Source organism: Podarcis muralis, chromosome 10, assembly GCF_964188315.1.
Source record: "Podarcis muralis chromosome 10, rPodMur119.hap1.1, whole genome shotgun sequence".
Taxonomy (NCBI): Eukaryota; Metazoa; Chordata; class Lepidosauria; order Squamata; family Lacertidae; genus Podarcis; species Podarcis muralis.
The window spans coordinates 42,064,148-42,208,326 of NC_135664.1; the positions used below are offsets into that span (position 1 = coordinate 42,064,148).

General features: G+C 40.6%; 1 protein-coding gene across 6 annotated transcripts; it reads left to right on the top strand.

Moving 5' to 3' along the window:
• The first annotated feature begins 12,890 nt into the window (after positions 1 to 12,890).
• LOC144328977 (uncharacterized) lies at positions 12,891 to 119,579 on the top strand. Of its 6 annotated transcripts, none has more exons than XM_077934831.1 (10): positions 12,923 to 14,280; positions 15,079 to 15,134; positions 48,639 to 48,766; positions 52,138 to 52,259; positions 80,046 to 80,254; positions 82,254 to 82,384; positions 103,529 to 103,627; positions 112,691 to 112,845; positions 112,936 to 113,168; positions 117,531 to 119,579. In XM_077934831.1, exons 5-8 carry the CDS (start codon positions 80,245 to 80,247, stop codon positions 112,763 to 112,765), a joined length of 315 nt encoding a protein of 104 aa, XP_077790957.1. In that variant the 5' UTR covers positions 12,923 to 14,280; positions 15,079 to 15,134; positions 48,639 to 48,766; positions 52,138 to 52,259; positions 80,046 to 80,244; the 3' UTR covers positions 112,766 to 112,845; positions 112,936 to 113,168; positions 117,531 to 119,579. The 6 variants fall into 6 exon arrangements, with proteins under 6 accessions (XP_077790960.1, XP_077790957.1, XP_077790956.1 ...); XM_077934835.1 differs by lacking the exons at positions 12,923 to 14,280; positions 15,079 to 15,134 and adding exons at positions 22,066 to 22,258; positions 81,463 to 81,573; XM_077934830.1 differs by lacking the exons at positions 12,923 to 14,280; positions 15,079 to 15,134 and adding an exon at positions 22,064 to 22,258.
• Positions 119,580 to 144,179: the final 24,600 nt, after the last annotated feature.

Sequence of the window (144,179 nt, forward strand, 5' to 3'; positions counted from 1 at the left end):
TGGTTCTGCCCCAGACATGATTCTGACACCCATGCATTAAGTGCAGATGTCTGAGCACGGAAGCCTACATTCTTAGCCTTCTTCTGCTCAGATGTCTGTGCACAATATGTGGACATCAGGGGTGTGGTGGTTATGTTGGAATAGGGACATGAATGCAATTCCCTTGCCTCTTAATGGAGCCTTATTCACACAGAGTTCTGGCCTCTATTCTCAACATACATTTTATGTACAAATATTTGAATGATGAGACCATTTTTGTTTTGGTTTCTGATTAGATAATAAACATGGGGACCCGTGCAACATTTCAGTACAAATCTTTGGGGGTATGATACCAAAGAATGGATCTCTTCTTTTGTCTGAAACATACGTTGTGTTTTTGAGAAAGGACATCTTTCTCAATAAGGGCAATTAATAAGGTATTAGATTGCATGATAGACAACACATATCAGTGTGAAAATTATTACCTGATATGTGAATGTTCAGCACACAGTAGTGGAGTTAAATTAGTGTGAGATTTTGAAATATAAATGTAAATGAGTTCAATGAGCTAGGTTGCCTGTTCCTCCAACGCACACCATGGAAAGCAAGAAAATAAGCAGTTAAGTCACAACACCATATCTCTGCTCCACTAATCAGTTTTGCTTTCACATCTCATTCTCAGCCACTGCCTGTCACCACCCACAGCCCATGTACCTTCAGCATCTCCCTGAGCAGTGTTAACACAATCCTTAATTACAGTACATAAACACAGAGACAGATTATCGTTCTGTATTTTTCTGCTTTAAGAAAAAATGCTGCCTTATTTAGAAACGGTGAAAATGTTTCTAAAACTAAGCCTATAGATCACTCTTTGAACATGTGGCTGTGCAGTGAGGAAGGAAGAAAAATCCTAACATTGTACAAAGGTCAGAACCTTGAATTTAAGTGACTGAAGGGCTTAACCAGCTAAGGCCAGGACATTGCCACACAGCCATAGTTTGTCCAAGACACCACTGGAGTAATTCTTAACTAGAGCATAGGCAATTGGAGAAAACCTGTAATTGAACTGAAGTTAATCCATGTGCCACAGGACATTGTATGGTCAGAGCTAGGGTTAGTTTCTAAAAAGTATTTGCACATCAGAACACCCCCTAATTAACAGAACCAGCAGCAGAACCTGGTGTTATCAGGTATTGTTCCAGCCAAGTTCAGTAGATACCAGATGAATGACAGTGGGGATTAAGAAGTCTTTCCACCAGTGTGTTCCCTCTCATCTGCTCAGAAGGCTTAGAACAGACTCCAAATTCTTGACTGTAAGATTTTTAAATGGTCCATTGGCTTGACACAGCTCTTAAACACATGGATTTTCAGTGACATGTGAAAATAGCAGAGTCTCCTTAAGACAAAAAGGTCAATATCTATCTATTTATTTCATTAAATTTGTATACTGCCCTTTATCTGAAAATCACAGAGCAGTTCACACCATTAAAAACAAAAACTGAAAACACAAAATACATAATAAAGCAAAAGCAAAACAAACCAATAACCCTCCCCCTCCACAGACACATTTGAAAGGCCATAGAATGTTAAGCAGCCGAATGCCTGGTTGAAGAGAAACGTTTTCACAGGCACCTAAATATATGTACTGAAGGGGCCAAGCAAGCCTCCTTGTGGAGAGCATTCCATAAATGGGGAGCCACCACAGAAAAGGCCAGCTCCAGTGTTTTCCCCCTCTGGATCTCTTGTGGGGGAGGTACCCAAAGAAGAGCCTCAGATGATGATCACAGTATCTGGGATGGTTCAACTGCCAAAAGCTGCAGATATCATGCCATAGGCTGATAAAAAGCGGTGTGTGTGTGTTGTGTGTAGAAATGGATTTATCACCACACTTTACCATTTGTTAACATGTTGACCTTGTGCATCAACCCTCAGTTACCCTGTTTGGTAGCGAAAAGGATATGGCAACTGCTCTTTCAAAAACAAGGCACCCTCCCAGCCTCAAAGTTTTCAACGCTCAGAGTACATATATGAAGTTGCTTATGCTGATTCATGTCACTGATCCATCTATCCCAGCATTGTCTTCTTTGGCTGACAAGAGCTCTCAAAAGTCTCAGGCATGGATCTTTGCAATACTCTGCGATTCTTCAACCTGAGACACCAGGGAATAAGATTAGGTGCTGGACCAATTAAAAAAAGTAGTTTTTTCAGTTGTACATAGTTAAACTATGGAACTGGCTCCCACAGGAGGCGGTATTGGCCACCAACTTGGATGGCTTTATAAGAGGATTATTTAAATTCATTGAGGATAAGGCTATTCGTGGCATCTGGTTGGCCACTATGAGACCAGGCTGATGGACTAGATGGGCTATTGGCCTGATCCAGCAGACGCCTCTTAGGAATCCCATACATGCAGAGCACATGCTATGCCACTAAGCTGTAGGCTGCTCTTCATAGACTGGGCAGCCTTCTCCTTTCTCTGTCTTTGTGCTGGCCAGCTGATTGGTCAGATTTCATCATCACTCTGGCTGATACCATTCTCCTTCTCCCATAGTTTTATCATCTTTCTCTACATTGTGGGCAGGGGAACAAAGTGAATCCAAGATGGTGCTGCCTTGGGAAGTTGTCTTTGCCTAGCCCCATCTTGGAGGTCTTCCTGACCGCATGAGGCTACAGCCTGTGCATTTAGGGCTTAAAATAGGCTGCCAATAAATTATGTTCTAAGTTTGTAGCTTGAAGTAGAATTTTCACCCAACCTTATGACTGGGATGACACAAAGGATCATACGACATTCATGGTTTTCATCTCAGGATAACCTTGCCATTTTATTAAACATCTCTGAATGGCAAACTGACTTTGATGACAGTTAAAACCAGTTCCTTTGTTTCTTTTGTGTGTGTGTTATGGTTGATTTTTCTGTAATTTTGTTTTTAGATTGTACAGTGGTACCTCGGGTTACAGACGCTTCAGGTTACAGACTCCGCTAACCCAGAAATGTTACCTTGGGTTAAGAACTTTACCTCAGGATGAGAACATAAATTGCATGGTGGCTGCACAGAGGCAGCAGGAGGCCCCATTAGCTAAAGTGGTACCTCAGGTTAAGAACACTTTCAGGTTAAGAACGGACCTCCAAAACGAATTAAGTTCTTAACCCGAGGTACCACTGTACATAGCTTTATGGTTTTAAGGAAAAGCAAAATGAAATGTTTTAAAAATGTAAATGTAAATCAAGCTTTTTCAAGTGTTTACAGTTAAACTGTTATATCTCAACCTCCTTCAGAAAGTTAAAAGTGGTCCTTTCTGGTAGAGATATATGTTGACAGCATGGAATGTACTAATGCCAATGATTGTAAGCGTAATTTGATAATTAAGTTATGTTATGGATATTGACTATAAATTATGCTGCCTGAACAAAAGGGCCAACTGCTGAGACATCTTCTCTGCCTGCTTTATTTTTACATAATACTGGAAGCTTGTCCATGTGCAATGATTTCCTTATCTAAGGATACCAGCTGCTTACTGTCTGCTGAAAGCAGTTGCTCCTTTCTCAATCACTGTCATTTGAAGACAGAAATATGCGCATGACTTTCATTATGCCTTTTCATAATGATGGATGCACTTTACTTAGAAAATTGATTATAAATATAGAAAATCAGCTTTGAAAAGCAATTTAAAGCTAGGGCATTTGTTTGTTTGTGATCATATTAAGGCTAATGAGTATATTTTCCTTGTGTAGTTAATATTTTCAAAGTCTTACAACAGTGTTAATGTGGGGAAGGCAGTGTTTGCAATATGATAAACATTTTACTGATTTGCACCCAAATTATATGCTAACTGTTTAGTCTATTATTTGAAAGGAAGAAGCATGCAGAATGCAAATATAATTTACTGCTAAAGTGGTAATCTGATTTATAATAAAAACAGAACTGCAATAAACACATTTATACATTGTTAACTTAGAACGACAGAAGTAGATTTGAAGTAATGAATTGAGCTGAATGCATGTTCTATTGTTACGGTTTTTCTCCAAGTTCTGGATAACTTCAAGGCAGTGTACTCATCTTGAACTTCTCATTTTTTAAGTTTGTGGACAGTAGTAGAGATTAGAGAACTGAAAGCTATTAAGTTAGCACTGAAAGCTTTCCTTCAATTGCATATAACAGAAACCAGGACAGCTATTGATAGACAACAGAATTGCAGTGTGTTATATCAATCATTAAGGTGGCACTGTCTGACTTCCTGTGCCAAGAGCAAGTCTCACATTTATCAATGGATCATGTCTTTGGCACTTCATAATATAACTAGAGAAATGGGCACTGAATGACTTTGCCAGGGTACTTCGCTGTAGACGACAGGTAGAATAGAAGGAAATTCTGGCTGATAGATAATGTCTAGGAAATTGAAATAAGTATATTTGATCATTCCTGCTATTGTTTGTGAGCCATATGAAGGCAAGAGATATCACATTACACCTCAGAATACACATAATTTTATAAACATTGGCAGAATTTGGTTCCCCCCCTGCACAAAATGGCTTAAATTCAGTGTGCAATGTGAGACATACCCTCAATGGCATTCTGTGGTTGTGGTCAACTGTGGTGTAAGAGCTTCAAATGGTTTGGGGTCATATTTTTTGAAGTCTGATATAATGTGACATAGGCTTTTCTGAATGAAAGTCTACTTCACCAGGACCTCTACAAGGAAGCAGAAATCAAAGAGGTCTCCTGAAGTGCTTTGTGGTTTAAAGGTATCAAGCACAGATTTATTTGCCTGTAATTTGGCAGGCCTTATCTAGATTGGAGGGTCTAATACACCTGCAAATTTCATTCAGTTCAGATGAATCAGACTATCCATAAAATGTCTTAGACTGAGGTGGGCTGTTTTCTAAAGTGCTGAATCAGGGTCTGAACAAAATCCTTTTGTCAATGTACATCTCTGCTGGAAAGAATCTACTATACAGAAGACACAGGACCAACGGTGACAGAACAGCACTTTCACCCACAGTTATTACCTCTCCAATACAGACAGCCCCCTCACACAAAACAGCTACTTACCACCTACAATTACAGGGAAACAAACACAGATGCCAGGCTCTGCCAGAAGTGGTTTGCTGTTCAAATGTGTGTGCTTTCCAGCAGGTGGTCAGTCTAGCTTACCAGAAGGCACAAGGGTAAAGCAGCAGCAAGATTATTGCAGTGCGAACCTACTGGAAGCAGTGCCAGATTAGTTCTGCCTGTGTGTTTGCACCATGCTGACCTTGCCACTTTCTTCTGTCCTTCCCCAATAAGCAACAGCAATGCACCTGCTGCTGAGCTGCTTCTGGGCTCTGCAACAAATCCAGGTGGCAATTTAGTATCCATATCCAACCTGGCAACATTATCACAGGACCTAAGAACATCAGGTGAATGAACAAAGGTGAATGAACAACATCAAGGGTTCATTCACCTTTTCACCCAATACATCCCAAAAAAGTGCGGTGTCAAAAGGGCAACCAATCCCCTCTGGCCAAACCTGGCCTCTCATGACAGGTAAATGCAGAGGCAGAAAAAGGGGAGGCAGCCCATACAATTCTACCTTGAGGTTTCATACACAACCTCTGCCTAGAGGTTTCATACACACGTACATAATTTTGTTTGTATGCCACCTTTCCATAGTTTGAATCATGCTCAAGGTGGCTTGCAACATGAAAAAATACATAATTACAACATAATAAAAGCAGTCATAAATCATACATAAAACATCAAAAACTACAGAACCAAATTGAACAATTTCCACATAAATCATAATAAGATCTACAATAAAGAAGCACTACTCAGAAATACATCCCATTGAGTTCAAAAGGTGGGTTTGGGATCCCAAAGCAAGTGAGAATACAGTTTAAGTCTCTTTGTTCGGTTTTGAATAAATATTGTTATCTCACTGAAAGTGAGACCCTTCTCATTTTTTCTTGCTGTCTCTTTTCCCCCCTGCAATTGGCTCCCCAACTGCCTCTGTTGTGACCACCCGCTTTATTACCTTTTAAATCCCTCTTCCAAACTCATCTTTTCATCCCACTGTACCAGAGGTAGCATCCAAATGCTGCACACTACAACTCCCATCAGCCCCTGCCAGCATGGCTAATTGTGAGGGATGATGAAAATTGTAGTCAACAACATCTGGAGTGCACAACATCTGCCTTGTACCTTATTGCAGCTAAGGCTCAGCACATATTCTCTGCACTGTTACTCAACCTCTATGGACTGCATTCCTCTGTTGTATTTTAGACAGGAAAGCTTTAGAGTAGGGCCTGCTATACCAGATTTTTGTGAAGTTCAACGTGCACAGTTGGTTATAGAAATAAATAGGAAAAATAATAATACTAAATACTAAGATGGTTGTGTGATCAGTTATTGCAGCCACAGAGATATTCTTGCACATATACTTTAATTCACCATGCAGCCAAAGAAGTAGGCTCTAACCCTTGAAAGCCTATGTCACAATAAGTACTGTTGTGTATTTTACTGTTGTATATTTTTTAATTGTGTTTTACATTTTAATATATTCTTATTGTGTAGGGATTTAAAACTGTTGCAAGCCACCCTAAGTGGTGCATAGAAACTAGAAGGACAGGACAGAAATGCTTAAATAAATAAAATCATTCTTAAAACATTTATTAGTCTTCAAGGGATTTTTGTCATTTATGCTGCAATAGAGTTATACTCCTCTGGAAGCTTTTTTTATTGGGGTTACACAACTGAAGAATTTAGTGCCTTTGCTCTTAGCTTCATTGTCATTTGTTTCGATTGCTTGGTCATATAGAAGAGATTCACTGTTTATTCAAGCAAGGAATTAAGATTTGAAATCTAAAAAGACAGTGGTGAGTTCCAGGAAGAAGCTTACACTCTAAGACTACTCAAACCCCAGTTCTTAACTGGACCAAGTTTTGATACGATGGCTCATCATGGTAAGGCATTTCCGTATGATTTTTTTAATATATAAAAATTATTTGTAGACTAAATATAATTTCTAGAGGATTATTTGGCTGGCATATATTCATTTTCTATGAGAAAATATGGTTCCGTGTCTCATAAACCAGCTGACCAAATGGAGAAGTGAAAGAAAAACTTTAAAAAACCTTATAGTTTTTGTAGTTTCAGGACGACATTCTATATATGAACCTTGTAATATTTAAAATGAAATAATAACGTTTTCAGCCTGAAGATATGAACAGAATTCAGGTCCCATCACAAGAAAATCATGATAAAAAGATTTTAAATATTATATTGTTGTGCTGAAAGGGGAAAGTTTCTTTCTGTATCAAATATGCTGTTATTACTTTTCAGCCTTTATTCTTTTGTAAAAATAATACAGCCTTTGTTGTCCAAGGATGACTTGATTTTTGTGAGAAATAGAGTGGTTAATTCTGTCTTCTACTGACAGAAACTTTAATGGAAAAGATCTGAAATCTTCAGGCAATGTCAGCTATAAACTGCTTCCATAGCTTTTCATCAAATAGGCAACAAATGGCATCCATAGCAGAAATGAGCAAGTTCCCAAATTCTCCTGGCACTATTCTCTTATTCCCCGAAAGACTGACAGTTGTTATTGATGTTTATCTTTCACATTGTGGTAGTGCCCAGAATCCTGTTTTGGTTTGAACAATAAAATATAGTAAAAACATTGTCATCACCCAGTTATAGTCATCCTTGAGAAAAAGCTGAAGAGCACTTGTCCAAAATGAGGTATTTGATGTTAGTAGCATTTTCAGTTCTTCCAGAATAGGACCTGTCTCACATGGCATCACTCAGTGAGATGTTAGCCCATTCACATATACAACACTTAAAATAGTTACAGACTTAAGTTTGGAGGTGGTAAACATGACCGGAAATGCAGTGGTTCCACTCTGTGGGTAATTCTAAAGCATTCAATGGCATCACCTATTTGGTAAAGGTTCTGGTGGCACTAATGCTGTACTAATGTTGTCTATCTTCTGAATTTGTTTTATTAATGTCACATGATCACGAATATTATAGCCATGTGAGGTTTAGAGAAGCAAGTAAATCTGAAGTTCACTACATTAACTTTTAATGAAAATATACTCAATTCTCTCCAGCAGCAACAATAAACAACCACCTAGTTCTGTCTGAGAAGTCACTGAAGCTTAACCCAGAGTGAAATGTAATATTCCATAAATATTTCTATGGACTATGGTTCTTAAACTGGAAGATGCAGGGCAAAAGGCAGTTCTGATGCTGGTCTAAAGCAGAATTAACATTTTACACATGACCTGCATGCGATGGCCAGCTCAGAATCAAGAACAGGACGTGTGCATATTTGGCTATATCTCAACATGGCTCCAATATCAGAAGTGACTTGACGGAGGAAAAAAGCTGTGAAGCAGTGGAGTCCAGAATGGGTGAAGGGTAGATTTCCCCCTGATCCCCACTTGGTCTAGTAAATGAATTCCCACCTCCACTTTATAGCCAAATAAATGGATGTGCATGTTGTTTGTCCCTCAGAAACCATAATTTTGAATTATGTCATGAAGTAAAAAGCAGTGCAGAGGTCTCCAAGTCACATAAATAATGGCTACAGTCACATCATACATTCCCCCCTCCCCCGAATTCTGGCAATTGTTGTTTGTTAAGGGTGCTAGGAACTGTACCTCTATGAGGGGTAAACTACAGTTCCCATGATCCTTTGGGTGGGATAACATGCTTTAAATGTATGGGGGGGGGTAGCATTGGAATCTAGCATTCATAAACAGGTAAATAAAACCATGGTCCACAGTTCATGGCCCCCACATAGCTAACTCAGCATGCCCAGCAGAGCTTTTGAGCCTAACTTCTTTTGTCAAACAGCAGTCATCCATGCGGCACGGCAAGCTACATTTGAAACTCAGGGGGATTTCAAAAGCCATTTGGAATGTGGATGAAGAGCTGCTGTTGAAAAGAAAAAGAGTTGTTTTTATTTTTTATTTTTTTAAAAAAGCAACCTTCTGGTCATTCAGAATGAGTCTTGCGGTTCTGTGGATTGTGCCTGGACTGTGACCTTTGTTTGGAGGAACAAGTTTCCACCACCGAAAATTAATTGCAAACAGCCTAGGTTAATTAAATACAGGTATCTTTTTTCATAAGGTTACATCCTCTGCTATTCTTACTCACAGTAAACCCATTGAAAGTGAAAAAGGTTCAATTAATGGACCCATTAATAAGTCTGCTCTGACTAGATTTAGTTGGCAACAATCCATAGTTTCATGTTTGTCATGCTTGTTAGGTATACAACTTTAAATTAGTAGATTCCTCAGTTCATTTTATGAGTTTGTGCTTACAAAGTTACTTGGATACTTTCCTATTGAAGGAAGGAGTTCATGTTTTGCCCTTTTCATTGACCTTTGACACTTAATTTGAGCATCAGCAGTGCTTGTCATTTCATTTGTGTGATTTCTGAAGCGTCAGGAATTGGAATGTATTCCACAAATACAGACTTGGCATACTTCTGCAACAATATTCTGGCTTTAGCTTCTACAGTTCCCTAATTTTCCCAAATAATTATGTATACTATTTAGAAGCCAAACATACAGATGGCACTGGAAACACTGAACTCTAGTTCAGCACTTGGTATCAGTTATTAATGAACATGTCTGACAAATAAAGCATTGTATTTTGTTACAGTTTGGTATTTTGGGAGCATGGAATGACAATCTGTTTGGAAGGAGAATGATCTGTTTTAGTGATAATCTGATAGTGTGTGCATACATATTTTTTCTAGGCTTACGTGAGTTAAATTTGGAAGCAAACCCTTATGTAAATTTGATATAAATTATATGTGTTTGCGTGTGTGTGTTGATATAAATGCTATAAATGTATTATCACTAGTTCCAAAGTATCCATGCTCAACTTCTGGGAAATTTGAGACCTGCAGTCAACTTCATTTAACCTTCATTGCTGAAAAGGTGAATGTACCTTCTAGAAAGAAATTTGTTAGGTAATGGGGATGCCTGCTGGCCTCCCTACTTATATTGGGTAAGCCTGCCGAATGTGGGTTGCCTAAAGGCATTTAACTTGAGAGAGCTAAACAGAAGACTGCCTATGACTGGCTAAAACGTTTTCAGCCTTTTTCATTCTTAGTTCATGGACAAACCTGCAACCTGAAGTTGGGAAGAAAGAGTCAGACTCACAGTGTTGGTTGATCTATGGGCCACTCTATTTAAACACAAACTACCTGCAGAGCTATAAGTGGGGAAATGAGCAGCTTGCAGGCAATAGCATGACAACCCCTGAAAATGGAAAATGTGGTACTGCCTATCCCCTTTCCCTAAGACACCTAAAAGGGTGAGCAAGGGGCCTTCCTGGTAGCACCACTCCCCAGGGCCCCATAACTAGCCTTTTTGCTGGATCCATCTCCTTTATTGAATGGAAAGAAAGAAAGAAACAAAGAAAGAAAGAAAGAAAGAAAGAAAGAGAAAGGTTGAATGAAATGGAAGTCCTCCTGAGTTTCAGGGAGCTAGTTAACTATTGAGGAGCCTAACTATTTTCAGAACATTTTATTATGAAGACTGATTCCAGAAGCAGCAGTAAAATAATGTGGGCATAGCTTGCAGGTTGTGTATCTAGGGGAAACAAGGACATTTGGTTAAAATCAGGGTGGATGAGAGGTGTGTGAACTTTACCTATTCCATAGCTTCGTATTCCGGCAGAAAAGAAATCACACAAATGCTAGGTTTTAATTAATGTCAGGGATAGACAACACGTCTCGCATGGAGAAGCTTCAAATTTAAATCCCTGGAAGCTCCAAATAGCTGCTGAGCTGAGGAAAAACACTACTTGAGACCAGGAGTTGTACTGCTAGTCACACCAGACCATAGATGGACTAACCTGATTTGGGATAAGGCGTCATTGTACATGTATTAAGTGTTCTGTGTGTCAGTTGATATGAAAGAGTTTTTTTAATGTTCCAGGTAGGCATTAAATGCAGTTAGTAAATTATGTAGATAATATAGTGGAATACACTGGAACTGAGTATTTACCTCTTTTTGTCTCCTAATTCATCAAATTTTTAGGGAGCGATCCTAGACCCACTTACCTGGAAATAAACCCCACTGAAATAAATGAGTCTTACTTCTGAGATGTTCATGCATAGGACTGTACTGCATTTTTCTGTAGTCATAATGCCCATTGAACTCAAGTTGGATACTTTTCAAAAACCTTTTTAAATGAACCAAAATATGTTTTAGGCAAATCGGGGGTTAGAAATTATTATGAGGTATTAGAAAATGTTGTATTTCAGGACTTCAATTTGTTTCCAGCTAGAATCAGGAATGTAAGGTAAGTGTGTGAAAATGGATTAAATTGTAATTAAATCATAGAAAACTAATTGGAATTTTGAAAGCCTTAAAATAAGAGTTAATGCCGACTTTGATATTATTGAAGCCCATAGTTTCAGGATATTCATTATAAATGCTCTATTTTTTAGGGCTCTTTTAAACAGGAGTTGTTTGTTTACACATGATACGTTTGCGGAGATGAGCCAGACATTTTGAAGAGACCTGCATCAACTTTTTATAAGCCAAGCTTATTGTTGTCATGGGAGATATAGCCCAACTGATTATATAGGGATAGTCCTATAATTCATAGTGACCATTTGTGATTGGTGTCAGCTAGAGGAATAATTCCAGGTTACAAATTTCTTTCATTTAATAGGAGAGTTAAGGTTCTTACAAATTTATTTGCACACTCCTAAAAGCATGGAAGGGGTAAGTTAAGGCTCCTGCCTGTTCTTTTGCACCACAGTCTTATATATTTCAGGGCTAACCTGAAAATGAAGAGGAGTGGGGCTGAAAGAGTAAGTCAGCTTGTGAATGCATGGAAAACTTGCATAGTGTACCCACAGTCCAAAAGTTCACACAACTGATCAGCTGTGTGTGTGTGTGTGTGTGTGTGTGTGTGTGTATCTAGCTGTCTGTCTGTCTGTCTTATATATGTACCTCAAAATGAATTCACCAAGGAATGTTTAGCTTCTGAAGGTAGTGCTTCATCCACCATTTTAAATAAAAGCCTTGGAGATGATGCTGGTTCTGGCTGATAGTGGGCTTTCTTCTTCCATAGTTTAGTATCCTTTTCTAATTGGATTTGTTTTTATTATGGTTTTAGTAGTTTTTCTAAGGTAAGGGGGAGATAAATAAGTTTCAGATGAGAGGCGTCTACTAGTATCAAAAGTGGATTGGATACAGAGCACCTTCTTCAGATGAAGGGAGTTCCTCTGGATCCAACTGCCTGTTTTTCAGCAATCTTATCTGACAGAAGCTAGTGGAATACTTTGGCAAGTAGAATAAATACGGGGTAGCTTTGAACATAAAGGTCCTGATGCAGCAAAAGTTAATTTCACCACTTCAACAAATAGAAATGGGCCTTGGTTAGTAACAACTTGTCCCATTGGTTTCAGTTGTATGACTAATTTTTGTGTGGCTGAGGCCTTTATGTCCAAACTGGCATTTCATTTAATTGTCTTGAATTGCCTACCTGTTCATTTCAAATACACATTGCCTTCCTGTCTTTTACTGAAAATTATACAGAATGCAATTGTTTGCAAAACAATTGTAGATTTCCCCCCATAGATTCTGCCCCCCCTAAATTGTCTATGTGCTTTGTGCATTCTCACAATAAATTGGGGATTTTATTGTTTTTATAGCATGTCAGAAGATCAGTACTAGGAGTATTATCACTTTCTAATAAGCTAACTTAGTCTACAACAGGAAGTCTCCCAGGACAGCTGTAAACTGCTCTTGGAATTCACACTATGGAAGAAAATTTGTGAAAGAAGGTTAAATACATTCCAATACACTGGGTAGAGCCAAATAAGATTATTGTATCTTATTTGGGGATGGAAACTTAGGGAGAATGCGTGTATAATATATGCTACATATTAGGAGTTTTATAATAACTCCTTGTTCAAGGAGATTTTTTTAGAAAGTGTTGCATTCCAGGACAAAGCAGACATGTCCCCGAATAATGCCACAACTCTCTTTTTTAAACAGATCATCATTTTTAAAAAACAAACAGCAAAGAAAATAAATAAATGATAATAACACCAATATAAACATTGGCTGTGGATGAGGTTAAAATAATAAAAGTGACATTTTGGGCAATGCATGCAATGTTAAAGCTTTTGAAAAAAGAGATGGTTTTATATTTTTTGACCACTTAAATAACTGTATCATAGATAATGTTTGAATGTAACGGTTGTAACTTAACTGTGTACATTTTGACAAAATCACATTCTGCCTTACCATTCTGTGCAGGGGATGCAAATATTATGGAAAGCTTTTTGTGTGTGGCTTAAATAAAGTATATTGTTCCATCTTTGGAAGTAGCTACAGTCCTATCCCATCGACAGTTGTGAGCACAACCCTTTTAATGTACAAAGGGTAGCAGTACTTCAGCCAATCTGTGATAAAGGGGGGGAAATGAGATCACTATGGAAACGGCAGGGAGAATCTAAAAGGTTTCTTTATAAAGTAAACGTCTGATGTTTGTGACTGCGGGGGCAAAAAAAATCATAAATCTGTATGATGCTATCATTTCTGATTTGTTATCGCAGCAAATGCCAAGTGTAAGCAGTCTGACCATGGCTTTATTAAGCGCTTTCGTTTGCTAAGATAGCTACTATTCGACAGCAGAGGAGAGAGAGAGAGAGAGAGAGAGAGAGAGAGAGAGAGAGAGAGAGAGAGAGATGGTAGTGCTGTAGGGGAAATCTCATTTGCTTAAATTTTTCATCATACCTTCTTTTTTTTTTTGTAATCACAGAGAAAGCTTAGAGCTTATGCAGTGAGGAACACCATGAGGTTTCCAGAAAGGCAGTCACTCCGGGAGCTGAATACAACTGCGAATGCAATGTTTCACCCCCTTACGTGTCTGCCTTTGATCTCAGATTGAAAATCTGTGACCCTCTCCCTCCAATCCGAAAGCAAATAAATGCAAAAGGAAAGAAACCTTCAGAACACAGGCTGGCAAGGACAAAAAAAATAATAAGGAAGGAAGGAAGGAAGGAAGGAAGGAAGGAAGGAAGGAAGGAAGGAAGGAGACTGTAGTTGTAATAGCTCCCATGGACCTGCTTGGACAACAGGCAACTGCCACTGAATTCACTGGACGAGCTAAACAAGGGTTGCAGGCAGCATCTCTGGTCCTGCAAAGGACAAGGAAAGCTTTTAGGCTTTCTCTGTACTTGCTGCCGAAGCTCTCACAGAAGCAACAAGACAGCCGCAGCTCTCCTGAAGTCCCAGTTCGTCAGAATTCATCTCAAAGCTTGCAGAGAAAGAAAACGATGGTAAGCCAACAATTATGAATACTGTTTACTGCATTTAAACATGATTTTTATTTTGTGTCTTGCATCTAATAGGAATTATTGCTTCTCCCTAGATATCCTGGTCTTTTAAAAGACAGGTGTGAATTTTGATTGGTTTTCTGAGGTATAATTTGTTGATTTGGTCCAGTTTATTCATTTGTGGCACTAGACATACAGGGGCCATTCAGAGATTGTTGTGGTGCAACTGTAAATGGGTTGTGTCAACCCCAAGTTAAACTACTTCCATTTTCAAAGCACCATGTTCCTGTAGCTTAACTTTTAGCATGTGACTCAGATAAATAAAATTTAATGCTAAGGTTGGATATCTGGAACGATAAAGGTTTTAAATTATAATTGCAGTGACATGCAAAGTTCAGAAGGTAGTATTTCTTGTGAAAGCATTTAGATATTGTAGTAGACTTATGAGTTTTAACTGGAACAAAAACTCCAGCCAAAATCCTGGCAGTGCAAACTTTTAAAAATGCAGAAATAAATATTTCAGTGATAAATAAATGAAATGATTTGACACCAATTTAAGTGTTGCTTTTTAGGCATATCATAAAAATCAATGATCTGTGGATAAATTTGTGGAGTGAAATGAAACTGCTTTTTAAAAAAATTCTATATAGCACTACCTTGGAAAAACAGTTTGAATTACCTTGCTACATTGGCAGATAATGTATTCAGACATTTATCAGATGTTGATGATAACACTAACTATATAGGGCTGGATGACACTAAAGGGGCAGTTTTTGAATGTTTGTATTTGTTTTCTTCAAGGTATTCTACACATGGCCTTTCCAGACCAGTAACTTCATCAGAAGAAAGCTTATAAGGTAGGTCAGAATAAATACTCATACAACTTGATAGCTTGGGGGGGGAGAATCTAAATTGCATGCAACACAATGTTAATGAATAATCTCTTCTGCCCAACTATATTGTATGCAGTATGAAATGAGAGGTTGATTGATTTACGTGAATGCTCATTTATTATACTGTTTTTATTCTGAATATGCTTTCGGTCCTGGCTAGTGTTGGTAGGAACTGAAAACCAGGAAGCTGTTGCACATATCCCATGCCAACACCCCCCCCCCCTTGGGTCACAATATTCAGTATAGATACCTAACAGCTTCTGAATTGTACATTTGTGTTTAGAACAAAGCGAATACCTGAAAAGAGCTGAGAAACAAGTGTAAAATACATCACAACTGAGAATACTGGAAGAAGTTGTGATTTTTAAGGGCAAGGGAAATGTTACCATCAACATAGTGATGATTCCTACTGCAATGAGACTTTCTGAAGATACTGTCTACCAAAAAGAGAATGCTCTAGGAGGGTCAATATGACAAGCACTTTTGACAGTGGTTCTCTGAATTAGAATATAGCAGCTGCCTATCATCTTGCTGTTCTATTCTTTCCAACCTTTTTAGTAGTACCTAGGAAATAATGCAGGATCCTAAACCATATTTTTATAGCAATGATATTTAAAAGGCCAGTTGTTGCCCTTGTTTGGGGGAACACATCTATTTTGTAATAGATCAACAGAAGGGAGTTTGGGGGAATTAACTTATGCTGGGTTTGAATCATTGCCATCAGTAGACTTCAACAGAGAAAGTGGTTGGGTTTCAACTTTTATTTTATTTTTTTCAATCCAGTGCTTACATGCTATTGTTGTTATTAAAGTTTAACCCTGATTAATTATTTTTTTATTTATTTCTTCATGTGGAATCTGCTACTAAGTTTGCTAATACCTAGACAATAAAGATTGCAATTGAATGTAAAGCCATGTTTTTGAACCCCGCTGGAGTCAATAGGCAGTATCCAGCTAAGTCATACTCGGAGTAGACCTACAGAAATCAATGGACTTTGGTTGGTCATGACTAATTAAAGTACATTGATTTTAATGGGTCTACAATCCAATGGGATTAAAGTTGCATTAAATGTTTTCAGGATTGCAATCAAAGACTAAAATATTTATTTTAGCCTTTAAAAGTTTTAATCTTTAAGAGTTTATGCCTATCCAAACACCATACACTTGTTCTCTCCTTGCACTTTTAATTTTGTTATTAATCTTATTATTTTGTTAATACATACCATTCATTCTATAAGTTATATGCACTAGGAGATGCCACATTAGTGATCTTAAACCTATAGAGGGGAGTTCACCATTTTAAATAATACAGATTTACACAGTTAAATAAAAGGTTAATTAAGGTTAATATTGGAAAACATGTTCTGAGACTTCCTTTAGCAAAAACTTGAATGAATCTGATGTAATTCTATGCATTTTCTCTCTGTGTTTGATATGTAATATTTTTCTAGATCTAGGCTGCTGCTAATTCATTAAAACTTTCCTTGAGGGCAAATGGACCCTAGATATAAGTAAGCGCCTTTGTAGGAAAGCACATAGCATTATGAGTTAGCTAAGGGAATACTGTAACTGTATCCTCAGGTAAAGATTTTTGTGTACGAGTATATTATGCAATAAAAGTAGGTATTTTCCTCCTGTTTTTATATTTCTTCTGGGAAATATCCAAACCTTTTCAAGCAGGTTATGCTCCTGGCTGAAATTTGCAGAGAACAATCAAAATAAACCCTGAAGAATATCTAAGAGAAATACTACTTGTGCTTGTTCCTTGGTTCATGAGAAGCATTGGACCTCTATTTTGGTTGAGTTGTCATCACATCATGTGAACTTCCTTGTTAATTATGATAAGTATTTGTTGGAATGAAGATCCATGCAGCTGGTCGTATGCATGTTTGTTGAATTTAATAGGGCAAACTCTTTGATAACTTTTATAAGACTGCAGCCTTACTCTGCAACATATCATTCCAAATTCACAATGAAAGTCCAGCAATTCAGTAGGTTGGATCCAGAATTCACTCTCATCTGCGGCAGCATCCCCTAAGCAGAGTTCTACTCGGGGGATTTACTTGCTGGTGTAGGGAGGGTGACGTCTGCTCATTCCCTCTTTAGTTCCCAGTACTACCTCCCGCTGGATTTTGGGGGGACACTTTGGAATAGTGTGGGAGATGTCACTGCAGTGTGCAGGTGAAAGGAGAATGCCAAAAGGCACCTCTCCTCCTACCAATGGGATCTGCCTTCTGGATCAAAAGTCTTCCTTTGGCAGAAGAGGTCGTTCTGTCTGTGGAAAGTGAAGTCTGGATCAGACTCAATTTCTCTTCCCTGGCCCGCACCACCACTTTAAAAATGTGTAACTTTAAATAATGGCTTTCCCCCCCAGCAACAACTCATGAGAACTCAGTTCTGGCACCTCCCATTGCCATTATGTACCAGTTCTTCACATTTTTGTCACTGTACCTCTTCACCGCACTGGACAAATGTCCCTGCTGTTCCTGAGTAATGTTGTGTGATGTGGTAATGGTGCAGTGGTGCGCATTGATCAGCATACACACATATTTGTCTAGTGTACCATCTCTTAAGACTGGGCTGCCACCAGGTGCCAGAAGGAGCAGTTGATTCATTTTTATTGAAAGATAAGAAAACCTGGACCATCTTTGCAACGGGGTATTCTGACTTGCACATGGAGTTGTACTAAATTTCCTATTGACCCTTTTTAAGCTTTTGATTTTGTTATTCTGTTTTTATTTGATTATTTTAAAGATTTCTAGGCTACCTTTTAGTGTTGTTTTCCTACAAGGTGGTCTTTAATAAATAAAACACGACATGCCATAAATATCACAAAAGACCATAAAACGGTGAAATTATCAATAACAATCAACATAGCAACCTCAAAAATAGTTAAAACTATTTCTTGCCAAACTTTTATGCAAAATTGTATTTTGTGTTTTTCTTTTGTAAACCATCCTGTGGCCTTTGGATGAGGGCTGATATATAAAGTTAATATATAATAATAGTAATATTTCCTGAATATACTAATAATACACTAAGCACTGTTGTCAACTTTCCTACTCTACTTTTCCTGGGGAAAGGATATTGGTTATAAGTGTTCATTGGGGACTTGCATTGTGGGAAAGTGACTAGATTGTTTGGAAAGCAAATCCAGTTTGTTTGCATGCCTTGTTAGGGCCACCACAATGCATTTTGCTGCCTGAGGCAGACAAGATACCCTGCTCTAGAAGTTGACTGGAGTGGCATCTGAATCAGACTTCAAGACTGGTGATGGGATAATACCTTACTGAGGCAGTAGGACAGCTCAGGTCTGTTCTCCAACACAAGGGAATAGCCAGGCAGCTTAAGAAGGGCACTCAGGGTGCTGTTGCCTATGCATCTACGTAACTGCCATCTAAGGCAGCTGCCTTCTTTTGCCAAATGGTAGGGGTAGCCCTGTGCTACACTTTACACCCTGTCACCTGCAAAGACCTCAAAGTACAGTGGTACCTCGGATTACACATGCTTCAAGTTACATACACTTCAGGTTACAGACTCCGCTAACCCAGAAATAGTGCTTCAGGTTAGGAACTTTGCTTCAGGATGAGAACCGAAATCGTGCTCCGGCGGTGCAGCGGCAGCAGGAGGCCTCATTAGCTAAAGTGGTGCTTCAGGTTAAGAACAGTTTCAGGTTAAGTACGGACCTCCAGAACGAATTAAGTACTTAACCCGAAGTACCACTGTAGTACACTTCCTAGGTAGTCTTCAACAGTATCATGGTATTATGTGCCTTCAGGCCATTCTCTTTGCAGATCTGTTAAAAACGAAGGTAATCTTCACATACACACTTCCCCGGGGTCTTTTTCTGTTTTGTTCAGAACAAGCATGCTGATTAGTCGAGGAAGACCCACACAATTAGCCCTGTCCATGTATTTCTAAGAGAACATACTCTAGAATAGCTTGGGAACGAAAATTCCTCTGTTTGTGTGCATGCACAAATAATGTTAGGATATACATAGTCTGATCTATTCATAGGAAATCTAAATCATTCTGGTAGAATATCTGCAGAAATCTCATGTTAAGGGGATATTTGGGGCATGATGGTTTCATAGCATAAATATTAGTAGATAGGTACAGGATGATTGATAACAGGGTTAGCAGACTTGTCTGATGTTAGCATTTGCTTTTCTTGTGAATCTCCTGTTCTTTTGATAGAATATATATAGAATATATATGGTTACATAGATATAGCACAGAATGTGTTTTGAATGTGCTCCTTAGGGGTTTACTTTTAGATGTAAAGAACTACTGGACATTAAACAGTAGAAGATTAATGGGTTCTAGCTGTGGAACAAGAAGTGTCTGGATAGCAAGTAAAAGTCAAAGCCCATCTAGCCAAGAAAGCTGAGAATTATCATTCTCTGCATATTATAATAGTAGCTGGGATGGGCAACTCTCAGGGCATCCTAAGAAATTTTGTCATTGCATAGTGGTTGGACTAGATAAAACTTGAGCCATCAGGCAGCTCTAAAGTTGTGTTTCCATTTGAGATTCTATCTCAGTCCTTGATAATTGTTTAATTGAGCAGTGCCACCTCTACATAAGGAGATAGTCTGAAGCTCCTAGAAATTATTTTCAAAGCAGACATCACTACTGAAATCCAGTGATGTTAGAGCTCGGCTTGGATCTGAGAAATCATTGTCTCAGCCCCACAAGCTTGTTGAGATGCCAAACCTTGCTGCTCACATCTCCTTGGAGGAAGAGCAGGACACAAATGTAATTAACATTTGCCATGATATATGGTTTTGAATGTTTACAGCAGATCAATCATTCCACCATAAATGGTTTAGCCTTTACTACATTGAAAAGTGAGACGGCAGAATTGCATCATGTTTATGAGAAAGTTATAATCTGGGGTGGTATTCAACTGCTTTTTACTCAGAGTCGACCTACTGAAATTAAATAGCATGACAAAGTTTGGCTCTGTAATTTCAATGGGTCTACTCTGAGTAAAATTTAGTAGTATTTCCCTTACAAATTTAATTTGGCTCATTTTCTTTATTAGGTCTCTGTAATAAAGGTAGTTATTTAAAATGCCATACTTCTTAAGAGGACAAATCTTTTTTCAAAAGTATTCTTGTTTCATCATATTATATTACAAAATAAAATCACACTTTTGCTGAAACATTTCGTCTGAAATTTTAACCGTGAAGACATTTCACAGCATATCTCAATGGATAAGGTCGCTGACCCAGGAAACAATTATATTTACTCACCACTCTCTTTTGTATAATGAAAAATATTTCCACAGCGATACATTTCATTTAATAATAAAACTATTTTCTTCTTACCATTGTTTCAGTGAAAAAAATAAATAATCGGAACTCTGGTTTCTCCTGTCAAGCACAGAGAATGTAGATTTCAGTATGTTCACATGTATGTATGGGTGTTCACATTTACACACACACACACACACACAGAGAGAGAGAGAGAGAGAGAGAGAGAGAGAGAGAGAGAGAGGTGTCAAGAATTCACATAGTATCCAATGTTGCTTTTTTGGTATACTTCTGAAAATCAATTCATGATCCAAAGGAAAGTAATCCTCCAGGAAAAAGAAGAACCCTTGCATCATTCTGGGTTAGGCCAAGATAAATACAAAATCTGAAGATGGCCTCATTCATTAGAATCCATTTTCAAATAGCATTCTAACTTGCTTTAAAAGGAAACTCAGTGTAAACACTAAAAAGCTGATCAGATCTGACCTGAAATTATCTCTGTAGAATAAAAATGTGCAATGTTGTCTCTTTGGGTGGTTTTAAATCCAATGCTTAATTTTGAGCTTTTCTTATTTTGTCCATGTAAATGAATTCTTAAAATTTATTTGGAGGGAGGCTTATTTTGGAAGGGAACTTGCAAGAGCACATATCTGCCTTTGGAATCAAGTACAGAAAAAAAACTCCACTGTCCAGATCTCACAAAATATAAATATTTTCTAGACAAAGATGTAAATTTATTGTGCAGACAGATACAGCTCACTTCAAGTGGAAATCTAGGTATTTGTTACTGAATCACGTATCCCATTCAATGATAATATCAGTTGGGGTAGAACCAGGTAGTAAATTGGAATTAGAAAACATTTTGTATGCTAAGCTATATATCAGGCCATATATAGAACAAATAATTTAATTTTTTTTCTAAACGAACAGTATATGTGTTAAACTCTTGTAACAACAAAAAGATTATTCATGGAAGAGTAAAGCAGATCTAGTTCATGTTGAATTCTAAATATGCCCAAAGAGTAATATCAGTTATTCATATTGCCTACATTTAATCTCTCTCTCCCTCCCTCCCCTATTTTATTGAATGTGTGTGTTTTATAAATCAAGTAGATGTGTTTTTCATTCTCTGGTTTTGTCATGGAAGCCTAGCAATTGACCATTGATTTTATTCCCCCTACTCTTCTGTGGGTTATAAAGAGATCTGTGGGTGGTTAATTTATGAAAGGGATGCGTGAGTAAATAAAGAGTTAAAATAAAGGCAGGCTCACTGGTTTGTTGAGATCTGTCAGAGTCTGAGTGGCTGGCTGCATATCTGTCTCAGGAACAATAGGTACCTGTATTCTGCTGGGCAGTCAGCAGCAATATGGAAAAGGTCTGCTTTGGTTAAGAGGTTTCTTCATGAGAAGCCCTAAAGACAGTCCCACTTTTTTATGGCAGGGAAGCAGAGGGATGCAATCTCAACTGCCTTGAGATGAGGGGCAGAGCTTTGATCATTTCTATTCAGCACTGACTTGGCCTGAGATTGAGGTTCCCAGTCTAGAAGTCAGCAGGCTGTCTTTTCACTTTCTTCACAGAGGCACACACACGCGCACGCAAACATATGCGCTCTCTCTCTCTCTCTCTCTCTCTCTCTCTCTCTCTCTCCCTTACGCACATATACACACACACACACACACACCCTCCTTTGCTGGTCTAAGCAGGCAGCTTAGTGTCACAGCTATAACCAAGGCACAGTGCACTGAACACAGCAGCACCAGTCTCCGTGGTGGGAAGAGGGGGCACGGAAGGTGACAACAATGGAGAAGCCTCAGTCCACTTGCAAGTTTAGGTAAGAAAGAATGATTTGTTTTCTCAAGGTTTCAGACACATTAGAATCCGTTAGCTTGAAATGAAACTGCTTAAATGAAACTGTTTAAGGATGAAGATGCCAGACTATAGGTTTTCCCCCATTCAGTTTCTGCATTGCTAGAATAAAAACACAACTCCATCCCACCCCCACTCTCGAGATGGTGACTAATCTAATTAGAAATGTTTCTAGCACTCACTTTTTAAAAATGCATTGTGATGCTTTCTTTTACAGGGGGATTCTGTCACGTAGAGCAGTATTTATTCATTACGGTTCAATGGGGTAAAATGCCACTTTGCACCTGCCATACATATACAATATTAAAACTGTGCTCCATCAAACCCAATTTTTAATTATTTTCACACTCTTAACTGTACCGAGTTCAGAGAGTTTTAAAAATTAACGAGCTTCCCTGCGGAGTTCAAATAGTATAATCTACATGAACCACTGCAGCAGGAAGAAGACATTATTCTGGGAATATATTTTTAATGCAGGTGTAACCTTTAAACTTTAATGCATTGCTTTCTCAACAATTTCAAGGAAAACAGAGGCATGCGCAGTCTGTACTTTAAAAGAGCCAGTGGCTTAAAGAAAATAATAATCAAGTTGAGCATTAACAAAATGAAGCAAAGCTTATGTATATATATATATCTGTGTAAATAAATGCATTTATGGTATTTTCTCTTGATGCGCTGTGGGAATGCTACAAACAACTTACTGAATGTGTATTCCCGGATAACCCATAATTGTTAAAGGGAAAGTATAGTAAACAGAGTTTCTGTTTGGAACACAAAATTGGAAATCTAGAGTGAAAATGCTGGAGAAACAATTTGAGGCATAAAGTTAGACAGCTAAAAGAACATGAGGGGAGGTGAATCTGCATTGGTGCTTTTTTTTTTTAAATTGACTGTAAACCAGATGCCATCATTTCCTTATCTCAAAAGCCTAGGATTTGCTACAGCATGCCATCCCTTTACAAATATAAATTTACCGTGTGACTCCCATACAGGAACAAAGACTAACTTTGACGCTGTGAGCTTTATAGTACTTTCTATTTATTGTAAACTACTGGAGATTTTTAATGAAAGAAAAAGGAAGGCAATTTGAAGCTTGAGTGTACAGTAATCAATGTGAGGGATGCATTTTATTCAGTTGCCCATTTGCAAGATTCATTCTGAGCTTCCTGTGATATATTGTTATGTAAATATGGTTCAGCAGGGGAAAGCGGTGCTAAGGAGATTCAATTTACTTTGAAAGTTGTTCATTTTAGCTTGGGATGAATGTTATTTGTTTGATGTGACTCAAAGGGAAGAAGTGACTTTTTCATTGTGAAACCTATTGTGATGCGAACAGGGTGATATAATCTTTTTAATTTTGGCTTTCACACCACAGAAGATAAAGAGAGATCTCAGCTCATTTAGTGATTGCTAAGTCTTCATGGGTGCCCAAGGACTGATCTTGGTTGCTATGGCTAATCTGACCTCAATCTATGCCGCTTTAAGAACCAAGGCACTTTCTCTCTTTTTTACATTTAAGAGCATGTACCTTGATTTATGTCCAAAATTGTGACTAAATGTCTTTGTATCCATATGATAAATGGTGGCATGCAATTAATCATTTTGTAGAAGTAAACACTGCTGTCCCACTCGAAATATGTTTTGTTCTGAGTTAATGGTATGGAACAAGCCAGTCTCGGCAAACAGCTATCTATTATTTTAGAGAACCATTGAAACTTGGATCAAAAAGAAGGAAATTGGCATTCACTTTGCCTTGCATTAGTATTTCATTTCTGCTATCTGGTGATGAGACGGCATGTAGATTGACAATGAATGACTACCATTCCATCTCTCTACCTGAATATATAATAGATTAGTTCTGAGTGTATTTGTTCCACGAGGCCAAAAATAGGGTCCCTGCTGCTTTATCTGATACTGTTTGTGTGCTACTCCATTATCAGTGGCTGTACAAAGATTTGCAGTTAGAAGTACTCTTCTGAAAGAAGCTCACTGTTTTAGTCTTATGCAAGTTCCCTGAACTCAAATACTATCAGATTTTGTTACTATTAGAAATGGTCTGCCTGTATGATACTTAATGGCCCTTGCATTTTCATGTATTAGAGAATCTCTTTCACAAGGAACTACTGTGATTAAAAGGATTTTTTTTGTAACAAAGTGTTGGTTTTTTTAGGGAAAGGAACAGTAATATTTCTTTTCTGCTGGAATGGAAATTACTGGTTTGACTTCTTGTTTGGGTTCTGTATGCCAGGATAATGTAACAGTGATCTCAAGCTAACAGAGAAAATGATCTGGTGTTTTTAGCATAGCTAAAAAGCACAGCAATACTTCAGAGTCTTTTGCTTAATAATGAGTTGGCTAGGTAAGATTGCCACTACTGTAAGGACAGCCAGTTGCTGTGTTGTGCCTGATGGGATGGTTGGCATTATAAACAAAGAAAAGCTTGAATTTGTTGGTAATTGTACAAAAGCAGCCCTTTAGAGGAAATCTTTTATTCTCTTTAAAAGAACCCATAACACATAAAGGCGGCAGAAGTGAAAGTTAACAGCTACCGGTAATTGGCTGCTGTTAGAATTGATCACTGGTTCATACCTAGGCACCACTTTGGAGACCAAAATAAGTTCAGCTATGAATGTCATAATTACCGGTATAGTAGGTCTAATGTTATATAAGGATTTATTTAAAACACTTGCTAACCTTGATATGCCACTTAAATCTGTTCCACATTTTTATCGTTTAAGAAGGTTAGTGGTTCGAGCCCACCCAGGGATGGCTGTGGGACGGATCCCTGCATTGCAGAGGGTTGGACTAGATTACTTGGGGTACCTTCCAACTGTACACTTCTACGATTCTATAAATTTGAAGTATTTTCATGTAGACATATTGAGATACTGTTTAATTTTCAAGAAGTTCAGTGAAAGTTGCTGGTGTAGAGAAGGTGGGAAACTTAATTAGCTGGTTTGTTAAATGGACTGTAGAAGGTGGCTCTTTTGAAAACTTTTTTTTTGGGGGGGTGCTGGATCGATAGCAGTATTTGACAGGATAGTACCAATGGCTTCTCTATTGGATTTTAATAATGGTCAAAATGATAATAAGTACAGCATAACTTCTTGAAAATCAGGAAAAGTTTTGCTACTGACTTTAATGGGATCTGAATTACAATACCTTTCAATATTTAATATGTACACATATTTACCTTAAAATAATGACAGCTTGGGAATGTACAGTGGTACGGAAGGGTCCTTCAGTATCTCGGGTTACAAACACTTTGGGTTACAGTCCGCTAACCCAGAAGTAGTACCTCGGGTTAAGAACATTACCTCAGGATGAGAACAGAAATCGTGCAGCTGTGGCAGCGGGAGGCCCCATTAGCTAAAGTGGTACCTCAGGTTAAGAACGGTTTCAGGCTAAGAATGGACCTCCGGAACGAATTAAGTTCGCAACCAGAGGTACCACTGTATTGGCACTTTGATCACATACAGTGTAATTCTATACATGTTTACTCTGAAGTGAGTCCCATTGAGTTCAGTGGGGATTACACCTATAAATGAATAATAGGATTGCACCCTTAGTTTCTGGTTTAATAACAGTCAACATGTGGAGATCCAGAGATCCAGAGATCCAGATTACTGGAGTGCGCTCTTTCTCTCTCTCTCTCTCTCTCACTCTCCCACACACACACTTGTGTCTCTGTGTGTAACAGCAACCCACTAAAAATTACTTATCACAAATGTACAATGTACCAGTTAATGTCTAGAAGTGAGAGTACCCAAATGGGAATCCTCCATAATTATATGGGATGAGCGATGGCAAAATTCAAACCAACAGTGGCTTCATGTTTTCATTGTCACTTCTCTTTATGGTGTATGCAAATTTCAGTGACTTGAGCATAATGGCCAATGTTCCATGTGTCTACTTAAAAAGATAAAGTGATAGAATTACATTGTCTTAGTTAACTGCTGCCAAATACAGAGGTATTGATTAACCAGCAGGAGATGCTGTTTAAGTGTTTCAGCTGTCACCCTTCTATTGGAGACTGAGTGCATCATTTTCACCACTCACTCATTCTCCACTAATCTATGAAAAAAGGGAAATACTTTATTCCTACACTTTGGCTTCCTTATGTTCCCTTATGCTTATGAACCAAGTCTTATTTGCTTGTTGTTTGCTTTTAAAATCTGTGGTGCCATACTATTTTCTGCTTCTGAGATATAATCTTGTTGTGGCATGTGTTTATAAAATATACAGAGAGCCAAAGGGACAGAAATGTGTTGTTCACATAAAAGTAATGCTATGTTAATCATTGTTTCTTATTTTTCTTAGCTTGCTTAATGCAACATTGCTTGAACCTACATTTTTTAGAAATGTTTTTTTTAAAAAATGCATACATCTAATACCGCCATTCAGATTTATATGAAAACATTTTTGTGGCTGAATGATGTTCAAAATTATACATGCACACAAATATTCACATGTGAGATACCATAGAATCAAGAACTGTAGAGTTGGAAGGGACCCTGAGGGTCATCAAGTCCAACCCCCTGCCGCCACACAGGAATCTCAAGTAAGGCACTCAACCTCTGCTTAAAAATCTCCAATGAAGGAGAGTCCATAACTTCCCAAGGGAGTCCATTCCACTGTCAAACGGCTTTTACCACCCAAAAGTTCTTCCTGATGTTTAGTCATAATCTCATTTCTTGTAACTTGAATCCATTGGTTTGGATCCTACCCTCTGGAGCAGGAGAAAACAAGCTTGTTCCATCTTCCATGTGGCAGCCCTTTAGATATTTGAAGATGGCTATCATTTCTCCTCTCAGTCTCCTCTTTTCCAGGCTAAACGTAGTTCCTCATAAGGCTTGGTTTCCACACCCTTGATCATCTTGGCCACCCTTCTCTGTACACGTTCTAGCTTGTCAATATCCTTCTTACATTGTGGTTCCCAGAACTGAATACAGTATTCCTGGTGTGGTCTGATCAAGGCAGAAGAAAGCGATACTTGAAACCTACAGAAGAGATGCAATAATATGTTTCATTGTAATCTCCACCCTTATAAGAGTGTTTCTGTTCAGAATTCCAGCCATTCGTTTCAAATAAGGCATTCGAGTCCCCCCAACCCGCCCCCTCACCACACTTATTGTACGCCTCTGAATACCGATTGTTAAGGATCACAAGCAGGAGAGCGTTATTGCACTCATGTGCTTTTGGACTTCCCATGGGCATGTGGTTGACCCCTGTGAGAATGGAATGCTGAACTGATTCAAGCAGCCTTCTTGTGATCTGCTTTTCTGTTCCAAGTGCCACGGCATTCTGGAGCCACTGAGCATGCTCACTGGTCTTTTTGAGGGGAAGGTAGTGATTGCCCCCATTAGATTTGCTTTCATTTCCTATATCTCCATTTGCCATGCTAAGAAAAGAGATACTCTCTATGAGAGATACCCAACATGTTTCATCAAGAGAGGATCTGGAAGGGATAGCCTTGGGAAAATCGCCACCAAACTACTAGAAGCTACTAGAAGGATGAAAGTGCTAAAGATTTGCACAAAGCCTTTGAAACACATTAGGCTGGAACACAGAATATTCTTGTAGGGCTTTAGATGGTGCTTCCTGCCTTATAAGAGTGAATTGAACCTAAGTTTGTAGATAGCTTTAGTCCCTGTGAATTTGTATTTTCCTTGCATTCTAGGTAGATAAGCATTTATCTTCCAGTATCATAACTTACAGGGGTAGTGGAAACTTTTGGTTCAGTTAACATTTAAAGGTGACCTACTCAATTTATAGTTTTCCAAACAATATGTTAACTAAAAAAGAGCCATCCTTTGAAATATACATTTCTCCGAATTTTGCAATGCAGTTCTCCCGGCAAGGAAAGTGTACAAAAATACATATATTTGGGTAAGGTGTGCACAGAAATGCATATATTAGTGAAAATACAACTACAGATGCATTATAGTAGTGGCAATTGCTTTGCAAAAATGTGTTATATTTGGGGAAATTGTATACAAACATGTATATTCTGAATTTAGTCTGTAGTCCTGTGTACCCACTTCCCTGGGAATAAGCCCCATTGAACTTAGTGGGGTTTTTCCTTTTGAGTAGACACTTATAAGCTTGTGCTGTTACACAGCCAGTTTAAGAGTAATTTGTGATTATTAAATTATGTAAATTTTTTTCTGGACATGGGGAGGCACCAATTCACCTCCTTGCCAAGGGCGCAAGGCATGGGAGGGAGAGCCAGATACAGGATGCGAGGGAGCCTAGGTACACCTCTGCCCCTCTTTGAAACCACTGGCAAGCCATGTTGACAACGCTAAATGAGATAGTCTGACACAGCATACGGCAGCTTCCTATGATTTTTTAAAATATGAGGTGTGAATGTCACAGACAGGTATTTCAAAACACCTAAATGACACAGAAGAGAGCCACAGCTGGGAGCAGCACTATTGTAGCTGTGTGATGTGTGAATCAGCCCTGCACTTTGAAAATCTCTCCTCATTTTAATGTATGGCTAGTTCAGTCTTGTTCACTTTCCTTTCACCATCTGTGGGCTCTGTTGTAGTGGGAGAAGCCTAGCAGCACAAGTTCCAATACAGTGCAAAATAAAATAAAAATGTTAAGTTAACAAGAGGCCTTGGCAGAGAGACTAAAGTACGGGAAGGAATATTTGCTGCAATTATTTCTTGCCTCTCATCTTAGTCAGAAACATGAAGGGCTGTTACATCTACACAGCTTGGCAAGAGCATCATTTTGTTGTGACTGGGCTTCTGTTGAGCTTTGCCAATGTTCATTTATTTTAGAACATAAAGAATGCTACCCTATCTCCAGTCACCTGGGAGGAAGCCCAGAATTGTGCTGAAAATGGATCAAATTCCAGTCCGTTTCTGATTTCTGTAGGGTAGGTCCATTTAACTCCACTTCTTACTGGGATACTCCCCCCTTCCCTCCCCCCACCAATGGGATTCCCATATATTGGCACCTTGAATATGTGTGTTATGTGTCACTCTGTTCCTGTCTTGCTCATGTCTAGGGCATAAGTGTATAGAGTATGGGGTAAAGCTGCAATCCAACATCACGTTCCCTCCCTTTAGTGACCATATATTGTATACAGCTGTGCAAGCAAAAAGCCCAACAACCAAACTCCTGTGCAGTTAATACATCTGATTATTTGGGAACCTTAATAATTACATGATTTGGGAACCTTAATCATGTAGAGCTCCTCCTCAGGCGTTCCTCCTTAATCTATACACATATGCCATACAGGTGAGTAATGTGTGATAGGGCTGAAGTGAACTGCTATTGAGCTATAAAAATGTCCATTATTTGGGGCTATGGATGTTACAATCTACTCAATAATATCGCCATGGCAGTTGTTTATTTCCTTGACATCTGACAGGAGGGCATTCCACAGGGCGGGCGTGACTTCTGAGGGCCTTCTTGGTAGTTGTGGCTGCCCTGTGGAATGTGCTCCTGTCAGATGTCAAGGAAATAAACAACGATCTGACTTTCAGAAGACATCTGAAGGGATGTATAGAGAAGTTTTTAATGTTTTATTGTTGTTTTATAATCTGTTGGAAGTTGGGCAACCCAGTCCAATGGGTGGAATATACACAAATTAATATTACTACTACTACCACTGCTGGGAGTAAGTGATAGCATATGGTAAATTCCGCTGCCTTTTCTATTTTCCCAGTCCCATTCAGTACATGTCTGTAGAAAAACTACCTGGTGATTGGAAACTACTCTATATTATTCATCCACTGCCTTCTCAATTATTCAGTTCAATATGTCTATGCAGTTTCACTTGTGGTTACTCTGGGCCATATATTTTCTAGTTTTAAAGTTGATCATGTGTTTATTAATCCTTGAGGTTATTTTTTACAGTAGATTACTCTTGGTTATGGAGAGACCCTGTGTCTGTTCCTTTGGTAAATTATTCTTGACAAGATGGCCACAGGAAGGGCTGAGATACTTCTGCGAAACTGGCCCAGGACTCCCCTCCCCCTTAGTCACTTCTCTTCATGGATCAAATTTGGGGGTAGAGAGAGTGAGCGCTCACCACCCTGCTTGCTAGCCCTGCCACTGTTGTATCCCCTTCCTGCTACCCACACTTTGGGGGTTAAGATCTAAAGCAGGAAGTCTTCACACATGTAGGCTCTTCTTGCGATTTAGAACAATTATAACCATGGGCTGGGGAAGAAACACTGAAGAAGGCTTAGAGCTTACTCCTCCTTCAGAGCATATGGTCATACACATAATTTCTTAGACAGCTATGCCATCATCTGTTCCAGCAACATTTCTTAAGTTATACCCCTCTCAGTCATCTCCTTATTCAAAAATCTTATGGGCAAGAGACAGCTAATTATTTCTAGTTTACTTTTGCTTACTAATGAGATATTGCCAGTACTACAAAATGTATCACCAAATGGCATGGAGAAGGGAAACATTTGCCTCAGTTCATATAGATCTTACTCTTCTGCCATAGCCACCAGCTTCTGCCATTATAGATACCTTTCCTAGCTGGCTGCATCTGCAATTACGAGGAGGCCACACAGGAGGGCTTTCTGTGAACCCTCCATTACTTCTTGACACATGGACTGCTGGAATGATAGTGTCTGAGGCAGAAGGAGCCTCAGGGTATAATTTTTGGGGGTATCTGAATTCCATACTAAGTACTTTGATGGCCCATGTGGAAAAAACCATGAATCCCCAGGGCCCGGTTCTCATTTGGGAAGTAGTCCTGAGTTTGGGCTGTACCTTCAGGTTCTGTGTGTCGGCTCTCGTAAGGCAAGAAATCTAGTAACCTGGAGCCCTTCTCCCCCAATGTGCTAGCTTTCTATGATCAGTTCAGTGATCTAGATGGCAGGATGTAATTGACACTGGTCACTGACATCAAGAGGTGAGTGTTAGAGGAAAAGAGAAGGGCAGTGGGGCAAGGTTAGAAAGTACAGGGGAGTTAGGGTGGTGGTTGAGTCCTGCTACATTCCCAATGATGTCATTTGGACATGGGAGCTGAACATTGGAATGGGCTCAGAAACAGCAGCAGCCTTCTATTTCACCCCCCCCCCAAAATAACTCCTTACAAATCAAGATGGTGGTGGTTCATCCATCACTCAAAATGATACAGATCTGTTTTCATTCTTGTCATCTTATGTGGAAAAAGGAGGTTTAGTACAGAGATTCTGAAACCTCAACTCTCCATCCCCTTCAGACGTCTAAGCTTCCCCATCCAATAGAAATATAGAAACCCAGACTACTGGGGTGAAAAGCATTCTGCTTTGAATTAATCATTGTTTTGCTGTCCAAAGAAAGTGATAATATCTGACATTGCATTCAAGTCACCAGAACAACTTTAGTTGAGAATGGCAGCTGTAAATATCAGTTTTGTATTGCCAAGGCTTGCAGTTTGCTTCAGTGGTTACTATTTAGCTTGTCACTTTGCAGAACAGATCATGACATCATTGACCACAACTGAGCTCCCTTCCTGGTCACATTAGGATAACAGTGGCTAGCCATTTCTATTCTATTTCTGACGGTCATTCTAATCAGTCTGTGTGCGCGAGCTCAATTTGGAGGGCTAACTGAGAGGGGGCAGCTGCTGCACTGAGACTAGAAATAACACCACAATCAAAGGGTAAAAGCTTAATAAAAGAAGTAATAAATTGCTACCTCTCCACAGTTTTACCTTTGGAAAGCCTGCTGTAGAGATCCTGATCATCCTAGCCAGCATAATTTTCCCAGAGTACCTGGTTGGAGCAGACTTGGGAATGGGAATGATACAAGGCTTGAGTACTGTCCTGAATACTAGATGCTGTGGTTTCTATGGCAACAGAAACCAAGGATGACAGTCAGGAGGAGTAGCTAACAAAAGCTCCTACTCAGCTGCTGGATACTAATTTGAAAATATTGCCTTTTTAAAAAACAAAAACAAAACAAAAAAAGTCTTGCTTTATTTATCCCTATTCATTCCCCTTTCCATGGAAAGGAATAATAATAAAAAAGCGTTGGGTTGAGCTTCTCAGCAGCAATATGTGAAAACAATTGCTTGACACTTTGATAATCTAGCTATCAGGCAAAGGCCCATAAGTGTTTCAGTTTTCAAAACTTGGAACAGGCTTATAAGGTGTGTGGTTTTTAAGAGTAAGAGGAACAACGCTAGAGGACCTGTCTCACCTTCAAGTGCACTTAAGCACCTGTAATACAAATTCTACGTGCTAAAGAGGTTTCATGAGATCAGAATCAGGCTGACCAGTTGCTGTCATACGTTGAATTGTGTGTATTTAAGTCCTGGTGCAACTTTGATGTGCAGAACTGAGCTTGGCACTGCCGCTGCCGCATTTTATTTACTTTACTTTATATAATTTAACAACAGTTTGAAACAATTAAACCTGCAAATATGTCAAATCCCCTGAAAACAAAAGCATAATAACTAAGCATTCCACATGAAGTTTTATATGTATCTGTCAAGGATGAGTTCTACTGGTTCTAGAAAATGTTTCTACTTTAGCAAACCCTCATTAGATAAGATTTCCTTGGCTGTAAAGGAGAATTATTTTCTCCATGCCTTTGCTTTAAATGCCTGAATGGGTGGAAACAAAAATAGGTGCTCTGTAAATTTTATGACATATTATAGGAAGTCTCTTGGGTATGCATGGCCTGAGGACATTTGGGATATACAGATCAATACCAACAGACTCTCTAAGTATCCCTATTTTTCCAGGCACCGTCCTAGATTTACAGAAGCCGTTTTGGCTTTGATTTGATCCTAGAATGTCCCACTTTTCCTTAGGACATCCCTGTTTTCATGGGAGAAATTGTGGAGAGTATGGAGTTATGGGATCCCCTCCCCCAAGCCAAGGAGATTAGTAACTATACAACCTTTAGAAGACATCTGAAGGCAGCCCTATATAAGGAAGTTTTTAAATGTTTAATGTTTTATTGTGTTTTTGTACATGCTGGAAGCTGCCCAGGTTGGCTGGGGCAACCCAGTCAGATGGCCAGAGTAGTAGTAGTGATAGTAGTAGTAATAATAATAGCTGCTATTATTGAATAGGACGTCCCAATTTTCATCAGAGAAATGTTGGAGAGTATGTAGTAACATTCTAAATTATGACCATAAGGCTACAGAAAACTGGTGCACACTAACATGAAGCCAGGTCTTGAAGCCTCACAAAGACTATAAATCTGAATAGATGTGAGACGTCATGTACCTTCAGGGCTAAAGTGTCCTCCAGTGACCCGTAAATCAGTCATTGTCATTATACAAGAGTTGTGTTGCCTGTTCCAAGGAACATTCATGATGATCCTATGCTTCCCATGCTTATGAGTCTTGTTTGAAAGGGGACAATGTTTTTTAAGTTAATAAAAAAGTCTGTGGGACAGATTTTCATCCCCTTCTGCCCCTGATAAGATCAGGACTGTGGGAAGAGGAAGTCAAAATGATCCATATTTCCGTTTTACCACTTCCTTGGAATGTCCAAAGTGTCTGCTACTCTTATATGAACGGGTTCAATGGACTGACCCTTACTCTGACTTCATCTATAGGTGGTTTCATGGCATGTGAAGCTGAAACAAATGTACTCCCAAATCCTTGTTACTCTGGAGTAAACTGCATGCGTGAGTGGAAACAGTATCAAAAAGTCCCATGGAACCATAGAATACTAATATACTGCAGTCCTATACTGTATAGGTTTACTCAGAAATAAATCTCACTTTATTCAGTGTGACTTACCACCAAGCAAGTGTGCATATGATTGCATTTATACAGTGTCAATCATTTTTAGGGCATTGGATGCCTGGATTGCAGAAACTGATCCTTCTGGCTTTGTGATTCTAGGGTGAGTGTTACATCTTGAGGTAATGAAGTGGGGACAAGAGGTGAGACATCTGTCACTTTTCTTCTCCGGCTGTCAGCACTTCAAATGCCTATTCCCCCACTCCCATCTTCTTCCTCTCCTCTCCAATCAGATCTATTCCCATGTGGCCAATTGGCACGCTTGAGTCTCCACTATCTTTCAGGATCACCCTCAAACTTCCTTTTTCATCAAGAAATTTACTTTATTTCTCCATCCATCCAATTCATAGCTAAATGAACTAAATTAATAGCTAAATTAACTGTGGATGAAAAATTGTACTGGAGAATTACATTCTCAAAATATTGTTCATTTACTTTCACGTCGTTAAATGCTCTCCATACTGCCCTCTAGCTATCAGTTTAGCGCTTTGGCACTTTAAAGTTTTCTTTTGCAAATGGATCCTTAATTCCACCTTGCATGAGCATTTCTGCTTATTAGGAGGGATAAGCATGTGCTTATTAGAAGATGATAAGGAACATAACCTCAGGACTGAAGTACATGTTCCAAATAAGTGACAACAGAAGATGCACACCTTACTCATGAGCTCTGCCACATTCATGTGCCCCTGATACAGTTCAGAATGAGGAGTTAAACATGCCTGTAAGCAACAGGTAAACCTCATTCCTGAAAATACTATACAATATCCTCTCCTTAAACGTTGTAAGGAGCCCCTCTTATAAAACAAAGAGTTTGGATCTGTATTTAATTTCTCAGTCATAGGTACTGATGCTCAAGGGTGCCTGGAAATATATTTCCTCTAATCCTGAACAGAGTCCAACAATCATGCTTGCCATCTGACTTACCATCTCAGTATGGTGAAAGCTCAGCCAGGCTGTGGTGAGCAGGACTTCTTACCAATGTTGGAGCTGCAGAGTGGGAGATGGTGATCCATGCTCGCTCCTCAAACAGGGGAGGAAACTTGCTATTTGGTTTACTTCTGTGCTTGATGGGTACAAGCAAAGAGGTAAAGCCAACTAACCAGCTTCTGGCTCCCCTCTCTGGCTCCAAGCTGGCGGGGATGGTGGAGGTGTGTTGGATTTTAGAGGCCTGTCAGCCTGGCACTAATGGAGAAGGCCATACAATTTTGGTTCTGAGCTGTGAAGGTTCATGTCTGTGCTTGTCAGGGTGGATGGGTGGAGGTTGGAGCTCCAACAATCCCATACATTTGTAGGCCTAATGTGGACTGTGGCATCTTCATGCCTTCCACACCTCTGATGCAGCAGAGGCCTTTGAACGTATGGGGCTTATAATGGCCTATAGACACCCTTGGTTCTTGAGATATAGTGTAGCCTGCACAAGGCAGACTCGATCTGCCCAAGAAATTCTAACACCTCTTAAAAACTTGCTTTCTTTCCCTCTGCAGCTTACTAGCATTTGTTTTGGATGAACTTCGTCTTGTTTGTGCTTTCACTGGTGACCTCCAGACTGGGTTGCCGTATTGTACTCTTTATGGGGCTGCCTTTGAAGGTGGTTTGGAAACCTTAACTGATACAAAGTGAAGTTGCCCAGATGTTAATTGGGAACAGGAATTCAGTCGCTATGATCTCAAGATTCCACCCGTTGTCACTGGTTTGTTTCCTGGCCCAATGCAAACTGCTATTTGGGACCACCTTGACCCATATGACCCTGCCCAAGATTTAAGGTCATCACCAGAAGTCCTGCTTCTTTGCCTGTCTGGTGGGCCCTTGTTTAGTGGATCTCCTTTGCAACAGATTTGCATTTGGTCCCTACAAAGCTGGCCTGCAAACGAGCCTTACAAATGTGGTTGTTTGTTTTGTTCTTCATAATATTTTTTGGCACTGTTGTTTAGAAAATGATTGCGATGGATTAAGTTGTTCACTGGTCTTATGGAGTGATTGTGGCTTATGTACCTATTTTAAGTACCAATGGTTTTGGAATTGTTTTCAAAACTGTTTTCTCTTCCAATGCATTGTTCTTCGGATGAAGGGCAGTCAATAAAATAAAATAAAAAAATAAAATAAAATAAATAAAATAAGCCTCCTGTGTAATCTACCCTGAAGAGTGGCCTAAGAAAAAGTTTGTGGGTGAGATCCAACATTGTATGAGTGGACTCCATCTTCCTCTCCTCCTCTCCACAGCCCTAGCAACATTGCTCCAATATGCTCTGGACCCCGCCCCTCAACCGTCTTGAGCAGATTTTGGTTATGGTGGGGACTTCTGGTTGGGAGAAGAGGAAGTGAAGTTGTGCAAGCAGAAGTTCATTTTACTGATGGCTTGACACAATTGAATTTCACTCTAAATAACTAACATAACTGCAGAAAACAGTAATTATAATTGTTTGCTTTGAAGCGGTGAGATTGTTGTTATAACCAAATTAACAATAAGCAGTGCTCAGTCAATCATTGTTTAAAAATGTATTTCATTACTATATGAAAATGGGACTTTAATGACAATTTCAAATGATTTAGAATGTGGTATAATTATTTGATTTTAATCTGCAGTACAGGTTTGTTTCTTCATCTAAGAAGAGGCCTCATTCAGTGTTTTCGCAGGTGAACAGCTCTTTCAAAAGTTTTGTCCTTGGAAATTAAGGTGGTACACAAATAGCCAAACATCACAGAAAATTAGGTTGGGTTTTGTGATTTTCAGGTAATGTGCCCACATTTTCATTAACCAGTGGAGTTTAATAGTGGCATATACTTTCTTTAATTTTCTTTATTCTATGAATGCATTTTTATTCAATCAGGATATCAGTACTTTTGAATAAATCCATAAGATTTATAATTTCACTAGAACAATAAACTGAGGCGGTTTCTCAGGAAGTTTTATAGCTAGTCTCCATTATTTTTCAAGCGAAGGAACCAACCGGGCTTTTATATTTCAAAATGTGGGCTGCACCTTCTGACCTCTTAGCTTGTTACCTGGGAGCAAGCCTTATTAACTCAAAGGATTAACTTCAGAGTAGACATAGTTAGGGTCACATTTTTAAAAAGTTTATACTGTATAACGTAAACCCCAACTCTGCACGTTTACTCAAAAGTAAGTCTGACTGTATTCTGTGAGACTTATTCCAAAATAAGAGTTCATATGAGTTTATCTTTTGGTTGTTGTTTTTTTAATTTGGTACATTAGACCAACAAAAATGATTTGCTTGCATTGCTCCGAAAGCAACTGACTTCTCATTTTAAATCGCCATCATGCAATTTCCCTCTGACAGATTAAGTGGAAGGTCCGGGAAAGGGAAGCACCCTGAAAAATATTGTTCACGGGACATGAAAGTTAAATTGATATTAATTACATAACATTTAATTGTGAACAACCAGCTGATGAAGCTATTGATTGCTGAGTTCTCCTTCTTCCCCTCTTTTCTCCTCATTTAACACCTGCCGATTCTCTCCCGCTGGTCTTCATTTGTTGCACACCATAGTTTGCAATTTCATCTAAATGAGCAAACAATGGTGTAATGCAAAAAACAAAACAAAACAAAAAAAAACCCCAAAACACCCACCACAAAGCCTATGTGTGTGCTTCTGTCTTGCAACTTCCTTACCATATAGACCCCTGCCCCGTTAGGTCCAGTCGTGACCGACTCTGGGGTTGCGGCGCTCATCTTGCTTTATTGGCCGAGGGAGCTGGCGTACAGCTTCCGGTTCATGTGGCCAGTATGAGTAAGCTGCTTCTGGTGAACCAGAGCAGTGCACGGAAACGCTGTTTACCTTCCCGCCAGAACGGTACCTATTTATTTACTTGCACTTGACGTGTTTTAGAACTGCTAGGTCGGCAGGAGCAGGGACCGAGCAATGGGATCTCACCCCGTTGTGGGGATTCGAACTGCCGACCTTCTGATTGGCAAGTCCTAGGCTCTGTGGTTTAACCCACAGCGCCACCCATGTCCCTTCTTTACCATATACTGAATCAGTATTTCTTTTCCTATGCGATCTTCACATAAAGCACACATCTAATGTGCTCAAGTGATCGTCAGTTGAGCACTTCCCTTCTCCTATTTTAAATTCATGGGAGGCTCACCTGTCTTTCACCTCTTGTGCCCCTTACCTATATCAATTCATTAATATCCCACCTTTCTCCCAAAGCAAGGAACCAAGGTGGCTCATGAATTAAAAAGATACAATTAAAAAAACACCAGTTATAAATATTTAAACAGTTACCATGTTAAAAGCATCACTGAATCAAAACAACTTAAAACCATTTAAGCAGAGAACAAAATATACAATATCTACTGTTAAAAGTCCCCACCGCTACAGCTAGTTAGTTGCCAAAGGCCTATCTAAACAAAAGAGTCTTTGCCTGCTACTGGAGAGAAAACAGAGAGGGGACCAGTCTAGCCTCCCATGGAAGCATGTTCCACAATCTGGGCACATCTTCCAAGAAGGCCCTCTACTGTGGCCCAATGCACATGGCAGGACCAAGAGAAAAGCCTGCTTGAAATATATAAAAAGGTGGAGTGGCTCATTTCAGAAAGTACAACCCCTCAGATAGCCTGGACCCAAGCTATATATGGCTTTAAAGGTCATAACCATCACTTTGAATTCTGCTCAGAAATGGACCTATAGCCCGTGGAGCTGTTGCAACAAGGAGTTTCCTGAACTTTGCTTCAGGATGAGAACAGAAATCGCACAGCAGTGGCGCGGCGGCGGCAGGAGGCCCCATTAGCTAAAGTGGTGCTTCAGGTTAAGAACAGTTTCAGGTTAAGAACAGACCTCCAGAACGAATTAAGTTCTTAACCCGAGGTACCACTGTATAACCATTGCACTTGTTATTGTAACAGAACTCATTGCCACTGAACCTTATTCATGGAGGATAAGGCTACTAACCATGATGGCTTTTCTCTCATTCTGAGTTGGAGGCAGTAACATTTCTGAGGACCAGTTGCTGGAAACAGCAAGAGGGCAGAGTGGGCATGTGCTCAAGCTTTCTTTATTTTACTTTAAGCTCATTATGTTAGGGACTTAAATTTCAATTTGGTCTGGGACATTTTCAGTTGCTTTGATAAGTTGCATCTACACACATCATATGAGCAGCTCACCGAGTAGAGTTAGATGAGGAATTTGATTCAATCTTCATTTAAAGGCAAACCTACCTAATTTGCTCTTCCTGAAATAATCCGCACATCAAAATGCAACCGTCCTTCAAAAGTCTCCCTTCTCTTAATTTTTCAGTGCATTTCTTCAGCTAAGTAATATGTACAAATTTTTCGCATAGTATTTGTACAATATAATAAAATACAAAGTAGATCTAAAATCTAGTGGATTAAAAGTGTGTGGATCTAAAAAGCTGGGGAAATGAAAAGTTATCTGTCTGGTGGCAAAGAAGGTCCCTCTCCGGGGAGGGTGTTATATAATTGTGATTAATAATTATGATTAACTTAATTTATTACTTGCCTTTCACTCTAAGGTCCCAGAGCAAGGTACAACAATTTAAATTACATTAAAAACAGTTTTAAATAACTTAAAATCAGAAAAATAAGGTGAGTCCTAAAAAATACACAGCTCTCCACAATCCAAAACTTAGACCAAGATTTCTTTTTCTTTTTTTTAATAGAATGCAGTTTTGCCCAGGGTTATCTTTTATTCCCCTCCAAGGCCTACAATTTTGGTGTCCCAGCAGATGCAGGGAAATTCAATGTTTTGAATTTACATGTGGGAATCTCAGAACCTGTATTTTGCATTTTAAAAATGTACAGAGTAATGAATTTATGTGAAATTTTCAGTTAAGTGCTATGCAAGTAATTCTTTTCCCCCAGATAATACCAAGTAGGCATGCAAGTTGGAAACAGCATGCCTTGATTTTTGTATTATTGAGTATTATTGGCTAGTAAAAATGTTTCTGTTGCACAACTAATATTGTGAACAGCTTTACCCAGTTTAAGGTGACTGCTTGGGATCCATGACCTTAAAATGTTTAGCATGGCTGCTGGTAAGCCAAGACTGTATTCTGTCACACTATCTACACTGTGTATATTTGTTTGATATGATTTTAATATATATGAGTCCAGAAGCACATACTATAGGACATAAGCTTGTCAAGATATATTATCTGTCTGTGGAAGAAATGAATGCATGCTCAAAATGGGTAAAATTACTCAAACACAGAAGGACTTTTTATTCTACAGTTTTCCCAGGAGGATTTGAAACCAATTTTGGGTGTCTGTTACAGCTGACCTTTGAAAGAATAAATTAGGTTTTCAAGATTTCTCAGATGTGTAGCCAAAAGGGAGCTGTCTAGTTACATGCATTTTTAAACATCTGCTAGCAGAATCTAAGATCAAAATGCAAAATCTATGGCTCCGTGATAGTCCCTTGAGGACCTGGGGAATCTCTGAACTTATAAACCAGAAGCACTTTTAGACATGCAGTGTTTTCTGCACAGAAAACTGTTCTTTAAAAAAAAAAGTGCGATTGAACAAATAGCATTGTGGTAAAATCAAGAAGCAAATATGTGGAAACTCATCTGTGTGTTTTGTTTTCTCAGAAACACTATTGGAATTTGAACCATGCATGACAAAGTAATTCATTCAGTTTCCATTTCCCACCCTTCCTCCAATAATGAACCAGAGGAGATGAAGGTTTCCTAATTTTATCTTAGCACCAACATCACAAGTAGGTGAGGTTGAAAAATTGAGACTATTACAAAGCAAGCCAATGAACTTAATGGTCAAGCAAGGATTTGAACTTGAGTCACCTTGGTGTAAGTTCATCTCTTATACACTGCATTGCATATGATTAATATATAGTATCACAATTATATTAAAAATGTTGAGGGAATTATGATGTATTTGCCATATACTTTGGGATCCATTCAGTGTCCAACATTTGCTTGTCACAGGACTTAATAGAGGCTTTTCAAATCTATTTGTCACCCAGCCAAACACACCTAGCATACACATTTCCAGTAATTTACAATGTGCCACCAAAAATCATCCAGAAAATTTGGATATGACAGTACACAACTGAAACCACCACAGTAGGAAAATTCTATTCATATGCTTTCTGTTTGGCAAGATAGTACCATGACACATGCTGCCTTTATTCCGTTCAAACAACACAATCACTGTGGCTGGCGCGCGCGCGCGCGCACACACACACACACACACAGAGAGGGGGGGGGGATACAGTCAGCACAACTATTTAATTATTTTAGGGCCAATAAACACAAAACTAACAGCACACAGAATCTCCTTTAAATATCTCTGTGTGGCTGATTCCTCCACTTGGTAGAGTTATTTTGTCCCACACCTAGAACTAAGTGTCAAGATAGAAATATGGTTAAAATAATGATAGATTGCTTTCGTATTTGCACATTGAGGTCCCCAAGCGATCCCAAATAAAAACACAATTCACACTTAATTTTTGTTTAACATGACAAGGAGAGCCCAATCACAGCAGTGGCCAACTCAATTTTACCCGCCCAGCAACAGTGGGGTGTCTCGCGAGCCCCCACCGCAACACGTGCTCTCCATGAAGGAGAACACGTTTTGTCTAAACGCTTCCTTTTCCCCGGATTAAGCCCTTTCTCAAGAGTTGCTTGTTTTGAAAACAACAATAAGGACTAGAGTGATTCCCAAATCACTTTTGCCCTGTCTAGTCAGTCATCTGATTCTTCCCTAGCCAATCCCCCCATCTTATATGACTCCCTAACCTCTTCCTAGTCTTCCCTGCTGTATCTGATAGTCCTCTGAGTAAGTAACAATGCCACTTAGCGTTTGAAACATACTGCTCGTGTGGTAAGAGTAGGAGCCTCCCAGTATAAATCTTGGGGCTTTATGACCTTGAGAAACATGTAAGCTCTTTCTAAAATGCAGTGAATAATATAACATTACCTTATTATAACAACCTTTGGAGGATTAATTATCTGTAAAAATGTAACACTGTATATTGTATATTCATTTTAAGTGAATCTAATATTCTACCCATCTGCTCTGTTTAAAGTATATTGTCTAAGGTATTCTGTGAATTAATTTGTGTTGAAAATGGGGTTTTGAGTTCTACATTATTGTTTACTTTTCAGTAGCTGGTTGAATGAAATAGCTTTGTCATATCAGTTTTATACAGTGGTGCCTCGCAAGACGAAATTAATTCGTTCCACGAGTTTTGTCGTCTTGCGATTATTTTCGTCTTGCGGAGCACGGTGTCGGGAAAGTTTTGGAAAAGCTTCAAGAATCACCAAAGTCTTTAAAAACCTCAAAAAAGGCTACCACACCGTGTTCTATGAGTTGCTCCTCGAAGTCAAGTCGCAACTGTATTAACGGTGTTAAGAAAAAGGAAACAAACTTGCAAGACGTTTCCATCTTGCGAAGCAAGCCCATAGGGAAAATCGTCTTGTGAAGCAGCTAAAAAAACAAAAAACCCTTTCGTCTAGCGAGTTTTTTGTCTTGCGAGGCATTCGTCTTGCGAGGTACCACTGTAGTACAGTGGTACCTCGGGTTACAGACGCTTCAGGTTACAGACTCCGCTAACCCAGAAATAGTACCTCAGGTTAAGAACTTTGCTTCAAGATGAGAACAGAAATTGCACAGCAGTGGCGCGGCGGCAGCAGCTAGCTAAAGTGGTACCTCAGGTTAAGAACAGTTTCAGGTTAAGAATGGACCTCCAGAACGAATTAAGTTCTTAACCCAAGCTACCACTGTATTGCTTATTAATTTACCCAACAATTTATATGCCACTTATATTTAAGATAAAAAATATCTTAAAATGTACACAAAAAGAAAGAGACATTGCACGTTCTTTGGTATTTCATGAAAATCTTTAATAAAAATATTATTCAAATTTACAACTTACCTTAAAACATTACAAATAAAAATGAAATAGAGAAAAACTAGAAAAAAACATCACAACTAACAACTAAACAGTGAATCCAAACAGTAAAACAATTAGAATAGAATGAAAATTCCACGTTTTAGAACATATAGAACTAAATAAAATCTTCCGTAAAAATCAGATTAAGTATTACAAATGAAAATTAACTACAAAATATAAATTCCACATGTTAAAAATAAAATAATTGACAACTAAGCAAAATGAAATAGTAATAGCCGCCCAGAGTGGTTGGGGAAACCCAGCCAGATGGGCAGGGTACAAATAATAATAATAATAATAATAATAATAATAATAATAATAATAATAATCCTTTTGAAAACAGTCCAAAAAGGAACATCCTATCCCTTTCTGCTTCCAAGATTTATAAAATGATCCCCAAATAAATTTCATTGTATGGAAGGTATATAAAATGTTTGGAAGATTTTCATTACCATCACATTTTACTGGCATATTCTTCCCACAACTTCCCACCTCTTGGGTCAAACGTTAAAAAATCAACATTATGGGAAACTTTGATCTATTACCAAAGTGTAAAACAACTCAAAAAATTCTTACAAGGTTACCCCCTCTTCATATCTCCCTGTTCCACAGTAACCTGTAGCTTCATTTATCCACAGAAGCGAAGCCTAGAATAATCAGCTTCCCACCAAACAGATGATCCTCAATCAGTGTCAATAGGATGCTGGGAGTGATCACATCCTTTTGCCATGATTAAAATAGGCTTTGGCCAAACAATTGATGGAACACCTGTCTGGCTGCAGACAGGATCAGGAGGCCCTCCTGTCATTAGACCCTCCAAGCTTGCTAACCAATGGGAGGTAGCTTAGCTACTCATTGAAGCTAGGTGGCCTATGCCTCTTCTTGGAATCAAAGAGTGTCAAGTGCATAATAGTTGTAAGAGTGGCTGCAGGTGGCATTGTGCTCATCTCCCAGCCAAACACAGTAGGCTAGAGTTTGCCTTCCCCATCTGCAGCCATGCATTTCATTAAATGCTGTACATGCCTAATGATTGTCTTTGTATGCTGTTTTGGACTTTTGAAATTGAGTTCTCAATCAGAAGCCACATTGCCAAAGCCTGGCCATGAAAGATGCTTTTGCACCTTTTATAGCTGCTGGGAGACGGGGAATATGAACATGCAAATTTGTTTGCCATTTTCAAGACTGTTTTCAGTGCTGGATTACCAAATAGGCAGAGTAGGCACCGGCCTATGGGCCCCATGCTTTTTAGGGGCCCTGCAACAACAGATCAAAATAATATTGACTTGATCTTGAAAGAAAATTACAATCAAGCTTTCTTAGTTCAATGTTATCCCACTCAAGCATGCATACGAGCCTCAATATTTCAACTGCCTCGGGGCTTCCACAGGGTTTAATCCAGCACTGACTGTTGTGATAGAAGGAGCTATATAAATCCTCCTTCTGCATAGCATATAGCTAGTCAAGACAAAGGGGGATTTCTTCGGCTTGGGGGATTGTGACTGTAGTGGAAAATTGAAGTGCATAACGGTAGCTTTCATATGTCTGTTTCCTGCCCATTTTTGCAGCTCTTAAATAGATGGGGATTTGCAAGTTTTTGAGATCCTTCAGGATAACAATATCACTTATTTATTCAAATTATTTGTATATCACTTTTAAAACAGAAGTCACTAAGGTGGTGAACATCATAATAACTTAAAGATACACATGGAAACACCAGTGCAGTATAACAAATAACATCTGTCACATTGAATGTAAGCCTGACTAAAAGATGAACCTAGTCTAAGATGACTAATATTGGAAGAACCAGAATGCTTACTGGCTTTTAAAATCAGCTGTTATTATAAAATAAAGCCACATCTCCATTGTGGATATAAGCCTGTTTTCAGGCTTATAAATGTAGTCCTCCAGGTTATTAAAGAAAAGTATAGGAACTAATGTTGTGTGAAGGTGGTGGGAATGTTCTACAGATCATTCTCCTTGCTCTTGAAGCTCCACTGTGTTCAGTGGGCCTTACTCCTATATATGCCTCTTAGTGTCCTTAAAGAGCTAAGCATTTTAGATTCCAACTGGGAAACGCTATGATTTATACCACTTCTGAGTTTGCAGTGTAGAGAATCCAACAAATTACTGCTCAACCTACGCTAGCTTATTTGGGTAATTTGTGTACTGTAATGTTTTCAAAAATCACATGAATGCTCCTGATTCAACAAGCAAATGTCCACCCACCTGGCGCCTAATTATTGTCTAGTTCTTTCTATCTGGTCAGTATGTTTGCTAAGAAGATTGGCTCCACATCGAGGTGTTTATAAAGCACTTATGTGATATCTAAAAATATTGCTGTGATTTCTCAGCTCTGCTTACAGAACCATTTACGCTTCCCTTGTGGTATGGTTAACAAACAACAGCTTCAGATAGGCTCTGTTTATACACTTCAGAAGGAGTCCTAAGCAGAATCCAGATCCTGAATGCTTTATTTTTTGTTACTTTTCTATACCACCTATCCTCTGGGTGGTTTATATATTTGATAATACAAAATAGAAATTAAAAACTTTCAATGAAGGAGAGTCCACAGCCTCCCAAAGGAGACTGTTCCAAATCATTGAGTTGGAAGGGATCCCGCGGGTTATCTAGACCAACCTCCTGCAATTCAGGAATCTCAACTATCAATCTCAACTAATGATGGAATGCTCTGTCACATATGCCTCAACTGCCCTGGGAAAACTGGGACATCCCATTCTTTTCATGCAAGAGTGTGGTGGCCATTTTGGGTGCTGTGATCTCGTGCCATTGCACGATCTCCTATGGGTCCCATGACTCACCCTGGAGCGAGGCCCGGAAGATGCAAGGAAATTCTCTTTGTGTGTCCAGTCTTGCCCTCATGCTATATTGGATACAGTCTTTCGTGTTCTGTCCTTGAGCCCAACAGGAGAGCTTCATGGGTGCCCTCCCCAACCCCCACTATGTTTTGCACCATTCAGGTTCTACTTTGCCTCTATGAATTGCATGACTTGTGCTGTCCCTTTCTGACACTATGTTGACAAGCAGGACCAGACTGGGGACAAGCTCTGGATGGATGTGTCAGTGAGTGCAAGGGACGGATGAGATACATCTAATGGCTCCTTAAAATGATCATCTGGATGTACTGTTAAAACCAATGACACTGAAGCTCATAATCGGATGCTGTAGAAATCAGATGTGTGATTTCCCTCAAAAGTCTCACTTTTGTATGCGCCCAAAGGGTACTTTTTAAAACTTAAATATACTCTTAGCCCAAGTCCTGGATCCCAGTTAGGGCTTGCACAAACCTAAGGAAATCCCCACCACTACCATCTTAAGAGGTTTATTAAAAGGCTTTATGGACTGGTTGACAAGCCTAGTGACGCTCCAAAGCATTGTGTGGTTCTGGGGGAGGGAAATGTGCAACCCCTGAACTTGACTGGGAAGCTTTCAGACCCAGATAGCGGGTAAGAAAAGCAAAGGTTTTCATTACAGGCAATGCTCACTCTCCATATCTGTCAACTTTTCCCTTTTCTTGCGAGGAATCCTATTTGGAATAAGGGAATTTCCCTTAAAAAAATGGAAATGTTGACAGCTGTGTCACTATCCTTGCCACCCATGTTTTTGTGACCTGTGTAGCATGGCAAAAAGAGTCAAGACTTCCTCCCAGGTGCCTACTTCTTCAGGGCAAATTACAGCAGTAATTACCCATTTCCAAATCACAATGAGCAGAATAAAATCCTCTTGAAAACCATTCCACAAAATTTAGTAATCCACCTTATGTTAGTGATTAGTAGCCATTTACAAGGTGGTCACTTGACCCTATATATGTCCACTCAGCTGCTTCGATTTGTGGTACTCTTTTTGGCACCTACTTAAAATATTTTTGTTTAGGCATTCAAGACATGTTGGTTTTAATTATTGTTAAATGTTTTCACTGTTTTTATTGAAAATTTTAATGTTTCTTCTAAACTGCTTACAGTTTTTACTATAATCAAGTAGTATATAAATTTTATTAAATACATATGTACCCAAGTCCTACCCAACACCCTGGTTGACTGGGGGTAATTCTTATTTTGCTGCAGTGGCCTAGTTTATAAATCAATTATACTTACATTGATTAGAAAGTCAGCTTAAAAAGGCTTTCTCCCACTTTCTGTAGTGTGTCTATGACATTTAATTGTGATATATTGGCAACTAAAACTGCAATCCTAAAAGCAAATACTTGGTAGCAAGCACTATTGAATAAAATGAGAGTTGCATCTGGGTAACTGTGTACAGGGTCATACTGTTAGCCACAGATACAGATGCAAATTCTTCTCTATCATTCTATAATGTGACATGTTTGATTAAGTCAAAAGGCTTTTTGCAGCTTTTATTAGCAGAAGCATTCAAGACCTGAACTGACAATGACATGGAGAATGGCTTAATTTAGAATAAGCTTGAAAGAAAACAAATACACAGTGTGATGAAAATTAATCAAGGGAATATCAAGTCAACACTTTAATATGAACATAATTATGTTTGGCAGAATGGGTGTTCTTCTGGATTTAGCTTTCATACCTTAACTCATGCTTTGCCACAGATTAACTGTTCTGTTCAAACAAAGTGCATTTCATGTGTTCTCTGTCAAATGAGTACTACACCTGCTCAGACAGTCTGGCCTTATTTTGAATTGGGTCCTGCTTTCATTGAGCTGGGCCTGACATGACATGGGCTTCACATTCTGCTCCCACTACTATCCAGGATCTCTATCAGCCCTCTAGACTTCCTCATGCAAAAGAAGGAAACTATAGCCTGAGGAAGAGGTAACCTGTGGCAGGGGAGACCCCTCATACAATCAGAGAGAACTTGCAAGTAGGGATGGGGAAATCTGTTAATTTTAGTTTTGTTGGGCTCTCATTTTTCCAGTCTTAAATTCACTTATACACATTTCCACATCAGTTTGCAATTTTTATTTTTTTGTATGCAGTACAATTTTGAATGCATTTCCTCCCAATATACACATTTTTTTGCAAAGCAATTCCCTGTAATATAATACATTTTTATGCAAACTTTACCCAATCATGTGTGTTTTTGTACACGTTGCTTGACTAGAGAATTCATTGCAAAATCTGGAGAAGGGCAATTTCCAAATGTATGGGTTGTGTGTCAGCTGATGTATTGTTTCGGAAAGTGTGAATTTTGTTTGCCTTAAAACGTGAACAGAATTTCCCTCTCATCTCTACTTGTAAAGCTTAGTTGAAAATGATGTGACTCATTTCTTGCCAGGGATCTTGGGACTCATAGTTTTTTCCAGCTAATGAGAAGCTGTGTTGAGCCCCTTCTCTATAGTAGTGAGTCCTGTCTGCCACCTGTTGCCTTCTTCTGTTTTTTTTCCTGCAAAGAGGTTCTGTTTTGTTGTTGGCTTAGGAAAGGTTCATGTCTGGGGGACTTGCAGGGAACTGCACTTCCTCCATTTGAGCTTTCCAAACATTCCTACTGACTACTCAGAAAGCCCCCCTTTTCCCCAAGTATTCAACAGGAATGTTGAAAAATCAAAATGGTTCCTGGAGTAAGCTGTGGCAGGGGTGGCCTCACATGTCACTAGTTCCTTTTCAAACTACAATGTCATCTTTGTAGTGGAAAATAGCCTTTGTCCTTTCATCCCCCCCCCCCAACATTTGCAAAGAAAGAAAGTTATCCAAAATAATCTCTCTCACACACACCTTGTCTTTTCGCTCTGCAGGCTTTATTGAACGGCTCATCGATCCTTCTGAGTTGAATCCACTTAGAGCAAAATGGCTGCAGGAAATCTGCTCGTATATTCCAGTCAGCCCCACAGAACGGGGCTGCTTTCTTCAGGATTGAACACAGGTGTGTCAGAAAACATTGGGAACATAACTCATTATTGATTTTTCATTAATGTTTGACAAGTGAAGTTGGAGGCAGAAATACAATGACCATTACCCTTGATACAAAAGATTATATGAAATAAATGTCACTGTGAAAAACTCTTTAGTATACCAACCCACAAGCCCAGCCCTTCACAAGTTTACTAAGGTGTAAGTCCCATTGAATAGGGATGCGGGTGGTGCTGTGGGTTAAACCACAGAGCCTAGGACTTGCTGATTAGAAGGTCGGCGGTTCGAATCCCCGCGATGGGGTGAGCTCCCGTTGCTCAGTCCCTGCTCCTGCCAACCTAGCAGTTCAAAAGCACGTCAAAGTGCAAGTAGATAAATAGGTACCGCTCCGGTGGGAAGGTAAACGGTGTTTCCGTACGCTGCTCTGGTTCGCCAGAAGCGGCTTAGTCATGCTAGCCACATGACCCGGAAGCTGTACGCCAGCTCCCTCAGCCAATAAAGCGAGATGAGTTCTGCAACACCAGAGTCGGTCACGACTGGACCTAATGGTCCCTTTACCTTTACCTTTAAGTCCCATTGAAGAGAACATGTGTAAGACTTCTGCCAGCAATCTGTGGCCCTCCAGTTTATTGTTTTCTAAACATTTCTTTAATAACTGGGTGGATGTTCCAATTCTCCAGCTGTAATTAGTTGGATAGATTCTATAGCCTTTTTGGTTTAGAAGCAACAGGGCTTGGTATTTTGCATCTTCACCTAAAAGATCTCAGGTCACAGAGCAGGGAAATGTTTCTGCATGGAACAATGTGTGAAAGTTGGTAGAAGGAAAACTGGCATGCAAGGTGGTTGGCAATGGTGAGTTGGGTTTCCTCAGCTTGCTGGACTAGGTTCTATAAAGTCTTCTAGTATTCACTGAGTTTCCATGTTTAGATTTCCAAAACATTTTAGTGAAATGTGCCATACACATAGACCCACATAGAAATGGGCTTATTAGCACTTTGTCTCTGTCTCCTCTACTGCATTATGAGATTTAAAATGCCTATGCCTAATTTATGGAATGTTGGGATTTGTAACATTTTGAAGAGATGTTTGATAAACACTGAACATCATAAGCCTTGTTTCAGCTGTTTTCCGTTCGTTTTTTATTTGCCCAATAGCTGCCTCTTCCATTTGGTTTTATTAGCATTATTTGATTCTGACCCAGTCATTCTGATGCTTTTACTGGAAAATTTACTCTTTGTCAGTGATGTGAAAGATGAAAACCATTAGTACATATAAGCACTGAAACCCAAACCAGTACTTGGTATTTTGCAGGACCAGGAATGAAATTCCATTAACTTTGCACTGAACTATCAATTATCTAAAATGTTTAATTTGTGCAGCATGTCTAGCGGACTGCAAGCATTATTATATTTGTAGCTTGTATTGTGTGTTTGTAACTGCATTTTTGAAAGACAATCAGGGCTCCTCCAACTGACCTATTTATACAGCTTTCACCCTGATTTGCTTGCACAAAGTCTGTGTGATGTTCAGACTATGCCCAGTCTTTATTGAGCATTTCGTCTGAGTTGTTATATGACAATGAGCTTTCATCCTGATTTGCTTGTGAGGAATAGATACATATTCCCCTTAACCATTCATTCTTCCCACACTTTTTAGTGTATTTGCCCCAAAACTTCTCTAATGCAAAGATCTGTTTGTTTGTTTTTAAAGTGCAGCTCTTGCGCTAGGCTGACAAAGCACTTTAATCTACTTTTATTGTGCAAACCTAAAGTTCTGGTGTGCACTTGAATTTCTCCTGCAAAGTAGTGATGGCCTGGAGTATTGTCGAGATTGGCCAGAATAGTTGCATTAGAATTTTGAGGAAATAAATTTTCCTTCAATAAATAACCCCATATAGTCACACCTTTGCTTACGTATCCCTCCAGTTAGGTAAACTTTGGGATACGTAAGTGGCAAACCTGGAAGTATATTTCCGGGTTTTTGCCGCGCGCGCATGTGGTCTTTCCAGTTGCAAAAACATCGGGATACTTCCAGACCTCCAGAACATATCCCGTCTGCAACTGGAGGTACCACTGTATTTTAAAAAATTCCCACAGTGAGAAACTTATACTTTCTGGCCCCCTACTCGTCTCCAAGAAAACATCTATCTGATCAAGTTCCCAACCAGATCTGCTGGGAAACTGGAGCACTTTTCATAAAAGAAGATCAGGAACTTTTTGGTGATACTTAACTCAGGATACTTAACTCAAGATATTTTTTTTCTTTTGCCAAAATTGTTGAGTTGCCATATGTCTGAATTTTCCCACACATTTTTAGCAATTTCCACCCAGACGCTGCTTCCAACTGCAGTATTCAGGCTATGTTCAGGAAACTCTGGACTTATGGCAACCCTGATTTATTCTCTGTGGACTTTAGGAACTTGGTTCTGTTTTGTATGCAGTGCTGAGCATAGAGATATAGTGATATAACTGCATGGAACTGAACTGAAAGAAACAAAAGCAGCCTGCGGGTTCAGAATGGCAGTGTGATACTGCCTGCATGTTCTTGCATTGTTCTCTGTGCAACTAGAAGCCAAACGTTCTAGCTTATTGTGGTTGATCAGGAATGAGCTATAGGCTTGTGCGTGCTGCCTGATTGCTTCTGCAAGTGGTTTCTTATTATGTCCAAATCAGACATGGTGGTCTTGCTTTTATCGTTTTAGACCTATTGCTCACTCTTCACTTAAAAATGAGGCACAAATTGGAAATGCAACTAGGTAAAATAGAACAAGGGAGCACCCTATATTTACATTGCTTTTGCCAATGTGCAAACCTCACCCATCTTGTGGTCCTCTGTGGGTTAGGGCTCCAGGACAGGCTGAAGAATGAGACTGTGTGGGATGTGGGAAACTCCACATGACTCTCAACAAAATTCTATGCAGATTTATCCTGTGAAATGTTAATTCCTAAATGGTACCTAGTCATAGTCGATTCCAAACAGGAAAAAGTGGCACCATAAAGCCTAAAAACACATTTCTTGGGGTGTGAGTTTTTGTATGCTGTGTTGTGCATCTGATTAAGTAGACTGAACAATACCAAATTTATACCGCAGTAGATATGCTAAGCTTTAAGGTAAGCAGGACCTCCACATCTCTTGGTCTGTTGGTCTTCCAATAGATTTTAGTACTACAGCCTTTCTCTCCCCCCCCCCCCCGCTCCATCTCTCTCTCTCTCTCTCTCTCTCTCTCTCTCACACACACACACACACACACACACACACACACACACTCCTATTGATAACAAAATGCACTCTAATTTGCTAGGGAAAATATATTTTCTGGCTAGGCTGTCCTATATTCTATATTTTCCTCCCTAGTAATTTTCCTTGTTTCGTTATTTTCTTTAGCTTTCCAGCAATGTTGTGAATGGAAGAATATCCGTCATGCATGTGTAAATTGTAGGAGACATCTTAAAGAATTTTATAGATCTATCATGTGTGCACACAATGTCACTCAACTTTACTGCCAGGTAAGGAATTTGTTTTGATTAAGTTACAAAAAGCTGAAAAGATATAATGTTCTTTTTAAAGCTATAATTTCCCCCTGAAAAAATTATGAAGAATTGGAAAGGCGTGCACTCTTAAGGATAAATTGCTCTCAAGAGATGAACATGCTGTTTTTTTAAACGCAAATATGTCAGTAAAAGGTTTATTCAGCAGCATTTTCTAAGGTTTTTTGCAGTGATTTAGGGAGTGCCATTTGAGCTGCAGTTACTAATAATTCGGCTGATTTTAATGAAGACTCTGTATAAGGTGATCATGGGGGGCGCGCGCTACATGAGACCAATTCTCTGCAAAAATAAATAGTAGTGCAGGTCATGTGCTGGGTGTCTATGCAGATCAGATTCAGAATTATGCACATAGGTCTCTATGGAAATGGGATTTTGAAGGTATGGAAGTCCAGGGTTGGCTCATGCTATGACCTTGAACATCTTACCATGTGTTCATTTAATCTGAACAAGGTTAATTACAAGGACATACAAGTGGTATGGAGTGTTTTTAGTAGCAAAAAGAAGAAGAAAAAAGCAGTGCCAGAACTCATGTCTTGATAAAAGCGCTGTGAGTGTCATCACAAAATGGCTGCCAGAGGCAGCAAAGAAAGAGGGGATGGTACTCTGTACAGGTAAGTACTGCCACAGAAAAAGCACTGAAGGTACTCAGTACTAGGACCCCTAAGCTAAGGTATACACTTTGTTTTGAGGGTAGCTGCAGAGATTATTAGCATCTCATGTTGTAAATCAACATGAATCATTATTTCGTACCACCTCTCTGCTGCTTTTTGTAGTGTCCCCTTGGGATGATAGCTATCTATGATGAGTGATTTGACAGTATTTGACATTAAAATTGCTAAATGTAATTTCATTCACTGACCTGGTTCACACTTAGACCTGGAAGGTTTGTTTGTGGTGAGTAAGGAGAAAGCTTAATCGTGAGTCTAGGTTGGGACAACACACCAAACCAAACTTTGCATTAGCTCAGTGTGGCATGGGAGTAACAAAGACCGGCAGGAGGAGCAAATCGGCTGCCAAATCTGGAAACCAAACATTCATGTTGTCTCAGTAAGCTATAATGTATATTTCAGTGCTGAGACTCCAATTTTACAGACCTACACCTTGCTTTGTGCCAATATTACCAGAAAATGCCATTTTAAAAATGTGTTAGTATTTCTTACTGCTACCGTTCAACAGCTCTGAGTTGGCCATGACATGTCTCCCTTTTTCCTTTTCTTTTTTGACACAATTGCAATCTGAATTAGTGGAGGATTGTACAAGTTTCCCGTCCTATGCCACATACATATATGTGCCAAATATGTCATTCCCATGGTTCCTGATAACCTGCTAAAATTCAGCTTGCTGTCAGAAGGCACCTGAGGCTTCTGTCATATGTTGAGTTAGTGAAAATACTAAAAATAATGAAAGATATTGAAACAATTTCTTGTTTGACATGTGTTTTGGCACGTGGATGAAAATCAACTTGTAACGGGCACATGAGAGTCTCAACACAGTACTGTTTTATGGTTGGGCAGACTTTTGTGTAAAAAAATCTATAAATGTATTCCACTCAGTCTGGAATGAAGGAAGAAGAATGAGCATTGGCTGAAGGATGGGCCCCAGTACCTGTCCCTGGCCACACCCCTGCCCACAGCCCATTGGCCTGCCAATTGGCCTGCCCTGTTACTAGGTGGGTGGCACCCGGCCAGGTAAGTCCTGCACGGGATTGCAAACTCCGCCCACCCGTTGGGAGGAGGTGAGCGGGAATTATAAATGTATTCCACTCAGTCTGGATCCCAGTGAGTTTCCAGGCTTTCATGATTATTCCAGGGAGAGTATTCTAGAATGTAACATTCTTAACATCTCCTCAAACAAACATTTTTAAACCCTTACAAATTTTCTCTTGGAGTTATCCCAATTGTCACCAGACAGAAGATTAACAGGCTGCTTCCCCCCTAATTTTCATTTTTTGAAAAGAACGTAAATATATATAAAAATGATTATTTGTTTACTTTTCCTCTCCTTATTTCTGCATTCAAACACAGAAAATGTATATGTGCAGAAAGGATGTCTTGCTGCGTCCTTCAGCTGTGTAAAATCCAGTAGCAAAATCATCATCAAACCTTTTATTGGCATCACATACAAACATCCATAGCACATCATGGAATGGAAACAAGATGGCGACTGAGCCTAGTCAGAGCTCCTGCCTTCAATTAAGCTTTCAAGTAGTTTTTAGCCACTTCCTAATTCTAATTTTATATTTTTAATGTTTTACTGGCTGCCTCATCACCTCTCCTTGTTTTTAGTTTATTGTTTTATTGTTTTACTGCTCAACCTGACATAACATAACAACAGTAGCAAAATGCAACTCCTCAACTCTTTTGGTTTTTTTTAAAAAAGCGTTCTCTAGGTCCACCCCTACTCTTTCTGTGTGCTTGGGGGCAGATTTGTGTTTAATCACTTGGATCTGCTGCCATCACTTTGACCCTAATTTCAATTAGACTCCAGTTCTATTTTCCGTATTGCGGACTTTGCAAGCTTAGCTGATGGGTTGGCTTCTGCCATGATATAACCACTTTGCTACACTGATTGGAATATTGATTGCACTGTAGCTGTCAATATTTCTGCAGAGAGAGCAAAGCCATTGCACCTTTATTGAGACCAACCTCCCAGCCCTACAAACAAGATCTTTCTATGCTGATGTGCATTTAATGTGAAGCGCAGTACAGCCCCCCCCCCGGGCTTTCTTGAGATGGTCTGTTCCTCTTGAGATCCTGTCTTTTTATTCAAGAGAAGCACAGCAGGCACACGGGACAATTTATATTCTGACTGCTTCTCTCTGTGTCGTCTTCCCCCTAGCCGAGCAGAGTAATAATGGCAGTAAAGTTGCTACTGTTTAGTGACAGAAGCCCTTCAAAATGTTGCAGGGTAGCCTTTTCAGTGGTGGTGTTCTGGTTGTGGAAGTCCTTCCAGAGGCAAATTTGCACCATTGCGAACAGTATCTCCTTCCTGTACTTGGCCTCTTCCCCACCCTTTTCATCCAAGGCAAACAATGGACCGTACACAAATAAAATTTGGTTCTGCACCTATGTCCATTGAGCTAGGAGTAAGCTCTGTCAAATGAAGTGAGACTTCCATCTGACTAAACATGCATTGAATTGTCACACAGACTTAAGTTCCATTGAAACCAATGAGATATCCATTAGCTGCAACTAACAACTTTCCAACTTTGGTGTGCCTTAAGCACAACCTTCCCTGGACTTGGGCGTTTGATTTTAATCTCTTAAAAGCTGTGCAATTATATGAAAGGACCTTTATTATATTTTATTTGTTTAAATGTATCATGCACCACTTGATTACAATAGTCTCTAAGCAGTGAACAAAAGATACAATACAGAAAAGGTAGAAACTGGTTGAAACTATAAAATCATACTTTGATTAAAATGCCTGCTGAGATTTTAAAAAGTATTCAGTAGGCTGATTATAACATCAGCATATATTCTATAGCAGCATTCATCAGATGGAGCTGTAGTCTAAAACATCTGAAGGCATCAGGACGGTGATGTTTTCTTTAAACGCTAGCATAAGCAACATCATTTTGATATTTCCAAAGCCGCAAAAGATAGACATGAACATATGCAGCTATAGGCTTATTTGCATCTGAAGCTGATGGCTAGGAATTGGGGAGAAATTTAATTCAGCTTGAATTTAAAAGTGAACCTACCTACTTCTTACTTTCCAAAATAATATGTGAACATGAATCACAGCCTTTCTTCGAAATTTGCACTTCTCTGAATTTTGTGGCATAGTTCTCCAGCCATGTATGAGAATAACGTACCAAAACGCATTACATTGGCAAAATTGCTTTAAAAATGTGTGTACTGGGCAAAATTGCATGCAAAAATTTGTATTTTAGGAGACATGCACTAAAATGCTCATGCATTTTCATGAGAACTTTAAAAAAAAATAAAAATCACAAGCTGATATGAAAATCTTAAGTGTGGAAAAATGAGGAGGTGAGAGAAACCAAAACCTACACATTCACCCATTCCCAACGATGGCTAAGGAGTTAAGCCAAAGCCTTCACAGGAAAGGTAGGGTTTTAAGAAAAGATTTCAAGTCAAAGTCAAAATGAAGTATTCTGGGAGGACATTCCAGGGCCTAGAGGACAGCAGAGGAGAAGGGATTAAGGAGATCAAGAGAGCAGAAAACATTGTGATTATATAGAAGGGTAGATTTAGGAGAATGAGGGCTGGCAGCATGTTTGCAAAGAACAGGAAAAGGTAAAGGAGATTTTGAATAAGCAATAAACATTTGTTTGATATATTTATTTTGTAGGTTTCCTGCTATATTTGTTCCTTATTATATTTCACACCTTAAAAAATATTTGACTGTTCCGCTCTCCAGATTGTACCATCTCCTGTACAATTCCTTATATTCAGTCATTAAGATTCCATTTTTCACCCAGATAAGCATGGGATATGTGAAATAATAGATTTATGTGGCAATCCCTATTCTCTCCAAAATCATCCTGACTGGCATTGATAGGATATCCTAATTTTCGCATCTGTTTTGATTTAGAACTATGCTGGCACTTCTCTTATTTTTCACTGCGAGTTCTGTCAGGGTAGCCCGTCTACTAGTACTGTCCTGCTTCTCTTAATTAGCATCTCGGTTGTAATGCCTGAAAGAAGATGGAACATTGTATTATTATTTCTGACCACATCACAAGTTGAAGCTATGTTAGGTTTGCAAGTAGCAACACAGACAAGTGGAACTACCCAGCTAAAGACAAACACTTGCAGCCCCATTCAGTTCAGTCAGACTCACACACATGCTTAACTCTCATCCATTAAAATCTCTCTGTTGCCACATGAAGACCTGAATATGGAACTTGTGTTACTGAAGTTCTGGCATACATCAGTTATGTGTATCTTCATGATGCAAAGCTATCTTCAAAGAGCACTTGGGTATTTATTCAGGGCATTATAGGGAAAGTGGCAAATAGTGCCAAAGAAATTGGCTATAATTCAACAGTTAAGCATTTCTCTTGCAAGATATTAGTGATGGTACCCAGTCTCAGAATAGGAGAGGGTGGTGTCAAAAATCAAATTCCAGCAGTTTAAGCTGCCTAGAAACCTTTAAGATTAAGTCTCGGCTTCTCAAAAGCTTGGGTCTAGTTCCAAAAGGGTCCAAGAAAGGTGACAAGCTCAGTTTGGGTAGAGTCCACATTTAAATTTATTTATTTAGGCTTCATTTGAATCAGGCCCAGATTTATTTATGCATGCATTTCAGTGCCATGGGTGCAATTCTTGGGGCAGCTTGCAACAATTTAAAATCACGTTGTCATACAAAAACAGTTAAAATACAGTAAGCTGCATCAAAGGCAAAGATCACCAGATAAATACACAACCGTTATATAAAACAATAGGATACTTACCATGTAGATTAAAAATGTATTTACCAGCTTGCAAAAGACAGCCAGAGAGAGGGCCACAACCTATGCTTCAAGTGGCAATGCATTTCTCAGCATTGCTGCAGCCACTGACAAAGCTTTATCTCATGCAGCCATGAGCTATGAATGGCATCCAACTAAGCCATGCTCACCCGTTGCAATCCGTGGGCTTAAGTCTGTTGGTTTCATTGGGTCCACTCCAACTTAGTTGCATCCATCCATTCTCCAAAATTAGATCCATTCTGAAGCAGGCTGTGAGCAGCTCACACATGTTTGCAAGATAAGTTTTGTAATGAACTGATTTACAATTTCTACCAGTACTGGAGAAACTTTGACGAAAAATTTGTTTCCAGTGTTCATTTTATGTTTTCAGTGAAAATACTATTTTCAGTGGTCACTTTTTTTTATTTCTGCTTGCTAAGCTTTTGTCTGTGTATGGACAGCGGAATATTTCACCAATTATAAAATGAAGCAGGAACTTCATGGCCCAAGGAATGCTATAGGGATTGGAGTGTTTCATTAATTTATAGGCTATGTTTAAAGCCAAGCCCTTTGCTGGCAATCAAAACTTGCTATCGCCAATGGGCAGGCTCTGCCTGCTCAATAACACACTGGGGATTAAATGAAGATCCTTCTTGTGTTCCCAGGAAATAATTAGGCAGAGCTGATTTATATAAGCCTTGGAATCTGTCGTCTATTGATACTTTTTCTTATTTTAAAAAGTTATTGAAAATCAAAGACAACCCTTTCACACGAAAATCCACTCTTCATTTCATTCGCTCCTCCCAGCTTTGTTAATTTCAGCAGTTGAATTTGGAAAAGAAAAAGACTTTTAAGAAGTGGTTATTACTAGACAGCTAAGAGTCAAAAATCCTGGTTGATCCACTGCAATTCAACCCTGGATGTATCAATAGAGCCTGACCTACCTTCTCTTTATTCGGTATACAGCACTGTTAGCATAGTCTGGTCAGCTTCAGGTTGGAGGGTGCCCTTCCTGAAGTCTCCTCTGGGGGCCCCTCTCCTACGCCATTGGCCTTCCTGGTGATAGTGGGGTTTGGCTGGGGGTACTGAATGACCACAGGGGCAGCAATGCTTCTGTGAGCTCCCCCAGCAGTAGGGTTGGGAGCCATTGCTAATAAATTTCCCATCACACCACTAACATCCACTGAAGTCTGCCATTTTTATTTTTCACAGTGTCCTAGAGGGAAAAGTAAATTGGCGGCGGCTCCAAGACTGGGCCTCTTATGGTAATGCTGGGCCTGAGGGTGCATTTAAAACCTTCTAAGCAGTGTGCGAAAATACAACATAGAAACGAGAAAACAGTATCATAAAAATAGAGACACAACATAACAAACCAGTAAAACAATGTTAGAAACACATATACAAAGAGGAACTCAGTAATAACAGGGTCTGACCTGATGAATCAAGGAACGCCTAGGCAAATATATATTTCTTTCTAAGAGAACTGAAGCAACCGAGGGTTGATGTTTCATGTATGGCAGAGGGTAGGGCAATTCAGAATGCAGGGGCAATGGCTGAAAGCGCCTGATTTTGTGTCACTGCCTTGTGATATTCTGTAGGATGTGGTTTCACAAGTAACATTTCCCCAGATGATCTAAGTAAACCTACATGTTTATACAGGGGCAAGTAGCCTTTCGCATAACCTGCTCCTGAGTTTGTTCAAGGCTTTATATATTAAGGAACAGATGTGGGCAAATGCAGTTTAAATGTCCTTGACTTTGAGTTGGAGAAGTGAAGGTTGCAAGCCCAGGCTATTTTTCTGGGCATATGAAGACAGAACGAGGAGTCTGTGCCATCTACAACTTGTGATGCAAATGGCTGAGATTACTGAAGGAGCAAGTTAGGCAGGAGCTGATGCCATAGCAGCAAGTTGACTGGCAAAAGGAAAGAGTAGACTTTTAGTTCACATTCTCCAGCAAGTCTTGAAACGGCAGCCGTGACTTGATTTCACATTGCAGTATTCCAATTAACAGTCCAATATTTCTTTCAACTTTAAGAAGTGATAGGGAAGCTAACCTCACTGCATTAAAAACAATAAAGAAGCAGATATTTGAAGTGTGCATGTGAGAGAGATGACATCTTCGAAAGGATAGGACGGCCAACTAAGCCATATCTTGTTTTCATCTTCATGGAATGATCACATTTATATCAAATTTATGTCAGTAGACTCTTGCGTGGTAGTTCCGTCTATCTCTTCTCCTCCCCTCTGTTGAATTTGTTCTTTAAAACAGGTAAAATGTGCTTATGGGGAAGTTTGCAAATTATCACATGAAAGCTAAAGAAAAATCGATGGGAATATTTCCCTTAGGACTGAGCATACTGATTATAAAAATATTAATACTTAATGCCTCTATTACATCTCTTATGTACACAACGGAATAGGGTGGCGGGAGTGGGAGAATGGCTTATGGTTTAAAATAGAAGCAGTGATATATGCAAATCTTCCAAATGTCAATTTTGTGGGCAGGATTTCTGTTTAGGGTAAAAAAAATAAAATGAAGAAAAAAGATGATAAGTGAACACAACTGTTTCAATCTCATGAAGTGTATCACAGATGTGCCCTTTTCCAAACCAGATACCTGCATATAACATATGACAACATTGATGAGAAAACTGATATTTCCAGCTACCTCCAGTAACACTTTATCTGTAATAATACTTTGGCTGTTCTTGTTTGAATTACAAATGTTTCCTCTCATGCAGAGAATAGCAATGAATGTTGACAATGTAATGCATTGCTAAATTCTGTAATTCTTGCAAACAGCCCAGGCCGTGGTAGAATAAAATGCGAAACACTCATTTGCACACCAGAAGTATGCATTTTGCATTGGAGAGGGAAGGGAATATGCTACTGTTGCAAGATTTCTGTTTAGTTTGACTTTTTAATTTTTACAATGTAAAAATATCAGAGTCTGAAGAGGCACAATGTACCAGGAATATTTTCCTTTGCTATACTTCTGGAAACGAATGAAAATCGTAGTCTTCCACATCTCTTTGATTCATTTTCATAGCTTTTGTTCAAGCAACTTCCTAGAGAATAATGCCATTTTTGTTTATCCATTGCCTATAGTTCTGAATCCCAATCTGTATCTAATTTTACATATATAGTGGTACCTCGGGTTAAGAACTTAATTCATTCTGGAGGTCTGTTCTTAACCTGAAACTGTTCTTAACCTAAGGTACCACTTTAGCTAATGGGGCCTCCCTCTGCCGCTGCACCGCTGTTGTGCAATTTCTGTTCTCATCCTAAAGCAAAGTTCTTAACCCGACTTACTATTTCTGGGTTAGCAGAGTCTGTAACCTGAAGCATCTGTAACCTGAGGTACCACTTTATTTTAAAAGGAACATTTACAAGTGTGGCTAGACACTGGCTGGGAGAGCTCTTCAAGCTTACATCTCTTCTTGGAAGCTATTGAGCTTTAAAAGAATCTAAAGAGCAAAATCTATTTAAACTATGTAAGGAGAAGGGAGGAAGGTGCAGTTGCAGCCAGTAGTGTACAGTGGAGCCTCGGTTGATGAATGTCTCCATTAACGCACATTTCAGCTTTTCAATGCCAAAAACCTGGAAGTAACTGCTTCGGTTTTTGAACGATTTTCGGAAGCCGAACGTGCCATGTGGCTTCCGTTTTGAGTTTCCCTATTGTATTGAGGTTTCCGCTTTCAGTTTCTGAACATTTCAGAAGTTGGATGGTCTTCTGGAACGGATTACATTGGAAAACTGAGGTTCCACTGTAGTGATAAGTTTTAAAGTGCAGGAGCAAATCATGAATTTTTGGAGAATCCATAAACGTGGAGAGACTTTTAGCAGCATAAATGCACAATCCTAACCATGACTCCTCTGAAGTAAGGTAAAGGTAAAGGGACCCCTGACCACTAGGTCCAGTCGTGACCAACTCTGGGGTTGCGGCGCTCATCTCGCTTTATTGGCCAAGGGAGCCGGCGTACAGCTTCCAGGTCATGTGGCCAGCATGACTAAGCCGCTTCTGGCGAACCAGAGCAGCACATGAAAACGCCGTTTACCTTCCCGCTGGAGTGGTACCTATTTATCTACTTGCACTTTGACGTGCTTTCAAACTGCGAGGTTGGCAGGAGCACGGACCGAGCAACGGGAGCTCACCCCGTTGCGGGGATTCGAACCGCCGACCTTCTGATCGGCAAGTCCTAGGCTCTGTGGTTTAACCCATAGCGCCACCCGCGTCCCTCTGAAGTAAGTCCTGTTAAATTACGAGGGACTTACTTCTTGGCAAATGAGGTTAGGATTGCCACCTAAACTTTTCTGTAGCATGACTACAGTCCTATGTATCATTGACTAGTGGTAAGCTTCATTGAACTCAGTGGTGCTTACTTCTAACTCCACGGGCTAAACTCAAAAAGCACATTAAGCCTTTAAAAAAGGTATTCAGTCAGCTGAAATATTACATCTAGCTTTTAATTAGACATGCCAACAACATTGCAAAGAAGAGGTCCCATTTGAATTGCTAGCATGACATCGAAAACCCATGAAAGAAAAGGACCTCAAAGCGTTGTCATTGCCTGCTGGAACAAGGACTGGCTGTAAGTTACCCTGGTGGTCCAGCAGATGATGTTGCTGCTCCTGCTCTGAAAAAGGTCCCAAAAATAAGTTTCCAGGAGTGGCTTGCTCAGAGGCACAGCAACAGCCTCCCATCAGCAGCAGCAGCACCTCTGTAGTTTATGAGGAAAGGGCAAGCTGGGACTGCAAATACGCAGGTGAGGGTGCCACATCAGTTTCAGTGGTGGATCTGCACAGATTTGATTTCCCTTCCATCTCTTACCTCCGTCTTCCTGGTAAGCAGAGGTGACACTGCTGCTTCAAGGCTGTTGTTGCCTTTCTGTTCTTCTAGGCAAGCTGTGCCTGTGTGTTCCTTCACATTCCCTTTCCATTATACCACCAACTGCAGTTCTGAAGTAATGTAAGTGCTATTGTGAATCCAGAATTGGATATTATCCGCAGCTTCCAGTGGCACCATCACCATGAGCTTCTACACAATGGTTTCCACTTACTTTCCAGCGCAGAGTTGGAACACCTCAAAAGGCTACCCAGGCCCCTGCCAAAGATATTTTCTCTGTGTTTAATAACTCTTACACATGAAAGTGGAATAGGATTCTGAAGTGCACCTCCAGTCCTCACTGCTCAAAGGCACTGCCTGCCCCCATGTACTTAACAAATGAAGCTTTGATATGCCCCCCCCCACTTGAAACTTGATTATGGAATGAAGGATGACTTCCAGTATAGAACACAATAGAAATAATTGCTGTTATCTGACAGAGAGAAGAAATGTGTCAGATTAATATTCAGCCAGAACAAAACATTAGTTCACATAAACCCACCCTCTTCGGGGAACCCAAAATAGCATTAAACCTTTGATAAATGAAGTAATATTTTACATTTTGCCATCATATGGGTGATTTTTTTAAAAGAACTTTTACAGCAGACTTAACAATACCAGAGATACAGGACAAAGCATTAGAATAGATATAGAGAAGAATCTTTCATTTTATAAAACACGGACCATCCTAAAAGGATGATATGAGCATGTATGCCTTTTTGTGTGTAGCCTTTTTCTGGATTTATCTTTTTAAAAGGAAAGGATTTCCATTGGGATTTGCTCGTCTAAATCCATTTTCTCTTCAGCATATGAAATGACAGTCCATTCTCAATGCCCCAATATTAATTTTTCAAGCATGTCTGTATATTCATCTGCCAACCATCAACAAATTTCTTGGGTTTCTATTAGCTTGTCTCAAGCTGCTGGCAAGCTAAATTTCTCTAACAGGCATCAATTCGACGTATTAAATGCCTGTTCTGCCCTAGAAGACATATTGATTATTTTTTTCTCAGCAAAGTGACAAATACCATTTTCATGACTATAATAGAGATTGATTACAATTTTATGGAACACAGAGGGAGTTGATCTCAGTGAGACAGCCTCAGGGCGTATAAAAATTGAAGAAAATCATTTGGATTAATAAAGAAATTAATGAATTCACGGGCTGATGATAAGGTTGAAGCATTCTAGAGATAATGAAAGCTACAGTAGATGCATGGTTGTTACTGAATTGTGAAGTAAATTTAAATGTGCTTAAAATTACTAGTGATTAAAAACTTGTGGAAAATAACTGGGTTTTTTTGTTCAAATTTGAATGTAGTGTGGCTTAAGCTTGAGTTTTGAACAATTTGATGTTTTAAAAGTGCTGGGTGTACTTTTTGCACAATGGACTTTTCAAAGTAACGGTGTATTTAGATGTATAAAGTGAAATTATGTATCTCTCTGCATATCCCATATTCATGTGTGCATGCATACTTACACACACGGACAACATGAATTATGGTTAGAGAATCCTATCCTCCAGTTCTGTGTATGGCTAGCTGTTCCCCTGGAATTCCTCTGCTACTCTCAAGGAAAGACAGATTTACTTTTTCTTTGCTGGAGAGTAGCAGATGGATTTCTGTACATACAATATTTATGCACTAGGCAAGATGTGCAAGAACCAGACTGTAGGTTGCTGGATGTTAACCAGTCAATTTGGCTTAACAGGGTGCAACATTATTACAAAAAATATTTATATATCATTATGTTGTGTGTGTGTGTGTGTGTGTGCGCGTGTGTGTGTGCAATAAAACATAAATCTGAACAATAAAACACATCAAAAACATTTTAAAATGTTCCCTTTCCAGAATCCAAAACAAGTCTTAAAATCAGCACGGAGGGTTGCAACCCAAAGGTGCTCATCTGAAGTTTTGTGCACAGCTCCAAAGAACATGGAATCATAGACTCATAGGACTAGGGACCCAATGGTCATCTAGTCCAGCCCTTTACAATGCGGGAATCTCAACTAAAGCACCCATGACAGATGGCCATCCAAGCTCGGCTTAAAAAACCTCCAAGGAAAGAGGCCACAACTTCCTGAGGGAGACTGTTCCACTGTGGAACAGCTCTTACTGTCAGAAAGTTCTCTCTGATGTTTAGACAGAATCTCCTTTCTTGTAACTTGAAACATGAACATGACTCTTTGTCCTACTCAAGACAGGTGTGAAGGCACATATTGTCTAATCACCTGATTTACAATAGGACTATCATTTAGAAATTCTAGGTCGCACTCAAAGTGAGGCTGGCTTAAGGGCTGCTTCCCATATGGTATTTTAAAGGTATATATATCTGTAAAGTTTACAAGCTGATACATCTAAGAACAAATGCACTTATTGTATAGGTGCTCACACCAGGAAGTCAGAATTGGCTGTGGTTCTGTGTTGTGTGTATATGTGGTTGTATACATAAGTTTGTCACTATTTGCCCAGGCAGGCGCAGTATGTGACCCATGAGAGCAGCAAAATAACCAGACAGTACAATGGTGATGGGATAAAATTAGGCCAAATCTTTTTTGACAGCAGCAGGCAGTGGAAGGGTTGGCATGGCATTGGGTCCAGGACCAGTTCATCATTCCACAAGCCCCATGTTGATGGAATGGATCCACTGGGTTTGGATTGCTCCAAACCTTTACGACATGAGTCGGCCCATGTTGAACCTTGCCATGGTACAAGCCAAGCAAACAAGATCTCACTGAGGGGCCGGGGTGCAGATTCCAACCAGGCAGATACCGAAGCCACGCTTGCGGTTGCCATGGTCAATCCTCCCCATAGGCCTCTTATGGCCCCCCATACTATGTTTATCCTGTCCAATGCCATTTTTCTGTCCCCATACAATGTTCTTCTGCCTAACAAAGGAAAGCCTTAATTTCACTGAGGGAAAGGCGGAAAAAACCCAACCAAGTGCCAATCAGGTTGAGAGAGAAAAAAATCCTGTCAACATGCGACTCAAAATTGCTCAGTGAAGGCTCTAACCCGAGGGTTGATGAGCAGGAAGCTCTCAAAGCAAAATGGCTGTGAGCTCCAGAGGAACCAGACTTATATAAGCTTTCTCCTCCCCTCTTCAGCAAGGGCTCATGGGACAGCTTTTTCCTATGAGCATATCACACTGGGAAAATACTGGGCAAAACCTTGCCCAGTATTTTGCTGCAATCTATGGGCTGCAGTGCCACTGGACAAAGGCGTCCCACATTTACTGGACACGGAACAGGGCATATTGTGTACTGCAATTCCTTCAAGTTTTTAAGTCCTGGAGAAATCAGTCAAACTATTGTACCCTATGGCTTATTGTTATTATTTAGCAAAAGCCAATTGACATGCTTTATTATTTTTCTTTCGAAAAGTACAGTAAAATGATACATTTCTTGGCTCAGTTTCCATCGGTAGCTTTGTAGAGCCATTCTTTAATCAACACAACAAACTCTCTGCACAAAACTTGTGTGCGAGTCTATTTATCAATGACATGTGGACACCAAGAATAGAACCCTTTCTCTCCCGGGTAATATGACCTCATGCATCTGATAATAAATTAAATGTTGAGTAGGTTGATGCAAAAGTAACATTTAATGTTAAAGGCATCTTTTTATCATGATTAGTTGTGGAAAGCAAGTTTTTGGTGTGCTATAGCTAGAACATCTCTTTCCCCATCTTTTTTCTTTTTTAAAAAATTTAACAACTGCCCAACCACTATTGTAAGAAAAGAAAAGAATTTTTTCATACTAAAAGAGATTGTGAGCTTTGCAGTTGCTAACTCTTAATTCCAAATACCAGGGTAGTAGCCTGCAGCATATTATACTAACAGAGATCTTTCATTAGAATCTCCTACTGTGAAAAAATGATCATGCAATGCACCCTTGGTAACCACACCTTGTCTGTAGGCAGGTGGTTTGTTTGTTTGTTTGTTTGTTTTGTTGTACTTAAGCTTGGATGACGAGCCTGTTGCAGTGCACAGGGAGTGGTATATTTGGTTGACTAGCCCCCGATTTAATCCATAGTGCAGTTGCCAACTACAATGAAAAGTGCTCTGTGTCATGGATTGTTTCAAGGCAAATGGGATAAGAATAAAAAGTTGGACCTACCAGTTGGTGCAAGTGCTTTGGATAAGATCTCAAGAGGCCTGTTCTGAGCCAGTTTGAAACTAGGACTCAATCCTCTGACTTGCAAGACATTCAATAGCATGTCGAACCTGATAGAGGTTGACGGTAGTTGTAGCCCAATGACAGCTGGAGGGCCACACACTCCTGATCCCTGAAATAATCTCTAAATGAATAACTGAAATGTTACTCTTTGACAGTTGCGTGTGAAGACCCCCCAGGGGCTCTGACGTGGCCCTAGCCCCTTGACAGGGTTTGGACAAAAGCAAGGCGAGCCCCTGGATTCCTTTAACGGAATTCCCCAGCAGCAGCGATGGAGGGGCAGGCACAGCCAACCACTTCGCCTCCGCAAAACATTGAACCAATTCCTAACCGCCAACCTTACAAAGTTGCGATGATTTGCTACACAGTAGGCAAAAACCAAGTGGCACCAGCCAAATAGCCAAATGGCTAAATTCCTACCAGGCCCCTGCCCCAAAACAGATGACCTCTAAACAGGCATAGCAAGGCCAAAGAACAGCCCTAAATATAGGGTGGGAGGGCGCGTGATCCGATGCATCTCGCAGGAAAGAGAAAGCTCCCAGCAATGTGCAGTAGCTTAAATAGCCCCTTGGTAGCTAATAGACGACCCAACGGGCCAAATTTCTGCCCCAGCAACTGAGCAACGGGCCAAATTTCTGCCCCAGCAACACCAATGGGGTGTTGTGGCTATCCATATGTTCCCGCCCCACAACAGGGAGGCAGTTTAGGTGATCTCACCGCAACACATGCCCTCCATGATGGAGGACACGATTTATGGGAAAGTAGAAAAAGTAGAGATAGTAGGGTTGACATTTTAGGTACAGTGAATCAGTTCATCTCTGAGTTCTAAAACATTGGGATTTGTTTTAACAACAGGATAACCATCCAGCAATTTTATAACCATAGGAACAAAACTCAATGGAAACAAAATTTAAATAGGAGCCTTTAGGCTTAAGTTGAACTTACTCTGTGGTAGTTCCACTGAAAGTAAGTTAAAACTAGTGCCCCTTGCAGGGACCAAAATGTGCAAATTCTGGAAGGAAATAACTTAAATATATAAGTTCATTTTCTTTAAAGAGCCTTGTGCAACATAATTTATAGTCCAACTATGCTTGGTACAATTTGTTGTAACAGCAACGTTTGTTTGGAAGAATTAAAAAAAATCAAATGCTTTATTAGTTTGTGTTTAGAATATTTTTATATTAAAAATTCAGAGCAGAAACCTTGAGAGCTCATATATAAAGTCTGGAAAAATATTCAAGAGGAGACAAAGAGCAACTGCTACTGTAATAAGTAGCAGAGAAAGGTGTCTTTTCTTAGAGATGCTGGAACCCCAAATAGATAACAATTTACTAATAGCAGCAATAATAAACTAATCAATTCAGTTTGAAGCCCATTCCTGGGCATGTTTACTCAGGACCGACTAGATATGTTGGTGGCCCATCCATGTAGGGATGGGTAGGAATTCAGAAAATGTGACTTCCAGACTCACCTGATCTGCAGCTTTCAGGCTAATGTGTGGGTTGAGGGTTGGTCCACTTCCGAATCTAGATGGCTACCTGATTTTGTGATGAGGTGGCCCAGGGCTGCTAACTTTCTCTCTTTTTCTTTTATTACAGATAGCAGCCATCTGGAGTGGGTAGTGTGCACTGCTCTTTTTGCATGTGTTAAAATAGGCTGCTGTCCCTCCTGGGAGTGCCAGAACCCGATGACACATCATCGTCATCATCAAAGAATCATAGAGTTGGAAGGGACCCTGGGGGTATCTAGTACAACCCCCTGCAATGTAGGAATATCAGCTAAAGCATCCATGACAGGTGGCCATCCACACTCCGCTAAAAAACCTCAAAGGAAGGAGAGTCCACCACCTCTTGTCGGAGTCTGTTCCACTGTTGAACAGCTCTTACTGTCAAAAAGTGCTTCCTGATGTTTAGTCGGAATCTCCCTTCTTGTAACTTGAATCCTTTAGTTTGGGTCCTGCCTTCCAGAGCAGGCGAAAACACGCTTGCTCCATCTTCCATGTGACAGCCCTTGAGATAATTAAAGATGGCTGTTGTATCTCCTCTCAGTCTCCTCTTTTTCAGGCTAAACATACCCAGCTCCTTCAACCATTACTTAGAAGGTTTGGTTTCCAGACCTTTGGTCATCTTGGTTGCTCTCCTCTGCACGTATTCCAGCTTGTCAATATCCTCCTTAAACCCAGGTGCGGTCTGACCAAGGCAGAATAGAGCAGGACTACTGCTTCTCTTAATCACGGCACTTTATCAATGCAGCCTAGAATAGCATTAGCTTTTTTGCTGTTGCATCACACTGTTGACTCATGTTAAGCTTATGGTCTATTAAGGCCCTTAGGTCCTTTTCACATCTTCTAATGGCAATCCAGGTGTTTCCCCATCTTATATTTGTGCATCTGGTTCTTCCTATCTTAGTGTAGAAATTTACCTTTGTCCCCATTGAAATTCATTTTGTTACTTATAGCCCAGCTCTCCATTTATTAGATTTCTTACCCAGCCTTCATTGTAAAGTCCCTGTGTGGATTGAGGCATTTTGAAAATGCATATTTAAATTAGTACAGTGGTACCTCCGGTTGCGGATGGGATCCGTTCCGGTGCTCTGGTCAGACCCCGAAGTTTTCGCAACCGGAGGGACCACTTCTGCGCATGCGCGTGCTACGGCAGACCGCTTCTGCACATGAGTGAGGCACGGTAGAGCACTTCAGCGCATGTGCACACAGTGAAACACTTCCGGGTTTGCCGCTTTTGCAACTCATGGACCAATTGTGGGTAGTCATTCTTTTTCTCTGAACAGTGACCCTAGTAGAGCTCCATGGGCCCTGACAGCAGAAAAATGAGATTTGGGGGCAGGGCTAGGAGTGGGATTGTGGGCTGGAGAAGAATTCCTCCTTCACCTGTGCATTTACTCAGTTCTTTAAATGTTAAGCTACTACACACACACACACACACACACACACACACACCCATTTGCAGAAAGATGCATGTCAGCCTTGGAAGTGGCCTTAGAGGTCTATGCAAATGGTTGAAATTTATTCCTTTGTTGTTGTTGTTTTAAAAAAGCAGAGGGAAATAGTGAGGGCTTAAATGATTTCTGAGACACATGCTGTCAAATTTTCACATCTCTCACCAACCCTAAGATCCATTTTCTTGCATTTTATGTGAAATTTGGTGTGTGTGTTGTTTTTCAAAATAACTTTTTACTGAACCTATTCATGCCACATTTTCCACGTGAAACTGCTTAATATGTTTGGTGTCAGCGTTTGGAAGCTACATTTGAAAAAGCTTCCTCATTCTGCAAATTGCCGAGTATTTAGTTTCATTTTTGTTTTGTAAATATAAATCAAGTTTCTGTGAATATAATTACAGCTAATTAATGTTTGTGATTGCATGTTAAAATGTTGTTGTAGTCATTCGCTCCTTCATTTATTTATGCTTTGTTTGATGCATTGGAATTTTGGCTGCGTAGTGACTGAATGATCAAGTACCTGATTCCTGTAATAGGTGGAGGGCTCTCAAATCAGTCTCTCTGGAGTTATTTAGCTGGTACCAATTACTCCCTCATGGTAAACAATCAAAGTGCTTGTATCTGCAAGCAGTAGATAACCTGGAAATCAAATATATCTGCTGTATACAGATCCATAAAGAGATTGTCCTGACAGCTAAAAGATGTGATTGCACATAACACCCGCTCTATCTCTCACGCAGCCCAACAGAGGCAGTTGTGGCTGTCTTGGTGTGAAAGAAAATGTAAGAGAGGTACTTACCACTGGGAATGCAGGGTTAAATCTTGCCTCAGTTTACATATCTGTTGGTCAGTCCTTGCAAAAGGAACAGCCACTTAAGAAATAAGTGGTGTGCATGTAACAATATAAAGGAATTAACAATAATGCACAAATGTAATCAGCAAAATTTCAAAGCAAATACATACTGAGATTGGCTAATGTCATTCTCAGGGTGGGCTCTAGGCTTGGGTCTGGGTCTTAATGTATATATAGACTGGGGGAGAGATTCAATTTGGTTTACATTTAAGGGCAAACTTACAAAAGCCACACTTCTGAAATTTGTGATTCAAAATCCACACTTTGAATTTTGCCATTCAGTTCTTCAGCTAAGTAATGTCTACAAAAACACATAGGCTAGGGTAAAGTGTGCATAAAAATGCATGTGTTAGTGAAAGTAGCAAACAAAAATGTATCATATTAGGGAATGTTGCTTTGAAAAAAATATTTGCATTAGGTAAAACTGCATACAACATGTGTATTAGGAAACATTCACACAAAAATGCTGACGAATTTTCACGAAGACTTAAAGAAAATCACATATTGACGTGAAAACGTGGGGAAACGAACTTAAGTTTGGAAAAATGAGAAAGAGGGACTGACTGGAAAATTTACCAGGAGCGGCTTAGTCATGCTGGCCACACGACCCGGAAGCTGTCTGTGGACAAATGCTGGCTCCCTTGGCCTATAGAGCGAGATGAGCGTGTGACCCCAGAGTCATCTGCAACTGGACCTAACGGTCAGGAGTAACTTTACTTTACATGAAGGCCCAGCATCATGTATGAGTAGAGAATATGTGCACAATTCAGCCCATGTGCAGGATATTTCCACTCCTTTTGGGAGGGGAAGGATCAAACTGGGTGAAAACATGTTTGCCAGTTGCCCAACTCACAGATGATGCCAGAGGTGGATTTAGGGCAGCACAAATCTAAGAGGGCAGCTTCTCAAAGCCCAGTAAGCGCCCAGCTTCAGGAAGGAGGTGTGAGGGCTCTGACAGGGTCCCAGAGTCCTCCTCCCTCCCCCCCAAAGCCATGGGCCATGCCAGAGCCTTCCACCTCTTTCCCAAAGACTGACTTAAGCCAGTGCCGTGAGGGCTGGGGGAAGGGCATCAAATGTTGGCCTCACACAGGGCGGCATATTACCAAGGTCTGGACCTATTTATATAATGTTGGGCACATGTGAGATCCCACCCCAGTTTTCATCTCATGAAGAATGTCACTGGGAGCCCAATGTTTGCACAAGGCTTGTACATGCTATGCGACAGACCTGCTGCATTGCTTCGATAAGTCATAACTTGTTGCCTTTGTTTCATTTTCTGTTAAATTTCATTTACTTTTCCTTTTTCTGCTTCTCTTAATAACCTAATGAATATAACAGGGTTGCTTGTCTTTTTTCCTCCCTGATACAATGCTCATTTAAAAACTGCTTGCTTATAAACTGCCATACTTTAGAATCCTGCTAATGAAAACTGGAGCAGTGTTTTGATTATGCTACCAGCTGGAATAACTATGGTCTCTGTTGCAACTACAGAAATAATAGTTTCTGCTGAATTATTTATTTGCAAGGATTAAGTTTGAATGGATACCATAGGAGGTAGCTTTGAATGAGTTTAAGCAATAGAACAACAATGTCATTTACATCCTGGCTTTCTGAAAAAGTGTAGTTTTGATGGCCTTTTACCAGCCTTCTGCTAGAGTAATGTATATGTAGCTATTTTTAATTGAATGCCTTATTGCGGATGCCAAAAATATGCAAGTAAAACATCAACAGTAATGTGTAAGGATTTTAATTAAAGACAGTGGCCTGTCTCCAAAGATCCTCATATTGAACAGCCACTGAACAGTTGGTCAGTGTGGTCAGATTTGACAGCACAAATTATTTAATTGGACTGGAGAACAGAAGGGAGACCTGGATGCAGGCCTGCCCTAAACAGGTGATCCATCTACACCTTAAGCCTCCATTGAGTAAGAGGTGGGCTGTGAAGCAGACCTGAGCACAGAACTTTAGCACAGAAACATATAATACAATCTAAAAGGTGATTCATACACCAGTCCTTGCTGGATTGGAGTGCAAGCTTTTAAACCTGTTGATTAAAGCTATTGAGAACACCATATACACTGCCAATTTGGCCTCAGATGAAACCATGTTTCAGAATGCACCAGCAAAACAAATAATTCAAATCAAATCCACACTAGATGGTTATAATAATTAGTCCGCAAATATTAGATACAAATAAATGACACATTGGATGTCTCATTGCCATGAATGTAGTGTCAATATCAGAATGCCATTACAGTGGACGCTCGGGTTGCAAACGTGATCCGTGTGGGAGGCACGTTTGCAACCCACAGCGTTCACAACCCGCAGCGCTGCACGGGTTGTGATTCAGTGCTTCTGCAAATGCGCAAAGCACAATTTAGCACTTCTGCGCATGCACCAAAACCCGGAAGTAACCCGTTCCGGTACTTCTGGGTTTGGCGCGGTGTGCAACCCAAAGAAGCGCAACCTGAAGCGTCTGTAAGCCAAGGTATGACTGTATACAAATCTGATGTGATCAAGGTGATGGAGTCAAGGTTACTACATTTGGGGCTTTTTAGTTTAAAGAAAAGGCAAGAAAGAGGGAACACGATAGAGGTGTGTGATGTACGTGGTGTGGAAAAAGTGGGTGGAAGGGAAAATGTCTTCTCTCATAATATTAGACCTTGGAGTTATCCGATGAAGCTGATTTTGCAAGATTCAGGACTGAGAAAATAAAATGCTACTTCACACAGTGCATAGTTAAAACTGGAATTTGCTCTCAAAAGATACAGTGATGGTCACCAACCTGAATGACTTTCAAAGAGGATTAGACAAATCCATGGGAGGTAAGACTATCGATGGCTTTAAGCCACAGTGGCTATATTCTCCTTCCACTGTCAGATGTGGTATACCTGTGAATGCTAGCTGCTAGGAATCATGGGTGATGAAAGTGATGTGCTCAGGTTCTGCTCATGGGCTCCCCAGGGACATCTTGTTGGCCAAGGTGGGAACAGTGCTGAACTTGATGGGCTTTTGGACTAATTCATCAGGCTTTTCACATGTTGCTTCATACAAAATGTGGCTTATAGATATGAGATCTCTGAGTCAAATGTAGTCCTCCTGAACCCACGGGGTTCCCAGTCCCTGGTGCTGAGAACAAATCAATGGTCCTATACTGAAGGAAATGGACAATTTTGCTTGTGTGAGAGATCCAATTGCAATGTGCATTTCCCAAATGTTTTTTTAAAAAGTGGGACACATATTGGAAAAGACGAATATATGATGTATATGAACGATCTGAAAGTAAGCGATGCAACCATTTTACTAGAGCTAAGCATGCCATGGGTTGGTCAGTATCTGGATTAGGGACTGCTTGGCATTCTGTGTACGTTACTTTAAGATCCATTACGGAAGAAGGAGAAGAAGCCTGCAGGTTGTGCAGGTGTTTACTGAGCCAGATTCTCTTCCACAACAGAGTTGGAGACCACCGGGAGCCAAGTTCGTTGTGCCTAAGAGTGTCCTTGAAGACGCCTCTGCATTTGGTAAAACATGTGGGTCTCAGTCAACACACATCTGTGTACCTGGAGACTTTCAGCCTTTGGTACCTTCCTGCTTTTCTTTTCTATTTGCCAACCTACAGGCAAGAGGGATTTAGGGAGACACTGGCAGGTGAAGCAGTTATCATGCTATCTATCCATATGTGTGCATGTAGGAATATGCATACTGACTGTTAGTGCCCTCTTCAAAAGCTAGTTGCTGTGTTGAGGACTAGATTATTACCATTTTTAATCATTGTTTGAAAAGCTCTGTCGATTGGACATGCCTTGAATGCTTGATGATGCACTACTGCATAGCTGGATTGTATCAGATCATCGTTTGCCTAGAAAATATCATGTGTGGTATATTTTGTAATAATGAGCAAATGAGATGAATGCCAAGTGCATTTGAATACGATCACTTTGTTGTTGTTTTTTGCTATTTCCTTTCTTTGCTGAACAGTTTCTTATACCAGATCAGGGGTGGGGGTGGGAAATCACATCATTAAACAGTAATTTTCTGAATTTTACCATTTCATTTAAAGAGAACGTACTTATTCAGGACACTAACGCTTTCCATGAAAATGGCTCTTTAGTACATAAGTGGCTATTTTCCCTTGGAGCCTGACTTCCTGTGGGTTTGACTGCAGAATAGCAGGTGTACTATTCCAAAGTGTCTTTACAAGTGGCTCAGCAGGGTCTCTGTGCTGTACATCCACGGGAGACAGCTCATCTGTTTAATCCTTATGTTTTAGTCAACCTTCCTTATTATGTGTGCAGGGCTCCAATGCTCAGCTGGATTTTGACTTTCAGAATGAATTGATGGAGCTCTTTGATCTTTGCTGTGTGTTGCATCTGTTTCATCTTTCATCCTAATGCACGATCTTCCCAACTCCAGCTTTATTTTTTCCACATGAATTCATCATGCATATATTTTTTACTTTGCTCTCCTATTTCTTTGCGTTCCCTTCTTACGTGCGTTGAACTTGATGTGGCATCATTTGAATATGACAGCTGTTTTGTATATGTAATTTAAGGATGCACAAGATGGCCAAAGAAATGTATGCTTAATTGGGAGGAACATTTAACACAAGTCAAATCTTTAAATGAGATGAGGAACCATCTAAAAAAACAAAACACAACCCGGACAAATTCTTGTAGACATTTCATGTGGTCGTTATCAAGATAATGACTATATCATTATATAGTCTCCCATAAACATGGGATAACTTCTGCCTATTGAGAGGGAGGGAGGAATATAATAGAATTAAATAGACATTTAACAGTGCCATCCTATACCTGCCTGTTCAGAAGTAAACCCCATTGAGTTCAACAGAGATTACACTCAGGCAAGTGGACACAGGATTGCAGTTTATGTTACTTTATTTGCTATTATGCATTATTGTGATACTTATTAAATATCCTAGGAAATTGCCCTCTTATTTAGGAACTGAAATGCAGTGCAATTGTATTTTTCTGGCACAGTAGTATGTTGACGGAGGTAGCAATCTGCCTCCAAGAAGATGGAGATTGGATCGGCTTCCAAAGTACTTTAATTTCATTGATTGGCCAATATTGGACTTTACATTTGGTGCAATATTAGGATTCAGTGTATTTTAGAAGAGTAGGTCTACAATGATCCAATAAATTTCAGGAAGACTTTTACAAACCCTCTAGCAAATTTTGCAGACTTGTTTTTCGAGCTTGCCTTAGAACTTCAGTTCTAGGAAAGATATTTCTACCTTCCTTCATGTACTTTGCATGGAGAAAGTCCCAGGTTCAGTTTCCAGGTAGGACTAGGGAAGACCCCTGCCTGAAACCCTGAAGGATTGCTGCATATTAGCTTAGACAATACTGAAACAGATGAGCCAATAACTGTGCATGTGACTATATGCAAACTTCTCCTACACCCATATAGATAGTTATCTAGGACTTAGATTCTAAATTCTAAGATACTTGAATTTGTTTGCTTCAGGTACAATATTCCTGATAGCTTACTTACTGTTTAAAAATGAATGTGTATTGAGAGTGCATTATTGGCAGATTTGGTGGGACGCGGGTGGCGCTGTGGGTTAAACCACTGAGCCTAGGACTTGCCGATCAGAAGGTTGGTGGTTTGAAACCCTGCAACAGGTCCCTGCTCCTGCCAACCTAGCAGTTTGAAAGCACGTCAAAGTGCAAGTAGATAAATAGGTACCGCTCTGGCGGGAAGGTAAACGGTGTTTCCGTGTGCTGCTCTGGTTCACCAGAAGCAGCTTAGTCATGCCGACCACATGACCCAGAAGCTGTATGCCGGCTCCCTCGGCCAATAAAGCTAGATGAGCGCCGCAACCCCAGAGTTGGCCATGACTGGACCTAATGCTCAGGGGTCCCTTTACCTTTACCAAGGTGGGGTGGGGTGGCAGGTTGGGATTATGTAGGTGCACCAGTGGTGCACCAGTAGGTACACCAATCTGATGCTTCTGCTGGTGCAACTGCACAACCTTGACATCACAACCATCCTGTTTCACACACATTCAGATACTTTGCATTGATACTGGTGTCGGAAGGGCAGGTCCACCTTCCCTCCCCCAGATGCTGCTGGTAAAGTATATGAAAAAATCCAGAGGCCAGATGTAATATGCTAAATTTAACCCATATACAATAGACTATTGCAGTTCCTTTCTGTTTTTGGGTAATAAATGAGATCATCCATAACACACTTAACTGCAAAAATTAGACTGCTGTGCCAGCCTTTCATCTCTATGTCATAGAGGAAGATATAGAGTAAGAGGGTTCTTGAAACATACATATACAAAGCTCTGGAGAGATAATGCCATACATATAACTACATAGCTTATTTCTTACTCAAGGACTTCTTCCCTGCCACGAGCATATCATTTATTTTCATAAGATGGCTGGTTGAGGCAGGTAGGAATTAATAGGAATTTCAGCTGTTTTTGAAAGGATCACACTATTTCAACAATGATGATTCCTAGTGAGTTCTTCTTAATCCTGAAGACTTCACAGGTTCCTTGGCTGTTACTAACTTTATGAGCCAGGGTGGATGTTGGCGCTGAACTGTAGCAATAAATGACAAATAGCAGAGCAAATTAATACCTATCTGTCTCCATCAATCAGAAACATTTGAGAACTTATTTCCTGAAATGCAGTGGGAAAGGGTACAGAACCTTAAAAGGGAACTATGCTGCATTTATGTACAAAGAAATGACTATGAAGATTCTCACCCATACACTGCTGGCGGGTGTTAGGAAGTGGTGGTGTTCCTCTTCTGGGCTCCATGGAGAGGGGGACTCCAGTGTTGTGCAGCCACTGAAAGCGCAGGCCAGTGCACACTCCCCTCGGTGGTGGTCCCACCAGCAATAGCTCTTGTAAGGTTGAAAAAAGGGTCGTTACAGAGGTTGGGTAGAGCACAGCAGGACTGGCAATGGATCTGCTGGATTCAAAGCCAACCCAAGGGAACTGATCTGATTGCATGTGCTGCATGACACCCCATCCCAGAACCAGTTAGGATTGCTCTCTTGCCCTAGGTACACACACAAAAAGAGGCTGCAGTCCTAAACATTTGTACTAGGAAGTAAGTCCCACTGACTCCTGTGTAGCTAACATTGTTAGCTATCCTAATATAACTCCACTGTTGAATCTGTGTGAGTAGCACTTTTATTTATCTGGCCTGTAGTCACTTTGGTGCCGCTAATGCAGCGGTTTGACTTCACCCTCGGAGGGGCACTCCATTGTCTCTCGAGACAGACAGGTGCCAACAATAGATTATCTGGATCTATTGGATGTTCTCCAAGCCATTCAGATACCTGAGAATTTACTCGGTTTGAGTAACATATTTGTTTCCATAAATATGACACTCGCTCTATGCAGTGATCTCATAATGAGCCCTGGAAAAATACACCATGCTTTCATGTGCAATGCTGTGCTAATGGGGGAAAATAGGCATCTGGTATCTGTAGATTCTTTCCCTCCATCATTGCTACATTTCTTTGGACAGCTCTCTCTCTCGCTCCCATTCTCTTTGGCAATCTAGGGGTGAAACTTTTCGTTCCAGGAAAACTGCTTGTATGGTTCTACAGCAGCATGATTGGTCTCCTGTGTAATTTTGGAACTTCCCTCTTTAAAGACTTCCTTTCTCCCTCTCTCTGTACTTGTTAACCTTTTTTAAGGTTTTGGAAGCATTTCCTTAAATTTCCATTCATTTTGAGGGTTTTCTGGGTCGTTTCGGCCCCTTAACCACTTTAATTCTGAAACAGTCACCAAACATATTAGTTCATGTTGCATTGTATGTACACATATTGTTTATATTGCAAATTGTAAGACAAAACCAGGTTGGGGGGGTAATTTTTCACAACAGCTGTTTCAAAACTTTTGCAGCTGGGTCATTATTACTTTAGTTTGGAAAATGAAGGGTGTAGGTCAACTTGGGATTGTGTGTGTGTTTATATCTAAATGCTCCAGACGTAAGCTTCCTTGGATTTTTAGAAAAATAAGTCTAGAAACATTTTAAATAAATAAAAAGGATGTTCTAAAAATAGTAGAATTTTATACTTGCATGGCTGAACTAGTTTTCTCCTGGCATTTTAAATGCAAGGCAAAATGCAGGTCATAACCAATTTCCACAAGTGTTTTGACTTTCGCCTCAAGAATAGAGATAGGTTGCATACTTTTTATGACAACTTTAGAAAGAACCAAGTAAATTGCTTGCCTCATAATCCTTAAAGTGCAGCAACATAGCTAGCAGTACCAGGCATGAAAGGCTTACAGAAAGAATATTTTGATTCCGAGATATAAATGATCGCTGCTAGCAATGACTAGTCAGAGTGGAGTTTCACAGTGTGTGTTTACTGTAACTCCTCTACAAATGCTAATAGTACTTGAAAAAGTGAGATAAATTTTGCATTGCTCTGTAAAATCATCCTAGTCAGGGAAAGCACTTATACCCAATTTTTGAAATGTAACTCTCAGCATGCTGTTTTCTATCAAACTGTGATATTGGGTGATAACAAAAGTTTCTTTATGTTGCACATGCTTATTTTTTTTTTTGTTCTTGAATTTAAATGACCCAGAATCTGCTGAATAGTTATTTTATTTTCATGACACGTCTTGCAGTAAGGATTCAACCATTTCCCATAGTTATCCAATTTTTTTGGTCCGCTGTTTTAAATTGATGTATTTAGTATTTTTCAAGAGTGACAGTGAAATGTTAACTATCACTTAACTTACATTTATTTAGAAGGGAGCCTTTCTGTAACAAGATTACGGTAGAATTTAGGTGCCTGTTCCACTTGTTGGAGTTCCAAGGCTGTCAGACTAGTTAAGATGGAAGGTGCCTACAGAGAAGACTTTAATGAAAGCCAACTGCTTCTGTGGGCCCAATTAAGACTATCCAACTGTAAAACACAGCCCTCTGGGTAGAGTTGGATTGCCCATTTTGGGAGCAGGGGGGGAGCAAAGGGAATACCTAGTGTCATGGTTAAAAGGGAATTGTCTTAATGTTCAAGGGTTCTACCTAATCCCCTAAATTTTAAGTATGTATTATTAATAAGGTTAGCAGTGATGTCCCTCAGTGCAGGTTTACATATGCACCACTGCCTGAACTTGAAGCCCCGGTAACAGTTCTTGAGATATGGATGTGCTCTTGGTCCCAAATCAATCTTGTCATTCCTCAGAAAGCAATGAAAGATAATAAGTACTATTCACCTGATTGCCTTCCTGCTCTGAGACAGCTGGTGACGCTTGTCTTCCTGATAACCAGGACTTTCAGATCTAAGGCAGGGATAAAGAAAAGCCGGGAGCTTGCTGAATCTAAATTTGACAGTCGATGGCAGTGTAGAGGGGTCAGGAGGGATAGAATCTCTGACACGTATAAGAAAGGAACAAAATTTATCTGCTCTGGTTGCAATGATTAGATGTCTCGTTGTCTGGCTTTCTTATAGTGGATGATTGATCGTGCCCGCCAGCTGCCTAATATCATAATTAACAAAGTTGCTACCGTGTCTGAGAAGTTTAATCGAAAAAAATTGCCAGCAGTATGATGCCATTGTCGCCCACAAAGATCACAAGCGTGGCAGAGTCGACTTTTGGACTAATGGAGCTGCAGAACTATGTGGCTGGAATGAGAAGCACTGCACCTGAATGGCTAAGGGTATGTCTGTATTTTCACAATTGCATTTCCGCTCTTCGTTTTCCTTTTGTGCAGTCTAAGAAAGCATGAATTTTCATTTCAGGATGTCATGGGGTACCTACATTAATATTTGATGTTTCTTTATCTTTGTTTATTATCTGCATAACAAGTTTTAAATATCTTGCCTTTGTTAATTATTGTGCCAAACATTATTTAAATCAGCTGTGAATGTGGTAATTGCTGCTATGGTTTAGTGTCCCCCCCCCCTCTTTTTCTAGCTGCTAATAGGTTCTCTAAGGTTTTTCCTCTTTTTGCCTGCATATATCTTTAAATGTATGATGCATAGCCTAGACCTCCTAGTATTATGCTAAGGAATGTTGTTAAAATATACACGTTTATGCATCTCCTTATGCATATAGAGGTAACAATACATGGTTAACAATCTTGACTCCAAATACCTCAAACCGTTTAAGAAATAATCACATATCACAGTTCTTTATTTGAAATATTTATGTGTTTTATGGGTAAAAAATTGCTTTGCAGATCTCTTTCTTCTTTGCAGTTGTATTTTCTTCCCTCTTTGTGAGCGGTATTTGCTCACATAGTTGTCCCCAGAGTACATGTTGCTACTGCCAAGCTAACATATGACTCTGAATATTGACATTGATGGTTCTGTGTATGCGCCCTGCAAAACAAAACAACAAAAAAAAAAAACCAAAGAAAGAAAGAGAAATAATGGGAAATTATTGAAAAATAAAGACAAAGGAAACACTACTGGATTTATGAAACAGGACATGAAAACTTGAAATAAGAAAACATTGTATATAAAGCCTGCATACTTTACCACTATTTTCATTTAATAAAGCCCATGGCATAAAAGGGGATATTTTCTTGGCTTGTTGAGAATTATAGAAGAAATTGTACATTTTAACAAAATTTGAAAATAGTTTATACTGCAGCTTAAGTGAATATGCAGTAGCTATTGTGGTGGGTTGTCATTCTGATCACAGAAATATCCCTGAAAATATTCTATTTCACACTGGGCTCCCCCGCACCCCCCCCCCCCCATTACAGTATGTCTGTCACCTGCAGATTGTAAACTATATTAAAACATTATTGATCCCATTGTACATTCACTAAGACTTTTAAGGATGATTCAGTAAGTATTTCATATTGGTAATTTATACTGTCTGGTCAAATTTAGTGATGATTTATTTTTTAATTCCTAGAAGAAGAAAAACAGCAGTGGCGGCTGATATTCTTCCTTTACTCAGGATATTGTTCTGAACTGAAATGCTATTTCTTGATCTGAAATGTGCTTTCCACATCATCAGTTATAGGTAAAAATGTTAACCTTGCCTGGCATTTTTATTGTTCACCATTGGTTTTTAAAAACTCAATAGTTTTCTTGGAAACAAAGAATGGTGTAAATATAGAAGTAAAAAAAAACAGATTAGTGATGCAAATTTCATACAGAAGGAAAGATTATGCTACTAGAACAAGTATATTGTTGTTTTAATCAGCACTCCCATAATAATTCATGTAATTGAGACTTAGGGCATTGTTAGAACTCAGCTGGAGAACCAAATGTCTATATGGATTACAGGAGGAAACGCTAAAGCAATGTCATAGCAGATGTGTCTGGCTTTTAACAGGATTAATTCCTGGGATATGTAGCAATGAACTGCTTGTAATAGTTTCAGAGGAACTAATAATTTTGAGAAATATGTTAATAGCAAATGTGCTAATATAAAGGGCTAGAAGATTAGCGATGCATTCTTTTGCACTGAAATAAGAATATAATAAATGTCTCCCAGGTGACTCAGGCTACAGCAATTTTTATTGGAGATTAAAGCTTGATGGACCTTTGCTCGGGTGATTAACCCTTCAGAAATTAAAACCTAGTGCTAAAGTATTCAGTCCAATTTAAATGCAAACAGAGAGGGAAAAAAGGTTATCATTCAAGCTTTTAAAAACCTTTTAATTTTCTTTTTTCCTCCTCCCCTATGTCATTGAGAAGACAGGCTAGTAAAAAGGAACATGATTCAGTTTGGACAAAGCTGTTCAAATGGCAAAATCGCTTTCCAGAATGCAGAGGAGAATATTCTTCAAAGGAATTTCAGACGTAAGCGTGGGCCTGAGATGAGACAGGTAGGACAGTAAACATTATCTGTTTAATATCTCTTAATATCAAGTTTAATTAGACTGTGTTCTTGCAAGTTGATTAACACTGGTAATTAATTTGTTAATGTTGCAGCCTAGCATAGAAAATGTTTCAAGAGTTTAACTTGTACGAAGTATGAAAGTCTGCTTTTAAAGCTGACAAACTATTATGGAACATGTTGAGTCCATTAATTTACAGAGGCCTAAAAATAACATCTACACACTTTTCCAGGTTAAGGAAAAGGATTTTAGGATAGTCCTTGCTAGCAGTCATATACCACTGGTGATATTCAGTTGGATTAAACAGAATAGATCCATTGGTTTCAATAGGTTTATGCATCTTTGAACTAATGTTTGTAATCACTTCTGTTATCTTTCTGTGATTCTGCTTAGGATATACAGTGGCATGGACAATATGGCATTACTGCATTTAATTGAACTGGCGCAATATTTTGGAATTCCAAGCTTCATTCCATATGAAATTGAAGTTTCTTTGCAATATTTATGTACAATGTATTTATTTATTTGTTAGCTTGTTTATTGTATTTGCAGGCATCAGCTTTCATTTCTTCTTATAAACTTTCATGAGTCATTTTGGGATTTTGATTTAGCACTTCGCACGGATTAAAGAAAAAAATCATAAAATGGCATGGAAAGGAAATATGGAATATTCACTTCACTAATGCCCAAAATGTTGATGAAATGCCATAATTTCAAATTCATTATAAAATCTTTATTTTTTTGAAAAATTAAACTAAAAGCAGAGTGAAAAACAGGCTCATTATGCAATAGAAATCAGTAGTTTAAGAGTATGGAAATAAAACACAGATTTGGGGTACATATGTTTTAAGCATTATAATGCAGAATTTGACTGCTGAATCCCTTCTGGTATTATTATTATTATTATTATTATTATTATTATTATTATTATTATTCTCCTCAGTTCACCTGCTATTACATAGGAAAAAAACAAGATGAGTTGAGGCTGCAATCCTATATTTACTTACCACACAGTAACTCTACTTCTGTCTAGACATGCATACAATTGTGCTGTATGCTAGTAATTCTCAAACTGGTTTTTGTGTGCACTTCCTTGAAGCATGTTTCTCCACATCCTCCTATATTCCATGCTGACACCTCAAGAATCTTGCTAGCATCATTTTACATACGGATCTGCCATATTGCACCTGACCAGCAGGATAGTATAGAGGAGGCACCTTTTCATAGTTCTCCTTGGGACTTGGCTATACAGCTGCAAATAAAAAGTTTTAAGTGTGCTTTAAGTGCAATATACAATATGACACTAGATGGCGATGGTGAGTCTTATGGAAAATTCACTGTATTTTTAAAAAATGCTTTTTCAAAAAAAAAAAGCATTTTCAGAATGGTTTTTATATGTGTGTAGATTCCTCCCAAATTAACTCTTTTTGCATCCTGCAGCTAGTGTGGTGAATCTAGTCTGCAGGTGTTAGTGTGTATATATAAGACAGGATGCAAAGCTCCCCAACTAATTTGCATGCAGAACAAGTAGACAAAAACCCACTGCCAGTCTCTCCAGTGTGGACTAGCAAACATTTTCTTGAGGCTTTTCAGAGTCACTACTGTGCCTTTAACTAGAAACTTCCTCATTGGAGTATCTGACACAAACTGCTTCCTGTTCATTGTGGCATAGCATAGCTGGTTAACTAGTTCTTCTTTACCAACAATGGGAGTTTTAAATTGCAGGTTTCTTTTCATTTCTTTAATTTTCTTCCATTTCTTTTTGACTGTGAATAGTGTCATTTTATTTTATTTTTTTAAAAAAGTGGAAGCTTGGGGAATTGTACAATTATGGGGAAATTAAGAGGTAATTCATCACTAAAGTCCCAAAAAGCAGCTTCTAATTAAAATGCCAGGTGAAGTTTGTTGAGTGGAGCTTACTCTAATAATAAGAATAATACTCCACCCGTCTGGCTGGGTTTCCCCAGCCACCCTGGGTGGCTTACAGCAGATATAAAACATAGTAAAAGAGTAAACAGTAAATGGATACAGACCATTAAAAGGATACAGACCATGGTGATGCCCATTTCCAGAAACTATAACACTAATGTAGGAGTTAGGTAAGGGACGCGGGTGGTGCTGTGGGTTAAACCACAGAGCCTAGGACTTGCCGATCAGAAGGTTGGTGGTTCGAATCCCCGCAACGGGGTGAGCTCCTGCTGCTTGGTCCCTGCTCCTGCCAACCTAGCAGTTCGAAAGCAAGTCAAAGTGCAAGTAGATAAATAGGTACCGCTCTGGCGGGAAGGTAAACGGTGTTTCCGTGTGCAGCTCTGGTTCGCCAGAAGCGGCTTAGTCATGCTGACCACATGACCCGGAAGCTGTATTGGCTCCCTCGGCCAATAAAGCAAGATGAGCGCCGCAACCCCAGAGTCGTCCGCGACTGGACCTAACGGTCAGGGGTCCCTTTACCTTTACCTTTAGGACTTTGGTGGAGCCACCATTTTAGTTCTACTTCTACAAATGATTGCAGAAAAGCAAAGTGTCAGCAGCATTAAGGGCTCCAGTATGGAATAGGTCTAGGTGAGAAACCTACTACAGTACCTGAAATCTAATTTTCTCTATTTACAGATTATTATTATTAACAGAAGAAAACGTGTAACAATGCTAGCGCACGAGTTTGTGAGAGGCTTCCACAACTTCCAAATGAAGGCGGGGAATTAAATGCTGCTCTTGCAGTAAAAAGGCCCTGTGGCCATAGAGCAGAAGATGCAGATTTTGTTTTTAATTTGTAAGAGGCCTTCTCACAACCTTGGGTTAGGTCAGAGTGGATTTGTAGCTATGGCCAGGGTGTGTGGGTGGAATTTGGGGAGGATACAGTTGGGATTGGTGGATGCAATCTCCTATATGAGACTGGGGCCTCAGCCAGTGTTGAGAAACACTGGCCTATATCCTCCAGTATAGCTGTACAATTAATCAATTAACCAATTAATAAGCCTTTTGTTGAATAGCAGATGGAAAGAAGCTTATGTCCTTTATATATGAGAGTGCAAAGTTAAGAACCTGCTTCCTTTTCTATCCTGCTAGCTCACAAAGGTTAGAAACGGCACTGGTGAGCCAAGTTAAATTCTGGCGTTACATTCACTGCATAGTTAAGAGTTCCTATCTTTTAAAAATTTTAAATTAAAATTGTAATAAATATGCAATCTCCTGTCCTATTCAATTTATTTCTCTCTTTCATCAAAGATGAGTTCCCACTGACACTGTGAAGATAGTGAAGTCCTAGGCATTGTAGTGGAGAAATTAAGGAGCCTGAGGCAGCAGCAACATCCTACCTAGCCCTTTCATTTACACTTAAAACACCCTCCAGGGAGGGGGAGGGGAAAAAACCTTTTTATGGGACCCCATGAAAAAAAGTGAAAATGATGAAAACTAAACTTGGTGTGGAGTTCGTTCAGTTGGATGACCTTGAAAAGAAAAGAAAGGAAAGGAAAAGTAAACCCTTTCAGGACACAAAACACACACACTTTGAGACCTAGATTAACCCCAGTGTTTGAACTAAGCAATCCACATGCTTAATGGTCTCTTAACTATATTCTCCTCAACATTTATAACCATTTTATTTTCCTTTTGGATTTTTATATATATTACTAATTGCTACCTGCCAGCTTTGCCTCTCTGCTTTTCAATTTACCATGTAAACTCCCCTAATATATGTTGAAATGTTTGCACAAACTAAAATAATACACCTGTTCTGTCAAATGCCTCAGACAATCACATGGAGATTAGAGGCTTGCAAAAACATGCATTTAAAACTTGACAATGCATGCACAGAATTTAACCACGTTTAACATAGCATTCAAAGCTGTTTATTCAACTATAATTTATTTTACTATGAAGGAACCATTTGGCTTTGCTAATGGTGTATATATCTAGTATTAATGCATCTTCTCTTGAACGTTGCCATTATTTCCACATTTTAAACTGAAGAAAGAGATGAAACAGTAAATACTGAATAGATATATATATAGATATATCTCATGCTTTCTACATGTGTATGAAATTTTCTGCCTAGCTGCCAGTTTATCACCTCATTTAAAAACTATACTGCAGTTCTTAAATAATTATAAATTATTGCTAATTAGGATACATACATATTCATGACTTATAACAGGGGCGTAAAACCCCCCCCCAATCAAATGACTTGGAGGGTCAAAGTGTGCCCCTGTAAAGGCCCAAGGGCTGCATCCATAATATTTCACACACAATCAGGTCTATTTCCCTTCAGTTTGATGGGTACAATTTGGCAATTGTGAGGTTCACAAGCTGCTACAAGTGTTTCACTTCTAGAGTATCAAAGTCCACATCCTGATAGCTGGCTTCTCTCCTCATCAATATGAAGAACATTGGCTTGCTTTGGAACCTCAGGCCCATGAACTGATTTAAATGGCAAGCTGGGTCCATTTCAGTATTTCTGAACAAAAAATATAAAAAGAGCCTTACTGGGTCAGTCCCAAAGCTTAGCGAATCCAATCTCCTGTTTCTCACAGTGGCCAGCCAGGTGTTTTGTGGGATGTCCATAAGGATAATATGATGACAACAGCCTTCTCTTGCTCCTGTAATTGGCCCCTATTCATAGAGACGCCATCTCTGATCATAGATGTAGCAGGTAGCTATCATGACTGGTAACCATTGATATCTTCCATGGATGTGCTGGCCTACACTCCCTTTAAAAGCTACCTAAGATAGTGGTCTGAAAGTGGCCTGAGGTAGAGCAAACCTGGAAAAGACATAGGAAAAATAAAGTTTTGGAAGAGGATCAATTGCCCAAGTCATATCCTGAAGTCTGCCTTCTTTCTTCTTCAGTGTGAGGAATACTGGTTTGCTGTGCAATTGCCTCAAGTCCTGATTTAAGGAACAAGTATAAAGGAACTGAAAAGATATAGCAATTTACAACAAATATAGGCAATAAAAAGAACATCAGAACTAAAGACACAGTTCACTAACTATTTCAGCAAGACTGTGGAAGAATTCAGTAGCCTATCTGCTTGTACGCAAAACTTGTATGGCTTCTTAGCCCTAAAAATCACTGGATCCTTAGGGATCCTTATGGCACATCTTGGGGTGCAAAATGTATTGTCTGAGACCACAGAGAACCAAATAAATTAGCAGGGTCTTTTGTTTGAAGCCCCTTGCTTATGGAAATATACCAGCAAATTACCAGCAAAGATTGTGCATGTGCATATTAAGGAGTTCTGACTGGTATTCTAGGGTGACCCTGTGCCTTAAATAGTTATGCAGGAGAAGAAATGTAAGCAGGATAATCATCTGAGTTGGTATGCAACTAAGTTTTCCTCAGATAGACCCATCAAAATTAAACTACCTACCCTTACTTTTATTTGTTTACACAATTTATATATTGCTACAATGGTTTCCAAGCAATATCTAAACAGCATTGTGTTCATTAATTTCAATGGGTCTATCTGAGGAAAACTTGGTTGAATACCATGCATTGCCTTGTAGTGCTGCAGGACTGAACATGAGGAAACCTCTCAATTTTCATAAATGAATTCACAAGTTATAATCTGTCAGTCAAGAGATTACAAATTAAACTGCTTGGCTAGAAATGGTTTTTATTGCAAGTGCCGTAACTTTATAATTTATGGGTTTCATATGGCAAATGCTAGTAATATGGCAAATGCTAATAAATGCTCGTATACAGAATTTAATTTTATAAGGGTAATACATGTTCCACAGCACTGTTACTTCTAGATAAGAAATTGTGTGTACCTCACATGTACCTTGTCACATAATGTTCATGTGGAGGAGTCCAGCAGGTGGCAGGCTTCCCATCACAGTTATACACAAAAACCCCAGCACATCTGTGTTCAACACATAAGACTTTGAACATGCAGAGTTCGGATAGAGATTTCTCTTTTCTCTCTCCTCATAAAATAAACTTTCAGATATGATTGTGGCTGGAATATTTAAGCATCTCAGTCAGAAGATCTTTTTTTAAACCCAGCTAGCTTTAATTTGATTTCTTTAGAGACAGTACTTATCTTTCCTGAAAACATGGTATAGTAGTAAATTAATGGTTTGCTGACCATTTCATACAGTGCTGTGATGTGAAATGATCTTTGGTCTACTCAGTAGACAGGGCAACAGTTATCCTGTTGTTGTTGTTGTTATTGTTGTTGCAGTTAAACAGCTATTCTGACATTTAAATGGTTTATTAGAGACTCAAGTGAGTTCAAAGTGAATCCTGGCAATTTAAGAACTTTTTCCTCATCCCTTTTTGTGCAAGAGATGAGGCCCCTTCACAAGTACACATGCAGTGCCAGCTGAAGTCCACCCACTAGGAACAAAGGTTTCAAAATTCTTGCTGCATCACTCGGATGCCAATTTCTGCTTTTGGCTGTCACTCCCTGCCCAATAATGGTACAGCCTGAAGGAGCTTACTTCACCCTGATACATCAATGGGCTAGCTATATACACATTGTAGTAGCTGCTTTCCCTATTGTGCAGTACTGAAGCCTCGTGATTGGATTGGAAAGACCCATGTGATTATTCACGGCCACAACTTCTTCTAGCCACACATCTATTCACATTCACCCCAAGGAAGCACCTGTCTCCACAGCTGAGGGGTCTTCATTTGCATGGATATATGAAGGTAAAAGAAGTTCAGAATTCAACGCAGGCACAAGAAAATAGCAGAAAGGACCTGAGACAGTGGAGGAGGCTGCAATACCTTGTAATTCTTTGGTGTGTAGAGAAAGGTTGTCTGTTCAGATAACAACCCTGAATCAACCATCTGTCAAACCTTTTAGAGTACACACAATAACACAAATGTGTAAAGGAGGATACTGTATTTCATAAATATTCTGTTTCACTGGTTTCAATTAGTTTCACACTGCCTGTTCCAGAAAATGAATAATAGTAGCATTCATATATATATATGAATGATTTGTTGTTTGCTTGTGAAAAGATAACACATTATTTTAGAAAAAAATCAATGTTGGGTTATATTGGTTTGTTTTGAGAACATGAATTTGCCATGGGTAGGTAGACTGATAGATTTATTTTAGACATCTGTAAAAAACACATCAATAATACCCTTTGTAAAGTTTTCCCATGGAATTCCTGCTGCAACATGACAAAGGCATTTGTCAACGAGAATTGCATCGCTGTTTTCATTCCACCCCCACCCACTGTGGCCCTTTTTTGGGAAAGGAGGACACAAATTTAGTCACAGTGCAATTTGTTAAAAAATCTACATGTAATGTTAAAAACGTCATTGCTAGAAGTTAAGTGAATGGTTAAAGGCCACGATCCAGAGCGTGCGTTTTGCATCTGCCAGGCTGTTCTCTTGTTTGCTTCCCTCCTTTCTCCCTCCCACATCCCACAATGCTGCAGCTTTGTCTCTGGATAAGCATCTGTGGTTTAATGGAAAATTATATTTGGCATCATGTGGTTGCCTATGTACTTTCATTAGCAAATAAAATAGGAGAATTTTAATGAGATGCACTGATATCAAAGTGTTTGCTGCTTAGCCACATTAGATATATGATTTGCTGTCATGATAATGAGTTCCATATTAACTTTGTTTTATTGACTTTATTATAATGTATGACTGTGGGAGGATGACAGATAGGGCACAGGATTGTTGTGGGGGTAAACAAAATCGATTTGTAAAGCACTTTGTAATGTAAAATTTGCTATAGAAATATAGAATTGGATCCAGACTGAAATCAATGGAATTTAAGATAGTCATGACTAACTTAAGTCCCATCTATTTCAGTGGGTCTACTCTGCCTAAGTCCTCAAACCAGAGTGGTTAATTGGTGACCCTCAGAATGCCCTTGAACTTGAACTCCCATCATCCATGACCATGGAGCATGGTCTATGGGAGTTGGAATCTGACACCTGGCGGTCACAAGTTACGTAGCTGCCCCTGCCTGTTTTCAACACATTACAGTACTCTTGAAGTTGCTGTACTGTAAAAAGGTAAAGGTAAAGGGACCCTTGACCATTAGGTCCAGTCGTGGCCAACTCTGGTGTTGCAGCGCTCATCTCACTTTATTGGCCGAGGGAGCCGGCGTACAGCTTCCGGGTCATGTGGCCAGCATGACTAAGCCGCTTCTGGCGAACCAGAGCAGCGCACGGAAACGCCGTTTACCTTCCCGCCAGAGTGGTACCTATTTATCTACTTGCACTTTGACGTGCTTTTTAACTGCTTGGTTGGCAGGAGCAGGGACCGAGCAACGGGAGCTCACCCCGTCGCGGGGATTCGAACCGCCGACCTTCTGATTGGCAAGTCCTAGGCTCTGTGGTTTAACCCACAGCGCCACCCGTGTCCCTTGCTCTACTGTACTACCATATTAATAAAAAGTGGCTCTTTAATAGATCTTGCTTTACTGTTTGCTTCTTCAAAAATAAAATAGGTCTATAGTCTCCCTGGCTGAAATGGAATAGGGCAGATTGCAGCAACAATAAATTTCTTCGATGGGCTTACAAATGAATGACCTGATCTTGTCGCCTCTTAATCAACCATGCGGTGCACTCATAAGATAAAGGCGCTGCTTTTATCTCTGACAGAAACTGCAGAGTGTAGTTTAGTGTAGGAATGTCAAATTAGGACTGCAGAAAGCCAGGTTCAAATCTCCGCTCCAACATGAAGCTTCCTGAGTGACCTTGTTTCAGTTTTTAAACCTAACTTATTGCATAGAGTTGTCTGAAAAGTGGCTTACACATACACTGCTCTGAGCTCCCTGGACGAAGGGGGTGGGGGGAAACGTAAAAAATAATGTAGCACTGATGGCTAGACCAGTGTTTCCCAACCTTGTGCCTCCAGCTGTTTTTGGCCTACAATTCCCATCATCCCTTGCCACTGGTCTTGCTAGTCAGGGATGATGGGAGTTGTAGGCCAAAAACATCTGGAGGCACAAGGTTGGGAAACACTGGGCTAGACAGTGGCATACTGATGACAGCATGCACGGCTATTGCATATTGTTTGTGGTGATGGGTAAGAGATTCAGAAGAGGCAGGGTCACAGGAAGATCTGCTATTTGTATAGTGAAATAGGGATAGATGAATCTATTTCAGTTTCATGTCAGTTTTCCGTGAGGTTAAGCATTATTCCATTCTCTCCTCTTTTATGCAGATTAAAAGAAACAACTCATGAAAAATAGCATTTAAATTGTATGCAGTTCTCTCCCTGATATACCAGTTTAGTAGGCTCTTTCTCCTAAAATATAAATTTTCTGCTTTTCTATGCATTATTCCCTAAAATATGCATGTTGTGTGCGTTTCCCCACAAAATGAGTATTTTTCTATTTGTTTTTGAACCAATACTACATCAAAACATTGGGAGATGTTCTGTGCTGATCCACGTATAAATTTAGGTGCTGTGAATTGTGTTTTAAAATGTATTCCTACATCACAGTGGCTGCCTCCGGTCTACCTCTCCTAAACGCTGTCACCTTTTGGATAACTATAGTCTAGTAAAGGACCAACACAGGAGGCATTTCTCCTGTGTTCCATTGCTCCCTTCCTGTTCTGCTCCTTGTGAGTTTGGACTGGGGAAAGAGTGGGGAGGGGGGACTTGGTTTCTCAAGCTCAAAGGGAGTCACCATGAAGTCCTGTCCCCAGTCTACATGACCTTGTGCTATGGCATCAGATTCAGTGGGCTCTTTCAAGCCACACAATGGTTCCTTGATCACTGATGGGAAACCCATCTGGCTCCTTAGCTAGTGACAATCCAAATCAATGTTGTGACCACTGTTGGATTCCATGGTCGTGACAACTCCACACTCCTCTAAGACATGTCCCTTTTTTCTTTAATAGTCTTTAATCCTTAATGATATGAATTGTTCTTCATTCTTATTATGGAGCTGTTCCCTACACTCAATATATAACTCAGTGTTCTTTACGTTTTCCCAAATGGTTTCCTTCATTTTGTCCCATGTACTTTTAAGTGGACTAAGGATGGAAAACTTAAGGAGAAACTTTTAAAATAATGAAACATGTTTATATTCATGCAAATAATCAGTGCTTTGTGAATAGTATTTTTAATTTTTTTTATTTATTTTTTTTGCAAAATTGCCATAGTAAATTTTACCAGCAAAGTTCACGTTGATATCTGTTTGTAGATACATTAACCTTGAATGTTCTTTAGTGGGAATCCATCAAAAAATATTGAGGGGGTCTAATTATATTTATATGCATACAGTTTCTGAAAATACAGGTCAATTAATTGCTGAGATTTAATTTAGATATTTTTCACTGAGTCTGCAATTCATGTTCATTTTGGCTAAATTACCCTTGTTTCTTCATCTTATTTGCAAAAAAAGGAAAGAAAAGACTTCTGCTTATTGAACTATTACTACAGGATCCAGCTTCCCCCCTAAATTACACACTTTTTGCATAAATGTGCCTAATTACCTGAATTCAGTTTTGATTAGCAGTGTTAATTGATGCAGCTGTGGATGGGATCTGTTTACCTAAATTACCATGTGCAAACAGCAATACGTCTGAAAGTGAATATGCTGAACTGAAAATACTAATTAGCTGAGACAGATTGTTATTCAAGTCACATCTCAGGGCCTTTTTAATGAAAGCCTGGATATGTCAGGGCTTTATGATATGCAGACAGAAATCTCTATATTACCGTACATACGATTTCCTAAAGTTAATTCATGAGAGCAGATGGGAAGTCGTTTGGGTTTCTTGTGATTTACTTCTAGTGTTAAATATGAATATTGTGCTTTATTGACAACATAGACATTGTTTTGGAACCCCCTGCTTAAAAAATCATAGTGAATACTAGGACAACAAAACCAGAATTTATATTTTGAAGCTAGCATGGCAGTGCTCAGATCTTCCAAGAGTTCTGAATACTAGGAGTACTTTGCACTAAGTACATTAGTGTGTCACCTGGAAGATGTTCATGGGACCAAGAAAAGTGCTCCTATATCTTTCAGGGGCGTGAAGATCTGATTAAGGAATAGCACAAGAAAGGGATGGACAAAACTGTTAATTTCAGTTTCTCTCTCCTCTTTCACCCAGTCTTAAGTTTACTTTGCCACATTTCTGAATCAGTTTGTGATTTTTTTCTTCTGAAAAGGCTATCCTTTTAGAGCACATTTCTACTATTATACAGACTTTTATGCAGTTTCCTAGTATCCACATGTTTGCAAGCAATTTTTCTTAATATAATCATTTTTGTATGTTTGAATACAAAAATATATGCATTTTATACACTCATTCTGTACACACTTTTTTTTTCTTTTTTAGAACATCACAAAATTCATGATGTGAATTTTACAGGATAACTCATTTCATGTACTGTTTGGGGAAACGCAAGGTAGGTATGGTTCAAATTAAAATGTGACCAAACAGAATTTCTTCCCCATCCTTAGCACCATGACTATGAGTCTGAAAAACAGAGGCTGACTAGCAATCTCATTGCCCTCTGGTTACATATCTTCCTGGCCTTAGACGCAATAGTGTAAATGCTGTCTTGAGTTCATTCTGAGCTCATTTTATTTAGGTCTCCCAGCCATAACGAGAGATTGCTGATGGACAGAAGGTTGACTCCAGGGCTAAAGTGACTTTGGGCAAAGTGTCCTCTGCTGGTTAGTCCTTGTGGACTTACCTGGCTAAATTGTCAGCACTCCGAGCATCTGTCCTTTACTCATAGTGCACTACAGTGGCGTAGCGTGGGGGGTGCAGGGGGGGCCGGCCTCACCGGGCACAACATCTGGGGTTAGGGCAAATCCATGGGTTAGGAGGCACAAATCCACAGGTTAGGGGGCGCAAATCCACGGGTTAGGGGGCGCAAATTACTTGCCTTGCCCCGGGTGCTGACAACCCATGCTACGCCGCTGGTGCACTAGGAGGGTCCAGGACAGGTAGCAGTGGGCCCTACTAGGCTTCTGAGACCTTGGCAGTTCCCCAAGGATAAAGGACCTGCTGGTTTGGTTGTAATATAAAACCATAGTCTAGTGTAAAGTAAAGGTAAAGGGACCCCTGACCATTAGGTCCAGTCGTGGCCGACTCTGGGGTTGTGGCGCTCATCTCACTTTATTGGCCAAGGGAGCTGGTGTACAGCTTCCGGGTCATGTGGCCAGCATGACTAAGCCGCTTCTGGCAAACCAGAGCAGCGCACGGAAATGCCGTTTACCTTCCCACTGGAGCAGTACCTATTTATCTACTTGCACTTTGACGTACTTTTGAACTGTAGGTTGGCAGGAGCAGGGACCGAGCAACAGGAGCTCACCCCGTCGCGGGGATTCGAACCGCCGAACTTCTGATCGGCAAGTCCTAGGCTCTGTGGTTTAACCCACAGCACCACCCACGTCCCATAGTCTAGTGTAGCATCGTGTAAATGAACGTCACTCTCATACTCTCCCTGTTCTCTCTCCTCTCTGACTACAAGAAGCAGATTGGAAGCATTTTCTTCCTTTTAAAACAAACCTCAGTTTATCCTCAGGGCTTGACACCTGTGGAAGAAAATGCTTTGCCTCTTTCATAATATATATATATATGAAATTGCTGCTCTTCCTGCAAAATCAACTGTGTAGGACAACTGCCCCAACCTTTTATATGAAAAGCTTAGATCTTTGAATGACCGTGTTGCATATATTTTTTAACATCTGAGTTGGCTGTAAGGGTGTGAAGATTAATGTGTTCTGTTGCTGAGAAAGTGGCTAGAGAGATGTCCCTGCCCCCCTCATAATATTGGAATTTGAGGTTCTCCAATGAAGCTGACTAGTAGCAGACTCAGGACAAAAAAGGAGGAAGTGCTTCTGCACATTGTTAAATTATGGAATTTGCTCCCGTGAGATATGGTGATAGCCCACAACTCAGAATGCTTTAAATGGGGTGAAACAAATTCATGGAAGCTGCTATGATGGGCTGTAGACTATCTTCAGGATCAGCTGCAGTGTGCCTCTGAATATGACTGGAGAGCATCAGTGGGAGAAGGCATTTGTGCTCATTTTTGCTTGTGAGCTTCCTTTAGGCACCTGGCTAGCCATTGCAGGACACAGGATGCTTAACTAAAAAGGCCTTTGGTCCGGCAGGGCTGTTCTTATGTTCCTTAACAGTGAGATGTAGTGGCTAGAACAGATTTAACCAGACGAATTCAGGCTGAAATTCTTGCTCTGCCACAGCCTTCTCTCAGTCCAACCTACAGGGTCATTGTAAGGCCATAATGGGAGAACTCTGTACATTGCTCTGAGCTCTTTGGACTAAGGACCAGTGTCAGATAACCAAATAGGCAGAGTAGGCACTGGCCTATGGGCCCCACGCCTTTTAGGGGCCCTGCAACAGCAGATCAAAATAATATTGATTTGATCTTGAAATAAAATTAGAATCAAGCTTTCTTAGTTCAGTGTTATCCCACTAGAGCACACACACGAGAGGGGCCCAAGATTTCGACTACCTAGGGGTCTCCACAGGGTTTAATCCAGCACTGGAAAGGACAAGTTAAAATTGTAATCAATAAAAACCCACTGCATTGTGGTGATGGAGATACTATGTCATTTTTTGCTTGCTGACCCTTTGTCAGACTTAAGCTACACAAACCACTTTATTATGTGGTGGAATCATTCGTGGGCTGCACCATTTTAGACTGTTGGTGAGATATTGTGCTTTTGAGTGCTCACCCTCCTTGAAGAAAGCCCTCTCATACGTAGAAAACTTGTATGTCAGAAATAAGTCTAGCCATAACTCTTTATGGTTTTCTTTGTGCAGATAATTTTTCTTTAAAAAAATACAGTTCTGTAATTCCCTCACCTGTACAGCCTAAAGTGTAACTACTAGGAACGTTTGTACATGACAAACATTACCAGGAATTGCCTATTTGTGCAATACAGTGGTACCTCGGGTTACATACACTTCAGGTTACATACGCTTCAGGTTACAGACTCTGCTAACCCAGAAATAGTACCTCGGGTTAAGAACTTTGCTTCAGGATGAGAACAGAAATCGTGCTCCGGCGGCGCGGCAGCAGCAGGAGGCCCCATTAGCTAAAGTGCTGCTTCAGGTTAAGAACAGTTTCAGGTTAAGAACAGACCTCCAGAACGAATTAAGTACTTAACCCGAGGTACCACTGTACATGGTTGCAGCACTCTTAAGACACTTGAAGAAAGAGTTGAATCCTAATCACGTTTACTCAGAAGGAAATCCCATGCAATTTATTAGGATTACTTGGTAAGTGTTGTTAAGATTTGAGTCTAAGGAATACATATCAGTCTAACAACAAAATGCAGCATCAGTGTCTTATAGGTGAGAAAATGATGGGATAACATGAAAATATCAAGGTCAAATAGTAACAATCTTGCAGCATTTTTTTTTTACTTGCTTATAAGACCTTTAGGGCAAGAATGATGGCTGTCTTTCTGCAATGCAAAGCACAACTGCTCCAGTGAGCCCCCTCATAGTCTCTTGGTGCTACTGAAATATAAGTATTAAATAATTCAAGACTAATAAAGATAGGAAACTGCAGAGCTAGAGGGAAGCAACTCTGCAGCTAAAGCTGAACAGAGGTTGATAAAATATTGGACCTTGTTTTAGTGATATCAGCAGAAGAAGCCGTAATGCTGTGTGTTTCTGTGAAAACCATGCAGCAAAAGTATTGCCAGCAAACTTTCCAATGCATAAGGGATTTTAGAGGTCTGATCCTCAAGATATCTTTTATGTCAGTTCTAGATCCTACAAGGGTCGCAGTGTCATAGCAAGATCAACAACAATTCTTATTTCTCCTCTGTAGATGCAAGGCTGATTTCCTCAATATGTCATGATCAGTTAAACTCACTAGAAAATTACATTAATATATCAGTTTGATATCATATACCTGTCATTTGTGTTGAAAGAAGCTGGTAATCATCACATTTGGAGGAGGTCCAGATTGTAATATTTCCTTCCTCTTGTTGCATGACACCCAATCTCTGGACGATGCAAGATTCCAGGGGTTCCAGGGCTCTTTTGAAGGGTTTGGTTTCCTTGGAATGAGGGACAGTTGAGATTGTGGTTTCTTTATGATACATGGCTTGTTTACACAAATATACAACCTGAGCCTACAATAGAGGGGCTTGCAGCATTGACACCCCAAGAAGTTCTTGCTTTTCCCACAGCTGCAGGATCGATTCAAACAGGAATTGGGCACGGCTCTGTCTCTCCCAGCTGCCCATCGAGCAACTTGCTGCTTCTCGCTTCTAGCTCTCACACACAACTCCCAACTCTGTCCTTTGTCTTTCTAACTACCAGTGAGTTCAGGGCAGGGGGCCCATCCATTTTCTCTTTGGCACAGGTAGCCACTTCCTTTGTTTCCTTAATAGTCCATCCTTAGAAAACCATTACCCCACCAGGAAGCTAGCTTGGCTCTTCCAGGAATTGAATCTGTGCTGTATCCAGGAATTCGAAGGGGCCTCAAGCATACAGCCTACCCTTGTCCCCAAACTCATAACAATATTTAATAGTATTTAAACTAATTATGCCTAAGGACATTTGTTGAAAGCTGCTTCTTAAATGAATTTAGACTTAAGCCCTTAATTAAAAGAAAAACTAAATAATAGAATCATAGAATTGTGGAGCTGGAAGAGACCCCAAGGATCATAGCCTCTGGGCCAGGAGGAAACAAGCTTGCTCTATCTTCCCTTTAGATATTTGAAGATGGCTATCATAGCTCCTCTTAGTCTCCTCTTTACCAAGCTAAATATATCCAACTCCCTCAACCATTCTTAATAAGGCTTGGTTTTCACTTCCTTGATCACCTTAGTCACCCTCCTCTGTACACATTCTAACTTGTTAATATCCTTCTTAACTTGTGGTGTCCAGAACTGGACACAGTATTCCAGGTGTGGTCAGAATAAAGTGGGACTGTTCCTTCTGTTGATGCAGCCTAGAATAGCATTAGCTTCTTTTCTTTTCTTTTTTGCTGCTGCATCACATTGTTGACTCGTGTTAAGCTTGTGGTCTACTAAGACTCTGAGTTTCTTTTCATATGTACTACTTACAAGCCAGGTGCCCCCATCTTATATTTGTGCAGCTGGTTCTTCCTGCCTAAATGTAGAACTTTACATTTGTCTCTGTTGAAATTCATTTCTGTAGTGTGCAAGGTAGATGCTATAAACTCCTGAGATTAGTCAAAAGGTGGGAAATGGTATGTGTCTATCCCTCTCCAGTAAATTATTAATTACTGCCAGCCATTATTAAACCTTTTCTATCAACCATTGTTATCATAGTCGCCTGTTGTGATATTTTCATGTTGTATAGATACGCAATCTGGATTTGCATTGCTAAATTATGTAAACAGCCATCCAGTCTCCCAGATGTTGAGAGTCCTCGGGTATTTGTAATGTGTGTTAAAGAAATACGTAAGGGAAGGTGTAGCATGAGCATGAGAGCTCTGCCTGCTCAACATTTTTATCAGCTATGAGTTAAAGAGGAACCTTCTAAAGCCTGGAGCCTCTGCAGTCATGGAGGCCACCCAAAAAATCAGGGTTCTAAAACACTTGAGTAGAGCAGAGTTGATAAATGACAGAGCAGCAGAGCCAGTGCATTCATCTTCATTGTGTGCTATCCTAGTATGTTAAATTAACACACATTACTAATGCCTGTAGAAGCGTAGTAGCTACTGCCAATCTGGAAAAGCAATAAGATAAAAGAGGTCCATATTGTCCTAGGGATTAGGATTTACTGGCGCTTGTTTCGCATGACAGTTGATCTTGCAAGCAGATTTAGATCAGAAGTGATATTCTTGGGAATTGACAAAGTGGCATGTTGAGCACACTGATTTGGCATGTATCTATGTGCGATAGGAGCCCTGGGGAAATGAGCACCTGCATTTTAGTCATTTTCAAAATGAAATATTGATGTGGGGCACATAAATTCAAAGATTGTATCCTCAGAGCTGAAATGTCTTTGAAAATCTGGTACCTTCTGACTAGGTAGAGATTGACTCATATTGGAATGCTAGAATCGCCCCCCCCCCCAATATTATTATTTATTTTTTACATTTATACCCTGCCTTTCTATAAAATACTCAGTATGGTGTAGGTTGTGTAGCTTTGCTGATCTTTCTTGCATTTCCTTTTCACTGGCAAATGTAGGCTTCATGCCTATGCTCCTGTGCTGGAAGTATGTTTCATTGAAGCCAATGGGACTTCTGAGTAGACATGCGTAAGATTGTGCCGTAAGTCTTCTAGTACTGTATTTGCTCTTTTGGTTGTATTCTTGAAATTTGTCTACCAGGATTGTGGAGGTGCTTAGGAGTCTAGTCTTGAAAAGTATTTTATGGGATAAAATATTAGCACCCCCTTTAAAACAACGTTGATTGTTTTATCTAAGGTTTATATTCTGGTTCAGATTTGCAAGCGCTAATCACTCAAACGAAATGCTAAAATAAGCTACTGTGATTTGTGAAGGACAAAGAATTCTTTGCACCTTTTTTCTCTTTTAAAGGTGATGAAATATTAATCAGATTCTTCTGCAGCACATACAAAATTTAATCGCATTGTTCCCAAACCTCATTTTCGAAAGCTTATTCTCATGATATTATTGCCTGGAGCTAAATCAATGTTCACATGAGAGATTTGGTAAAATGAAACTTGTATATACAATAGATTCACAAGGCTTTTCTATTTTTATTATCTGCCTCCAAATATCTCTCATTTTTTCTTAGTGGGTAAGCTGGCATAAACATTGCAGTTAGGAAATGAACCATACATTTTCCAGAGCCCCCTTAACTGTCTAGTTTCTTTTTAAAGGGTTGAAATAAAAAAGCTATGCTTCTAAGCAGTTTTGTGAATATTTTAATGAGCACTTTTAGAGATGATCAAGCCTGGATATATTCTCAGTAATATAATGCATGTCAGCTCTTCCCAAATAATGTCTGGTTGTGATTTTAATGAAAGTTCCAGCTATTTATTATCCTATCTATAGGCTATTAACAACCCAATACATAAGTCACAGAACCAAATGAGATATCCAGCGGCTAACACAGTTAGGCCTGTAAATCAGGAGGAGTCACTCAAAACTGAGCTGCCTTCTTAAAACATCTTTATCTGTACTATGAAGAGCTGTGTTTATCTGGGTGGCGGGGAGCTGCTGGCAGTAATTGGCTGAGCTGCTGTGATGTCATGGGAAATTCCAGTTGCTGAAGCAATAAAGATATGAGTTTTGCCATAGTTATTCACATTTGGGAAACTCTTCTCAGACCATTGTACATGAGGTCACCATGCACAGAACCACAAAACAGAACCCCAAGATTATTAAATGGGACTGGATATTTTGATTGTATTATGCCAGTGACTTAACAACTGCACTAGTTCCATATCTATTTACAAACCCAGAGCTTTTCTAAATCAATGTAGCTTTGAATGGCTTACAACCAGGTTACCTGAAAGATTGCCTCCTCTTGCAGACGCCTTCCTAAACCTTAATAGTCCCTTTGGAGATCCTGCTTCCAACATATAACGTGAAGTGACTGTTAAGCAAAAGGCCCTTTCCATATGGCACTCTGTCTTTGGAATCACCTCACCAAGAAGAAGTTCATCTGGTGGTTTATTTTTGATGCCAGGTGAAGACCTTTTTATTCACCAAGGCTTTTGTGTTAAATCCAGAAGATTGTTTTGTGCTGTCTGTTGTGAGAGAGCTCTCTTTTATAATTTATTGTTTTAATAGTGATAATTATAGTTATTTGAAAGAAAACACATGTTAAAAACCTCTTTAAATGTGACATTTTGTGTAGATTTGTTTTATTAAATAGCACATTTATGTGGGAATGGGATAGAGCAGACTTATAGGTGAACACTTGACCGTGACATGGAGTGGAAATAAGAGTGATTTGACAGTCCTCAAAAGCAGGAAATAAAAGCTTACAGATGTATCCTTAAGCTTAAGATGTTTCTAGCTGGCACCTAAGAGACAATCACCTTGGTTGCAAATGAGGATTTCTAAAGAATTCCAGAACTGGGTTACCGCAGCTGGAAAAGTTCCCTACTTAGTTGACATCTGCCTCACCCTCTGAAGGAGAGCTCACTCAGAGAAGGGCATCAGCAGATGAAGTTAAAGTGAAGGCAGGTTGCCATAGTAGTAGATACCTTCTCAGGCATCTTATCAAAGTGTCTGCAGTTAACTAAGCTCCAGGCTTTACTTGCTACTTCCAGAGTATTCAGGCATGGCTTTATTTTCTCTTTACGCTCCGCGACAGCAACAGTGGGGGACAACTTTAAACACTGACTAATTTCAGTTTCAAAGCATTGCAGTTCAACTGTTTAAATGCATGTTTAATTTTTCCTGGTTAACATATGCAAATAGTTTTCTTGTTTCAACCCTTTAAATAATTGAAGGAAGTGCTGTTGTTTTAAAAAATTGTACACACACACACACACACACACACACATCTATACACACATGCAGCTCCAGACAGTCCCAGTTTATTTGAAAGCATCAACTTCAGTTACTGAAACAATGCTCAGTCTTCACATTCCTTTTAATAAGTGTGGTCTGTTAACCCTTTCTGTCTTCTAAAATGGCATTATGCTGGAGGGTTGAAAAAGTACAGTTTGGTTGTCTGTTGCTCTGAATGTATTGGTGTTAGGTGGAGGAAATGTGGGAAAATATGGAAATCTCTTTCCTATTCAAGTGGAAACTGTTTAGTGAGATTTGAGGCAGGTTCCATAAACATAATGTGGCAGATGAAGTCACAGAACCATACTTTGAAAAGTCCATTACAAATGTCTTGCAGCAATTGAACAGTGAATACTGATTTTGCGTGGTACGGCTGCAAGACAAATGACTCTGTAGTGAAAGAAAATCTAATGTTAATTAATCTTCATCAAGGTTTAGTGGATGATAGAATTTATGTGTTGTACATCTTACTGGATTGAAATTGCATGAGGAGAAGAAAGCCTGGCTATAATTCTCATGCCGCCATGTTGATTGCAAGTCATTTGGATAGGTTAACATTAAACAAATTTAATAGATTTTTTAAAAATTAAAAATCCAGCCATGCTAACAGCAAAGAGTATATTAAATCAGAGGGTATAGTTTTAAGAACTACCACTTTAAATAACTACCACTTTCAGATCCAAATTGTTGAACCTCTTCCTGTATGGTAAATTCCAATTCCTTCCAAAACAAGTTTAATACTATTATACATTCATTACTACATTGGGGCTTATTCCCAAGTAAAGTGTGCATAGGATTTCAGTCAGAACCTAACCCTGCCCAGGGGACAATTGGAAAAGCAGAGCCACATCCAAAACCCTGGGGACTCCAGCCAGTCATGGCAGAAGGTGGGAAGGCTCTGTTCTCTTCCAGCTTGAAACAGGCCCCTCACCTGAAAATAGAATGGCATAAGATACAGAAGATCCTTGTATTACTCAGCTATGGCCCACCTGTGAAACCTTCTGTAGCCTCTTGTTTGCTTGGGTGGAGATCAGGCCATGGCGGCAGAGAAGCTCCTCCCCTCAGTGATTCTTATCTCTGTTGATGAAAGTCAACAGAGAGGTGTTTGTGCTTCCATCTAACCTCCCCCAGCCACCCACATCAGGGGTGTTAGGGTTGCTCTCATAATCTATGTAAATGGTTTGGAGTTTAGATAAATACAATTTACTTGCTAAATTTAATCTGATTTTTAAATTCTTAGGAGCACCGAGTTTATTCTCACATCATATGTCAAATGAACATGAGACGTGCAAATTGGATTTATCTGTGATCTGTTCTATCATAAAGCAGGCTTTTAAGATTCAGAAAATTCTCAGATTTTTTCTTGAGAAGACAGGATATATGGTATGTTGACTGTCTGCCGTGCCTCTCCTTTGTCTGTCTTTCGATAGCAAGTCAATAAAAATGATTAGAGTTGGCACCTCACAAAATGTACGCCCTTAAACCATGAAGCTATAATACTGTGAAGGATTTTCCCCCCTGACCTTTTCAAATTACGTCCAACCATCTGGGGAATTTCTCAGTGACTAGAGGTAATAAGGTCCAATCCTTTTTGCTAGTTGGCTTCAAATTCAGCTCCTCACAAGCCTTAATTTATCTATTCTTTTTATCTCGACCTTGGCATCTTTTCAATACTGTAATCCATGCATCTAATCTTGGTTGTGTTTCTCTTCCCACACCCCCTTCTTCCCCACTCAGGTTTTGCTGTACAATCAAACTGTGAAAACTACAGCCATGAAAGACCCTCCATTTATTGCATTCTCCAAAAAGATGATATTAGCATGGGAGGCTAAGCTGGTATGTTGCCTTTTGAGAGGCGCTTGTTGAATTTAATTAGTTTTTAGATTTCATCTCCAACCTGCATCTCAGTTCTTTGCCATCCTGGGTGATTTATGCTTCAGTTGCTTTCATTCTATAAAACTTTCTAAACTTAGCTGTGCTGTTGCACTCTGCAGATTATTAAGAAGTTGGGGCGAGTGGTGGTGGGGTGAATGAGTTTAAAAGTTATTTGTGTTAAATTGATTTCCCTTTAGTTATCAAACGTGATAGACACAATGGCCCGGTAAATAAGTGAGTCACCCAAGTGAAACACACAAACAGACAGCTGCTCTAGCCTTTTCTTTTTTTTAAGCTTCAATGAATAGAATAGAATAGAATAGAATAGAAGAATAGAATAGAAACTGGAAGTTAAGAACACATTTACCCAAAAATGTACAGAAGTCCCTGGAAGTTCTTAAGATAATAAAAGCTTACTTTGTGTTTTATCTAGCAAATATTCTTGCATTTCAGTTCAGAGATCTGTGCATGTAATCATCTGTCTACAGTATGTACATTGCTGATGCTAAATTAGACACCCGTTCCCACTTTGAGGCTCACTGGCCATGATGGCTGTGTTCTCCATCCAGTGCAGCATCCTGTTCGCACAGCAGGAAACCTGCAAGTAGGTTAGGAGCTCAATGGGACTCTTCCCACTTGTGTTCTCCAGCAACTGGTATTCAGAGACACACCATCTCTGATACTAGAGAATAAAGGTAAAAAAAGGTAAAGGACCCCTGGGCAGTCAAAGGCAACTAAGTCCAGTCAAAGGCAACTATGGGGTGCAGCGCTCATCTCGCTTCAGGCCAAGGGAGCCGGCGTTTGTCCACAGACAGCTTTCCGGGTCACGTGGCCAGCATGACTAAAATGCTTCTGGCATGATGGGACACCGTGACAAGCGCCAAAGTGCACAGAAATGCCATTTACCTTCCCTCCGCAGCAGTACCTATTTACCTACTTGCACTCACGTGCTTTCAAACTGCTAGGTTGGCAGAAGCTGGGACAGAGCAACAGGAGCTCACCCCGTTGCATGGTTTCGTACCATCAACCTTCTGATCAGCAAGCCCAAGAGGCTCAGTGGTTTAGGCCCCAGCATCCTTTTACCTTACTAGAGTACATTGCCATCATGCAGCCACTGATAACCTTATCGTCTATGAACTTGTCCAATCTGCTTTTAAAGTCATCCAAGATGTTGACCATTACTACATGTTGTAGTAGCTAGTTCTGAGTTCTGCCTAAACGTACTTCATCTCTTGCCACCAGCATTTCCCTTAAACTTGTTTGGGCAAGACTTCAGTTTTCTGAAGTAGTCCTTCGTACCTCAAATTATTTCCTTGACTCTCCTTGTTGACCATGCTGGCAACTTCTTGGCCTTAGTTGTAACTTTGCCCATCTGTGATATACATTGTAGCTTAGCTTCTGTTTATTGTGGTTTGAATAATCCTCAACCTTTTTTTTTTTTTTTTGGAGGAGGAGATTTTACTTTCTTGCTTTTCCCTTTCAGCTTCCTTTTTATTAATCCCCTCAGTTTTGAATCTTTTGAAATCAAATGTGACAGGATTGGACATTCACATCCCACAAATATTGAATTCGACAGTTCTGTGGGCACTATTTCTAATAGGTTCAACAGCACTTGCATTTAATACCAGGCAAACTACTAACACCATATTGGACCCAAATATGGATACAATCCAGCCAAACATAAGCCTTTTAAAATCTGATTGATCTCAGTCAGTGAAACTGAAATCAATAGGCTTAGAAGTGTTCCGTTTGTTTCTATTAGCACAGCCAGACATCCCTTTCATTCATCACAGCAACATCTGCATGACAAAGTTTCCATGGATTAGGCCATTGCACAGTTAGTCCTTGCTATCCGCTTGTGGTTCTTGACAGGAAATGATACATATGTGTATGTTATGTTTCCTTCACATCCTCTGTTCTGAATGTAGAGAAATGATGTTGATTCAGAAAATATCTAGAAGCCCCATAATACATTCCTGTCACTGAAAATGTGAACAACCTGACTTGTTGAGCACTTGTTGAACCAGATATGTGACTCCTACTGCTTTGTCACTTATTAATGGCTTAAGAAAAAAGGGCTGTTTATTAGATCTGGATTGTGTTGAGCTCGGGTTATGGCTGACTGAGGCAGGTCAAAGCACGGCAAAAGTGGAGAGGCAACAAGGTAAAATCAGTCCGTGGCCAGCAAGAGCAGGATTTCCTAGCTCTGATCAAAAAGGAAGCCTGACCCAGTGGCTTTTGTAGTACTTGGAGAATGCTATGTGACTAGCTGTAGCTTATTGTAATAAAGAGACTTCCATGCTTGTGAGACATTGCTTTTCCTATGTGTAACAATTACAGTGCAAATGATGACGGTGATGATGACAGGCAAAATCTAGTTGGTACAACTCTACATTGCCAATGTGATATTATACAAGTGTTGTTGTGCTCAGGACCTGCTTTTAGGATTCCCGTAGGCATCTGGTTAGCCGCTGTGAGAGTAGGATGTTGGAATCGATGGGCAATTGGCCTGATCTAGAAGGCTCTTCTGTTCTTGTGTTCTCAATTAATTGCAGCAAAATCATGATTTCTGGAAGATGTATTCTATTCCACAGGGGTGGCACATCCCATTTTACTGCTTGAGGTGAAATAGGAAGTGCCGTCCCTCCCTGCTGCCACTACCACCTCACCTGCTGCGCTGCCTCCATCACCAGTTCTCCGTCGGCTGAAGAGGTGGCAGGGAAGCGGAGATGCCACTTTGTGGTTGGACTGGGTCTGCTACTCCAACCCTGCCAGGGGCATTGGTGTGTCAAAACAGATTTATGAGCAAACGAAGCTACCACAGGCAGTCCATTGGTCCTGGTAGCTTGAAAGAAGTGTTGTTAGCTCTGGGTCTTTGGTGCCAAGCCCTGGATCTTCTGCCCCTTCCACCCATACTTTAAAAAACAACAACACATTTTAATAACTTTGCTTACAGAGTAGTTGGGGACTTTGGGGGATTCCAATTCCAGTGAGATTCCATACACCTTCTCTCTTAATTTTCCCAGAAGTATAGTATATATTTATGCAGACTTGTGTTATGGGTCTGTGTCCCAAGTCTTTTAAGCACCTACTAACTCCCTTGAAACTTGGTATTGTGCACTGTGGCAGGCAGCATCTCTCCAATGATCTAAAACAGAAAATAACCCTTTCGAGGTATATTATCAGAAATCCTAGCTCTCCAATTTTCATCATGCCTACACCGCAATGTGCATGCAAACCCCATTAAACCTTTGATAGGCACCCTTATTCAGAAAGAACCACAGTCATTGCACAAAATGGGTTGCACTTTGCCAAATCTGGAGTGAAGTCATTTTTAAATTATTTTGTACTATAATTTTTAAAGGTGTCTTCCAATGGTTTAATTCATCACCTTTTATGTCAATTGGTATTGATTGCCTTGTTCAGTTAGGCATGTCCACATGTACATAATAGCGCTTCTTAGCTCATTTTTAAATTAGACCACCTACATGCTATTACTTATTCCTTTGACCTCTTGTACCAGCACACAGGTGCTGAGACTGGGGTGTGTGTGTGTCTATGATGTTTCACTGACACTAAAGACCAGGTACACTGTCAGCATTTCAAAACACAACATTACCTGGCACAGTTGTTAGCGACCACGCTTTAAGACTTTCATTTCGATGTAAGCTCATTTCCAAAATCATTGTCTTTCTTAATGAGCCTGATCTTTCATAAAACACAAAGAATATCATCAAGTAACCGTGTTCAAAAGGTAAATGGTCCATGTTTGCTCATGCTGTCTTCTTTCATTATAATTTCTTTATAGTCCAAAGTGTGTTACCCTGTTTTAAAAAAATGAGCATTGCCACAGAGGAAATGAAGTGTCCAATTATCTTCCTTAGCGAACCGTGACTGCAGATTTCTGTGTCTTTGTCCCCTTTTGTCTGAAGAATAAGTCTTTCCTCCACTTTAGATTGCTGTAATCACGTATTTGGGTGGAATGAAATAAGATACCTGGTATCTTAGCAAGGAGGGGTCTTAGCTCAGTGGCAGAGCTTTGCAGACAGAAGGTCCATGGTTCAATTCTTTGTATGTCCAGATTTAGTTGGAAGAGAGCTTTGTAGGAAATCCTACAGAGCTGATGCCAATCAGCATAGACAGCATTGAGCGTTCCTAGGTTATAATATTCAATATGATCATACATCGTATTTGGACCCCTCCAGCTACAGAAACAGGTGCTTTTTCCACTCGCCATGCAATACCCATTTCCAATGCTAGGTTGAGCCCTAGAAGAAGAAGAAGAGCATTAATAAAATTAATAAAAGAAATGGATGTGTGGGGAGCAACTTTGCTCACCTCTTAGCAGCCACAACCAGCTCCCTACATAACTTGAGCTTCTAAGGTAGAAGCTGTAACCTCCAGGCAGATTCAGCCCCAGCAACTGTTTAGAAATAAAGCAGCACTAAGTGAAAGCTAGATGGTATAAGCACATCCTGCAAGTACAGCCGCTAAAGCAGTCTCCTTCCTTGTTTAATAGCTGTCACTGCTCTGCTAAAGTGTGCTGGCTTTAATTCAACACATTTGAAACTTCTTTAGCTATAATGAAATCCCATTTCTAAAATGATGTCTGCATGGGAAGTTCCTTCACTCCTTGCCCAATGCTTTCATGCTACCAGAAATGTGGTGTCCCATAAGTGTAGTGGAATGTAAGAGTCTATATAGGAAGCTGCCTTATATTGAGTCAGGCCACTGGTCAGTCCAGCTCAGGGTTATGTAAACTAAATGGAAGCAAGTCTCCAGGATTTCAGACATAGATCTCTCTCATCCCTACCTGGAGATGCTGGGGATTTGGGGACTGAAAACTGTTATGTAGTAAGCTTAGATCCTAGAATAATAGGCAAGTAGGATCCTAGAATGCAACAACTGATTGGCTTGCAGGAGAAGACCAATCAGGCTCCAGGAAGAAGTTAATCAGCCTATTAGGCTGGTAGGATCGTAGAATGCAACAACTGACTGGCCTGCAGGAAAAGACCAATCAGGCTCCAGGAGGGAAGCAGAATCAGCCAATCACAATGGGACTCATTGTGTAAATAATGTATATAAAAGCCTGAGGCTTGGGGGGGGGGTGTAATTCAATCACCGTTTTACAAGCTGCAATAAACAGCAGGAAATTACTACAGGACTCCGAGTATATTTCAAAAACCTTCTGCATGCAAAGCAGATGCTTTGCCACTCAGCTATAGCCCTTCCCCAGAGGTGCATGGCTTGCATTCAAGTGGCCACAAGTTCAGTCCCCGTCACCTCCATTTAAAACTGGCCCAGGACCCAGCAGCAGTGGTTGGGCTTAGTATAGGGTAGCTTTGTGTGACTGTATTAGGGGAGTGGACCTACTCAGTGGTACATACTTTGCATGTATATGCTCCCAGATTCAGAGCTCATTTAAAGAATCTCAGGGCCAGGAAACACATCTGCATGAGTTTATTTATAGTAAGCCCGCAACTTCCATGGGGGTTATGTTCCGGGAATCACACCTAAAGCCAAAATCGTGTATAATCAGCACCCATTGGGTTCATTGACAGCCAGGATTGCCAAAGTCATTTTCTCTTGAACTCCACCCACTTTCTGTCCCCTTTTAATTTTTTAAATATTTATTTACACACATGTAAAGCTGAATGGGAACAAATTAATTGTGAGTACGTTGCCGGCTTATTGTATAATAGTTTTATACAACCCTTCATTAAATTTGATTCTAAGGTGGTTTAAATTGCTAAAAGTACGGTATAATCCACAGTGAAATCAGATTTTAAAACTACTTCAGATACTGTGGTGAATAAAGAGCAGGTACCATAATAAGGCAGGTATGGAAAACTGCCTTCAGCCCAAAGATTGCATTTTCCGATGGTCAACCTTTGCCGTGGGGCACATGTCACTGGTGGGTGGGGCTAGAGGCAAAAGTGGGAGGCTGTATTTGACCCCTGGGTCTTAGGTTCTCCACTCCTGTCTTAAGGGGCTGCAAGACTCTTTTTGGGAGGTTTGAGGACCCTTGAACCAATGGTTTTACTTAGCCTTAGGTAGCCTTATATGTTCAGGTAATCAGTGCTTGCCTTGAACTACTGGGGAGATTGCTGCAAGGGCATCATCTTTCTGTGTCACATACGTGATGATGATGATGATAATAATGCCCCACCTATCTGGCTAAGTTTCCCCAGCCGCAGCCCCTGTTTGCTATAGTCTTCCTGCACCTGTAGATAATAACTTGGAATTTCGAAAAACTACTATTACACCTACAAACCTCACAACAGCACCCTTGTCGTGCCAGCAAATACACATTGCGCAAATATTTGGGCTGCCAGATATACATATTCTACTGCTCTTTATGTGGAACAATTTAGTCATCTTAGGACTCTGCCCATGAGATTGGCTTGCCCATCTAATAAAAACTTACAGACACCCACTGTTTTCTACCCATAACCTAAGAATAAAAAGGCCTCTTTGCAGCAGCACGTTTGAATGTCATTGTAATGTCACCACTGTTAGCTGCATTTATGTATCTTTTTACAAGGATGTGCTTTGGGAGAAAATGCAGACAGCATCACTTATAATAGATGGCTCATTTGTAATTCTGCAAGCAATAAATCCAAAGTAATGTTATAATTTTGAATTCAGACAAGATTTCTGGACTGTGCCACACTACTAGAGCTGTGTGTTTTTTTAACTACATATTTTTAATATTCAGAATTACATTTAAATAGTAATGCTTCAGGTAAGAACTGCCTTAATAATTTGAACTCTCCCTCCACTCTTACTTTTTTTAAAGTACCGAAGGCATTGAAACTGAACTTGAAATTATAGAAGGGATTGCACATTCATTCATTCCTGCAGTTTCTGACATCTCAGTTTGAACATTGCCTTTCATACTACAATGCATGTGGGGAAGTCTAAATATATGATCCATTGATACTAATATTTTGCATTAAAGTCTTAGTATTTTATAACAAAATGTATAATTCCACTGTTGTTACAGTGATATCCTTTGTGCGTAGTAAAGTGAAGTATCCAAAACCACTTTTGCATTACTAGAATTTAGTTTTGCAGTCAGTTATATTTGTCATTAAGTAGGATTGCCATATGTCTGGGAAAATGTGGACATGTCCTCTTTTGGGGGGCCAATGTGCCCCCTGGCAGATTTTAAAATGTACTTATGGGACCGCCTGTCCTGGTATGCCCTGTGGAGGACCTTACGGTCCCCAAATAATAATATCTTGGAGGTCCTAGGCCTCAAGGAGGTTAAACTGGTCTCAACCAGGGCCAGGGTCTTTTCGGCTTTAGCCCCAGCCTGGTGGAACGCTCTATTGCAGGAGACCAGGGCCCTGCGGGAGTTGATATCTTTCCGCAGGGCCTGCAAGATGGAGCTGTTCTGCCTGACCTTTGGTCCAGGCCCAGTTTGACCCCCCTCTATGGGATCCTGTAAGTTACCTCTTTGGCCCTTTTATCGGTTCATCTGGGACCAACATGGATAGCTGGCCCTGATATATACTTGAGGTTCCCGACCCCTGTGGTTGTAATTTCATGGACAGTCATTTAATTTTATCCTGATTCTAATTTTTAAGCTGTATTTTAATCAATTGTTAAAATCAATAAATCAGTAATCAGTAATCAATAAATTACTTGAGGGGGCTGTCTCCCCAAAGCTGATGTGCATTGCCATTCAAATGGTGTGTGAGAGCTGTATTTTGTTATCAATTATGTGGGGCAGGGCTTGCCTTCCATATTTTATTCAAGTTGGTGCCTCTGTAACACAGCGTCTCACTCCTCAGAGTTTTGGAGACCCGTAATGGAAGAGCTGTTTGGCTAAATGATGCAAGTTGGCTTTGTCTGAAAATTCTGTGCAGCAGACTCATTAAATGAACTTGAGCATAGAAAGTTTACATTCATGAAATGATCTTAACATCCTTTCACCAAGGCATCCTGGATTAAAACTACGGTACATTGAAGTGCTTTGCAGTTTAAGGAATTAGTGTTTTAATTGCATTGTTTAACCAATTAACTCAGCCTCAGTGTTTAATAATGTATTACAGGAAATAGTAAGTGAGACTTGTGGGCATAGGGCGGTATATAAATTCAATAAATAATTATGATAATAAGTCCAATAACTGGTATTTTTTTCTCCTTCTTTGCTGTGTTATAGTATTCCATTTGTTCTAAGTATATATTTACTTGCATACATGGATCTAGAGAGAAATCAGAGGCAATTATTACCAACAGATAATGCTAAAAAACTTACTACTAAGAAATTCTAGAATATATATATATATATATATATATTCCTAGAAAATTAATAATTATAACAGAGCTAAATTTTCGGATGAAAAGGTTATGATGACATCATAACCAACTACTCATGATAGTCTGAGCTGTTAATGAAAATCCAAACCTAGCCATCCTATTCAGGATATTTATTTGTTTTTATAGCTGCATCTCTATTGTCTGGTGCTATTTCCGAAGATTAGTCCATCCAATCATCATAATCAGTCATCTATTTTCCTACAGCAAAAAAGAAAATATTTCTTTATTTTTTTTATTGAAAATACTGTTTTATCGAACAAAAAGAAAATTATGTTTGCATTGGCAAACAGACAACAACAAAACCTTAAGAGATTTGCTTGGCATTGCAAATTAATAGTGAAAAACAGAAGAATTATAATTAGAAAGGGAAATAACTTTCCTTTTTCATATACTTTGTGTGTTTGGGCGGGCGAGTGTGTGTGTGTGTGTGTGTGTGTGTGTGTGTGTGTGTGTGTTCTTAGAAAATAATGTAATTCAGGCTGAGGAGAATTACCGCCTAGCAGATTCTATTTATCTGTAGCTTAAAAAGCAGCTGCGTTTTTCTAAAAACCAATGAATGTGGCAGTCCTACTTAAAGGTAGAAGAAAAAGAACACCCCTTGTTTTGTAATAAGGGGATTTTCAATTTAAAAGCGAGAGAGGGCCTGTTGTGTGAAGTATGGTTATTACATTCATTGTATTCTATCTCACCCACCAGGAGGCTAATAATGAAGGAGTCAGTAAAGGAGGCCAGTGCCATGGGGGTTATCTCACAGTCCCAGATGATGGCTAAGTTGAAGAAGGCAGAATCGCTTTTGGATGACATTCAGGTCTGAATGATGGTTTAGAGAAGAAAAGGCTATTCTTTCCAAGGTAAACAGTCCATTTCATCTGTCGGCTGTATATATTGGTCTAAAATATGTTTATATAGATATCTGTAAAATTTACTTTTATCACTTTCAGGTTTTTTTCTTTCCGTGTGACAGTGAGCTTTCCGCAATGTATTTCTGAGACAAAAGATGCACTACGGACTCAGCCACACCTAAAGGGAAGCTTTGAAAGAATTGCCAGGTTCACTTTTAATAATGAGATAAAAAATTGCCCACATGGAGTCAGCAGAAAATGAACCAGTGGCAGGCCTGCTGCAAATAATTCCAGCCAGGGCCAAGAGACTAGTTGAAAAATGACTTCATGAGGTGAATATCCTTAGTTCTTACTTACGGTTTTGTAACCATGCAATCATTTTCTCTTTTAGGAGCCATGAATGAAAGCGTATTTCAGCACAAGCGCATCTCCACGCTAAATGGCCCTCTGAACATTTGTCATTTGTGTTGAGTCCGTTGACAGACCAGCTATCCTTATTGCTGTTATTTATGACAACTAGTTTAATATATGTAAATAGGCACAAATAGCCGTCAAAAGGCTCCCAGAGTGGGAGACGTAATAAATGTGTGTGTCTGAAGCATCTATGTGAATGTGTGTCCGTGTCTTTGTTTGTCTCCTTGCTTCCTTGTGGCAATTTTGTCATCCTTCGTAGCTTACATTTTTCAAAGGGAGATGCTTAGAGATGCACATTGTGGTTTCAATTCTTCCTAAAACAAGTTAAATATATGAACATATTTAACTTGGGTTCTGTAACTAAACTTTAATTTCCCATACATGTATGCTTAAGGCGACACAACTGGCATACATGGTGATATGTTAAGCATTACTCTCTGGGCCCCTCCAACAAATGAATAATCAGTTTTCAGTGCAAACTAAGCTTGAGAATCAATCTGTCATTGGGTCGTAGCCACTTTTGCTTTATTTTGCCCCATAAACAAACACATAATCAAAACAAGTTTTCTGAAATATCTAACCCCAAACCCTTTTGTCAGTGCTATTCATTTTCTTTTTTCCTTTTTATCAGACATGCAGCCTTCCCTTTTAAAAAATGGAAAAATTGGAGTCTGGGCTTCCTCCCTGCTGAACGTCCTGTAGCTCGTTGCTTTCCTCTTTTTCATTTCAGGCTGTCAGCCAACAAGGGAGTGCAGCTGAGACAAACAATTTCCTTCTTCCACAAATAAAGGCTGCCATGCAATGCAAAAAGCACTGAAAGAAAACTTTCAACCCAAGGCTGTGTTTCTTAAGAAGACTCCCAAGAATGAAAGGATTGATCTGGCCCCAAGCCAATTTTGTTACGTGAATTTTGTTTGGCTAAGCAAGAGCACAATAGTGGGGGGAGGAAAAAACCCCTCTCTACTCCTCTCATTCCTACCTTGCCAAAAAAAAAGTTTCATGACTCTGTTTCCCACATATTGGAGCCATGTGATATCACCATGCCAACCTAGCATTAATCTTCCCCAAAATGGCTGTTTCAAAAGAAAGAAGGCCGCAGCTTAACTTGCAACGCCCTGAAATTCAAAGCTGAATTAGGAACAGTGGGCATAATTAGGCCAAACTTTAACCACGTCCTGCTGATTTCGATGAAAAAGTTAATTATGTGCTTCTGTTTCTCCTGTTTATATCAAAGGGTTTAGAAGTACTTAACTTGGACGATTTGGCCCATTTTCCCTCTTATTTTCGAAAGACTGGTTGTCAAAAGAAGATAGGCAAGAATTTTTTTTAAGCACAGGGACTCCTATAATCTGTAGTCTCACAGAACTAGCCATGTGCAACAACCACTGGGCATAAGGCAGTTGCGTATCCCCATCATAAAAAAGACACATCCATCCAATTGACTGGGTTACAGATGAACATCACAATAAAGGTGCAGATGTATAGGCAGATGGGCATTGCAATCCTCATAGAGTGAGCACAAGAAGGCTTATTTCCTGTTGGATTGAGTCAGCTACGAAAGGGAGAGATGATTAAGGCTGCTTGAGTTGTGTATGTCAACATACATGAAGTGGCATATAACATAATTGAACATGCTTGTTTTGTATTGATATTAGTATTATAGTATATTTTTATCCCAATATGATACTGTATTTGTTGCCATTGCCCCCACAACCTGAGAGATAAAAAGGTAAATGAGTAGCTATTTACATTTTAATATATGTCATTTAAAACTCACCTAAAACACACTGGAAGGTTTGGGAGTGCATTAATCTGGACCCAATTAGCGTCTTTTTGTCCCTCAAAAGTGCAACCTGAGATTAATGAATATAAACTAGAGTTTCATATACAGTTTTTAAATCATTTGCATGTTTTATGCATGATAATTTAATTTATTTATGCACCTCCTTTCATTTATGGGTTTCACTTATGCTAAGCATAGGGTGCTAGACAAGAATAGGTTTGATAGGCAGCCAGAGAATAGTAATAGGTAAATAAAATAGAGGAGGCTTTCAGTGGTAATCATTAGCTGCAAATTAAAATTAATCCTAACATCAGGTGGTTTTTTTGGTTAAGGTTCACATTAGCTATTTTCTTTATCATATTGATTTTAGCCTTGTGTGGCATATCAGATATTCTTATCAGGTATCTGAAGAAGTGTGCATGCACACGAAAGCTCATACCAAGAACTAACTTAGTTGGTCTTTAAGGTGCTACTGGAAGGAATTTTTTTTGTTCATATATTCTTTAGTTTATGAACAAATGTGGAAGCAAATTTATTTTCAAAAGGCTTTGAATTTGTGATAGGTTCTCTTATTGACAATTCAATGACCCTAGAGACTTGTGTTTCAATTTGGCCAATTAGTGGGAATATGAAGACTAGTAATTTCATCTATGTAATACTGTACTGCATTAGTCCCAGGTCCTATGGATTCCTAGCTTGATTTGGAAATAACAGTACACGATCATTTCTTCACTGGCTGATAGAAATGTGACTGTGGGTAGGTGGTAGATTAAGTCTGGTTTGGGATATAGTTAGATCCAGAGAAAGGTTTGCCTTTCAGTTTGTGGCCTTGAGTTTTGCAGCACTGGTACTGACATCACCATATTACCAGCTCCCTGTTAATCTGAGATGCTTTACTGTGCCTATAGTGATGTTGTCTGTTCTCACCCCAACCCTGAAAGCAAATGGCAACATCAGGAAAATACAGTGGGGAAGGCTGAAAGGATTCTTAAAAGTTTCCAAGGCAATGTTCATAGTTCCCTTGTCTTTTGTACGTGTTCAAAGATGTCTGTTCCAGTGCTATTTTCTGTGGTGTCCTGTCTATTCAGTGGATTCAATGGCTGTGTGTTGTGACTGTCCCCCCAATCTGTTTAGCTAGCAACCTCTCTGAAGTCTAAATTGCTGTTAATTTGTGATGTAACCATTGTGGAGTGTATGTTTTTTAATCATTGAAATGCAGTTTTAAAATGTTGAGCAATGTAGCATGAAATTCTCAGTTAGTTTGGAAATGGTTGTGAAATCATGTGAAGAAAATCAGTATTGCTTCTGACCAAGATAAATTCACTTTAGTGTTTTATGGCTTTTTATTCCTATGTGATAGTAATAAAGTCTCATGTAGGGATGGAAGCCATGAAATACATTGTGAAAAATCATCAACTAAGATGAGCCATCAGAATAGAATTGTAGTAGCAGAGCTGCTAACGATTATTGGAAAATGATGTAGTATGTTGTGTTGTTGACTTCCACGCTTGCACTGTTTCTTCATTGCCTCACCCTTAGAGTTTGAAGGATAAGGGAGCTAGTTTCTCACAAGATAATTCATCTTTTGAGCCAGCATCCAAGTCTTATCTTTTAATACATTTTTTAATTTTTTTGTTATTAAACACAACACTGTGCATGAAACACTGAATTATGTGAGTTATAAAATAAACAAAACAAATTAAATTCTATTGCTTTATGAGGAGGTCCAGGTTTCTTTACTCCCATACTCAGAAAATGATCCTCTAAACCAGAAGACAAGCTTTAGTCTCAATATTGTGCGCTGGCATGTTTTTTCCTCAAAGCGTGTGCTGTTCCTTTTCCTTTCCTGACATGAATTCTGGGAAACTTGCAGGCTGATCCATTAGGGCAGATGGGGAACTGCCCAACCAACCTCAGTCTGCCCATAACCATCCCTCACCTGCCTGCCAGGGGTTGCCACTGGCTGTCAGTTTCCTCCGCCTTAATCTCAGTGTTCCCCTTGTAGACCTCTGTCCATAATTGGCTCTCATTCCACCTACTGTTGACCTCCCTGCCTTCTGCTCTGTTAGACCCAGTGTGCATGAGTCACCACTGCGGACTAGTATAGTTGTGGGACAGGGGAGCAGTGCCATGGGAAGCAGTTGACAACCACATTCCTGTGCTCCTTTACAAACATGATTGCAGTGATATGGTACCTCAGCCATGCCACCGGGGCTTCTACACTGCCAAGAGTCTGCCTGGATACACTCTATTTACTCAGCATCATTAGCCTTGTGTATATCATTTTCTTTTTTTGTTAGTATTTGGGGGACTATTAAGCAACGGTGTTACAGTGCTGTCATTTATTTTATTTTATTTTATTATTTATGCATCTATTATTTCTCTGTCTTTCCTCCCCGCAAAGTTAAATTTAATAAAACTCACTTTTATCGTTTTCTGTTCCTCTTAAAAACAACAAATCTGACTTTCTCTTTTATCTCCACATCTCTTTCCCTAGTTGACTGTTCTGATGATGCAGCCCCAACAAGAGAAATAAGGGTTTTCCACTGCATGGCACACACAATTTAGGACGAAGTTAAATGACAAGCTGAATGCATGATTACGATTGCATGTCATGGAGAGGTCCTAATCTGCATCAGAACTGGGGCATGGGAGAGAAACCGCCAAGGACATAAATAACAGCTCCCTTCTTTTAGGGGGTGGGGAAGCTACGAATCAGGACAATGACATGGGAGAAAATAACACCACAGTCTCAACTCAGATAAGGGCTTCCTATAACTTCAGTCACATGTGTTGCCTAAAGTTTGTCCCTTAGATTAATTTTAAAGTATCACTTGTTTGAATAAAACAATTCACAAGTTTAAAAGTAAACTGAACCACAGTTTGAGGTTGATCACTGTATGAACGACACCATGTTTTACACATTTATTGGATGAGATTTGATGATAGCAAAGTACTCTGGGGGAGCCATGGTTGCAATAGCCATAAAATTGTCTTAGGAGTATGATCATGAGTCCTTTAGAGTTGAGGGGTTGATTTGAGTCCTATGAAATGCAGTGGCATGGTTGAGTTTCTTCATATGTAATATTCCCCATGCCTGAGGAGGCACTGTCTGTTTCTACTTAGATTCAGAAGCTCCTCCTGCAATCAGTTTTTCTAATCCCATCCCACAATGGTGAATGTTAAACAATGACTATCTTTTCCATGTCTGCAACTGCAGAGGGGCCCAGAGCTGTGGAAAGTTTTGGAGGAATGAAGATATTTCCATAAGAGTGGATTAGAAGATTTCATCCCTTTCTACTTACCTTTGTGAAAGTCGAATGTGGAGATTCTCAAGCTGTTTCTTTCTTAATTTAGGGCTACTGGGTCTCAATCAAAAGCTGAGAAGAATTGCTCCTATTCAGTGGATTGGGTTTTATTTGCAGATGAATGGATGATCTACCACAAACTCAGTACCCAAGGATGCAGTCAAGAGTCTCATCTACTCAAACATTTTGCTGCTCATCTGTGAAGTAGCCCATGTCCATAACAACTAAAACATAATGGTCCTTTGCAACTAGTACACCAACTAATTTGCACTTGGACTTTGTGGCAGAAAATCTACATGTAACAACACCTGTCCCTTAACTAGTACATGGCATTTTTATTGTGTTAAATAGTGGGCATGAATACACTAGGTGGACTGACCAGTGTGCAGGTGGGGAAGGGCAGGTAAGGATGGGGAAATGTGAGAAATTACACACACTAATGTATTCTTCTTCTTCTGATGATGATGATGATTATTAATCGGTATGCCACCCTTCATCCAAAGCTCACAGCATGGTTTACAACTTAAAACCACAAAAATACATACCATGACAACACAATACCCCATACACCTCCTCACATCCCATTTCATTACTAAAAAGGATCTATCAAGCTGGTAAGGTTGAATTCTGACTGTATTAGCTGTGGAACAGTGTTTTCTGCTTTGATACTTTATTGGGGAGATTAAGCTGAATGGTGGGAGATGCAGTGCGCAACTTCACAGTAGTACAACATTACAGTGGAATTCATTTCCACATCATGGGAGTGATGGGCACAAACTTAAAGGGGGTAAATTCATGGACAATAAGCTTATCTATCTATGGCTAGTAGTCATGATGGCTATAGACTATGTCCTGTATATGGCAGTGTGCTGCTGAATACCAGGTCCTGGGCAGGACAAATGCTGCTGTATTCATGTCTTTCTTGTGGGTCTCCCGTAATCTAGTTCACTGTGGGAAAGTAGATGCTGGACTAGATAGATCTTTGGTTTGATATTATGTTCTTAGGACTCAGCACATCTTTGGATTGAAAGAGGCCCAACTTTCAACAGTCTGCTACAAGTGCAACCTAAAAGGTCCTGCATATGTATGAAAACACCAAAAACAGAAATAGCATGGCAATGCATACTAGTTGAATCAGTAGCACTGTTTCCTATGTCATGACGTAAAAAATGTTTGTTTCACATAATATCAACTCGACATTGTGGAGAATGAAAAGCATTTATGCCAGTGGACTTGGTCTCACTGAAAGTAACTTTTTTGCAAATTTTATGGAATGGCTGCATTAAAAAAAATGTTTTGGAAAATGAATCCTGTACAATAAATCATTGGGTTTTTATTGACAAGCAGGATGATGTAACAAAACTTTGTAAAGTGCTGTAAATTTCTAGAAAAACAATTTTACATATACCCCCAAAGGACAAAAAAATTCTCAGTATGTCAGAAGCTGCTGAAAATTACCTTGCTTATCTCATCTAATAAATTTTGCCTGTTCACTACATAATAGAGTTGTGTGTTTTTGTTTTTGTTGTTTAAACTGGTCACATCCATAAAACATCTGCTCATCACCAGTCAGAAAGTGAAGTTCAGGAATCCTAACAAAGTCGGATTCTATTTTAAATATGATTGCTTAATTTTCTAGCAAAACATTTCTTACCCTTCTAAAAATCAGATGGTTCTTAATTATTTAAGCGAATGAGTAATTATACAGAAATCCACTGTTGAGCTTTTGTATCTTAAATAGGTCTACCTATTAATTTGTAAAAATTTCCTCAAGATGAATGTATTCTTTGTATGTTAAAACCAGATAATAGATTTTGAAAAACATCTGGCATGACCCCTTAAACAGAACTCTTTATCTGTGGTGGTTGAGGTTGAGGGGAGTCACAGGACTATAAAGTCATACCCTTAGATTTGTGACTTTTGCACCAGGTACTGAAATACTTAGCTGTTAAATTGACTCTAAGGGCCTTCTGCAAGGCTTTTGTGCTTGAACACTAAGTATGGATGGTCTTAGCCTAATTACATGCACTTCAGCTTCAATACTGTTCAATCATAAGGGACTGGGGTGGCGCTGTGGAATAAACCACAGAGCCTAGGTCTTGCTGATCAGAAGGTTGCCGGTTCGAATCCCCACGACGGGGTGAGCTCCCGTTGCTCGGTCCCTGCTCCTGCCAACCTAGCAGTTCGAAAGCACGTCAAAGTGCAAGTAGATAAATACGTACTCCTCTGGCGGGAAGGTAAACAGCGTTTCCGTGCGCTGCTCTGGTTTGCCAGAAGTGGCTTAGTCATGCTGGTCACATGACCCGGAAGTTGTTTGCTGGTTCCCTTGGCCAATAAAGCGAGATGAGTGCCGCAACCCCAGAGTCGGCCACGACTGGACCTAATAGTCAGGGGTCCCTTTCCCCTTTACCTTTTACTGTTCAATCATAGCTTCATTCCATCCTGTTTTAGTGGATTTTTTTTTTTAGTGTGCACAAAAGTCCACATTTAATTGTATTTTGTGCACCCTTGTTATATAAAATATGCACCTTTTTTAAAAAAATCCCCCACAAGGTACACTTTTTGAGACAGGGACAGAACTTGTGATTTCAGATGGTCAAAGCATAAACTTGTCAAATAACAGATCCATTCCATTGTAATTTTACTATCAAGTTCTATAAGGTTGCATCTAGAGCACACCTTCTTCCATGCTTGTTTAACAGTGGTAGTACTATAACAAACAGAAGAGCAATAGCCTAGGACTTTGCTAGAAAGATTACTCTTTTGAACTGTGCTCATTACACTGATCATACTCTAGCCGAGACTGCTATATGAACGAGTGCTCTTGACACTTGGAGAACCCTTGGTCTGGGAACACCTTAAGAAGTGATGCTGCACACTACAATTACATTAGGAGTGGTCTACAGGTGGTGTGGGATGCGGGTGGCGCTGTGGGTAAAAGCCTCAGCGCCTAGGGCTTGCTGATCGAAAGGTCGGCGGTTCGAATCCCCGCGGCGGGGTGCGCTCCCGCTGCTCGGTCCCAGCGCCTGCCAACCTAGCAGTTCGAAAGCACCCCCGGGTGCAAGTAGATAAATAGGGACCGCTCACCAGCGGGAAGGTAAACGGCGTTCCGTGTGCTGCGCTGGCTAGCCAGATGCAGCTTTGTCACGCTGGCCACGTGACCCGGAAGTGTCTGCGGACAGCGCTGGCCCCCGGCCTCTTGAGTGAGATGGGCGCACAACCCCAGAGTCTGTCAAGACTGGCCCGTACGGGCAGGGGTACCTTTACCTTTACCTTTTTACAGGTGGTGTGAGGAATACCACATGCTTCTCTACAGGTGGTCCGATTTCACTAGCATGTACAGCTATGCTTTTTTAACAGCACATATAAATGGCGACTGACTTTGAATGCTACAGGATCTTAAATCTTTTGTTCAGTGACTATGGTCCACATTTGTCATGCCTTTCCTGCTTTCCCCCTGTTGCATAGCTCTTTGCTGAAAATTAGAGCAATAAATTCATGCAAATGAAATGCATAACTTAGAACAAAACACTTGCAAGTCTCATCAAGTTCAGTGTTGGATGGTATGGATACTACCTAAACGGTGTCATTTGAGGGATAACACATTCCTCCACCTGGTCTGAATTCCTGGTGTACCATTACAGCAGCATGCACTTTTCTACTCTATCCTATGCTCTATCTGAAGTGAGGGCAACTCATTTTCCCTGCAGGGAGGTACAGAAGTTTCAAATGAAAGAGGAGCTTGCATCATTCTCCATTCAAATATTTCCCAGGAAGCACAAACAGAAACACTTCCCTTGCCCTTTCAACACACTGGCCTTAATCCGGAGAAAATGAATTGCCCTTAAATCTCACGGAAATCATTCAGACTGAATGATGATTAACTATATCCCACTGATTTAAAATGAGCTTCAGTGTGCCCATCCCCCCCCCATGGAGATCTGTATGCAATATTCAAATGCACTAAATGCCCATCTAGTCCAGCATCCTGTGGCCAAGGAAGTGCTTATGGGAGGCTTTCAAGTAGGACCTAAGTGCTGTGCAACATCACTCTCCCCACTTAGGATTCCCAGTAAAAAGGTAAAGGGACCCCTGACCATTAGGTCCAGTTGTGACCGACTCTGGGGTTGCAGCGCTCATCTCGCTTTATTGGCCAAGGCAGCCGGCATACAGCTTCCGGGTCATGTGGCCAGCATGACTAAGCCGCTTCTGGCGAACCAGAGCAGCGCACGGAAACACCGTTTACCTTCCCGCAGGAGTGGTACCTATTTATCTACTTGCACTTTGACGTGCTTTTGAACTGCTAGGTTGGCAGGAGCAGGGACCGAGCAACGGGAGCTCACCCCGTTGCAGGGATTTGAACCGCCAACCTTCTGATCGGAAAGTCCTAGGCTCTGTGGTTTAACTCACAGTGCCACCTGTGTCCCTTAAGATTCCCAGTAATTCCCAGCAATTAATGGAGGTAGAACACCGTCATCATAGCTAGGATTCAGTCATAACCTTCTCCTCTTTCCATTTGTCTTACCTTCTTTGGAAGCCATCCAAGCTGATGACCACCACAACTTTATTCTCTGTAGTGTTCTTTGCTCAGACTTCCCTTAAATTGTAGGTCTCGTTCCACTTTCTTCTTCCTGCAGCAACACAATTATAATAACCAAGTGACAGAAGTAGAGCGGAAGGGGGCTTGCATGCCATCAGGTCCACAGCATCCCCACAATCCACTAAAACAGTTAATCCAGAGAGAGAGAGAGAGAGAGAGAGAGAGAGAGAGAGAGATACAATTTCTCTGGGAGCATTTATTCTTGACAAATCCACACCGGCTTTTACTCATCAATATGTTGCTAATGAATACTTTTAAAAGCCCACCAAGATGGGAGGCAGTGGTTTTAGTGGAAATTGAGGTCTGCAAATGGTACATGGTCCTTAGTCTATGGGATCAAGGGCTCTATTCATCTTGATCCTGCTTGCGAGCATTCTAACAGGTGTTCTCACTTTTGTAAGCGCCCCTGTCAGAATAGCTTACAATGTCCCTTCTAGAGGCTTACCTTTCAAAATGAAAGCTGAGCATTCAGGGACATGGGGCTGAAATATCCCTGAGAGGGCATTTCTCATCAAAATTTCATCCAGTGTACCAAAAAAATAAACAAATCTGCGTGTGAAAGATCCAGGGAAGGTATTTTTTTAAGACACTGCTGAAAGTGTGTGAAAACCTGTGAGTAATTTCATCTCAGGCTTAATACTGAGGCAAAGGGAAATATGTCTGAGCTGCTCACAGCCCCAGGAGGAAAAGGAATGTGCTGAGAAATTACACTATGCCCACAGTTTATGCTTGGATTTAAGAACTTTTCTCTGGCACCCAATAAAGCATTGACATAACCACAGCGCCTATAATCAAAAGCCGCTTTGGAGATCTTTTGATTGAAAGGTGGTGGACATAAACCTTTCCAATGTATAAATAAATCACACCCATTCAGTTTGGGAAGTGACCTGGATGGATGTTTATAACCTCACGCTTTGCTTCCTCTATTCCACCATGAATACTGCAGTTTCAGGGTTGCTTCTGTAACTGTAGGAAGGCTTGAAGGAGTGGTGTAAAGGGATCAGAGCTCAGCAGATGGTAAAGAGATAAAGCCAGTAGAAACTACACAGAGATTGTCTCCACAGGTAACATATTGCCTCTCATTACTGCTACTCCTTTTCCTGGAGATTCTGCACAACAGAAGAAAATTGGTTGAGGAAATGGGCTACATCCAACTGCTATCAAAGCCAGGAAGTGGCCTAATTATGTAAATTCTGAGTATGTGCAACTGCATCCTTTTTCCAGTTCCTGGGAAAGGTTCGGATATTAAGAAAAGTTTTCTTAATGAATGCTCAGCTTGTACAATAAACAGCACAAATTATTATTGTTGTTTTATTAATCACTTTCTAAACAATAATCTCAAGGCAATTTACATATAGAATCATAGAATCATAGAGTTGGAAGAGACCACAAGGGCCATCGAGTCCAACCCCCTGCCAAGCAGGAAACTATGAGGTAGTTAAAAGCACAAAAACAACAAATATATTTAAAACAAGGCTAAAACCTCAACAAATAGACCCATTTATTCAGCTGGGAAAGCCTGTCAGAACAAAAATCTTTTCAATTCTTTCAAGAAAGTGCAGTTTAGTGGGCACCTGTCATACCTTGACAGGGATGATGTTCCACAAAACAAGAGCAGGCACCCTGAAGCGCTGCTCTGAGATTCTGCAGAGCAGATCTTAGGCTTCTGAGATATTTGGAAATTGCAGGAGACACCCCCCCACCCCCACCCCACACAGACCAAAGCAATCTACTGGCTGTATACAGGATAGGGTGGTCTCTCAAAAAACCTGCTCCTGAGCTGTGTAGGGCCTTATATGCTAGTACCAACACTTTGAACTTGACCTGGTAGCAGATTCAGAGTCAGTGCACATCCTGCAAGCAGGGCGGTTATGTGCTGGTGGTAGTTTGCCCTGGCAAGGAATCTTCTGCATTCTACACTAGCTTCAACCTCCAAACAAACCCACAATGGCAGCCCCACAAATAGTGCACATTGCAGTAATCCCGCTGCCAGGTCATGAATACCTGGACAACAGTGGTCAAGCTATTTCACATCAAGAGGTATTTCACCTGGATAGCAGACTGGACAGGAACACAGTAACCTAGTCTAAGTCTTTTCCACCATGGTGATATGTATTGGGGTTAGGGTCTTAATTATTACTAAGTTTGCACCCAGAGGTGTCAGGTTGTCCCCAAGATTGAGGGGGCCCAGCATGTGTTGCCTGTGTGTGACATCACACAGATGTCAAGTTTGTGTTGTTATGCCATCTGGAGGAGGCCATGCACCTTGGAGGAGCCAGGTGCTGGAGCTGTGACATGCCATGCACGTCACATGCCCCATGTGCCAGGCCCCCTCAACATTAAGGGGCCCAGACCCCCATTCCACAAATATCAAAGGTGCTGAAGACACCTCAGCTCCCTAAAGTTGGCACACCTGGTGATGCCTAGGTGGCTACCCTTGGAAGCTAATAGAAGGATGCCTTCTCTAACAAGTTCATGGCAGAGGCTTCCTGGTTCATAGATCAGATATCTTGGCCACTATCTACACCTGCATATGTAAGTACATATTGAATGTATACATAATAAATAACATGCATGAAGCATCCTATATTTTTGGTCTGCCTTTGGCATTCTGAGTTGTGTGAGAACCCAGGCCCCTTACCGCCTGTCACATTCCTTCAACAAGCCTAGCCAGTTTACTACATGGGCCCCAGTTTTGTCTGCTTCGGTTGTGGAATGAATAAGCATTTGAGCCCTAGTGTGGGGAGAGACAGAGAGTAATGGAATGGGTCAGCACCACCTCCTGCCTGACAAATGTGCCTCTGAAGCCTAATTATGGCTCTCTGATCAACCCCACCACAGTGACAGCCGACTCTGCTCTGAGGCAAAGCATCTCCGCAGATGAAACTCGCGTGATGCACAGCATATGCCTTCTACCTCTAGTCTTTTTCAGTTTAGCTAATGGATGGTGCCTACAGCTCCGAGCAGCACGAAAGCAGGATGGCAACCTGGGTAACAGAGCAAAACTAAGACAAGGAGAAAACAAATTAATTTAAAAGCAACAGAAACAGAGAGCAAGAAGAACACAGGGGAGAGAGAGGATGAAATGGTTGTGAAAGTGCTTAGGTACTGCTGGAGAGAAGGAGGCAGTCAGTGGAGAAGTTATACAATAAAGTAAAAGGAAGGCATTATTCTGAGGTTACTGTGTACTTTCATGGCAAGGAGCCCAAGAACAAGGCAACATTTTTGCCCAGGTCTACTTAAGAGCCCTTTCTAAAGTATGGAGAGGTAGGCAACTGCCCATATCACATCAAACATGTGCATAACAAGTGTTGTGTCCATGTTTGTCTTTATACATATTGACTTGATCTCATTTTTCACAGAATACACTCTGATTTTATTTGTTCAGGGAAATCATTCCTGCCGCTGAAAGCAAGTTGCTGAATGATATGCCCTCTGGAGATGAGGTAGGAAACAGCCATGCACAAAATGCTATGAAACACTAGTTCTCAACAATAAAGTCTGGATAGACAACTTGCACTACCCTTCCTGTGGTTTGGAAGACAACTTCATACATACCTATGGGTTACTCTAAAATCAACAGATCATACAGCCATACACATATACAGTGGATGTGAATTTGCCACCCTAGCACAGGTTCACTCTAGCACAGGTTCACCCTAGTGCATATGGGCACATGCACATTATGTACACCTGGCATAAATGTGTATACATCTGTAGTAGTGACTGCCACCTTTGCTAGATGCTCTCTGGAAAACTGTGGTATAGTTAACTACAAAAGACTAAATTAGTCATATGCTGCATGTTGTGAGGGCATCAGCTGAGGAGATCTTTTGCCCTGTGAACATTATGTATCATTAATTCTATCTCATTGCATTCTTACCTCACCTTTCCTTCATGATGAAGCTCAAGGTGGTGTACATGATGCCAAGTTTCCTCTGGTGTGGCTCATCAAGGAGGCATAAGTCTGAAGTCTTTTGTTCTACATAGAATTGGTGCTGTTCCATTCCAGCCAAAGTCAAGCACTACTGAAGTCTCACTAAGGCCATTGAGACAGACTTATATGTTTTTTAAATTTTCATACCCTACTGAAATCAATGTGACTTCAAATTCTCAAAGTGATAGCCAGATGCTATAAACTCTTTCACAGAATTGTGTCTTGGTATATTTGTTTTCAGTCTTCAGTTTCAAAAAGCAAGTAAACTTACCGAGAAACCAGCTTTTCCTGCAAAGGGCTGCTGCCTCTATCATATGTTGTGATATATTTGGGTTCATTCTCTTGCATTTTTGGCTTCTTTACCGGAAATTCCACAGATCTCCCTCTGCAAAAATGGATGCAAAATAAGATTGCCATATGGAACGAAAACTCTGCAGTTGCTGAGGTGTTAGGTCAATACTGCACAGTATTACTGAATACTATGAATACTGAAATAACTTCTACAGAGGAACCATTTGATATCTTAAGAGTTACTCTCTGTTTCTGGAAGTTGTGTATTTGGGTCTGCATTTTGGCTGTCAATTTTGTGTGCGCAACCTTGAGGGTCATAGGAGGGGGAGATGTAATATATATTCAGGGACTTGGGGGAGGGAAGAATGCACTTTTCTTTGTATTCCACCCCCCTCAGTTTTTTTGCCACAGTGGTGGCTGTAGTTTTTCCACAATGTCTTCTTGAATGGCACAGCATGCAAGGACATAACACAATGGTGCAGTGCAGTTTCAGGTGCAATGCTGGGGGTGGGGGGTGGGAATGATGGGCAAGAGAGGCTTCTATGTTTCCCTACAACATTTCACCTTGAATGATGATACATTGAAAGGCATTGTAGAGAAGCCATGGCCACGGGGCTCTTTGCAAGAGCTCTACTGCTGCCACAGTGGCAAAAAATAAAAGAAGAAAACTGCAGGTGAAGCTCTCCACTGCCGAAAATGGCAGAAAAAATACCCCCCTCTTTTGTGACCTGTGAGTGGGCCTATGGAAGTAGAAGAGGATTTTGTTTTTGTTTTTGCAACGCACTAGAATGGGTGCATATAAAGAATATATTTTGGAACAGTGGTTGAAGCAACTGTGCAAAAGTTTCCATAGTTTGTTTCTAGATGAAATCACAGCTGCAAATAATTTGAAAACTAAATTGCATTTTTACATCAACACTTAGACAGAAAATGAATCATTAAGTAATTGCTATTGTGACACAAGCTTCCTGCTTTAGTTGAATTTTTTGGCAATGTTTTAACCTCTTGCTACTCTGAGATCTGCCGCATTCTTTAATTTTCTGATTGATTAAATGGATGATTTGACAGTTTGGCAGATCTTTGAAATCACTTTGATAGGCTTCCCCCTCCCCATTTTTTTGCTCTCTCCAGGATTGGTTGAGCTGCTTCTACAAGCAGAGCTTTCGGATTCCATGAGCAAATGTGGGATTTGCTTCGCACACTTATTTGCAATGTTACATTGTCTGCAAATGCTGCCCCACCCCCATTTACTGTCACATTGGCTAAAATGCAATTTCCTGTTGTTACAGCAAGAGGTACGGAGGAGATTACCTTCGAAAGGCAAGCCTTTCATATTTGCATCACTTAGTGCTGGTGGAAGAATTGAGCTGTATGAAAACTTGTCACTAGGAATGTTCTTAACACTTGACTGCTGGCATTTTCTAAGCAAATGAATGCCTGAGTGGATGTCCGTGTGTGTGCCTGCAATATCCAGGGGGCTAATGACAATCTTTAGCTTCAATTTTATGTTGTCCACTGTTGTCAGTGAGAGAAGCGGATGACTTAATGCTAAGTATTTATGTAGACAACTTAATGGGCACAGCCGAGATGCTGCCAGCTGGGTTTGGAGGTCATTGGTTTTCACCATCTTGACAACGATGCGTCACCAGAAAATATTCAACATCAGGTAACGAGAAGCAGCTGCGGCAGAGAGTGCGGGCTCTAAATATGACTGCAAAGGCCTGGCCTATTAAAAACTTGCAAGAGGTAGATGAGACCTCAATGTGCAACCTGTTCCACTGTGTGGTCCTTATGAGATACACAAACAGACTGCAGCTGTGTAGTGCAGGAACAGATCGTCTCAGAAGCATTAAGGAAAGGAAATGGTGTTAGGGCAAGCAGCCATCTCCTCTTGCTGTTTATGGCTCTGCTGAACCTTTTTGTGTGTAGGTGTGTGGTACCAATGAAGCAGAAGGAGGTAATCAAAGCAGTAAATTCAGAGCAGGAAAGTCCCTGACAGTTTCCAAGCCATGTTCCCCATTTTCCCTCTCTATTTGCCACAGACGTTTCAGAGATGGACAACACAGAGAAATAAAGGGGTTGGCAGATATAACGGGGCCTTCCTAATTCTCCCTGTCTGCATTCTTTCTCTCTGTTTCACTCACTTCATCTCCTAAATGGATGCAAACATACTTCTCCTCCCCCCTTTCCCTGCTGGCTGAAGCAAATATTTCTGGCAAGTGAAGGAGTGGAGTGAAGAGCTATGGGAAAATCCGAGCATTTGCTAGGCATTTACCTCATACAATTTCCCACCTTGTCATAAGAAATGGAAGGAGGCAGAAGTCTCATTGGAATATCTTAAAGATTGATTGGCTCTGTTTGTACCAGGGAATGAAGTTTACTATGTATCCTGGATTCAAGGTGTTTAGGAATTGAAACGTCAACAACAAAACCGTGAATTTGACACAGTAGCTAATAGGCTTCCAGTGATAATACTTCAAAACCAACATAATGTCTGTAATGCTGGTCAACCCATAAAGCATTCCAAAGGCTACATTTTGCACTTAGCTGTAGCTTCTGAACCAGGTGCAGTACGTAAATATTTAAAATTCACACAGGTGCAGTAAATCTGGGTGGTAGTGCCCAGCCATGGGAGTAACCTGGAGAGGTGGTGGAGTGTTTCAAGGTAGCATGAAAGGAGAATGAAGTTAGACCAGTGTTTCCCAACCTTTTTTGGGCAAAGGCACACTTGTTTCATGAAAAAAATCTCGAGGCACACCACCATGCCAGATGGGGAAAGGTCACTTTTTACTTATGTAAAAAAAAATAAAAAAATAGTAACAGCATAGAAGGTAATGGTTAGGCTAGCATCCCTCTTCCAAATATGCTAGGTTTTTATTTGCAGGGACTGTTCTACATGGGAAAGCATTCAGTTGCTCCGAAGTTTGGGGGGCCACGGGGGTGGGCGCGCATCCCAGGAGGCGGAGGCCAGCCCGGGCTGGGAGCCGCGCCGCGGCCCGGGGGCGGTAGGCGGACCGCGGCTCCTAGGATGTGGAAAGGGGACGGCGGCGCAGGGGGAGGAGACCCGCACGGCTAGGGCAGCGCGCAGGGGGAGGGGAGCGGGCCGGAGGCGGGCGAGGGGGGCCGCGATCCCGCGCGCCGCAAACATGGCCTCCTTCCCCGCGGGCCCCGCCGAGCCCCCCGGCCGGGGAGGGCGGTGCGCCCCCGCCGCCGGAGGAGAGCAGAGGCAGGAGGAGGAGGATGAAGGCGCTGCCGAGGAGGCGCGCCAACTTCTGCCAACTTCGGCACCCGCCCCGTCGCCGCAGGCTCCTCCCGGCCGAGAGCCAGAGGACGGTGGCGGAGCAGGAGGAGGAGGATTGGGTTTGGCGACGGCTGCTGCGTCCTCTCCAAGCGCGGGGCTGGCCTCCGCCGCGCCCGATCCTCCGCGCTCGCCGCGCTTCTCGGCGGGGCAGGTCTCGTGCGTGTGCGAGGCGCCAGTGGCGTAGCGTGGGTTGTCAGCACCCGGGGCAAGGCAAGTAATTTGCGCCCCCTAACCCGTGGATTTGTGCCCCTAACCCTAACACCCAGATGTTGTGCCCGGTGCGCCACCCCCCCTGCACTCCCCACGCTACGCCACTGCTTGTACCTGTTTTGGGCAAAACCTCTGAGGATCATCTTGTCCAACCCCCTGCAATGCAGGAATCTCAGCTAAAGCATCCATGACAGATGGCCATCCAAACTCTGTGTAGAAACCTCAAAGGAAGGAGAGTCCATCCTCTGCTAAGGAGGACCATTCTACTGTTGAACTGCTCTGTCAGAAAGTTCTTTCTGATGTTTAGTCAGAATCTTTTTTTCTTGTAACATGAATCCATTGGTTTAGGACCAGTTGTAGCTTGCAGCTTACACAGTGAAACCCTAGCCCTGTCTACATAGAACGTAGAGTGAATTCAGTGGGGCTATCTCCTACATAAGGGGGGTTAGGATGGCAGGCTTTCTGTACAAAGCCAAAAATCCTATCCTTTGCTCCACACACTGTTCCCTCTGGCCTCGCCCTCCACTAGGATGCGGTCCGTGAAACGTTGCAGAAGATGGAATGCAGCGCCCAGCTGAAAAAAGATTCCCACATGGATCTAGTGACTTTTAGCATGTAAGTGGACTCCTCTCCAGTAAATCTGTGGTGAATCCCATTTTCGGTTTGCATTAGTGAAATCCAGCATAAAAGGGCTGCAGTGAAGGGAATAAATGCAAAACAGGATATACCGTAGCTTCACCTTATCCTTTGACTCCTCTCCTCTCTCTCTCTCTCCCTGGAGAAATGAAGCAGTGACCTGACAAGGAGTAGCGAAGGATGGGCGTGTTTCGTCCCTGATCCGGATGAGATCAAGGTGCCGGCAACGGGAAGGAGGTGGGGGAGAAGCAGGAGCAGGCCAGCCGGGGCTGCTCCAGACCCCCCCCCATCTCTCCCATCGCCGCTGGAGGGGTCATGGGGGCACTGAGCCCGGGAGGCGGGTAGCCAGCCAGGGCGCACCTACCCAACCTCGCCGTGCCCAGGCGCGCTGCTCTCTCCAGCTTCCTCCCGGCCGGCCGGGCCAGCGGCTCCACCTCTTCCTTTGCCTCTTTGAGGCGCTTAATTCCCAGCAAGCGATTAGCAGGTTCGGATCGGATCCTGCGGCAGGCGGCGCCTCCACCTCCTCCTCCCGGCTTTGCTGCTGCTGCTGCACGGCTCTTTTCCCTCCAACAACGGCGCGCTGCGCCTTGGAGAGGTTCCCGCTTCCTCGAGGGGGGCCGGCCAAACGGAGACGACGACCCCCCACTCCAGCCAAGCCTCGATTGCTTGTCCCTTCCCTCTGGACTCGCGCCCCCCCAAAATGTTGCGCCCGGTGCGGCCGGCACCCCTGGCACCCCCCACGCTGCGCCACTGCGAGGCGCTGCTGCAGGCGGGCGACCCCGGCCGGCTGGGCCGCTTCCTGGGCTCGCTGCCGCCCGATGCCGAGGCGCCGTGCCTGGAGGCGCAGGCAGGCGAGAGCCTGGCCAAGGCGCGCGCGCTGCTGGCCTTCCAGCGCGGCGACTTCGCCGAGCTCTACCGCCTGGTGCAGAGCCGGCGATGGGATGTGGGAGCTCGCTCGCTCGCCGCCCCGCGTGTGCCTATGTGGGGCATGTTACAGCCGCCCGACTCGCCCGCCTCCCTCGCACGGCACACCAGGCAACCTCTCGCGGCACACTAGTGTGCCGCGGAACACCGGTTGGGAAACACTGAGTTAGACTGCTCAAGGTAGAAACAAAGGGATATTGAATGATCACAGAATCGGGTCAAGTGGTGGTAGGGCGTGAGATGCTAAAATGTACAGAGGGGGAAGCAGACTATAGTGAGTTATTAAAACACACACCTTGGACCAATGCACAAGCAGCTGGCCTTCAATGTTCACACTTACCCTATTTTTGTGATAGGACCACCACAGCAACAATGAATGTTGTTAGAGAAAAGTGCACTCAAAAATACTTATAGTAGTGAAAAAAATCTACAAAAGTGTGTTTTATTAGGGGAAATGCCTTGCCATTAAAAACTGTTAGGCGCACATAGGTGAAATACACATGGAAATATGTATGGATTTCATGCAGACCTCTCCCCCCTTTATCTTTTAAATGCAATCTGATGCGGAACTGGGAAGTACTGATTTTAAGATTAGGAAAATGGAAAATGAAGAAAACCCAAAATTCATCTGGCCTGGTGGCAAGTAAACCAGTGCACAGAGAAGGATTAGCTAGTGGAGCTAGATGAGAGCTGAAATCTAAAAGAAACCAAATAATGCTCAGAGAATAAAAATTCAAAGTCAAAGCAGACATAAAAGATCAGTGTGGTGTTTTTCATTTTGGAGCCATAAGTTCATCTGTGTTTCTGTGGATAATGTAAAGACTGGTGTCAGAGCTGTTAGATCTCAGCTGAAGTACTGGGATTTCCAGTATTGGGGGAACAATGGCTGGAGAAGAGGGGAGAAGGAGCATATAATTGGAGGCATCTTAAACAAGGCTTGCAAATATGTGGCAACCTTAAATGAAGCAAGCTGATATGCATGGTAGGGATGCTAGTCCAATATTGCATGTAAGTTCTGCTTTTAAAGGTAATAGCATTAGCATTGCATATTTGTTGTAGCGCAGGACTGTTAAGACACCAAAGCCCCTGAGGTTAGGCATCTCCAGTATAAAGAGAAGTACATGAAATCTGTTATTAACAAAGCTGAGGAAATTACCTGAGCAATTTTAGTAACAAATAATCCAGCAATTCTCAATGATTTATCATGCATATAATGATACTTTATATCATTTGAAGTACAGCCTAACTTGTTAATTATAGGCACTCAAGAGATTTGAAAAGAAGTTGTTATAATGATGATGTGTCATTAATTCTACAGAAATACTGCTTTTCCAGCAGAGCACCTGCAGAGAGAAATTTAAAAGTCAAGTCAATAAACAATATCTATATTTAAATGTTGTTCACTTTCAAATTAAACAGTTATGACCTTGAAGCCCTTGCCAGTGTATTATTTCTCAAATTCTGATATCCATTGGTTGCCCATGGCGATAAACAGTTGCTAGATCAATCATGCCATTGGGTAATGCTGTAAGAGGTGTCATACAGCTCATTCAGAGCAGAGCAATTCTGTCATTAAAAGGATAATGGCATTTCAGGAGAGGACCAAAAGTCACCTTGTCCAATTCCACACCTACTAGAACCCCACCAAATGCTAAACCCAGGCCATAGTTTATTACCAAAAATGACATGCACTAAAAGGAAAGATAAAAGTAGAGATGGGGAATCATTCATTTCATTATTTAAAGGCTAACATACCAAATGTGTACTTCATCAAACAAATACATGAACCAAAACACAACCATCCTTCAAAATTCTCCAAATTTTGCAATGTGGTTCTCCAACCAAGCAATATGTGCAAAAACACATAAACCAGGGGAAATTCCAAACTTTCCCCCCTTCCCTAGTTCCATTTGACAAACTACTACTGAAACTGAGAGAGGCCCATGCCAACCCCTTATGTGAACCTAAACAGGATTGGATCCACCTCTTGCCTTCCATAGTTCACACAACATTAACCATTCTCCATGTTCCTCCTTCCCCTTGATCTGACTTTAGACTTTTCTTCCCTAGGCTGAAATGGCAAAAGTGGGAAGTGGTTGGAAGTTGATCAAAGCATTTCAATATCACCACTTGATCTGTAGTCCGAGCGCTGTTCCAGCTATCAAATCTATTAAATTCAGTTCCATATGTTTCAGAAATTAGAAGTCAGTCATGTATCTCCTCAGAGACTCTAATTTTCTTCTTCATTCCTCTCCAGCATCACTGTCTGAGATCAATTTAGCCATTTCACAATGTTATTAATGTAAAAACTTTTTCTGCTTAATTAGAAAGCATCTCCTGATTTATTGGCCCACCTCATTTATGAGCGTTTGTCTTAACTTAATCAGTTACACCCTCTCTGTAGGATTTTTCAGAATGACTATGATAAATGAACTTACTCCAGGAATAGCCTCGTATGAGGCTGCAAGGTTTGCCCCACCCTGAAAAGGAGGGATTCGGCATTAAATATCTTATTCAGTAGCATTTGATGACTGTGCCGAATCAATATTGTTGAATTCATGTTAAGGATTATTTATTTGCATATTCTGCTAAAACCGTAGGGTTGAATCCAGTAGTGTCTCTCAGCTTCTGTCAGCAGGATGGAGGAGGAAACCGTTTCCAGCAGTTTCCTTCCTTTCTGAAGCGCCTGCTAAATATGCTCTGGAGGGCCACACAACCCTCTAGAGCAGATTTCGGAGGGTGTAGGGAGCTGCAGAGGGAGGGGAATCACCAACAAAATGGTTTTTCTTCCCTATTCCTTTGCTTGTAGCTTTGCCATCTGCTGAGCCACACTGTTAAGATACAACCTATTGCATTCAGGACAGCTGGCAACACTTTCTTAAAAACATAATAGAAAAAGGAATTTCCATGTGTGAAAGCTGAATAGAAATTGCAAGTATTCAGTTCTGTGGTAAAATAATATGCACTGAAGCGTTGTTGTTTTTTTATAACAAGGAGAAAGACAGTATGTGATGATAAATGGCGCTGCTTCTTTATTTATTTTGCCAGTGACAAAATATTGCAGTTTAATTGGAAGGCCAGCCAAATTATTTTGGCACTTGAGGCAGAAAATCCCCACAAGAGCTTCCTCCCACCTCCCTGTTAGTAAAAATAAAACAAGAATAATATATATAAATAAATAACATGTTTTCTACTCTTTCATGACACACAAAATAATTTGCCTGAGGTGGCTGCCTCAGTATGCCTTACAGGAGGGCTTGAACAAGATTTTGTGAGGTGGAATTAACCTCAAACCCTAAGAAGCAAATGAGAACTCTGATTCAACTTTCAGTGGGGGGGAGGATCCAAAGTTTAAAATCACTGGTTACTAACACTAATATATGTGTATATAATATTTGCTGCAAGTATGGAGAATCACACTTTCATCTTTAGAAACTTCAGCAGGAAAAACTAGATTTGCTTAGCCTTTGCACACAGTTTTTCCCGTGCGATTTGGGGTCTCTCATCCCACAACAATCTGGACTTTTCTTCTCATGAGTTGAGTAATGTCATTTTTTATTTTTATTTTTGGTAACTGTTGAAAAAGGGACGCGGGTGGCGCTGTGGGTAAAACCTCAGCGCCTAGGACTTGCCGATCGCATGGTCGGCGGTTCGAATCCCCGCGGCGGGGTGCGCTCCCGTCGTTCGGTCCCAGCGCCTGCCAACCTAGCAGTTCGAAAGCACCCCCGGGTGCAAGTAGATAAATAGGAACTGCTTACCAGCGGGAAGGTAAACGGCGTTCCATGTGCTGCGCTGGCTCACCAGATGCAGCTTGCCACGCTGGCCACGTGACCCGGAAGTGTCTACGGATAGCGCTGGCTCCCGGCCTATAGAGTGAGATGAGCGCACAACCCTAGAGTCTGTCAAGACTGGCCCGTACGGGCAGGGGTACCTTTACCTATATCTAACTGTTGCAAAACGTTGCCTGTTTCTTCTCTGGGCCACCCTTAAGGCCTGATTCCCTGTATGTAGCGGTGTAACAGCTGAACAATTCACACCAGGTAACCCAATTTCCTGCTGCTTTTAGGATTTTCCATATAACTCAGAGGATGCTGCTTAGCTAGAGAGAGTTCCTTCTTCAAGGAGACTTTCTGAGGATTTTTTGCTCCACTGGGAAAGGAAGTCAGAGGGCACACCAGATGAAGGAAACCAGCATTTGCCTATGAAAAGATAGTTTAGGATTTTGAACGTGGGTTGTGGCATCAAAAAAGAGCGGCTGACACCAGAATTTAGATGAAATAGAACACAACTATGTTTACCTCTCTCAAAGAGATAATTTTTGACAATCCACAGAGCTGGCGTGTAACCAATGTGGTGCCCTCTGAATGTTGTTGCACTCCAACTGCCATCAGCCTCAGTCAGAAAAGCCAAGGTCATGGATGGTGAGAGCTAAAGTCCATTTGAAAGGGTTCGTGTTGGAAGCATCTGGCATAGAATAGTCCCTGCCCAGCAGCCATGTGGTACTGGGTCAAGGAGTAGATCCAGAGCTTCTCCAACTAAGCAGCTGGCCTTTCCACCACAAGCAGAGGTTAGCTCTCCTTTGCTTCCCCCACTCTCCCACTGACCATGGGACAAAAACTCAACACTCAAAGAGCACTCCATACTACGTATTCAAAGCATTGCATTTTTCTTCTTCTTCAGCTGTTACGCAGGCTATTATTATCCCCATATAACAAATTAGTAATGGGGGGTGGAAGGCCTAGAGATGATATCTTGCCTAAGGCCAGTCAGTAAATTCATGGCTCAGTTGAGATTGTTGGCTCCAAAGGGTTTTGGGTTGGTTGGTTGGTTGGTTGGTTTTGGAAGGGTGGTTGGCTATGGCACCCTCAGTGGGTCCCTCTAAACAGAAAGAGGCGGAACATACAAAACTGAGAATTCTCATTGGATACTTCTGATCTTCTGGATTCTCTGTGATCAGTGAAACTGGTAACCTGGCTAGGTTTGTGGCCTCCCTGCTGGTTTGGAGCCATCTTCACCTTGCTACCCCATGGAGCTGCTCCTGGTAGAATCAGAGACTTATTGTTTATGTTTTGGAAAGGCTATTCTAGATCACTTTAAACACGTATTTCCCTATTTCTTCTGAGAGCACATAAAATTTATGCTGGATTAAATAATTTTAAATGTCTGGGGAAAAACAGCTATACTCATAAAAATACTGTGAGCAAGTGCTGCTGTTACTGTGATTGCAAAGTTGTGCATCATAAAATTAGATTGCTTAATATTCAATAAATATATGGAATGAATATGTTTTTTCTCTTATGCTGCATTTTCATGAAAGTTCATATTTAAGGTCCCATTGTGGAAAATGTAACTGACGTAAGTACATTTGAAAGATTGTTTGAGATGGTTTCAATAATTTTAAATTAAACCAGACTCTGGAGAATCTTAAATTAAATTAAATGAGCTGAAACAGAAGATTCAGATCTAAGAAAGTCATATGGAGAATCCAAATAAATGCACACTTCCTGAACTAGAGAAAATAACTAAACATTGAAAGTTGCTTGCAAACTTGGAAACCCATGCAAAATACTATCCAAAAAGTAATCCAATATCAAGTGGAGTTCCACTTGTGCAAAGTTATTTTCATTTCCTCTCCGCTCATCCAGAATCTGCTGCAGAGATCTTCCCAGCCCTCTGGGCATGAAAGAGCAAAGCTAGGGGAGACAAGAGAGGAAGAGAAAGTTCTCATTCTCCACATATAAATTTGTTTTGCTAATGGAATCGCAGCCCTGGATGCAGGCCACTGTCCATTTATGTATGTTTTGCCTTAGCAGCCAATAGTATGTTTTAAGCTCTATTAAACAGTATTCCTCCTCATAGTTTCAATGAATTATGAAATTAAAATTTTTGGATGCTTGGTCAGTCTTTTATATTTTGACTACAGGCTCTAGGGTATGAAAACAAACCCAAAGCCATCATGTAGTGCGTAATTTGTAGTTTCACACATCATAGCTGCTAAGGTATATTTAGAACTGTTGGTGACATATTGTAGGAGAAATCTGTTTTTCTAGTATTTTCTAGTTGTTGTTTTTTACTCAAATGTCGTCTTGGCTTTTAAACCAGTGTTTGACTGTATCTCCATGTAAATAACAAGGGAAGCACCCATGCAGTGGAATACTGGGAGATTCGGGGCTGACAAAAGGAGTTGCTTCACATGGCATGCCGTTAAGCTAAGGAATTCATACCTGCAAGCTGCAGTGATGGCCACCAATATCAATTGCTTTAAGACAAATTCATGAGGATAAAGCTATCAGTGACTCCTAGGATAATGCTCTGCCTTCACGGCTGGAAGCTCTGAAGCCTCTGAAGTTTGGAATCACAAGTGAGGAAAGGGATGTCACAGTCGGGTGCTGCCTCTGGGCTTCCCATAGCATCTGCAGTTGGCCACTAACTTGGATGGCTTTGAAAGAGAATTAGTGCCCTGGCTCTCACCCAAACACACAGACTTGTAAGTAAGAATGAGGTCTTTATTATGGCAAGTAACAGTGCAGGTTGGGCAGCAGAATTAGTGCTTAGGAGCCATGATTCAGGAGTTCTAGAGCGTGGCAAGAAGTTCAGAACCAGATGGAAGCAACAAAGATGTCCCAACAAGGTTACCTACCCTTTCTGCCAGCTTTTGAAAACGAGACAGGGTGGGACAATTTCTCACCTTGTGGGAATGCCAAGGTTGCAAGTGCACACTCATCTGGGATGTTTTCTTCATCTACCCTCAATGTCAGTGGTGAATAACACATGGAAACCATTCAGACATTCCTTTAGCCATGGGAACTATGCTCCCTTAGGTTGCTGTGTGTGAACACAGTGAAAAGTTGGTTATAGGAATAGCTGTTAGACATTTTAACCAACTGGTTATAGATAGTCCAAGAGACAATAGAGATGGTGAGACTTATTGTGCTCCAGTACCTCTTAAAATACATATAATTTTGAACCACTTTGAAAGTCTCATGAGGCTGTTATCGACAGCTGTAGTATGCAATACACCTATTGAATTTTGAAGGCTACTGAAGTATTGCCTGAAGAAAGACTTCAGCTTAAGATGCTGCATTGGTTTTTCATTTGCTGTAGAAATATAGATGTTTAATAAGCCGTAATAACTTCAGGAGCTATACTTAGAACTTATAAAGATATGGCTTGGCTTCAAAAATCACATGTAGATATGATAATAATTTCATTACTGGAGTGATTTAGAAGATTAAAATATCATTCTTTGGCAAAGATTTATGAGCATGGATCCCATAATTAATCTTTTTTTTTTTTTAACTCCATTACTAAGAGCTGTTTGGAAGATAAGGATGAGTGTGTGTTTCAGCATAATGTAAAATGAACTAGATTGTTTCAATCCAAATGAACTTTTTTCTAATCAGATGCTTAATTGTTTTTCATTAAGGATAATTTGCTGTAATCCACAATGCTATATACAGACTAGAAAACACTATCGCCACAATTCAACACATACATGAATTTAAGTCTACTGAAATCAATGGTTTCAGCACAGTGAAACCTGTGGCCAAGAGATGCAGAGGAATGGTGGAAGGCACCAGCAGGGGAACCCCCAAGGGAAGAAGGATCAGAGCCAGGAGATTGGTAATGGAATGACAATGAGTGGTCAGAGGGAGAAGAGGGAGCTGATTGGGAGGAGGTGTTGGAAGCTGAAGAAGAAGCAGGATTTAGTGAGCAGGAAGAATCTGTGTCAGAGAGCAGTCCAGAATCAGAGCTAGAAGAGGAGGCAGAAGAGGAGGCAAGATGCAGCGCTGAGTCAGGCTGGTGAGGAAGCCAGTCTGTCTCCCACTCCTGCTGCAACCACCTCCCCAACCCCCTGGTCTCCCAGAACCTGAAGAGGTATGAAGAGGGTGGAGCAAAGACAGGCAAGATGATGGAGCCTCAGATTGCTTGGAAAGGAACCTGGGGTGGAGGCAACTTAGGGAGTTGTGAGAAGGTGGGGACCTTCAGTCCCCACAACTGCCTCTTAGGGACAAGTTCTACTGGGAAGAGGAGCTGTGCTGTCTAGGCCTGGCCTCCTGAGCTGTCCTTTGAATAATGCCATGCTTCCATTCATATTTACTTCAGATATTGCCTTCCAAGTTTTGAATTAGTCCATTTTTTTCTGTCTAGTCTCCCCCCCCACCTTATCATGCAGTCAATTTTCTATGTGCAAAAGCATACTAGATATCTGATCAGCTGGAAAGCTGGATTAATGAGCTGTGTTAGGCATAGTAGTACAGTGTCCACCATAGTCTGTTCACATTAGAAATGGCATCAATAGATTATAAACCAATAGATTTGATATTGCAGTGGCACTATGAGGAACCACGAATGAAACTATATGGAATTAGTTTCTTTTCTTTACAGATGTTTTTAAGATTAAACAGAAAATACATTTTTTTATTTACCTCCCTCCAGTTACATATGGATTTCTGAATGAACATATGCAAAAGTAATAGGAACAAGAAAGAGATCGTTTTGTCCAACCCTGCTTCAAAGATCATTCCATATTTAGGGTCTGAGAACCCATGTGCTCAATTCATGGCAAGATGAACATCAGGAGAACACTCGGGTCATCAAGAGTTTGGATTTGGATTTGATATCCCACTTTATCACTACCCTTGGGAGTCTCAAAGCGGCTAACATTCTCCTTTCCCTTCCTCCCCCACAACAAACACTCCGTGAGGTGAGTGGGGCTGAGAGACTTCAGAGAAGTGTGACTGACCCAAGGTCACCCAGCAGCTGCAAGTGGAGGAGCGGGGAATCGAACCCAGTTCACCAGATTACGAGTCCACCGTTCTTAACCACTATATCACACTGGCTCTCAACAGCAAGGAGTGTCTGGAAACACATCAGTGGACTATAATGAACATTGTACTGTATATCACTTCATGCACTTGTTGAGAACAGTCACCTTTTCCCTTCTCTTTCTCCACAAAATGTTGTGAAAGTAGGCTAGACACTTCTGCCAAGTGTACAAAGCTTTAATCAGAGCAACAGACTTTATGGAAAGGCTTGAAGGCACTCATTCAAATGTCATGGAATTATTGTTAGAACAAAGTGATGTTCCTTTCCCCCCATTAAGCATAACTACAAGGGGAGGTGACCGGTTCTATCTCTTTCTTTTTGACTTGGAAATCTTGAATAGCTCTCAAGCACACAGTCACTTTTTAAATAGCGCACTAAAAAACCATATTATTTTGCACCATGCTCTTCAAAAATCAGTTGCATTTCCCACTTAGCATCATGTCTTTGTGCACAGTGCTTGAAGAAAATTGGATTATTAACTATGGTAATCCAAAAGATTTTATTATTCCATTTTCCTCTGAAGAGCTCTTCTTTAAGGGACTCTAATTCCATCCTCCCACTAATTTCCTATTGTAATCAGTGATTTGTTGTGTCTCTACCACAATAGAAACAGACTGTGGGGATGTTTTTGACAGCCTTCCCCCTCCCCCCTTTTCACAGTTACATTCTTTACACAGTTTTTATTTAAGGGTGATTAATAGTGCAACCGACAAAAGTAAGCCCTACTAACCTCAATGGGGTTTCCCTCCTGGAAAGTGAGAGTAAGCAGGAACACGGTAGAGATGTATAGGACTATGTTTAGTGTGCAGAAAGTGGACAGAAAGGTGTTTTTCTCCTCTGATACTAGAACTTGTGGCCGTCCAATGAAGCTGAATGTTGGAAGATTCCAGGTGGACAAACAAAACATAACATTGCATAGTTAAATTATGGGATTTGTTCCCACAAGGGAGCCTGTGGCACAGTGGATCAGTGTGTTTGGCTCTTAACCAGAAGTTTGGTGATTCGAGCCCTCCCAGGGATGGCTGTGGGTAGGATTTCTACAATGTGGGGGTTGGGCTAGATGACCATCGGGGTCTCTTCCAACTCTATAATTTTATGATACAGTTTTTCTATGATTCTATGAGAAGCCAGTGATGGCCACCAGCTTGAATGGCCATAAACCAATTAATGGAAGGTATGGCTATCAGTGGCTACTAGTGAGAATGGCAGTGTTCCGCTTCCACTGTCAGAGGCCATATGCCTCTGAATACCAGTGGTTGGGAATCGCAAGTCAGGAGAATGCTTTTATGCTCAGATCCTGCTTTCGGGCTTCCCATGGGCATCTGGTTGAGAACAGGTGGCTGGACTAGATGGGCCATTGGCTCTCCTTCTTATGTTTTTCAAGTGGTCATGGGATTGTAATCTAACTATCTAATCCTATAGCTATGCACTCCAGGCAGTCATTTCATTCTAACAGCCTTTACACACTTCTACACTTTATTAATCTGATATGCTAAACCTGGGAGAAGAATGTTGTGTGTCACTGCTGGAGTTGTATAGGACTGTTTGGTCAAACTCATGCTGGTAGCTTCGAGAACACTGTCCAACCATCTCGTCCTCTGTCGTCCCCTTCTCCTTGTGCCCTCAATCTTTCCCAACATCAGGGTCTTTTCCAGGGAGTCTTCTCTTCTCATGAGGTGGCCAAAGTATTGGAGCCTCAGCTTCACAATCTGTCCTTCCAGTGAGCACTCAGGGCTGATTTCCTTAAGAATGGAGAGGTTTGATCTTCTTGCAGTCCATGGGACTCTCAAGAGTCTCCTCCAGCACCATAATTCAAAAGCATCAATTCTTCAGCGATCAGCCTTCTTTATGGTCCAGCTCTCACTTCCATACATCACTACTGGGAAAACCATAGCTTTAACTATACAGACCTTTGTTGGCAAGGTGATGTCTCTGCTTTTTAAGATGCTGTTTAGGTTTGTCATTGCTTTTCTCCCAAGAAGCAGGCATCTTTTAATTTCGTGGCTGCTGTCACCATCTGCCGTGATCATGGAGCCCAAGAAAGTAAAATCTCTAACTGCCTCCATTTCTTCTCCTCCTATTTGCCAGGAGGTAATGGGCCCAGTGGCCATGATCTTTGTTTTTTTGATGTTGAGCTTCAAACCATATTTTGCGCTCTCCTCTTTCACCCTCATTAAAAGGTTCTTTAATTCCTCCTCACTTTCTGCCATCAAGGTTGTGTCATCTGCATATCTGAGGTTGTTGATATTTCTTCTGGCAATCTTAATTCCGGCTAGGGATTCATCCAGCCCAGCCTTTTGCATGATGAATTCTGCATATAAGTTAAATAAGCAGGGAGATACCGTATTTTTCGCTCTATAACACGCACCTGACCATAACACGCACATCGTTTTTAGAGGAGGAAAACAAGGGAAAAAACATTCTAAATGAAACAGTGGATGTATCATTTTTGTGCTTCATGCTGTGGCCACAGACATGTGACCTGATGGTGAATTTGGGGTGACCCAATGCAAAAATCCTGATAATTCCTGTGGATCCATGCTTTTTAACCACGTTTTTGCACCATTGCAGCCCCAGGCAACAGTGGGTGCGTGATTTTTTTGGTGCAGGCTGTAGCCATGGACATGCTATGTGATCTGATGGTGAATTTGGGGTGACCCAATGCAAAGATCCTGAGGATCCATGTGGATCCATGCTTTTTAACCACGTTTTTGCACCATTGCAGCCCCAGGCAACAGTGGGATCTATGCTTTGTAACCACATTTTAAGTGGGGAGCGAAGGAAAAACAAAGAAGGGACATGAGAGGGCAGAGAAGCAGCTGGTTAAGAATGCTGGAGAGGGATTTAACCGGTGGGAGGAAAGAAAGGCAAAAGTTCCCCCCCAAGCCAGCCATCTCTCTCTCTCTCTCTCTCTCTCTCTCTCTCTCTCTCTCCCCCTCTCCCTCCCTCCCTCCCCCTCTCTCTCCCTCCCCCCTCTCTCTCCCTCTCCCTCCCCCCCTCTCCCTCTCCCTCTCCCACTCTCTCTCCCTCTCCCCCAGCAGCACCGGAGCACAGAGAGGAATTAGAAGGAACGACTCTGCTTTCCCCTCTGCTTGCCTGGAGGGGAGGGG

Excerpts from the sequence above, each read along its gene's own strand:
- LOC144328977 (XM_077934831.1), top strand. Across the intron at positions 82,385-103,528 it reads GTGGGCCTGAGATGAGACAG|GTTTTGCTGTACAATCAAAC; the intron begins GTAGGACAGTAA and ends TTCCCCACTCAG. Across the intron at positions 103,628-112,690 it reads TAGCATGGGAGGCTAAGCTG|GAGGCTAATAATGAAGGAGT; the intron begins GTATGTTGCCTT and ends CTCACCCACCAG.